The sequence below is a fragment of the Chionomys nivalis genome, chromosome 4 (assembly GCF_950005125.1).
Source record: "Chionomys nivalis chromosome 4, mChiNiv1.1, whole genome shotgun sequence".
Lineage (NCBI taxonomy): Eukaryota > Metazoa > Chordata > Mammalia > Rodentia > Cricetidae > Chionomys > Chionomys nivalis.
The window spans coordinates 107,435,153-107,560,072 of NC_080089.1; the positions used below are offsets into that span (position 1 = coordinate 107,435,153).

Below are 124,920 nucleotides of genomic sequence, written 5' to 3' on the forward strand. Positions count from 1 at the left end.
GCAAGGTCTATGTCAGGTCACAGGTAGTGACAAAAGGGTGGGACTCAGATTCACAGAAATACCTTTCCACCCAGGCCTTCTCCAGACTGGAAGCAAAGGAGGCTTCCCCAGAGTAGCCTGGTCCTCCCGACTCATGCTATCAACCAGGAGTCCGATGGCTATCTCCACCACCTTGCTCCTTTTCCAACCACCAGCCTCAGCTCGTGGGCCTCTTTCTCTACCTGGTGGCTTCAGCTCAGCTAACTCTGACTGCAACAGCCTCTGGAACTGCCTCTCTCTCAATTACCTTCCGTGTCTACCACCAACTTCCTGGGCTCTTTATTCTAATGCCCATTTCAGATCCCCGAGAGGTGGTTTGGTTCATCAAATCACTAGAATCTGCTGGGACAGCTTTCAGCTTAGTGCGACTTGGGGGAGGGAGCTGGCTAGTCTGTATGTTGGCTGCCCTCAGGTAAGTGTCCACCCATCCTCGCATATGTCATTGTGTCCAGGCTTGGCTTTTCACAACACAGATCAAGCCTAGTTATCTTGGAAGACACACCTTTGTGCAGTTTATTGGCAGGTAGCTAATGGAAGGATAATCTACTGTTTCTTCTAAGACAAGCTTTCCTAACCTTGGCACCACAGACACTTCAAGCTGGGTAATTGCTGCCTGTGGAAGACTGACCTGAGTCAGGTAAGATGTTTAACAGCAACACCAGCCTCTACTAAAGCAGGTACCAGTAGCAACCATCCACTCCCCTGCAAAACCAAGACAACAAATGGTGTTTCCAGACTTTGTCAAATGCCCACTGTTGTAAGGATATGGGAGGCCTGGACTTTATCCCATGCTAGTGGAATAAGTGGTGGAGAGGGAGGATGATGGGTACTGATAACTCTCTGTCAGGGATGGCTCGAAGGCTTGTTATGCTTTGGACATGGTGTAGAGTCTATCACTGAGAGACGGTAGATTCTGTCATTGAGAGATGTTTGGGTCGGAAGGCATGTGACCTCATCAGTAAGTGAATCTATTGATGGGTACATTATTTGGTGGTATCACTGGGAAGTGGGGCTGGTGAATCAAGTAGACCCCTGGAGCATGCTCTAGGATGATGTACGCTGTTGCTGGAGCCTTCTGGGCTAACTTTCTGCTTCCTGGCTTCTGGGAGGGGAACGACTTGCTCTCCATGCCCTTCGGTTCTGATGTTTTGTTTCTCAGAAACAGAGGGGGCAGCTAAATGCAGACCGAGACATCCGCAGCTGGGAGAGTGAGAATTAATCTCTGCCTCTAAGTTATTCCTTTCAGGAGACAAAAAAATCAGAATAAAACAGAAAGAGAGGGGAAGCTTCTGCTATGGGCAGTGGGGTGGATAAAAGTATTCATGGGTTTGGTGCAGGAAACTGTAATTGCTTAGAATGAGAAACATTTCTCTCTGTGTCTCACGAGTGGATGGATATTTCCTGCAATCATTGATTCATTGGTTTATCCTGTGCATACATGTTTGAGACTATGGAATTCTCTGTGTGGTTATAGACGCATTTCTAAAATGCCAGTCCCAGTACATTGAGAAACAGCTGCCAAAGGAGAATGGCAAGGAGACTGATGGCCGGAGCAGATGGGGGCTTTAGTGAGAGCGGGGGAGCAAGACAGGAGGCAGGGCTAGCTTAGGCAGCAGTAGCCTGTGGCCAACAAGAATGTACTTGGCCCTCTCAAAAACTGTTGACATGGGACCAGAGAGATGGCTCTGTGGTTTCAAGACAAAAACAAGGTTTCTCTGTAGCTTTGGAGACTGTCTTGGAACTAGCTCTTGTAGACCTGGCTGATCTCAAACTCACAGAGATCTGCCTGCCTCTGCTTTCCAAGTGCTGGGATTAAAGGCGTGCACCAGCACTGCTCAGCCCAGTGACCTGTCTATCTCTGCTTCCTTAGCACTGGGATTTACAAGTGTACCTGGCCACGCTCAGCTGAGGATTCGAACTCAGGTCATCACGCTTGCATGGCAAGTATCTTACCAACTGAGCTATCCCCAAAGACTCCAATACATGATCTTTCAACCTGTTAAGTCTGTCTGTGATGGGCAGCAAGAGCAATGCGTGAGCAGTCGGAGAGCAAGAGGGCTGGGATAGCAACAGCTCTTCTGTGGTCTAAAGAATGTCCCTGAGACATAAGTCACATGCTCTGGCCGGCCTCTGCTCACTGTGAGCAGAGCCCTTTATCTGTTGGGGCCCTCTCTTGTGGACAACTGTCTGTTGTTAGGCACCCTGTCCTTCAAGGTTCTGTCCCTGCCTCCCACTCAAATACTTTCTCTGGTCCTCGATAAAACTCTTGCAGTTTGATTTGTACGGCTATCAAACTGTCAGCTTTCCAATAATGTTCCAGGCCCCTCGGCAGTGTGAGTAATGGACAGCTGCCCCGATGAGTCAACCCTTGTTTTTTGCTCTGCAATCTAAGGCCGAAAGAGAGATGTTTGATGTCAGAGTACAGATGCTTAGCCGCGCTCAGGCGTAGGTGTTTGTGGTGGGCTGGAGTGACATGATGATACCATGGAGCCATTTCAGCAAAGGCAGATAGTTCAACCACTGACAGAGATGGGAACGCCACAGCGGAATGAGCAGATATCTGCACTTTTCCCTCTTCCTGTGCACCCCCACCACAGAACCAGATAAAGGCTGTGTGTGTGTTTGCACTTCATGTGGATGTGTGTGCTCATAGGGTGGAGACCAGAGGTCAACCTTGGGTATGGCCTCTTCAGGAGTCTCTCATCTTGCTTTTTGAGTCACAGAATCCTCCTAGGACCTGGGGTTCATGATGAGGCCAGGTGGGATGACCAGTGAGCCTCGGGAATCCAGCTGTTTGGATTATAAATGAGTGCCACCGTGCTGGGTTTTTATGTAGGTGCTGGGGGTTGGACGCAGGTCCTCATGTGTGTGCAGCAAGGGCTGTATCAACTGAGGTATCTCCCCAGCTCCCTTCTTCTTCTTCTTCTTCTTCTTCTTCTTCTTCTTCTTCTTCTTCTTCTTCTTCTTCTTCTTCTTCTTCTTCTTCTTCTTCTTCTTCTTCTTCTTCTTCTTCTTCTTCTTCTTTTTTTTTTGAGACAGGGTCTCAGCGAGCCAGGTTGATCTCAAACTCCTTTAAATCCCTTATCTTCCTGCCTCTGTCTCTGAAGTGCTGCAATTAAAGGTGTACACCACCACTCGTGGATAGAACTTTTTCCATGTGCGTGGGGTATGCATGTGTTTGTGTGCATGTGCATGAGTGTGTACATGTTTATGTCTGGTGTCTCCTCAGTTGCTCTGCACCTTGTGTATTGAAGCAGTCTCTCACTGGATCTGGAATCATTGGTCAAGCTAGTCTAGAAAGCAGGCCTGCTCTAAGGATGCTGTCTGCGCTGGAACTGGGATTACAGCCAGGCCAGCACATCCGCTCAGCATTTACATGGGCACTGGGGACCTGCGCTCCAGTCCTCACTCTTGCACAGCGAGTGCTCCCCCACCCTCGCAACTCATTTTCAGCCCCATGTAAAGAATTCCTAAAGGATATCCAGAGAGGGAGCCTAGCAAAGATGGTTATAGCAACAAAGTCTTGGGGGTCAGGATGCTGTTACAGGAATGGAAAAGACACCTGGTAAGTAGCAGTGGGGAGGCTTGAGGGTTAGGGCTAGCTCATTTTACACAGTGGATTCAGGCGAAAGAATCACTGGCACCAGATATTTCTGATTGACAGTTACCTTTAAATCCATTATTCAAAAAACAAAACAAAACAAGTGTATCTCTTCTTTTGTGTGCACACACGTGTGTGGGGAGTTAAGCATGTGGAGGGCAGAGGTCAGTCTTGGGTGTTGGGCTGTTCTTCAGGTGGCACCCACTTTTTTTTTAATGTCAGGGTTTTTCACTGGTCTGGAACTCACAGAGTAGGCTAGGTTGGCAGGTTAGCGAGCTCGGGTCTCCATCCGCCTCTCTCCTCGGCACTGGGATTCTAATGTACACATCCAGAGTGGGCCTTTTAACCTGGGTTCTGGGAACTGGATCCAGACCTCATGCTTATACAGCAAGCCCTCAATAGACAGAATGTTCTCCCCAGGCAGAAAATATTTTCATTATGGAAAAATGAACAGAAGTATCAAGAAATGATAGCGATGTTTCACGACCCTCTGCAGATGTCTGAAGTCACAGGTGTTCCTGAAACACACACATGCACAGATTTAGTGTGTTTTCCATCGTAACTCCTGCACTTGTTTGTCATACACGGTGGGAGGCTGTAACGCTGGTGGCTTGAGATGTGACTATAACAATGACAAATTCTCTTTTCCTTCTTCACAGCTGCAACCACAGAAATCATACTGTCAGTCTCAACAACAACATTTCTTTCTCTCTCGTCTCAGGTGAAGAATTTATATACCTTTTCACTGAAAGGGAGCATTTTATGGCTTTGCTTTGACATATCGCAATCACCGTCACCCTTTCCCTTGTGCTTTGGGGCTATGATTAAGGGTAATAAGGGCCACTTGAGTACAAGCACGAGGGCCTCGAAAGTCCGTCTGATAATCAGGAAGGATCCTAAGTGCCCGAATGAGTACAGTGTGGACAAAGAGATGATTCATGCCCCAGGCTGGATGGAACAGGATGGTCCAAGATTTCATCATGCTGAACGGTGCCCAGTTTAAAACTCACGAAGTTAATCTCTGGAATTTTCCATTTACCATTTTTGTGGTTGGCTGTGGGTGACTGGAACGTCAGAAAGCTAGAGTGACTAAGAAGAAGGATGTCTGCTAGATTATGAGCACCCACAGCCCTACTAGGCTTCGGCACTCACCTATGCTAGGCTGATCTGGTCTCATTCATTCTGATTCAGTGTTTTAATTTTAAACATTTACTCACGGGGGAGTGGAGCATATGTGGAGATCAGAGGACTTTCTGAGATGGCGCTCTCACCCTACCGTGCGGGATGGGGACAGCACTCATGTCATCTGGCTTGTCAGCAGGGGCCGTCAGTTGCTGAACTGTTTCAAAGGCTCACCTAAGTATTTCAGATCAAATACAGTATAATTACCATTTGATTGCTTTTCAAAAAAAGGCACATTCCTGGCCGAAAACTTGTTTAAAATAACACCACAGAGGCAGGAGAGGTGGTTCAGTGGTTATGGGCACACACACGACAGGAGGCTCAAAACCACCCGTAACTCACAATTAAAAATAAATTTTAAGATCTTAATTAAAAAATCACCACAATACTATTATCATATATAACCCAACTAACAATAATTCCTTAATATGTAGAAAGAAACTCACCCTGTGTTCAGTGTCCTTGACTACCTTAAAATGCATTTTTACAAGTTGTTTGTGAGAGTCAAGACTCAAGGTTGAGGCATTTTGTCATTTAACACTCTCTCTCTCCCTCCCTCCCTCCCTCCCTCCCTCCCTCCCTCCCTCCCTCTCTCCCTTCCTCCCTTCCCTCCCCCCCCCCCTCCCTTTTTTGGTTTTTCGAGACACGGTTTCTCTGTGGCTTTGGAGCCTGTCCTGGAACTAGCTCTTGCAGACCAGGCTAGCTTCGAACTCACAGAGATCCGCCTGTCTTTGCCTCCCGAGTGCTGGGATTAAAGGTGTGCGCCCCCACGGCCCGGCTCATTTAACTCTCTTATATTCTATGAGAGTTACCCTTTCATCTCTCCCTCCTTGTAGGAATCAGTTCTCTCCTTTACCAGGGACTGAACTCAGGTCATTTGGCTTGGCTGCAAGCACCTTTACCCATTGAGCCATTCTCACTGGCCTCTTGGTTATTTTTTTAATATGAGAGATATAAAAATCATGGATCCTTATCCTTTTATGTTTCAGGTACTCTATTAGCAATCTGATAAACCCTTGCTGAGGATGATATTGTTCATCATATAAAGTAAAATATTGGGGTACAGAGGATATTAAGGAGTTATAGTCCCCAAAGCATTAAAAACTGTAATGTATAAGTTGCCTTCTTTTAAATTTTATTTCATTAAAAAAAAAGATTTATTTATTTATTATGTATACAGTGTTCTGTCTGCATGTACGCCTGCAGGCCAGAAGAGGGCACCAGATCCCATTACAGATGGTTGTGAGCCACCATGTGGTTGTTGGGAATTGAACTCAGAACCTTTGGAAGAGCAGGCAGTTCTCTCCATCTCTCCAACCCTCATTTTCGTTTTGAAATGAGGTCTATTTGACCAGGCTGGTCCTAAACTCGTCAGCTCATGTGATCCTCGTGCTTCAGCCTCTTAGGAGCTTGTGTTTGTCAGTACTTTAAGGAATAGGCAATTGTCAAGCTATTTGACAAACAGTTAAGTTTATTTATCACTGTTGGTTTTCAATGTTTAGAGACACTTTTAGAAACTCAAACATAATTTTCAGTTATGTTAAAGATTTGCATGCTTCCAAAGTTAAGATTCTATTAAATAAGGTGTTTATAAGGAAGCCTCGCTTGCCTCTGTTCTGGCTGTTCCACTGCTCTTTGAAAGTAGCCATGTGTCACAGCCTTTGGTTTTCTTGTCCTTCTTTCAAAAGTAGTATGCTGAGGCCGCTGAGGTGGCTTAGTGGTTAGGGGTGTGCACTGCTCGCACAGAGGGTCAGTTTGGCTCCAAGCACCCATGGTGGTCAGCTTACAACCCATCAATCTGCCTGTCACTCTAGCTCCAGAGACTGATGCTCTCTTCTGGCTTCTGTGAGCACTTGCACCCACCCACCCCCAGTACACATGATTAAAAGTACATTAACAACCGTTCCCGTCAAACAAAGCATGCTTTATACAGTTCCACCTAGATTTTTGCCACTTAATGTTTCCTGACTGCCAACCTGTAGGGCTGCATGGAGATGCCCTTCACTCCAGTATAGCTTCGCAGTTCCCCAGGCTACAAACTCTTTTGTTGATGGACATCATGCTCTCTGATCATCTTCATCATAGGCAACAGACACGGTTCAGAGGCCACAGGAAACATTACAAAACAAAGCATGCCAATATAAAGGCGCTGTGAGGAACAGAGTCTGCAGGAGAGGGAAGAATGGCTATTAGTCTGTGAAGCCAGGCAAGGAAACTATACAACCATACAAATAAAGCGGCAAGCCAACAAAGCAACGCTCCAGGATAAACAGTTCTTGAAAAAGTAGAAGTTTGATATAAAAGTAGTCATTAAGATGAAGTGGAAAATAAAGTTGAGGTCACTGTTTATATGCTAGAGTATTACCAGCCTTTGGGGAGACAGAGACAGGCAGATCTCTATGAGTTCAAGGCCAGCCTGGTCTACACAGTGAATTCTAGGCTAGCCAAGCCTATAGAGTGAGACCCTGTCTGGAATAAAACAAGCCAACAATGACACTAGAGAAGAAAAACAACAAAAAATGTCAACCAGGACAATGGTGATTTGATAGCTAAGGTATAGAACCACAGGGGTAATCCCGGAAGTCAATATCTGAATGATAGAGTAATCCAAGAAGAGAAAATACTGAAAATGGAGAAGAAATAGTCAAGAAATTAATTTGGGAGCTTGAATGATAAAAGTGAAATAATACACCAGCAGCTGGTGGAGGAGACCAATGGGCCCACGTCTCTGCGAAGCATCCAGTAACTTCAAAGCATTGGCGAGGAAAAGAAACAATAAAACAGGTCAGTAATAGAATGTTTTTAGCATTTTCAATAATTCTGGAACCTTAGAAGTCCCTGGAATAAAATGATTTATGATTCAGAATTTTATACCCAGACAAACTAGAATGCCAAGGGTAAAAGTTTTTCAATAAGCACTCTCAAAATATTTTCCAGATAGGGACAGCATATAAAACCGGGGAGAAAATCCCAACAATAGCAATCAAACACGTGTACAGACAAGAGCACAGCAGTTAAAAAAACATCAACTAAAAGTCTTCATGGTAGGTGACTGCCCCAGTACCAATATCTCACTTTGATAACAATTGAAAAAAATAATTTTAAAAAACAAGATCTGCTTATGTGACGATTTTGAAGAGTATAACAAAAGATATTGGAGGGGAAAGTGTGACAAGGGTCAGAGAAACTCTGGAAATGGATGGAGAGGTAGAGGGGCACATTTTAGCCTCTGCCTCTGCAATCTCTGACTCTGAAGTAGGAAACCCACTAGGCCTTTTGAAAATGGAGATTATGAGGTTGAATAAAACGTGTGTGTTAGAGCTACTTAGAGCTTGGGAGGATATATAAAGTCTCTTTAAAATGAAAGGACCAGTAATCTCTGGAAACAGCAAGTTTCTCAAAAACTTACTTCATGGTATAATGACCTGGAGGGCTTTAAAAATTGGACTCTCGAGACATACCCCACAACAATTAAATTAGAGTAAAAGGCAGGCCCCAGTATTTTAAAACATACCACCGAATTTGGGAAAAGGGAGCACAGTGTCAGTGCCAGGGATGTGCCCAGGACCGAAGGCTAACCCTGTGGAGTCTAACGGCCCGGCTATCGGCAACGGGGTGCCACCCAAGGAGTTTAAGGGGGGAAGGAAAGATGCCACAGTTAGGGGGGGCTGAAATGAGCGAAGACCAGAAGAAGGCGGCCTGCCGCGTGCTGGGGAGGACCGAGGCGTTCCGGTGTCCCTCCGCCCCTCGACGCGCTCAGGCCCGGGAGGCCCATGAGCCACCAGGAGGCGGCGTGCCAGGGCCTCGCCCTCTGATTGGGTCGGGGGCCCCGGAGGGTGGGAACGTGACTCGGATCCGCTCAGTCTCCGGGACCACCCGGCGGGGTAGAGCGCACATCCCGGTTCCCGAGCGCTCGCTTCGGAGCGACCTTGCGGTCCTTCTCCCAGGCGCCTGGACGGCGCCCGCCCCGCCTGACGGGGAATTCGACATGAGCGAGGCGACGGGCGTCGCGCAGCTCGGGGCTCTGCTGCCCGGTCCGCTCCCGACCTCCGGGGACGGCGCGGGCGCGTCGGGCGCGCGGTGAGTGCGACGTCGGCGTCTGAGGGGACGACGCGGGAGGCCCGAGGGACGCGCGCCGCTGTGGTGTGCGTGCGGAGCCATGGCTTCCATGACCGCGGGCCGCCGCTGGCCTCCGAGGAGACGCAGCTCGCGACGGGGCCCCACGCCGCGGGCCCGTACTTCTGGCTCGAAGCTCACGACCCCGGAGACCGGGCCTCCACGCCGCGGGCCTCTCCCGCGCCCTGGCGCCGGACGGGACACGCTCCTCGGAGCAAAGGCAACACCTTCGCCTCCCGCCGCGAGGCGACCTGTGATGGCTCTCGGGCCCCCGCAGCCGCGAGGGAACGCGGACTCGGCCTGCGCGGCTCTCCCCCTGCCCGTCCCGCACGAACCGCGGGAAGCAGCCCCCCGCCTCGCCCCGGTCCCGGAACGCGAGGCCTCCGTGTCACCTGCGCGCTTGTCGAGGAGGCGCCGGAGACCCCCGGCCATGTGGGACCCGCGTGCGGCCAGGTGCGTAGCTGCTGGCGTGGAGGGCGCCTGGGGCTTAGCGGGGCCCGCGAGTCCCCGCGGGGTCGTCCACCCCCCGAGACCGCGGCCTGGCGCGGGAAGGGCGCGCGCGGCGACCCGGCCGAGGCCGGTGCGGCCCAGCGGAGCTTTCCCTGCGGGGACGCCCCCCGTGGGCCTCGGTGCCACCCTGCGGGCGGACGCGCCTCGCGCTCTAGCCGGGCTCGAGGTGCGCGGAGCCGCGCGGGAATGGCAGCCCGGGATCGGCGGGGAGCGCGGGGCGCGGAGCTGTGTCCTGGGAGTGGGGAGGCCTCTGTCCTCCATCCCTGCGGCCTCCCTCCGCGGCCCACCTTCCGCGGCCGGCCCACCCGAGTCGCGGGGCGCTTTGCGCAGAAACGCGGGCTCAGCCTGCTGCTCGGCCGGGTTCGGCCTGGCTCAGCCTCCCCGGCCTCAGCCCGCACTCTTGCCCTCGGGGGCTCTGCGCACTCGTTACCCACCCGCAGCGCCCGCAGCGGGGACTCGCTGGCCCCCTGCCTCTGCTCCCAGCGGGGGGCGTTTCTCTGTTCTGCTGCTTATGGACAGTTCGTAGGGAGATGTGCCACTTGAAAAACAGTAAAATAGAAAAATATAAGGAGAAGGAAGAGAGGGCTGTGAGATCTGCAGGCTGGGGACCTCCATTATCAATGTTCCAATCTCTGCTTCTTTAGCTGGAGAGGGTGACCTAAAGAGCCCCGAAGCCTTACACCAGTATTTACCTTCAGCTGCCTAGTGTTGAGCTTTTCCCGTGCCAGGCATCGTTTGGTTTTGAGGAAAGGCTATCACCCTTTTGGCATGGTCTTTTGTTGAACAGCCTGTTTGGTGCTTTCTAGAAAGGACCTTCTTCTAGAGGGATGAGAAATTTTTTCTTTTTTTCCTATCAGGTTTGTTTTGTAGGATTACAGGATGAGTTCCTTTTTGTATGTGTTTTTTTTTAAATTGTTTAAAAAAACCTGTACAAGATAATGAGTTTCATGATGACATGAATACTACTGTACTTGGCTCCCCCGTGATTGTCTCTGCTCCCCTCAAATCGTCCCCCTAGTTTCACATCATTCATTCATATATATGTATATATATATATTCCACATATGAGAAAACATACAGTGTTCGTCTTTTTTACATTTAACAGAATCTATTATTATTTCAGTATTTCAAGAAATTTTTGGTGCACACAGGGGGTTTAGGAGTTTTTCATACATATATGTCATTGTGTTTTGCTCAAATTCACTCCCCATCAGTCACCTTCCATTTACTCAAATAGTCCCTTTCTGCCTTCACGCTGTGTGTGTGTGTGTGTGTGTGTGTGTGTGTTAAATCTAGATTGTACATGTGAGAGAAAACAGCATTTGCCTTTCTGAGTCTGGCTAATTTGTTTTACTTGATGATCCAAGTTCCATTCATTTTCATGCAGATGATGTCGTTTGATTCTTTCTGGATGAGTAAAACTCATTTGTATGTATGTACCACTGATCCACCTCTCCTGGTGAGTGTCTCGGCTGATTCTGCTTGGCCATAGTGAATACTGCGGTAGGACATGAATGTGCAAGTGTCTCTGGTTTGCTGTCTTCTGCCTGATACCGCTGAGTGTCCAGGCCATATGCAAGTTCTCTTTTTAGTCTTTTGAGAACCTTCCACACTAGTTTCTGCAGTGGCTGCCCCACCGCTTTACTCCGACACCACCAGTGTAGTAAGGTTCCGCTAACCCCACCCATCTCCTTATCAGATTTTGTTGACAAGAATTTTCCTGATGATACCCATTCCGACCAGAATGAAATGGAATATCAGTGTAGCTTTGATTTGCATTTTCCTGATGGATAAGAATGTTGAATGCATTCACCATATTTATTGGTCACTTGGCAGTTCTTCTGTAACTCCAGTTTCATGGCTTTTGACGCCCTCTTCTGGCCTCCTTAGGCACTGATCATGCATGCTGTGCACATTCGTATGTATGTATGTATGTATGTATGTATGTATGTATGTATGTATGTGTATATATGCAGACAAAACACAAACACAAACAATGAAAACTTTTTTTTAATTTTGGAGTTCTTTACTGATTTCTAGAGATACTAATTCCTTATCAGATTTGTATGGTTCGTGAGGATTTTCTCCCATTTCACTCTGCTGATTGTTTTCCTTTGTTGGGCAGATGCATTATAATGGTATGCAATCCTGTTTGTCATTTAATGCAATTATTTCCTCAGATATTGACTCTCTTCTCAAAGTCTTGCCTTTCAGAGTGTCAAGGCTCATATTAACCTGTTAGTGATCTAGTTTCATGTATCTACATGCGAATATACAGTTTTCCCAGCACCTTTGGGAAACCTTTGTTTCCAGTGCACATTTTGACGTGTTTGTCAAAAGTTAGGTGGCTGTAACTGTCTATGTTGATTTATGAGGTCCCCCTATCCTAATAAGTTGGTCTGTGTGTCCGTTTTGGGCCAGTATATTGTTTTTGTTACATTGGCTGTGTAATGTTTGAACTCAGGTATTGTGATAACACTTACGTCATTGTTCATTCTAATGATTGCTCTAGCTCTCCAGGGTCTTTTGTGCTTCCATAGAAACCTTTGAAGTTTTTTTTTTTTTTTTTTAATTTCTGTGAAGTATGATGGAACTTTGATGGGAACTGCCTTGAATCTGTGGACTGTTTTCAGTAATACAGCAACATTCTCTTCTCTTCTGTGAACATGGGAGAGCTTCTCATTATCTAGTATTTTCTTCAGGGTTTCAAAGTTTTCGTTATAAAGGTGTTTTACCTCCTTGCTTAGGTTTGTTCTTAGGTATTTAATTTTCTAGTTTTGAAGCTTTGTGAATGGATCCCCCCTTCCTGGTATCTTTCTTTGCATGTTCACTATTGTTATGTAGAAAAGCTACTGGTTTTGTGTGTTTATTTTGTGTTCTACTTTGCTGAGGGTATTTGTCAGGTATCAGAGTATAAGATGATGCTGTTTGCAAATAGGAATAAGCTGGTTCGTCCTTCCCACTTGTGGCTTTTTCTCTTTCTTTTTTTCATACCTCTCAAGTTAAGACTTTGAGCACTATGTTGAATGACAGCAGAAAGAACGGGCATCCCTTTCTCATTCCAGATTTTAGAGAAACTGTTCAACCTCCCCTCACTTAGTATAGTGTTATAACAGCTTCTATTATATGCTCTGCTTGTTCTTATTTCTTTGAGTCTTTTATCGTAAATGGATGCTGAGCTTTATCTGAAGTGTTTTCTGCATTGGTTGAGGCAATCGTATGATTTCTGGTTTTAGGTTTATTATATGCTGTATTATGTTTACTGGTTTGTGTATGTTGAACCATCCTTGCATTTCTGGTATGAAACCAACACGGGACATTTTCTTGAAGTATTGATTCAGTTTGCAAACATTTTATTGAGAAAGTATGCATCTATGTTTTTCAGGGAAATTGGCCCATAGTTTTCTTTTTATCTTTATCTAGTTTTTGTAATTCAGGTAATTCTAGCTTCATAGAATGAGTGTGGGAATGTTTCTTCCCTTTCCATTTTATGGAGCAGTTTGAGGAGAACTGGCGTATTAGCCTTTTAAAGGTTGGGGAAACTTCAGTAGTAAATATATTCAATCTTGGTTTTTCCTTTGCTGGGGGGTCTTTATTATTGCTTGAATCTCATGATTACTATAGATATTCCACAGATGCTTATATTCTCTTAATTTCTTTATTTTGCTAAATCATCTGTCTGTCCCTAAGAATTTATCCATTTTGTATAGACTTTCAGTCTTTTGGAGTTGAACACTTTAAAGTCTCTCCTGTTGACCCTTTGAATTTCATTGGTTTGTGCTATAATGTGTTCCTCTTTAACTCTAATTTTATTAATTTGAGTTCTTATCTCTTTTAAGTCTGTTGAAGGCGCAAGTCATAAACAATCCCACACCAGTTTGGAATTGTGATTAATAGGGTGGTATTTATTTAAAGGGGAATAAACTTACAGATCACTGTCCCAGACAACAGCCCTCTGCGCACGCAATTAGGAAGAAGTCTAGTCGCCGGAACCGGAGCAGGAAGTAAAGAGAGAGAGGAGGGAAGTGGCCGCTTTTTTTTAAAGGGAAAGATACCACACCCCAATGGGCTGGTATCTTGGCGGTTATTGGCTGGAGGAGCGGAAGGACCTCCCGCAACAGTCTGTTAGTATTTGTCTTATGAAATTGGAAGCCCAGTGTTTGGGGCTCACTATATTTAAGGTTATTCTGTTATCTTGATGGATTATCTCCTCCTTATGCTATGGCATTTATCGCTCAGACTAATTATGTCTTGTAGTTTACTTTATTTGGTGTCAGAATATTGACACTAGCTTGTTTATGGCTTCTATTTACATGGTATATTGAATGTGCTGTGTGTTCTTGGGCATTGTGGTCATGCTTGTGTGCTTTTTCTTCTCCTTCTGTCTGAATACTGCATAACCCAGACCCGGTCTTCCATCCCTGATATTCTTCTCTTTGTCTCTTTTAGTCTATTGGCGACTATTTCTACTTAATACAAAATTGAGTGAAATTTAATTTCTAACATTTACTTTTTTAAGATTTAGTTTTATTTATTTTAATTTTATGTGTATGATTTTTTTCTGCATGTATATATTATGTGTGTGCCTGGTGCCAACAAAGGTCAGAAGAGGGCATCAGATCTCCGTGAATGGGAGTTATTGATGGTTATGAATCACTACGTAGGTGCTGGGAATAGAGGTGCTCCGGCCCTCTGCAAGAACAGCCAGTGCTTCTAACACCTGAGCCATATCCAGCCTCACATTTTTACCATTTTTATTTTTTCTCAAAATGTCAATTTCATCGCTAGGTTTGCCATGCTTGATTGATGCTTTCTCTCCCATGGTACTGACTTTCTCATGTATGAACTGGGCCTGTCCTGTAGGTAGAACTGTCGTCAGTCTTGTGGCATCCGTGTTGCCTAGCTCACTTTCCAGATAAACCCTTTGCTGCCTGTCTTCTGTAGGACACCATGAAGCTGGAGCCCTGTGAGGCTTGTCCCTTCCTGCTGTGCTGCCCCTCCACTAATCCACACTTCTCAGTTGTCTTTTCTCTACCTCTGTGATCTCTGATGCCTTTCTACCATCTTTGGAGTATGATGCATTCTTTGTTACCCAAATTCTTCTGTACCATGTCATGTAAGTCAGTTTCTCAGCTCCCATCTTACCCTCAGGTTTCCAGGTTGGGTTCTTGAGTCCAATTGTCCTTTGTGGGTGTTTAAATCCTTTAGAAGAGATAGTGATGGGAGTGAGTTTATGTGGCATGTCCACTCAGAACTGGATCTCACTACCACAGGCCTGTGGGTTTCTAAGTCTATTTAAAAAAAAAACCAAAAAACAAAAAACAGGGCCTACTTCAGAGCCGTTTCCATCAGCCTACATGCTTAGATGAGCCTAAGATAGAGCCAAGAGTTTCAGTATAGTAATTTTTTTTTTTTTTTGGTTTTTCGAGACAGGGTTTCTCTGTAGCTTTGGTGCCCGTCCTGGAACTAGCTCTTGTAGACCAGGCTGGCCTCGAACTCACAGAGATCCACCTGCCTCTGCCTCCCGAGTGCTGGGATTAAAGGCGTGCGCCACCACCGCCCGGCATAGTAATTTTTTTTAACAATGATACTTATATTTAGACTTTTTTAATTTTTTAAGCATATGTGACCTTTTAAAAAGCTGGTCATGATTCATTAACAGAATCATAGTCATTTTATAATGAAGGCGTTGATAACTAGTTATGGGTGCATCTATATTAAACACCTGTTCTCTTAACTTCCCAACCACGACAAACAGACCTTGTTCCCGTGGAATTCTTAAAACTTCATTTTGCTGGTTGGTTCTTGTTTTCTGAGGTTGCTACCAGAGACCAATTTCTATGGTCTGTGCTGTCTTGTTATTTTATCATTGCTCCTTGGGATGAAATTCCTCCTAGCTGTGAAGATCCAGCCTGCGGGTGTTCTGATGGAGGGCAGCAGAGAGATTCTGAGGACACTCGAGAACTGAAGTGGAGCTTGAAGGCTGACTTCTGGCCCTGCTTAGTGTTTTCCTCTTTTCCCAATATTTACTTGATAATTCTGAAACGTGCATATGACCATAACTTTCCTATATTTTGGTTGTGAGCCTAGCCTTTTACAGCTGGGCCATCTTTCCAGCCCGACCATAACTTTCTAATACAGTGCTCTACTATGTGTAATGAGTTATAGCATACATAAAACTTATTTTATAGGTTATGTGTGTGAATGCACTTTTATACTACATATATTTAAATTAATTTTCTTTCACTGGCCATTTTTTTTTTTTTAAATAACAACGAGGAACAAGATCCCTGTGGAGAAGTGGAGATGAAAGTCAGTGCTCTAGCTTCAGAGAGACCACTTTCCCGCAGGTTTCCCTAAGAGTGCAGGACGTTATAAGAAATGTTTACATGCAAGATTGGTAGACACACACACACATACACACACACACACTTAGCAAAGATAATGCTTTTAAGTTATAACCAGAGATCAACAGTGGAGGCAGAGCTGGGAAAAGTGTTAAAAAAAAAAGAGAGAGACTTGTACTAGATAAACAGGTACTTCTGTAATTGAGAAATGATGTCACTGTGTAGAAACCAAGAATTGTGTTCTTTTGATAGCTATGGCACTTGACCATTTTTCTTGACTGGATATTTTTCTTGTTCTCATAGTGTATGAAATGAATATGACCTTATTTCCTTCTTTTGTTAAAAATCTGGAAAAATAACCTTTACCTATTGCCCTGGGCTCAGTTTGCTTGAATTAGCTCCATCCTTTGCCTAGATGTGGCCTACTCTGCACTCACCATAGCCTGCTTAACTAAACTCCATGAACCTGGTAAGCTAGTGGGACTGTGTGTCTTGTACTCAAGGCAAATCTGAGTTTATCAGTATCAGCATTTGAAGGTCAAGTACCATTTATGTAGACTCTTGATTTGCTCAGCACTGGGTCTTCCTGTTCTTGAGGGCAGCACTGACAGTGGATAGGATTTCTAGGCTGAGAAACAAGGAAAGTCGGGAGGAAACAAGACTAAGGATGCACAATACAGCAAACACAGAGAATTACCTGGCCATCTTGATTCGTTGATAAGAATGTTCAACAACTTGAATATAACTGGGGTGAGCAAGGGTGGGTTTCTCCTTCATGGTCCAGCATCTTTCCAGGGCCCTCTCCTTTGCAAATGTCCATGCCACTTATCACACACACACACACACACGTGCCATAACATGTGAAGGTCAGATGATAACTCGCTGAAGTTGGTTTTCTGTCTCCACTATTTGGGTGGGTCCAAGGGATCAAATTCAGGTGTCAGGCTTGGTGGCAAGTGTCTACCCACTGAGCCATTTCACTGACCACAGGAACTGATCTTCACACTGCACTTTGTTCAGAAAGCTGCAGTCTGCAAAGATTTGTCTTCAACCTCATCTTTAGCCTGCAGATTATTGTGAGAAGGGAAACGAAGGCTTCCAATCATGCCAAAGTTTAGTCTTACTCCTCTGATCAGGTCTTTGGCTATGTTTCTGTGGTTCTGTGTTCCCTCATTATTCTCTCTGTATATTAGGGGAGGATTTTCATGATTGACATCTAGATTGAAAGTTAATTCAAAACAAACTATTAGCAGTGTGTATGCGTGTGTGTGTGTGTGTGTGTGTGTGTGTGTGTGTGCTGGACTACTTGTAGTTTCTTGCCCACAGAATGTGCAGACGTGATATTATAATTCACTGTGAAGTGAACTTGTAACTTTGGTCAACCCTGAACCAGCTCCTTCTCTGACCCTCAGGGCCCACCCTGCCTCGGGGGCACACACATTGCTAGTAGCCAGAGCCCATGTAAGCCTTAGCACACTGACCAGTACTAAGTGTGTCCTCGGGACTTTCTCTCTGACATATTTCTTTTTACTTGTTCTAAACTTATGTTTGATTATTTTTATTTGAGTTAGTTCTGATCCTCAGAGATACTTGATGGCTCTGGTTTGAGTAAATAAGGGTATAAATTGATAAGCTTTGCTAATAGTGATAGAACATACGTCCTGCTGGGCAGACCTGTTAGAATAGATGGTGGAGATGTGAGCAAGCTCTCAGATTGTAGCTCTCAGCCCTCCCGAGAAGAAACACTGGAAGTCAGTTTTCAGCTGTGTCTAGATGGAAAAGAGGAGTTCAGGCAGGCAGGATGAGAGGCGTCCGGAGGGAGAGAGGAAGATTCGAGGATATAGCGCCAGATGTTTGTTAGGAGTCGTCGTCCAGACATTGATAGTTTATACTATCCAGCCTGTGTGTAAACTATAAGGGCTCTGGGAATAAGCATTGTGTGTCTGTGGGAGTGTGGATGAACATACTGTGTAACCTGGCCCATGCCTGACTTCCTGTTTGTCTTGAAACAGGTATGGATGTGCATTTTCTCTGTTTGTTTGGGTTGGTTTTTTGAGGATTTGCATTTAACATTGAAATTCATTGTTTGTTTTTCTTGTCTCTGTCGCTCTTTGTATTTCTTGTCTTGCCGGGAGATCCTGAGCACAGATTTTGGTTTCATACTTGAGCTTGTGCCCTTCAAGGAGGCTTCCTTCTTGTGTAAGCCTGTTTTCTTGATCTGTCAAATTGGAATAACTGTATGTCTCCTATATTGACTTTCTTCAGTCATGTTTCCTGGAAAATGGCTGAGAACGCTTTAGCACGGGGCTGTCAGGTAGGAAGTAGGCAGCACATTTTCCTGTTGTCCTGTAGCTGCCTTGGGTTACTCTCATAAAAATAGTGACCAGAAAAGAGTGGCAGTCTGGGGAACATTCAGAGGCTTTGTGGGCTGTAGCAGTTGGAGTCTAACCATCATTTATTAAGCCTTTTCTGTGATTTATTTAGCAAGATGTCAATTCACTTCCTAAAGCAGCAAGAACAAGGGTCTTAATAGAAGTTTGATTTCTCACAGTCCAGGAACACCCGCCGCATTGCTAGATCTTCTTCATGAAGACCACTACTTTGATTAGTTTATTTAATTTTTAACTATGCATGCATATGTGTGTGTGTGAATGTGTAAATATGTGCATGTTAGTGCAGTGCCTGTGGGAAATCAGAAGAGTGTGTCAGATTTCCTGGAGTTGAACTTGAAGGTGGCTGAGAACGTCCAAATGTGGGTGATGGGAAATGGGCTCAGGTCTTCTGGAAGAGCAGTGTGAACTCTTAACAGTGGATCAGCCTCTCCAGCCCCATTGTATTATTTCTTAAATGTCCTTGTACACACACACATACACACACACCCTCGCCCTTACGTTCTCTCACTTCTTATATAAGTTACTGTACAAATTGCCCTTCAATTTGCTTTATTCAACTTTAATGGCATATTTTGACAGTTTTTACACTTCATATAGATGTACCTCTTATTTTTAAATATCTTATTATCATTCTACTTTAAGATCTACCACACTTTACATAAATTTATCTGTTGAACTTTGCATTTGAATGGTTTTGCTTTTACAGGGAATCATACAGTGAATAGAACATATTTGAAGAACAAATTCCCAGCAGCTGAAAGCTCTGCTCCCTGTGTGAACCCTGAATGTTTCTGTGGACTGATGCTTTATCTGGTCACCAGTGTAGGTGAGAGTGACCACCACACCCCTGCTGACCTCAGTGCCCTCAGCTACTTTATGGCCCCTTGATGAACAGGAGCTGTGGTTTTTGTGGACTTATGTCTGTCACTTTCTTTAGGGTTTTGGCTTTTAGTGTGATTAGAGTCCCCTTCTCAAATGTGAGGGAAGACTACCTATTTTTTTTTCTGTACTAAAACTGTTGTAAATTCTGGTAATTCAGGAAACTGTAAAAACATAAAAAGGTTTTGAAGATGAATCTCCTTCCTCTACTTTTCCCCTGTCTCCAGTAAGGTTAAGTAATTTTACTTCTGAGTTAGTTAATTTTGTGTTATGTGTATGTGTGAGCACATGTATGTGTGTGCACATGTGCACATGTTTTGGAGGCTGCAGTTGACATTGTGTGTCTTCCTTGATCACTGTCTCCTTGAACGCTGCTCACTATTCAGCTGGACTTTCTAACCAGTGAGCTCTCGAGATCTACCTGTCTCCAGCTCCCCAGTGCTAGGGTTACGGACACTGTGGTGCTGTGTCCAGCTCTTTTATGGAAATGTCGGGAGTCTGAACTTAGTTTGTCATGCTTGTGTTGCATGCATTCTACTGACTGAGCCAGAATTTATGTTTATATAAACAAATGCGTATTTTATATTCTTATCCAATAGTTGTCTACTTATCATTTATGTATTGCTTATTTTATCAGAAAAGGGAGCATAATACACACAGTATTCTGTATCTGCTTTCTTCAAATTTATTTTGAAAATGATTCCATATCAGCACATACATATCTAAAATATTTTTTGTAAAGCATATTGTATAGTATGTTGTTGGGAGGCTAATGTTAATTGTCAACTGGACAGAATCTGGGAGATGGGAGATGAGCTTTTGGGCATGCCTGTGGGGATTATCTTGTTACTTTAGTTGAGGGTGCAGATCTGTCCACTGTGGGCGGCACCATGTCCACAGGTGGGATCCTGGACTGTGTTAAGGAGAAAGGGAACTGAGCAGCAGCACGCATTCATCACTGTCTGTTTCCTTATTGTGGTGGGTGCCAAGTGAGCAGTGTGGCCAGCTGCTCTGAGTTCCTGGGCCCTGAGTTTCCTGCCATGTTGTACTATATGGTGTGAGCTGTGAGCTAAAAGAAACCTGTTCTCCTCTAAGTGACTTTTGTCAGGGACTATTCTTTAGTTTGTTAAACAAACGCTCCTTATTGGGCATTGAGGTAGGTCCCAGATTGAAGCTGTATGTATGCATCACCTTGATATCAACAGATGTCTCCTAGAGCACTGAAGACAATCTAAAAAGATGGGACAACTGATGCAGTCACGGATACTGACTGAAGGAACTTTAGCAAATTTGTACACCTGGGTAGCCAGCCATCCTACTTCTAGAAAGCTTACTCAGCTTTTTCTGAACCCATCACTTTGTTGGCAGCATCTATTTCTTCCTTGTGGCCATAGACCTAAGCTTCCATGTTCTTTTTATCATCTGGGTGGCTATTTCATTACTCTATTAAAAAATTCTGGGTATGAGTATTGGTCTGTGCCGTGGTTAGTGCCATGGAGTCCAGAACAGGTCACCAGGTTTTCCTGGAATCCAGAGTTACAGACGGTTATGAGATACTATGTTGGCTCTGGGAACTGAATCTGCAAGAGCAGACAGTGCCCTTAACCACTGAACCATCTCTTCCTGTGATCCTTGACCTTCGAGGCCTGCCGTAGTGGGGCCCTTTCAGGCTTCAAGCTGTGCTCTCTACTACTGCAGCTACAGGGTTCTCTGCTTTTGCAGATCTTCTGACTAGATAGGGCTCATCCACATGTGCAGGTAATAGTCCTGTCTTAAGTACACAAAAATAGATCTATAAAGTTTCTTCGGCTGTGTGGTGTAGTCACAGGTGCTGGTCTGGTGACAAGGGGGTGGACATTTTTGGAGCATCCATTATTTGGCCTACCACAGAGTGTGAAGGGGAAATTTCTTTTTCAGGCTCTACCAAGTCATGATTCACTCCTTCTCAGTTTATTTAAAAGCTACCTTTACCCACAGAGAATTATGTCATGTCACATATTTATTGCTGGATATTATGTGCTGTTCCATTCACATGCTTCTTCTTTTACATGTTAGCACCACTTCAAAAGATGTAGGTAAGTTTCTGCAAATACATTTAAAAATGCTGAAGAATATTTTTCACTTAGCATTTCTTCTATTAAGAGTACCTTAGCTACTCTGACTTATTTAACCTCTTAGATGGACTTGAGATATATTTCACTAATTTTTTTATACATCTTTGTAAAAGTTAAAAAATCAGTTGGGGTTTGGGAGATGACTCAGCAGGTAAGGCCACTGTCAAGCTTGATGAGTTTGTCCCTGGAAGCACATGGTAAAAGAAGAAAACCAACTCTTGCAAGTTGTCCTATGTCCTCCATGCATGTGCCAAAGCATAGCCCACCATAGATAAATAAACGTAATTAAATTTTAAATCAAATTTTGTTGAATTATAATCATTAATAAAATTATCTGACAATTTATAATCACAAATTTTCACAGACAGAAATGCAGGGTATTTGTAAAAGTCTAGACTGTAATAGGTGAGTAAAATTTATTTTACTTTTCCTATAAATCAGTCTTGTAAACTTAAGGGTGTTCATAGATATTTAATAAAGATTCTCTTTAAAAGTTCCTATAAGAATTACATGCATATGTTTACTAAATTTAGTATATTGTTATTCTAGTTTTTCTTTCAAAATCTCTTTCCCCAGGCTGACAGATACAAGTTATTTTAGTTCTCTGTTAATTTCAGCTTGTAAACACCAAGTCATACAGCAGTGTCAAGTTGATTAACCTCCCTAGGAGTCCTGCTTTTGCTTTTCTCACAGGGTGAGCTGTTCCATTTGTAATCTGAAATTTAATGAAAACCATATTTTGAAGTACTGCTTAGCCAAGGGACAAGAGTGAGTCAGTCTGAGGTGAGTCAAGTCCTGGTCTGAGTGTCAGGGACATTTATGATCTAAAAATCGACTGTATTGAAAATTCTGCACAGCAACAAGCCAAGTCCGGAACAAACCAGTAAAATGTTAGGCCTTTTCCCATTCTACTCACAAACAAACAAACAAACAAACAAACATTTCATGAAATCATGTCAGAACATTTTCTTCATGTTTGCTTTGCAGTGTCAACAGTGGTTTTATTGAGGTGCAGTTTGGTTTGCCAGTCATTGCTCATCTTTTAAAGGGTGTTAGGTAGAACAGAAATTTAGTAGTTTGGAGAAGCTGTGGAGTAGAAAATGACTTCTAGCTGTCATGCTCTGGGTACAGAGAGGGCATCTAGGAGCTGTGGGCTAAGTGTGCTCAGCACAACCTAGGACCCCACATTTATTCCAGCTCTGGTTCTAGTTGTTCCAAGAGAACTTAGCCCATAATCACAGGTATTACTTGTTGTACAGTAAGGGGATGGTCAGAATGGAAAGAAGCATGATGCTCAAGATGGCAACAGGAAGGTCAGAGACCACAGAGATATCCAGCCCTGGATGTTCATACATTGGTCATACAGGGAGTAGAGACTAAATTTTTCACTGAGTAAAGCAATATTTTGATGTTTCTTCTGCAGTTTTGCCTAGAACTGCATTCCCCAGCAGAACTTTTTGCTATGATGGAAACAGTTTAGAACCACTCTTTTAAAAAAAAAAAAAAGCTGTAGCCACTAACTTTGTAGCCATGGAACATTTGAGATGTGGTTAGGGTAATTGGAGAATGGGAACTTTATGCTGGAGAGATGGCCCAGACATTAAGAGTGCTTGTTGCTCTAGCAGAGGACCTGGGTTGGATTCCTAGCATCCACATGACAGCTCATATCCACCTTTAATTCCAGTTCCAGGGAATCCAACACTTTTTTTTTTCTGATCTTGGGCTCCAGGTTCATATGAACATGCAGTCAAACACTCATCACATAGAAAAATACATATTAAAAATAACGGGTGCTTTGATTGTATTTTATTCAACTTGAAGTGTCAGTATCTATATTTGACTAGTGGTGCCATGTTGGACAAGCTGTTCTTAGAACAGCATGGAAGCTAGATAGAATGGCAGTAGTCAGAGCAAAGCCACTGTGCTGTTAACTATAAGAAAGAGCTAGGCAGTAAGGACATTGGCTTATTTGGAGACACTTTGCTGTTGGAAACCCTACAGCTCCTGACAAGCTTCTATTTGAATAGCTGTCATTAGAGAGCCAGATACTGACCTCCTCCCTACCTCTGCTCCCATTTCCACCAGTGGGACTCAGGTCTACCTCTGGGACTCTGGGAAAGTTCTACTCATTTACAAGCGTTGAATGGTGACAGAGCCAGGTAGCTCTTCTTGTCTCCCTCTTCCTGCCTTTAGGATAATGCCTAGAGTTTCAGTGATCTTCTTCATCCTCGAGAAGACAAGTGTGATGGCATACACAAAGACAGATGCTGTCACAGAAGGATGAGGAGTTGTGCTCTTCCTGTCTAACTTCTGGTTATATGAGAAAATTACCCTTCTTGGTTCAAACACTGTCATATGTTCTGGGCATGCATCCTAACTGGTGCACACCCTTAAATATGTGTCCAGAACCCCTCCATTCCTCAGATCAGTGTCTCCCACCAACTGTCCTGTGGTTCTCTGGGCTCTGTCCTCTTCTTTTGAGGTTTGACTTTCTGCGTAGTGCAGAAGGACATGGGACCACACATCTACACATCTCAGTACTTAGGCTCATAGTCTTACTTTCTCATTGCTCAAAGGAGCAGACAGCTCCTCTTTGGAAACTTTGAAGTGTTTTTTAAAAAGATCCTGCTGCAGGACTGGGGAGATGGCTCAGTGCAGTAGTTCTCAACCTGTGGGTTGTGACCTCTGGGCCAAAGCACCATTTTACAGGAGTCACATATCAGATATCCTGCATGTCAGATATTTATATTGTGGTACTTAACAGTGCCAAAATTACAGTTACGAAGTAGCAAAAATTTTATGGTTGGCATCATTACAACTTGAGAAATTGTATTAAAGGGTCACAGCATTAGGAAGGTTGAGAACTATTGCCTTAGGAGGAGCAATGCTTGAGGTGCAGGCATTAGATATGGGACCCATCCCCAAAACCTATGTAAAAAGTCCAGACCTAGTGCTGCATGCTTGTAACCCCAGCCATAAGGAGGCAGAGATGGATGGATCCATGTAGCTTGCTGGCCAGCTAGTCCAACTAAATTCGTAAGACTCAGGCCAATAAGAGGTCATGTCCTAAAAAAATAAAATAAAATAAACAAGGTAGACAGTATCTAAGGAACAACACCCAAGATTTTCCTCTGACACATACTTGCATGTATACCCACTCCTGTGCACATGAACATGCAAACATTACCCTCCTCCTGCAAGAAAGAATCCCCCTATTGTCTCAGAGTCCTTCTAAAAACATTTCTTTAGTCCTTCAAAAAAAATTTACACTCAGCACTGAACCATTCTCTGGCAGGGAAATACAATTTGTTCATCAAACCCTTGGCAAGTAGAGTGGAGCCAGCTTCTCTTAATGCCAAGGGACTTGGCAGTGGAAGTAGATAATAGAAGCAAAATTGGGTTTAGTTAAGCAAGAGAAGCTAATTTAAAGAGCACAAGAATGGCTCATTTCAGCCAAATGGAGAGGTCAGCTTCCTAAGTTCCAAACACCATTGTTATTAAGCTTCAGCCATCACATTTCTGCTATAAAAGTTTGATCTACTTTTAGTTTTTAATTACAAAACCATTCCGACACCATTCTTTCTAACAAAATAGAATCTAATGAGATCCCCTAAACCACTTACTAGTAATAGGTGTCTTTAGAAAATTTATTCCCCGAGCTGCTTAGTGCTTGTATGAATGACAGGTGTCAAGTTCCTGTCCAGGCCCCACTCTGCTCACAGCTGTCAGCAGTGATACTATTTGCTAACAAAATTAACACAGGTCTGATATACTGTTATCTAGTAATTATTTATTGAAAACAACACAACCAAAGAGGTGTTCCTATTCAAAACTCTTAACAACAACAACAATAAAAAAACAAGAACCCATCTTGGCCCGATGATTGGGTCAGTTAGGAACTTCAAAAGGTGAGACCCATATAATCAGTAACTCAGGAAGAGACTCACAGGATTAGTCACCAGAGAAAGGCTGTTTAAAACCACATGATACCACCTGGGTTAAATTAAAAAGACCGATAATACCTAGCATCAAAAAGGTATTGGTGATTTATGTTTCTAATGTTCTATTGAGAGCCTAGATTGAGCCAATTTGGAAAACAGGCAGTATTTACTGACACTAACAGTGCATTCTTCCCCACGGCCCAGTGATTCTATTTTCTAGAATGTGGACTTCTCTATTGAAAGACATGTACAAAGTATTTATAAAAACTTCATAATTATCTCATAATTGTTGATATGTATTATCTGATGATAATATACACTTATTAATGTGCTCATTTTCATGATCACAGGAGGTAAATGTTGGGTACTGTAAGCTGTAACATGTAATGCCTGCCCCAGGATAGGTTTTAGCTGCTGTCTTGTCAGTCGGGAAGGACCCCAGCACAACTCCAAAACAATTAGTGTTTTCCTGCCCTTTCTTTCCTGGGGTGCATGCCATTCAGCACTATCAGAGCTGGGGGAGGCTTGGTGAGTCCTATCAGCTTCTGGGTATCTTGGCATAGCATAGTGTACATGAGGAAATAAATACTTTTAAAGTAGAAATACAAGTCAAGAAAATATTCTTTTACACCATACTTGTATTTGAAGCACAATTAATAAAAACTCAGAGAGAGAAATTGGGGTTCAACCTGAAGATCCGAAAAGTAAAGCAGCCAGCCACTGGCTCTTACCTCTGTCTCAGTCCAAAATGGCGATCCTGCTTCTAGGAATCTCAGAATGAGACTGTGTCTGAGATCCTCCCGTTTTATAATCCTCTCTAGGTATGGGATTAAAGGCATGTACCACCTGATTTCTATGGCAACTAGTATGGCTACTGGGATTAAAGGTGTGTGTCACCATTGCCTGGTCTGTAAGGCTGACCAGTGGGGCTGTTTTACTTTCTGATCTTCAGGCAAGCTTTGTTTATCAAAATACAAATGAAATGCCATTACCTGTATTTTCTCTGAACCTCAGTTTTATTATTATTATTATTATTTATTAAAAAAAGAAACAAAAACTAAATGCAAAGCAGAATGGCAGCACATTCTATAATCCCAGAATTCAGAAGATGGAGTTTAGGGGGATCCACAGCTGAAGGATCTAAGTTACAAAGTAAGACTTTGTCCCAGAATACAAAGGGCTGGAGCTGCAAGCTCAGTGGTAGAATGCTTAACCTGTTCAGTGCCTGGGTTTGATCACTAGCACTGACATACACACACACAAACACACACACGTGCACACATGCACTGCAAGTTTATCATCTTACCTTTCAATTTTGAGACAGGATCTCAATCATATTCATCTTGTTCAGCTGATCTAGAATGTTTCTACTTGCAAAACTGAACCTCCACGTCCCTAACAACTCTCCCTTTCTCCTTTCCCCCACTCCAAGCAACTTCATTTTGCTTTCTGTGTCTAAGAATTTGACTACAGTGGTACCCAAGAGAAGTGAAATCATGAATTGTATGTCTCTTTGTCTCTGGTTTATTTTATCAACATATTGTCTTCAAGCTTCATCTGTGGTGTAGACTATGTTATAATTTCTTCTTTTTTAAAGGCTAGCATTACATTGTACATATCTCACACAGTTGTTGATTTGTTTATCAGTAGATAAAATTTGTTTACTTTAAAATAGATTTTTATTTTATATGTATGGATGTTTTGTCTGCATGTGTTTATACTATGTGTGTTTAAACCCAAGTTGTCTGGAAGAGTAACTGGTACTCTTAACCACTGAGACATTGCTGTAACCTCTGTAGCACATTTTCTTTATCCATTCGTCTATCGATTGCCACTTCGGCAGATTCTATAATGTGGCTATTGTGAACAGTTATGGTAAACACAAGTATGCAGGTTTCCCTATGGTAAGATGACCTTACTGAGTGTCAACTTTCAGTTAAATTGAATTGACCATAGAGATTTTTAAAAAACAAAAACTTAAAAAAATCTCATTATCAGGAAGTGGAGAGATGGCTCAGTGGTTAAGAACACTGGCTGCTCTACCAGAGAACCTGAGTTCAATTCCCAGTGCCCACATGACAGCTCACAACTGTCTGTAACTCCAGTCTCAAGGAATCTGATGCCTTCTTCTGGCGTCTGTGGGCCCTGTGTACACACAGTGCATGGACATACACAAAGGCAAAACACTCATCCACATAAAAATGAAGTTGAAAAACAAAACCCAACAAATAAACAACCCTGTCAGGTTTCATATGAGGTGGACCAAAAATATTTTTAGCCCTGTTTCTCTCCTGAGAATCATCAAGGTTTTCTTTTTTTTTTTTTTTTTTTTTTTTTTTTTTTTTTTTTTTTGGTTTTTCGAGACAGGGTTTCTCTGTGGTTTTGGAGCCTGTCCTGGAACTAGCTCTTGTAGACCAGGCTGGTCTCGAACTCACAGAGATCCGCCTGCCTCTGCCTCCCAAGTGCTGGGATTAAAGGCGTGCGCCACCACCGCCCGGCCTCATCAAGGTTTTCATTTCGAAAGTTTCTTAGGTGGGACTGGACATTTTATATCTTACGATCAGAGAGCAAAAGTATGCTTTTACCAAGAAGGTTTTGGAAATATTCATATAGATTAAATATCCAGGAAAAACACTAGTTAAATGATCTGCTTTTTTTCTTTTAGGGCAGACAGTGTCATTTTTAATATCCTTTATATATTAATCTATTTCTATTTTTTATTTTTAAAGTTTCCACAGGCATTCTTGCCTCTGCCTGTGTTGGGGTCCTGACTTGCTGGTGGTTTATGTAGAGAACTAAGATATGCTTAGCTCTGCAGTTATAGCCAAGGTATCAGCAGACCCTTCATTGATCATTGTTTTGGCTCTGGTCTCTTTCTGTCAGGAGGTGTGATATTGTCAGAAGTGTGTGTAATTTTTTTCGTAGAGAGAAAAGTTCTCTCTCTGGCTAGCACCAGATGTCAGCCTTCTCCTCCCAGGGAGAGACTCTTGGGGAAATTCTAATTTCTTGGTGACCATTGTTTCAGTAGTCTTACAACCAAAGGAAGGAACTTGTGCAACTGTAGAATATCATCATTCCTTCTAGGCCTCTTCTTGTCTGAGATCAAGAGACAGACTTCATGGAGTTTTTAGAGGTCTATTCAGGACAGATTGTGAGACAAATTCAGCTACTTTTAATTCTCTTTACATCTCGTGTTACAGCATGAGTGACAGTGAGGTTTGAGTTTCCAGTCAGTTGTATTGGATTTTTCATCGTGTGGAATGACTTATAGATAAGATGAAAATTAAAATGTTTTTCTCTTTGCTAGATTTGGATTTCAGTGGCTTGTCTTTGAAATGTGTTAAATAATTTGTTTTCTTCTTTTTTGGATATTTAAGTTCCATTTCAGCTCTGGAGAAAAAGGTGAACAAAAGTTAATGTAGTGCTGTAAATATTAACCAAAGGCATAACCAAGCAGATGACTCAAACTCCAAGCCACACTTAAAGCCAAAACAAACAGGAAGCTGGATTTCTACACCTGGAGCAAGTGCATCCTCTGCTAGCGAAAACGTGCTTATAACTCAGATTTTAATTCACCCATATTCTGGGGGCTCTAGCCCTTCAATTGGCCTGTATGCAAAGGCTAGGTAACCCATGTTTCTCTTTAGAGATAACAAGTCAGAAAGAGCTGCGAACAGCAAGTCAGCCGGGCAGTGGTGGTGCACACCTTTAATTCCAGCACTCTTGAGGCAGAGGCAGGCAGATTTCTGTGAGTTCAAGGCCAGCCTGGTCTACAGAGTTAGTTCCAGAACAACCAGGGCTACACAGAAGAACCATTTCTTGGAAAAACCAAACCAAACCACAACCAAAAATAAAACAAAACAATAGAAGAGCAAATCAGAAGCTGTCAGCAGGAGAGGAAAGTGTTACAAGGGTGTCTGAACTGAGGGGTCCTGTGAACAGTTCAGAACAATTTCAGTCTTTTTTCTTCTGGACTAAGAAGAACTGACTAAGAAAGGAATGTAGGATGGGTTTTAAAAGTACAGCTGAAAGATGTAAGATTTGACTGAGAATAGCTGGAAGGCTTTCCTCTCTTTCACCACCTCTACTTCCCCCTTTATCCTTAAGTTCATATGGCAGTGGACAGTAGGGCTTAGAACATTTGGCCATGTTGGCCACAGTCCACTGAGAACTTTTCATTAGCATGTAACATTTTTGCATTGGAACAGACATAATTAAATGCAAAGAGAATTGTAAGTCAGAATATTTGGGACTTGAAACCAAAGTTAAACAGGTTGTTATAAACAGGCTGCCAGCAGGAGTTGAAGTTAGTGTGGTAGCTGGATCAGAGAAGCCAGAGGTGTTCTTGAAGCTGTAGAAGCTGTGTCAACTGCCATCCAAAATTTACTCTCAGACACAGACTAGGACAGTAAGTGGTTAAAGGTTATGTGCAAATGTCTCTGACCACACGTGACATGTGACAAGTGATTCTGGTGATTCTGATCTGAGACTTTCCCAGCACTAACAAGGCTAACGGAAGTCAGGGCAATAGACATGCGTACTGCAATGGAATCTCTTAGTTAAGACAAGCTCCTCTGAGAGCAGAATTCTAACACCTCTGACTCTTGTATGGCAGAGAGAGAGAGAGAGACAGACAGACAGACAGACAGACAGACAGACAGACAGAGACTGACTATGTAGTTTTTGGTAAGTTTTAAAGTCAAATTTGTATCGCATAAATGAAGGTGAGACGGTGACCTCATCAAGTTTCAGTTGTTGTTGTTTCAGGGATCCACAATAAAGTTTTTTCTAAATAGACACTGGCATGATGGGAACCAAAGAATACCGAGTCTGCATGGTAGCTGCACAGGCTAGTCTAGCCCTACTCCTGTGTTCTTCCCTATGGACTGGACTCATTCTGCGACAAATGACACACAAAGATAATGGAATTCAAAGACTGTCTCACAGAGGAGGAAGATCAAATCAGATTCAGAGTACTCATACCCAAAATATTTCTTTTGTCCAAAAAAGTAGTTGATAAAATGTTTAAAAATTGTTTTAAAAAGATTTATTTATTTTTATGTATATGGGTGTTTTGCTTTTATGTCTGTCTGCACATACTATGTCTGCCGTGCCAGAGGAGGCCAGAAGAAGGTGTGAGATCACTCAAGACTGGAATTATAGACAGTCATGAGCTGCCATGTTGGTGCTGACTCTCCAGCCCCACAAAATATTTGTATTATCTATCAATTTATTATTATTGTTTTTTTTAATAAAGAGCCAAAGAGTCCTCTCATCCTGGCCTTGGAAGTCGCCTACTCACCTTGGGAGAGACTTCTGTCCGAGGCTGCTGTTTCTACTGCGGCCACCCCTTTCCTTTTGACCTGGTGCATAGAGGCAGCGCAGAGTGTGGGGCGGACTGCCTCCAGCATTTGCCCATGCAGCGTCTACCTAGTGCTCTCTGTAGGTTTCTGTGAAAACATCCCAAAGCTACAAGTGTCATTGTACATGTGACTATCAGAGAAACATTTGCAGTGGCATTCAACTAAACTCTTACACTCTTGTTTTGATAGTATTTGTGAGTATCAAAACAAGAGTGTAAGACTTTAGTTAATGCCACTGATTATCAAGGTCATATATTGTAAAGTGCTGAAAATTCAAGAAAAAATATGACGAAAATCCTAACCCTACTTAGTCTCAGTGGTATGGCTGATGCCATTTTGTCATATTTTCAATGTATTATCTACTGAAAATTTAATTTTGGATATATGACTTTGTGTAGCTCATATTTTTCTTTTACTAACTCTGTCATTAAATGTCTGTTACATGATTTTTAAAATAGCCGATGTATGGCATTCTAGTGCATGGGTAAACTATAATTGCCTTAGATCTGTTAGGAGCGATGAAACACTTAGGGTTATTTCCAGTTTTCACTGTGGTAGACATCCATAAGGCTATTTCCCTGTAAACAGTTCCCCCAAATTTGAAATCACTTCTGTCTCATATGTATAATAACGAGTGACCTAAAACTCACTCTCCTGCTTTAGCGTCGGAAGGCTGGCATTAAAACAAACCAGCACAGCTGCTTGCTGGACTTTTCTAGCAATAGAAAGGTATTTTTAAAGGACAGGTATTGACCCTTTGTCAGTGGTGGGGATTTTCATGTTCTAGCTCTCTGTTAATGGCCAGTTTGATAAATATTTGTTTGGCAAATGGCTGACAGTATTCGGTAGAGAAACATAGCGCTTTGTTCCCTTGTAAGTCAGTCCTTGACATTTTCTCCTGTCCTCCTTAGTCAGACCTGAATAAATGCAAGTCACAGAATGAGAAGTGTGGGTGGAGTGTTGTGTTCTGACTGGTATAGGAATCATGGGCCTCATTTTCATAAAGTTCTACCTAAGGAATGCAATGGGGTTAAGACATCTCCTTCCCAGCCAGCTCATGTGTGTCTAAACTAATTACCATCATGCTTGTTTAGTTCAGTTCCTTCCTCTAACTCCTTGACAACAAGATTTGAAATGACAAAAGTAATGAGAATTATTACATACCCAAGAATTGACTTACTTGATCAGCAAGACGCTCAACAAACTTTAGGACCTCATAGGTACGTGGCATACATGGATGCCTGAATTGTCATTATTTAATACTCTCCCCACCACTTTGCCTTCAATGCTGCCACACTGGAAGGGGTATCTCTTTTGAAATGCACTTTTCTCTGCATATTCTTGGTAGTTGCTTATTAAGGCTTTCTCAGGCCTCTCCGCTCCTGCCTTTGCTCAACAATTTTAGGGTCCCCAAGGTGGTCATTGTACCCTTTTCATGTCTGCCTTTAAAATGTTTCTACCACAGCTAAAACAAGTGGCCTTGTATGCTAGGTCACTGAACTGTAACAGTGAGCAGAAGAGTCTATGACTGAAAAGAAGGACTCTTTTGGAGGATGTAAATACTTCTGGGTCAAATGTTCCAAGGCTCGCTTTGTAGCGTTTTAAGAAGGAAACCGGGGCCGGTTTCCTAACCACTTTCACATGAGGTCTTTGGAAGGGCAGTGCATGTCTGTGTTGGTTTGTAATTATATAAGGTTATAAGGGAAAGAGGGACTATCAGCTGAATTGTACTTGTCCTACCTCATGGGATCTAGGTCAGAAACTTGGAATTGATCAGATCTGGGGTAAAAAAATCTCTAGGTAAGTGACTTGAATCTCCTTGTGCCTGTTTTCACATGTAAACAGTGGGTACAGTACCTCCTCCTGGGCTGTAGTGACAAGTGAATGTGACTGTCTTAGTGCTTGACACCTGCTGGGTATATACTGTCGTGCGCTTGGGAGCAACTCCTAGCAGGCCACTGAGCACGTGGAAAGTTCTTACTACAAGGAAGCTGAGAAAGGAAAGGTCTTCTCAGGGTGTGCTCTCTCAAGGTGGGTGGGCCTAGAATGACCTGCTTCCACGGACTCCATAAAACAGACTTGAAAGTGACTGTACCCTACATGGGTCTGGTAGCAAGCAGGGCAGCCAGCTTCCCACTTTCTACAGGGTGAACCTATTTGCTTGTGTTCATCTGTTGAAAGAATCTGGCATCCAGGTTCTTAAGAGTGTGAACTTCTCTTTGGCTATCCAAAAGTGTGCTGGGTGGGGGAGGGGGCAGAGGCAAGCTCTGAGGGGAAGCACTGTGCCCCTCCTACAGGTAGTTACTTGTGTAGTGGGGTTCTCCCTCATCCAGAGCCTTTTCTGTTTTGTGAGAGATGTCCTATGTTTGCCCTTTATTCCCTTCCCTCTTTGCTTAGTATCCGCTGCTGACCCCACTGCTGTGTGCCTCAGGGCTTACATCCCTCCACTTGGAAGGATAGTTGGGAAGTTAATGAAGGCAGATACAGAAGGTTGAGAATGGGGATAGTAACAGATAACTTTTACAGTTTTTGTTTTTTTATCCACAGTACGTAGATAATTCTTTGCATAGTGACTTGGGCTTCCTTTTCATTTTACATGTGTGAAAATAGCAAGTCTTGTGTTCTCTCCCTGTGTGCCTAATACAGTGCCTAGCCCAGTGACACTTGGGTTCCCCTGGCACTGTGGTGCATTTGGAACCTTCTTTCTTCTTCCATCCTGCTTCCAGCATTACTCTTGCTGCCCTGTATGCTCTGGGTGCAGACATGATGGCACTTGTCCTGCCATGCTTCAGAGGCCACCTCTTTGGCTGTCTTCCAACTATGTCCCTCCTTACAAACAGTAGTTAGGAGCTAGTACCTCATTCACCTAGAACCCTTGTCTTCCCTTTGATCCACAATGGGTGCAAGTACCCTGGAATCCCCTGCCTTTACAGCCTTGTGTTCTGAGAGGTTCTTCCTATGATATGGTGTGCATGTGGAATGGGTCATGCCTCATCTGCACTCTTTAAGGTCTTGGTAGGAATGTCTTCCCATCCCCATCTGTTTGGCATCGTCATTTATACATTTTCACCAATGTTCTCTACAAATAAAGACATTTGTAGTGATCAGTGTGGTTGATGGGGTTAAGATTTTGAAAACATTTATCATTAAAAGTATGAGCAGAGATTTGGGAGCAGGGAAACAGGTTTCTACATTGTAAATGTGCCAGTCTTTTTAGGGGGCTACAAAAGACAGATCTCATATGCCTAACGGGTATTTCCAACTAAACTCTGCCTGCTGGCAGCAGCCAGCTTCAGAGTGGTGGTCTTTGAGGACTATGCCCTGAATTTGCAGAATGATGGCTTTGCTGATTTCTGGTTTGTTCTTTCTCACAGGACTCCCTCTCGGGAATTGGCTGTGCTGTTGTGCAATAAATCCAATGCATTTTACAGCCTTGGGAAATGGAACGAGGCTTTTCTTGCTGCCAAGGAGTGTCTCCAATGGGACCCAACCTATGTGAAGGTATGGTAGCCGTGGCCGCTTCCCTCCTCTTACGTTGCTTGTTTTTCTTCCTTCTTGTCAAAGTGGATGTTCTAGGAATGCATCTCTTTGAATGCACTTGTTCTTCAGACAGAGGTCCATGGGCTGGGAGAGCCTTACTCCAGAGGAGTATGTACAGGGATGGTGGGTGTTGAGACTCTGCCTGGGACAGTGGAATCTGACTCCCTGGTAGATGGTGTTCAGTGAGAGGCTGGAGGAGCTCCTTAGACCTGATGTAGCTGGACAAAGATGCTTGTGCTTCATTTTAATAAACTCCACTTCTCAGTAAATCGTGGTGGTGGTGTATGTGTACATTTCCTTTTTTTAGACAGGGTCTCACTATGCAGCTCTGGCTGGCCTGGAACTTACTATATAGACCAGATTAGCCTTGATTTCAAACAGATTTCCTGCCTATACCTCTTGGTGCTAGAATTAAAGACATATAATACTATGCCCAGTCTGGTAAGCATTAATCTGATTTTTTTTTTCAGTTGAAATGGTCCAAGTGTTGACAACCTCATCCTTGATGTTTCAAGACACACAAAATGAGTGTTAGACCCTGAGTAATTCGTACTAAATTTAAGAGAACTATAGCCAGGAAGTAAAATATGAGGCTTTAAGTTAAACAGTAGTCTGTAGCTATGTGACTATGAAGTGTGTGTTAAATGAGTGGTCTGAGTAGTTGAGAAAAGCTCCTCCATGAACTGGGAAAAACACCAGACGTTAGCCTTTCTGTTATATGCTCTGGTGTGCATGAAAGAGTCCTGCTACAACTCAGGTTCCTTAACTGTAAAATGAGATGATGCCTAGGGCTGCAAGAATTAAGGGAATACTGTAGATGGAGGCAGCTTGTTCGTTTCTCAGCCGCCCGCACCCAAAATACTCACACAGAAACTATATTAATTGCAACACTGTTTGGCCAATGACTCTAGTGTATTCCTAGCTAGCTCTTACATCTTGAATTAACCCATTTCTATTAATCTATGTATCACTACGAGGCTCATGGTTTACCAATAAGGTTCCGGGGCATCTGTCTCTTTCAGTAGCTACATGGCATTTCTTTGACTCTGCCTACTCTCTCTATATATCTTTTAGTCTGGCTTTATTCTGCCCTGCTATAGGCCAATGCAGCTTTATTCATTAACCAATAAAAGCAACGCATATACAGAAGGACCTCCCACATCAGGATACTAAACAAAATAGTTGGCAGCAGAACACAATAGGAAAAGGTGGGGAAGTTAGAGCCACAAATGACTCAAATATTCAGAGGGAGACTTGAAAATTTGCATTATAAGTAGGCATTTACCTTTGGTACACGCTAGGAAAGCACTCCTCTACTGAGCTCCATTCCCGGGGTGGAGGATAGACACTTTAGACGTTACTGAACTTGAAAATGGAAGCACATTTCTGAGACGTCTTCTCAGGTGTATGCTAGGGTGGGGAGTAGTTGGGCCTGGCATACATTCCTACAGTTCTGGCTGTGCCCTGAGGAAGTTTTGAATGATATTCCCAGTTTCTAACAGCATAGAAACCACAGCCGCTCCTCCATTCTTACTCAGTGCTCCTAAGTGTCTTTTCTTCCCTGTCTCACTGTTCTCTGTAGTAGAGGAAAATGCTAACTTCTTTTAGTTCAGTGGCTGGAGCCCCAGTGAATTAAGCTGAGAAAAAGCATAAGTTTGATTTGTTGCTATTTTTACGGCGATTTCCTAGAAGATTATAATGAAGGAGACAAGTCTGAAAGTTTATGCTATTTTTTTTTTTTTTAAAACAAGAATGAAAAGACAAGGGAAAGGGGCTTAGGGGTAGGAGCTGTAACCTGTGGGGGAAACACATGCAAAGCAAGGGCTGTTTTAGGGAGCAGGTTTGTGTGCAGCCACTTCAGTGCTGATGGCTGCTCTTCTCTGTGACCCAAAGCTTCCTCAGTTGGGTTTATGGTAATTGTCCCCCCAGGAGATTCTGTGTGCAGGGAGAGGGAGGCTACAGCTCTAGGAAGGCTTTACTCTGCCTCTTTGAATCACAAATGCCTTCATCTTAAATTAATCTTCATGCCAAACCAACATGTGTAGGGTTAGAATATTCCCATTCTCTTCATCCCCACAGAATAAAAGATGACATTTTAGATCTGAGGAAACAAATAAATGGGAAATTCTGTGCTAGCTCATATGGTTGGGAAGACCCCAAAGCCCAACAAACCCAGCACAGTACAGATATAGTTTTCTCCTTTCCTCAAGTTGCTACCTGAGCTCCTTAGACATTCTAAGAAAGGTTAATTCAGATAAATAAATACTGAGAGGTTCAAGATTAAGTGGAATTTCTAAGTGCTTGCTTTTGCATCAACCCAGGTTGTGATCCCTTCTGTTAATTCTGACAGTAGTCTTAGTGGGTCCCTGCCACTGCAGTTGACAGAACTGGGGAGGCAGTGTGCTTTTATTCTTATGTGGAATCCTACACTTGGGTATTTGTAAAACCAGACCATTCTTCCTCTTAAATATTACTTATTTTATACTAATTAACTAATTTGTGTGTGGGGGCATAATTGTGCCCTAATATGTGTGGAGTCAGAGGAAAACTTGTGGAGTTGGTCTTGCCTGTGCATGTGAGTCTTGGTCTTGAATTCAGGTCATCAGGCCTGTCAGTAAGTGCCTTTACTCACTGAGCCATCTTGTTGGCCTCATCTCCCTTTTAGTTATAATTTTCTTCTTTTCACAGAAAAAATAATGTTTTTTGCTTTTTGTTTCTATTGCTTATAATACAGAGCTGCGTAGCTCTCAGTGCTTGTCATTACAGTTTTTTCTTATATACCAGTGGAAATTGTGTTTACTTTGAGTAAAGGGAACAAGGAACAACTTCTGCATTTACACAGAAGTCTCACTTTTTCTGAACACCAGCCATAGGACACTTGATTCTCCTGCTCAGACTGTGATACGCAGTGTGAACAATAAGCTGTACTCATGCTTTCCCTCTCTGTCATGTGAGATGTTTCAGAGGCTATAGAGATGGACATGGTTACATATTTTCCTAACAGGTAAGAGGGATCAGAAAGATACAGCACAGAGTATAATGTGGAAAGCCATCTTAGAAGCTCTTCTTGGGACTGGGGACATGACTCAGGGACCTCAGTCTGGACCCCCAATACTCCCATGCTTGTAACTCCATCACTAGTTGGAGAGGGAGATAGGTGGATCCTGGGGACTGGTTGGTCATCTGCTCAGTGTTGTTGGAATAGTTTAGTGAGAGATCTTGTTAAAAAATAGTAAGGTGGAGAGCAATAGGGGAAGATACCTGAATTCGACCTCTGCTTTCCACACAAGCCTCCCCCGTCTCATACACACACACACACACACACACACACACACACACACACACACACACACACACACATACACACACAAAGATATAGAGGGGGGTGGGAGAGAGAGGGAGAGGAGCAGAGACAGAGAGAGTGAGTGTGAGAGAAGAGGGGAGAGCTTCTTTGAACACAATGAAGGCTTCTGGAGTAGGATCCTTACGTTGCAGTCTTGCTTTTCTTTCCTGTCGTGGCTGCAGGTCAGAGGCAACGGAACATCAGCTTTACTTTGTTCTTTTCCAGGGTTACTACAGGGCTGGTTACTCCTTGTTGCACTTGCTCCAGCCTTATGAAGCTGCTCGCATGTTTTTTGAGGGCCTGCGACTTTTGCAGAGAACCTCAGACCAAGTGCAGGTTCCTGATTTCCTTGTTGGAATCTTCACAACTTTGAGCAGTAAGTCACACTGGGAAAAAGTATTTTAAATCTGTCACTTACTTCAAATGCCTCATGGGAAAATGACTTCAGGCTGTTCTTTTGGGACTAGAACATTCAGTTGGAATGAAATTGGTCCTACCAGAAAGCATTTTGGAAACTTCAGTGGCTTGTACCTTTGTAAAAACAGGAAAGTCTGATTACTTTAATGACTTAAAGCTTTTGGAGTCTTATTTTATAGCCTGTAAGTTTCCTTTGTTGGTGGGTAGAGATTTCCTACTTACTAAACTTGTGTTAGATGATTTTGTTCTTTTCTGTGACTTTCAAGTATTTTTCTCTAACCTGCTAAAATTATTTTTTAAATAATGCTATGCATCTCAGTGTGTATCTTCTTTCTTAAGTTTTCAGACTGTGTAGCAAGCATTCATATGCTGTACCATTTCATTGACACCTTGTTTATTATGAAATTAACCTAGAGGGATGATGGAAGGTCCTGTGACACCTCACATGTGTGTTTGGCATCATAGCTGTGACACTCTTTGCCCAGGGATCAGAGACCTTATTGCTCATTCCAAAAGGGCTCAGAGGGAACTTGTGTTTTACATCCCTTGCCAGAGATGCTGCAGTCTGCTGCCCTGACAGTATCCAGCCCTGGCCAAACTTAAAATGATTGTTACCCATTCAGTCAGAATGAACTTTATACTTTGAAGTGAGTATTCCTCCTGAGGTCTTTAACTTACCTTTTGACTTTATGTGGTCTTCATTGGGGAACATTTCCTCAAGACTCTAGACTTCGCTCACTTGAAAGTTTCTAAACTATGGAATTCTTTTTCAGGTGACTCCATTGTTTTGCAGAGTTTCTTGCCCTGCTTTGATCATATTTTCACTGCTGGATTTTCAACAGAAGTGTGGCAATCTGTAATAGAGAAGTTGGCAAAGAAAGGATTATGGCATGTGAGTACAGGAGGTGGCTCTCACACTAGAAAAACACACTCTTTTAAAATCATTTCTTCTCATGATACCAAAGGAATTAATGTATTATTTCCTTATCTTGATACTAGCATAGCTTCTAAAAACATATATTTTTATTTATGCTCTGTGTGGATGGCCTCTGGTATGTATGGTGTATATGATGTGTACTTCTTTGTGTGTGCATATGTGCATGCAGATACATGGGCGTGTGTTTGTGTATGTGTGGTGCTTGCGGAGGAGCTGAGGTTGATGTGGAGTGCCTTACTCAGTCACTCTCCACCTTATTTTGTTGAACAGGATCTGTCACTGTAGTAGTGGGAGCCGTGGGGCTGCTTCCCGCCACCCAGCTAGCTTTACCTAAAATAATTACACGGAAACTGTATTCTTTTAAACACTGCCTGGCCCATTAGTTCCAGCCTCTTATTGGCTAGCTCTTTCATATTGATCTAATAATCTGTGTAACACCACAAGGTGGCTTACCAGGAAAGATCTTAACCTGCGTCTGTCTGGAGTGGGAGAATCATGGCAACTCACTGACTCGGCTTCTTTCTCCCAGCATTCTGTTCTGTCTACTCTGCCTATCTAAGCTGCCATCCTATCAAAAGGGCCAAGGCAGTTTCTTTATTAACCAATGACCTTCCTCTATCATGTCACTGAACCTGGAGCTCATCATTAGGCTAGAGATTGACCTGTCTTCTCTTGTCCCGCTGTTTCTGGCTGTTTCTGTGTCTGGCTTTTTAAGTGGATGCTTAGGACCTGAACTTAGATCCCTTTACTTACATGACATGCACTTTACCAAGGGAGCCATCTTCACAACTCAAGGTTTCTGTTTAGTTTTAAGAAATTGCTAATTGGGCCGGGCGGTGGTGGTGTACGCCTTTAATCCCAGCATTTGGGAGGCAGAGGCAGGAGGATCTCTGTGAGTTCGAAGCCAGCCTGGTCTACAAGAGCTAGTTCCAGGACAGGCTCTAGAAACTACGGGGAAACCCTGTCTCGAAAAACCAAAAAAACAAATTGCTAATTGGTGAATAACAGCTAAAAGAGGCTGGTGGTGTCCTTGAGCCTTAATCATCTAATTACTACTTAGATCTCAGATTTACTCCTTTGAATCTCAGATTTTCATTTGTAAGTTGCAGCATACAAAGTTACTTTACTTTTTTTCCTCAGGGTTTTGCTGAAAATTTAAAAAGAATGGTTAAGCAGGTGTTAATCTGCTAGTGTGTGTTGAAGTCATACAATATGCTAAGCACTGAGATAACAAGTTTTTTCTTTCTAAATGCATATGATTTTTTTTTTTTGCCTGCATGTATGTCTGTGTACTACATGTTTGCCTGGTGTTCAAGGGGTGCAGAAGAAGACATCGGGTCCTCTGGAACTGGAGTTATAAGTGGTTGTGAGCTGTCATATGGGTGCTGGGAAATGAACTCTGATCATCAGGAAGAGCAGCCAGTATTCTTAACCACTGAGCAATCTCTAACTGCTGAGCTAAGGATCTTTATAATAATCTGACATGTTCATCCTACACAATCAAGGGAAGGTTCAAGAATCCAGCCCAAGGGGGCAGGCCCAACATCCTAGCTGTGTGACGTCTAGGTCGTTTTCAAGTACTGGAGATTGAGGCATCTTAAAAGCCAGGCCAGCGGTCTTGACTGTCAGAGTCCTCAGTTAATTACCAAGGGCTGGACATGGACAGTGGGCCTGTGGAAGGCGAGCATTAACTGTACACCAAACTGAAAGGATCTAGAAGCAAAATATGGGTTAGTCTCAGTTTCTACACGCCTAGTCCAATGGCAAGGATGTGTATGGGAGAGGTGTCTCTAGGCATGGTTATACAGAGCCTGGAATTTTAGGTTTGTGACACCAGGCTGCCCTCATCTCCTGCTAAGATGCTTGATATTAGAGAATCTTGTCTTTAGCAGGTTAGGGGAATGTGGAAAGAGCTTTGCTTACAGTCAGCCAGGCAGGTGGCTAGACAGAGAGACTGGTTATCATGGCTTAGTCTGACAAACTTTGTAGGTAGCTTAAAAAGTAGATGAAGCTTGTTTTTGTTTGTTGTTGTTGGGTCATACAATAACCTTTCTGTTCTAATAAGTCATGGAGAAGATTATTATGCCAACCTTTTCTTGTTCTTCCTTGCAAGCAGTCATTTCTACTGTTGTCAGCAAAGAAAGACCGGATACCAAGCAATATCCATGTCTCTGAGCTGTCACTGAAAAGCCTCTTTGAGGTAAGGGGGACGGTTCTAGAAATGTGCCTTTATAGGAGACCGTGTCAGTTGTGTAGGACTTCCCCAGTAGCTGCTTCATTGTAGATGTGTTATTTATGGTGCTCTTGGGCTAAGAATAGTTAACTCATGTTTTACCGATTCAAAACTGCAAGGTTGAAGGAACTTAAGTTTTGTATTGATGTAGTAACTTTCATGACTCTGTTTGTGTGTCTTGCTTTTTTTCAAGAAGTATGTCTTCATCGGGCTTTATGAGAAAATGGAACAAGTGCCCAAGCTGGTTCAGTGGCTTATCTCCATTGGTGCAAATGTTGAAACCATAGGACCCAACCCTCTCCATGCCCTCATGCGGCTCTGCATCCAAGCAAGTGAGTGTTCTCCTGTTTGCATACCTACCTAGCTTCTTGACAGCTCAGAGGCACAGGGCTCTGCCCAGAGTTGAGCTACTTGAAGGCAGTTTATCCAAGCCATTCTGGTTTTTGGTGAGGACAAAGCATATTTATTTCTCCCGGTACTGAGTAGTTGCCAGAGATTCAGCTTGCAAAGATCTTGTGTTTTTAAAGTCTAGACAGAAGAGTAGAGCTCCAGATATGGATTGGAAGAGAGAACTGTTATGAAAGAGGTAGCTTGTCTGGTTCTGACCCTCAGCATGTTTTTCTGTGTAGCCCAGAGGGCCTGCAACTGTGTTTTGGGACTGTGACTGGGGGATCCTTGAAAGGACCATGAACTGATACTTTAACAGTTGGTTGTATTGCCAAGGACTGCACACACACTCTCTTTCCCATTCTTTTCTTCCCCTCTCTCCCCCCCTCTCTCTTAGTAAAGAAAGAAGGGCCTTTATACATGCTGTGCAAGCTGTCTGCCTCTCAGCTACTCTCATCTCGCACCCATTTAATTTTGAGGCTGTGTTTTGTTAGTTTCTCTCTCTGGCTTTTAAATAACTCTTGGATTTGTCTTCCTCTTGCCTTGGCTTCCACAGTAGCTGGGACTATAGGCAGGTTCCACTAGACCTAATAGAACTTCGATTTTCATAAAATAGACTCCTTTAAGCTTATCATTTGCTTTACAAAATTAAATATTTGAGTCTGTCATTAACACACAAACACTCATACCAACACTTAAGATAGAAACTTGTGTTTTTTGGGAGGTGTAAGTTTGATCTTCCTGGACCAGAAGGAGCCAAGAGAGCTCTGTTTAGCTTTTCTAGGCTGTGTCATCTTCCTGGAGGGGATTGGGGATGGCAGTGCTTGGGACTTTTTCTTTCGTCTTTTATTACCCACTTGATATACTTGGGATTTTGTACACACAGGGATTTGTAGACAAATATGTAACGGCAAAGCCTGACTAAAAGCAGTCTAATCCTGGACTCAACTTTTAAATGAGGAGACATGTGAAGATTAGAAATTTGCCTATGTCCTGAAGGTCAAGATTCCGTCCTGTCTCCTATGTACAATAGCTGGAACCAGATGTAGCTTAGGCCATGCCCTTACTTAGCTCCTTCCCCTGCCCTGCTTGCCTTGTTCACCCCTTTACTCCCAAGTTTCTCCCCTCAGTAAGCTACATGGGTAAGATTCCTGTTAGCCTTCTAGGGTACCTAACCTGAGATTATAATGAAACACCTGCTTCCCTTTATATCTTCTTCTGGAGAATAGAAATGTGTGCTATAGTCTCCATTTTGATCCCTTAGGGGGAGCATACAGTTGATTTGCTTTCTTAATTTTATGTAGAAATAATATTTGCAACTTATTTCTGTCCAGGAGAAAATCAGCTTTTCAGGTGGATAATGGAGCACAAGCCTGAGTGGAAAGGCCACATCAACCACAGAGACGAAGCTGGCTGCACTGTCCTGCATGTTGCTGCTACTCACTTCCCAGGCTACTCCATCAAGCGTGAGTAGAGCTATTATGCTGGAAAACGTGTTGTGGGTCCAGTGCTTGCAGACATTAGAAAACCCACACATGGCAGACTCAGAAGACCAGACTTTGCCTTGAATTGATTATGACTGGGAAAACAGGCGTAAGCAGGAAGGAGGTAGGTGAGAAGAGAATCACTGGGCTCTTTCAAGCGGCTTCTGTGGGGTTAAATGACTCAAGAACTTAGACTTCTGGCTACACTCCACATACTCCCTTACTGTGTGCTACAAAGTACCTTTATTCTATGCCAGACCTGTGAACCAGGCAACCACCATGGTCTTCATGGCCCTTAGAACCTAACGTGGGAATTACATCCTATTATACACACAGTGCTATACAGGCCACATGTAAGAGAGAGAGATTGGCATAGCTGAAGAGAAGTTGGTTATTGTGACATGAAAAGCCTTGTTAGACTTTGAAGGAGGAAAGCTGCTCACTCCCATTGAGCTCTTTGATGACACTCTCTTCCCCCAAACTCTCAGACCCATCATTTTGTACTTTCTCTTGGTTATGTAAGAAAACTTTTTTTTCATCATGTGTGGTGGCACATACATTTAATCCTAGCATTGAGGAGACAGAGACAGGTGAATCTTTTTAGTTTGAGGCCAGTCTGCTCTACATAGTGAGATCCTGTTTCAAACAAATACAGAACATTTTTGTTTTCTACAATGGTAGTGAATTCTCAGTGTCAGTGGAATGGAGGTGGCAGGAATGGTGGCAGGAATGGTGGTGTAGTCGTATCAAAGAGTACCACAATAGCCCGGAATGGAGTATAGCAAAGGTTTATTTGGGGATTAAACTCACAGTAAGGGTAGCGATCGCAGTCCTTTGTGTACACTGAGAACTGGAAGTGAATCCAGCAGAAAAGAAGGGCTGCACCTACTTTTCATCTGCACTTGTAGTGCATGACCACGTCCTAAGTGGGCTGGTATCTTCAAGGCTATTGGCTTAAGGAGTTCCCACAACATGGTGGTATTATCATCTGGAGCAGATTTGGTGAGTGAGACTGAGCTGTGATCTTTTGATGGCAAGCAACATTGGAAATAGAGATTTCTTTCTCTCTCTCTCTCTCTCTCTCTCTCTCTCTCTCTCTCTCTCTCTCTCTCTCTCCTCTCTCTCCCTCTGTCTATCCCTTTCTGTCTCCCTCTCTGTCTCCCTCTCTCTCTCCTTCTTCTTCTGCTTCTTCTCCTTCTTTTTAAATCAACACCATGTGTGTGTGATGTGTGTAAGTAGAAGACAACTTTTGGGAATTGATGCTCTTTCTTCCATCATATGGGTTCCAGAGTTGAACTAAGGTTGTTAGTCTTAGTGGCAAGTGCCTTTACCTGCTGAGTCATCTTGCCAGCTTATGTAAAGCCTTTGAAACAAGCCCCAGTTAGTTTTCGTTGACCATCTGATACCCTGCAGGTAGGAAGTTTTTAACCTCCTTTGTTTATAATTGCTTTAGTTCCCTGTGCTGGGTAAACAAAGTACTGACAGTGTGGTGACTTGTAGTGACACACCCTTCCTTTGTTTGACGCCCATTTTTTACTCACAGACTGTTGTGGGTCAGTAGTCTGGCCTGGTGAGACTGGGTCTTCTGGTGGTTTTCCAGAAAGGCCGGATTCAACATGTTGGCTTTGGCTATGTCTCATCTGGAATTCCAGGTCTGGTTTCAGGCATATTTGGTGGAGCAGAATCTAAGATGCTGGGTTAAGGTCTCAATTTTCTTTTTTGAATGTCTTCCAGAAGTTGCTCTGAGTTTCCATAGGGCCACACACAGTCACTCTGTGGCATCCTCTACCTTCAAAACCAGAAGGAGAGAACTGGTGCATTAAGTCCCTCTCATCTTTGAATCTTCGATGATTGGTTTTCCTGTATGATCTTCAGAACTTTGGCATCTGACTCTCATAACTAGGTCATGCCTAACTGGATAGTCTGTCTTAATCTCATTACCGAAGTACCTAAATTAGTAAATACATGATTGGGTATACATACACCATGAATCAGGACTCTTAGGGCTTAGTATTGTGCCAACCACACTAAGATCTTGATGGATAGGAAGTATAAGTTTTTAATTTTTGCATGGTGAGAGAAGCAGCTGTGAGTACAGAGATGGGAGAAGACAGCACCGTGTGCAACCTGACAGACACTGGCTTAGAGATCCCTGTCAGACAGCAAGCTTTAGTGAATATTACTCAGAGGAGTTGAAGGTTAACACTGATTTAATTCTCTGTACCTGCCTAATTCCTGTGCTCCCCAGGTACATACCTGTTTGAATCCGAAACGTGTCAAATCTGTGATCACTGAGACACCTTGATGCTTGTCAGATAGGTATATCAGAGCTCAAATGGAGCTGATAGCCAGAAGGTTAGAGAGTGGTAACAATGACAACAATAGAAAACCCTGATGCCAAAGCAGTTGCTACTTTTTTCTTATATCACCAGACAGGCTCGTGTGTGTGTGTGTGTGTGTGTAGTGTGTAGTGTAATATATATGTATATTTTATATATAAATAATTTAATTTTTTCTGGAGCAATATTCTCTTTCCTCCCCAGGGAATAAAGAAATCTGAAGTCACAGCTTGCTCTTATCCTTACAGCTGTAACTGTTGCCTAGTAACCAGATTTCCCCTCTCTTTGCTTGTTGCCAAGGAGAGGGGAGAAAGGTAGAGAGGAGCACACTTCTGAACCTCTTAAAAGCTATTGTCCTTCCCACTCCACACCAGGACTCCTTGCTTTGAGGGGGGCAGTTGGGTGGACTGCCTAAGGCTGTCAGTTTAGGTTCCTAAATAAGAGGAACCCCAGTCCCTGAGCATTCATGGGGACATCTCCTTATAGAAGGAACCATGAGCATCCCCCCTTTTCGTTTTGGCCTGCCCTAGGACAAACAGAAGATGTGCAGATGCTACTGAGCTTTGGAGCAGATCCTACTCTGCTAGATCTACACTCTCGGTCTGCTGTGGATGTTCTGAAGAGGAACAAGAACTTCCGAGCTATTGAGAAAATTAACAGTCATCTGGAAAAGCTGGCTTCGAGTTCTAAGGGCCTATCAGGTACAGCACAGTGAATTTATTTTTGTGGGGAGGTGTTAGGGAACTGGTTCTGGATATTAGATGCAAATTAATTTATCTTTTCTTTGTACGTGTAGATGTAATTGAGATCTTTCCCCTCCACTGTTCAGAAAATGTGTTTGTAATGACAGAATGAGATAACTCTTATAGAGCATCTCTAGTGTTCTTGGAACATTTCTAGGTCTGCATTTCAACAGTATGTATGCACATGGAAAAAGGGAAAAACATGTAGAATAGAAGACAACCAAAATTAAGTCTACTGCTCAGAAATGATCACTGCTGACAATTCAAAATAAACTTACACCTCTATTTCTTGACTATTGATTTGTAGAGACTGCAGTGTAAGACAGAGTGGAGGGTTGTTCCAGTTCTACTGCTGGGCTTGTGTGGTGATGTTGTTTGTATCATTTATCTTCTATCCTTAACTCTTTAAGTTTTCCCTGCTTCATCTATGGGTTGATTCTAAAATTGGAAACCAGTGGGTGGCATTTTCAGGGTAGTGTGATTGTATAAAATTTTATTCTTCCTACCATAAGTGGAATGGCTGGGCCCACAGAAGTGAATCATCAACTGTTTTGAAACCATTGCTTTTCCAATGTGATCCTCTTTAGGCAGTGCTCTCTGATAGCTCCTGTACTCATGTATGACTTTTATACTTCTACTGATTTATTTCTCGATTTGTAAGACTGCCTACTCAAGAGAAGTTTTTCATGGAGGAGGCATGGGTGATAAAAATAAGGAGTTTATGAAAATGTCTTTATCTTCATATTGATTGGTAATTTGGATATAGTTATTCTATTTTATTGATAGCAATTTGCTATCCTCTCTTGTTACCCTTTGTAGTTAGGCTGTGTTTCCCCATCAGTAACCTGCCACCATTTAGTGGCAGCCTTTTCTGGTATTAGTAAATATATCATCTCTTTAGTTTTAGAATATTCTATAAAATTGTGTGACAACTTTGAAAAAAATATTTAATTTCCTTTTAACTCCTATTTCCACTGTTCAGAAGTCTGATGTTAGTCATTTCTTTTTCTAGAACATTATCTAGCCTCGAGTTCTCAAATTTCCTTGGGACATACCAGGGTAGAGGTCTTATTCTTTTGTAGCACTAGCTGGTTCCTTTTAATCTGTCTTTCTTAGCTCAGGGAAAATATGTCCTATCATTTTATTCTCTTGCAGCTTTTTTCTACTCCTATTAAGTCATTGGATAAGTTTCTTGAGTTTGTGTGTGTGTGTGTGTGTGTGTGTGTATGTAACATGAGGGGGCCTGCTTGTTGGGGTTTCTGCCCTGTCTAGTTCCCCACAGCTGGCAAGCCCCAAAGAAAATCACACAGAGTCTACATTAGGTTATAAACTGATTGGCCCATTAGCTCAGTCTTCTTATTAGCTCTCGTGGCTTATATTAACCCATTATTCTTATCTATGTTAGCCACGTGACTGGGTACCTTTCTCAGCAGGGCAGCTCACATGTTGTTTCTTTGGTAGTCTGGGCTGGACTGGGAAGAATGGGCTTCCTCCTTCCCAGAATTCTCCTGTTCTCCTCGCCCCACCTCTACTTCCTGTCTGGTTGACCCACCTATACTTCCTGCCTGGCCAATCAGCGTTTATTCAAAATATGATTGACAGAATACAGACAATTCTTCTGCAATATATATATATATATATATATATATATATATATATATATATTGTGTGTGTATATATATACACACACACACACACACACACATACATACATACATACACATACTTAATTTGGTCTTCATCTTTTCCTTATGTATTTCCCATTGTGCACTGTTACATTTTAAAACTTGAAAAACATGATTTTAATTTCTAAAAACTCTTTCTTGTTTTATTTTTTTCCCTCAAGAAATTTTATTTTATGTGTATGAGTTTTGCAGGCATGGGTGTCATTACACCACCGTGTGCCTGCCGTTCTCACAGGCCAGAAGAGTGTTAGAGCTCCTGAAACTGAATTACAGATGGTTGTGAGAGGCCACGTGGTGCTGGGGATTGAAGTGGTTCTCTGGCAGAACAGCCAGTGCTTTCAACCACCACACCATCTCTCCAGCCTGTTTCTTACTGCAGTGGCTTGGCTTATTGTTTTCATTTGCTTCATCTTGGATTGCATTTAATAATGTTACCATATCTACGTACATTTAAAGAATGTCCCCCCCCCACCAAATTATTTATGTTACTGTTGAGGTTTTGCTGATCCCCTTTCCTGCTTCTCTTTGGCACTTTTGCTTTCCTTTAACTATCTCCTGATTTTCCCATCATTTATAGTAAATGAAAGACTAGATTAATAATGCATATGAAATGGTCAGTGTCTGTATCCTGCAGATATTTAAGTTCCTCAGAAAGATTCACTCCCTTCAGTGGCTAAATGAAATCAGCTATGGGGAGTGAGTTATTGGGGGTGGGAGATAGTCTGATGTCATCTCAGGATTGTTGGAATTGTCAGAGTTTGGTGAGATTTTTGTTCTTGTTGTTTTGTTTTTAGAGACAGGGTTTCTTTGTGTAGCCCTGGCTGTCCTGGAACTGGCTGACCATGCTGGCTTTGAACTCACAGAGATCCACCTGCTAGTGCCTCCTAAGTGCTGGGATTAAACGTGTGCGCAGTCACCACACAGCAAGAGTTTTTTAAAAAGATTTATTATTTTTGTTTTATGGATATGAGTGTTTTGCCTATGTATGTAAGTGCACCATATCGCCAGAGTCTAGAAAAGGGTGTCAGATCCCATTGTTACAGGTGGCTGTGAGCCAACCTATCGGTGCTGGGAATCAAACCTGGGCCCTCCTGAAGAACAATAAGTATTCTTAATCCCTGAGCAAGCTCTTCAGTACCCATAAGACAAACCTCTTATGCCAGGAAGATTGAAGCTAATTTTCATGAACACCTCCCCCACACCGTAGCGTTTCCCCACTGTCTTAACTTTTACTTATTAATTTAAAATCTCTTCTGTTGTTTCCATGAGGCCATGGTAATGAGAAGAGTGAACCATATTTGTGGAGTCTCAACTCTCCCCATCCCATGGGCGTTCAAACTTCAGACTGATATACCAGGCTTTGTTTTTAAATGTATGCATGTTCTAAGAAATTAAAATTTCCCTTTTGTAGGATAGTTTAATTCACCAACCATTGTGATGTGCTTTTTGATAACGTGTTTATATAATCTCGATTTCAGAATGACCTTCATACAATTTTAGAAATCTAAAGTTTTGTCTATGAATTTGGAAGTTGTAAGATAACAAAATTAATCCTAGTACTTGGGAGGCAGAGGTGAGTCCGAGCCCAGCCTGGTCTACAGAGTTAGTTCCAGAACAGGCTCCAAAGCTACACAAAGAAACCCTGTCTCAAAAACAAACAAACAAACAAACAAAAAAGTGATAATAAAAAAGGACCATTAGTTAATAGGAAGTGGTTGGTGTGTTTGCATAATTATTAATTCTTATCATCTTAGAATGGCTTGAATTACTTTTTTAATGGAACCTTTTAATATCATCTAACCCTAAAGACATGTCATCTGAGACAGGCTTTAATTTATTGTGATGATGGGGTTGGAACCCAGGGACTTGTCCTTGCTAAGCAAGTGCTCTCTCTACCTCTGAGTCGCTCCCTAACCTTGAGACAGTCTTCCTCCTTCTCCTTGACATTAATTAAGCAGCCTGGTTTTGGAACCAGGAGAAGCTCAGTGAACTCTATGCTGGTTTCCATTGTGCTCATGAGAGCTAAGTTGTGCTTGCTAGCAGAGAAGCAGGTACAAGAGGAATGAATGTGCAGTATTCCAGGATTGCTAGTTGGCTTCCCAGGTAGTCTAGTTGACAGTGGTTGTTCCAGTTTAAAGCCCCAGTTCTCCCTGGCCCCAGCTCTCATTGGCCCCAGTTCTCCCTGGCTCCAGCTCTCATTGGCTCCAGCTCTCATTGGCTCCAGTTCTCATTGACTCCAGCTCTCATTGGCCCCAGCTCTCCCTGGCTCCAGCTCTCACTGGCTCCAGCTCTCATCGGCTCTAGCTCTCATGAACCCAGTTCTCGTTGACTCCAGCTCTCATTGGACCCAGTTCTCATTGGCTCCAACTCTCATTGAACCAAATTCTCGTTGACAGATATAGATCATGCAGAGATGTTTCAAAACATTGATCATGAAGATATTTCTTGCTATGCTGAAGGAATAGTGAAAGACAGGTGAGAAATATAAAATTAAAAGTGAAAAAAAAAAACCCAGCAAGATACAATCAAGCAAGAAAAGGAATTCAGTGTCAGGAAGGGATTGTTGAGTTCTCTGTTTACCAGAGTGTTCCTAGATAGAGCCCTTATAGAAGTCTGTCCATGAATGTAACTCTGCGCAGGAACATTTACCACACTGCTCCTTTGAACGTATATAGCTGCATGGAGTTGTATACATGTATTTTGTTTTTAAGATTTTTTTCCTGTAGTATGATTTTAAAAACTAAGGAGACGGTTGGATAATTTTCTAGATCAGCTCTATGTAATGTAACATCTGAGGAGATGGAAGTGTTCTACATTCCTTTAGTCTGATGTGATATCTACTAGTCACATATGGCTATTGATGTATATGACTTATGGGTTTGGAGAACTTAAAATTTACTTTTGTTTATTTAGACTTTATGTAAATAAGTTACTGGTCACTATATCTGGCTGCTTTTAGATTTAAGCCCTTCAAGAGGCCTTTCTGTTGAAGTAGAAGTGGAGAAGATGGAAGAACCAGAGGAAAAGATTGTTGGGGCACAGCCATGAAGATGAATCTAAACTTTAGTTGTGTGTGCCCTACCTCCTCATTCTCATCATTTGCGAGTCCAAATAAAGGTTCTAGTTTGTGGTGGCTCCTCCTGTAGGCTGCTTGATTTTCGTCTTCATCAGTCTGATCTGATACGTGCTGGCGTTTGCACAGGTGGTCCTGAGTGCAGCCCTGTTAGAACAAGTATTTGTTTTCTACCTGGGGGAATGAACAAGCTACAGAATAGGATCAAAGGGACTTTCTCCATTTACTCTTTCCAAAGTCGTGTACCCTGTTTACTGGTAGTGGTACTGAGCTCTTTGGATAGAGCAGCCTTTGGTGTCACGTGGGAAACAAATGATTTTGCTAAACATTTCTACTGTTCTCAAGACCAGAGGTTTCTCATTGTGTGCATGCAGATTGGGATTTGGGAGGTTCAGAGGGGACTCTAGATTTGGCATCTCTCACCAGTCACAGAGGAATTCTATTTTGAACAATAAAGCTTTAATCTTGGTCAGTCAAGATTATAAAATTGTCTTTGACAGCTCTTGGTGACCACCACTAGGTGGCACCATGTCCACTTGCTTTGTTTGTTGTTGCTAGGCCTTTTCTTAGGACCAGGAGGACTAAGATGGAGTCTTTGTCCCTGGCTGCCTATTTTCCTCCCTGCCTCCTGAGGCTTTGCCTTGTGAGTTTGAATCCAGGCTCTGAAAGAGCTGGGTGCTCTTCTGCTATGCTCTCTCAATACTGGGAAGGGGTTGCCTCTTTTCACTTAGTGCAGACTGGGGCATTGACCTAGGATCAGTTATATTTTCCTCCTTTATGTGAGCCAGTTTAAAAAAAAAAATGCATGAAATGTAGGAAAGAAAATGTTAACTTTCTACAAATTCACCTACCAGGAAAGTATCTATGAAGTGACCATTTAGTCTTGTATTCTAAGCAGTTATTTTATATTTTATATTTCTTTTATAAAATGGGATTGATATGTTAGCTTGATGATTGAATTGTGTGTAATAAAACGTACTAGTTTTGTCTTTTATACCTTGAGTAATAAAATTGGGGTAAAGCCAAAGTCTCTTTTGGAGGTGATTTATTTCTGCTTTTTGATGACTTCTGAATTCTTTTACAACTTTAGAAACTCCCTTTAATTTTGACTTCAAATATTTTATAAAATTGGAGTTTTGTGTAACAATAACAATCTATTGTTAACTACACCTCGGTGTATTTTTAGTCTGTCTTTCTTACTATATTTCAGTTAATAGCCATATTTTAAAAAAAATCTGTGGGCATAAGCAACTTTGTTTTCTGATGTTTCTTTTGTCTTTTACTAAACTGTGAACATTTTGAAAACAGGAAGAGAAAATTTAGCTAATCAAAGGGCACCTGCAGCCTTAATCCAGGAACACCACTTGCCACATTTATGAAGCCCTAAGTATTTGTGTTGTTTGTAACATTGTATGCCTCCCTGAAGTCTGCACTGCCTCCTTCACTTGTCTTTGTCATGCAATCATGGGTTTCCTATACAGCCTTGTCTCTTTGAGCCTGTTCATTTTCATCTGCCTTTTGTGCTGATTTTCTTGGGGGAGGAATGATCTTTTGGAAAGACTTTTAAAGGTGTGGTGTAGAGAGACAAGTAGCAAACTCCATCAGCCTGGTGGGAAAGGAAGTACTCTTCAAAGGGTCCTGTTCTTTCCTTTTGTACTGTGGCTCTCAGTGTGCCCATAGGCACTTTAGGAAGCAAGGAAGAGGCAGTCAGTCTCTGTGACACCATGCATATTTTCTGTCTCAGCATGGGCCTCCAGGCAGGGGATGTGGGGTCTTGGACAAGTGGTTGCCATGTCCTTCCTGTAGTATGTGATGTGGTGGCTCCTCCTGCTGCTTTACAGCTGAGGCTCTTTGACTATAAGTCCGAGGGTATTTACCACAGACATTCGTGTGTGTGTGTGTGTGTGTGTGTGTGTGTGTATTTCTGGTGTTTGACTTTATTGGTTAAAATGGGATCCAGGTGTATAGAGAAGGCATATCAGATAATGTTGTAACTCTTCATGGACCCCTATGCCTCTGACGTTAGAGTGCCTTCACTTTGACTTTGGGTTTATGGAGGCTCTTTTGCTAATGTTCTTCAAGTGTTTTGCAGTGCTGGCAGTAAAAGCTTGTGCTGTAAGAAGTTTTTATATGCCTGTCTTAGAGTTTCTATTGCTGTAAAGAGACACCATGACCATAGCAACTCTTATAAAGGAAAAACATTTGATTAGGGTGGCTTATGTTTTCAGAGGTTTAGCCCTTTATCATAATGGTGTGACATGGTGGCAGGCAGAAATGGTGAAGTAGCTGACTGTTCTATGTCTTTGATTTGCAGGTAACAGGAAGCAGTCTGAGACAGTGGGCGTGGCTTAAGCATATATGAGCCCTCAAAGCTCCAGAGTGATGCACTTCCTCCAACAAAGCCACACCTCCTAATAGTGCCATTCACCATGAGCTTGTGGGGGCCAATTACATAGTAAACAGTCCACCATCCTTCACTTAAAATGCTCATGCCCAATAGCTGTTAGGGTGAGGGTAGGTAAACTGGAGTATATATAAGGTCAGCCTAGTTTTGTATATTAATGGGCCAAGGATTAATGACACCACAGACTCTAGGATGGGACCCTCTCCTTTGAGATCTTTTAGATGCAGACATTTTGGGCAAATTGCGTTTAGAAAGCCTTTGGGCTTGGAACTTCATGGCACCTGAACTATCTTCATGTAAACTCACTCAAGTGAAGTTTGTGAAAGTAAAACTCAAATTGAAGTTTGTGAAAGTAAAACTTCAATTACTGAAGTCTGGCAAAAATCTTCCCAAAGGCTCTGTGTTCTATGGTTTGTGGCCCCAGGCCTCTTGGCTTCTCTGAGGATTGTGTGTGCTGCTGCCGTGCTCCCTTTGACTCATCTGTCTCCCCTAACATTGACTTCAATGGTTTGTAAAAATATTTTTTGACTTACATGCTAGAAATGCCACAATTGCTTCATTGTCACCTGAACCCATTGTCTTTTCTCTTCAACCCATCCTGTTCCCAGGCCTGCTTTCAGTGGAATTAAGTCCTGTCTCTACCCTTTGACTGGTCCAGCATGCTTGGATTTGTGGACCCATGTCTTTCTTACAACACTTGAATACTCCCGCCCCTGCTTCCCTTTTGGTCATAGCAGCTGAACCAATAGCTGTGTTCAGAGGGACAGTCTTGGCTAACTCAGGCCTGACTCCTTCTCTCTGGCAGGGAGTGTGCTGCTACAGGAAGACGGGAGCAGCTTCTGAAGGGCAGAGCTGCAAAGATCTGTCTGAAAAGTTTGCCTTTATACTCTTTTTCTGATCCTTGTTAAAGTAAGATGATAGACTAGCCTATATTTCATTTCTCTGGCATTAAAATGAATATTCATTTCAAAGATTTAGAAAAAGATGGGAAGCAAATCCAGCAAAAGGAAATCAAGTTTCTTTTATTTGGGTAATTTTTCATTTCTCCCATCTGCTCTAGTTGGAGGAAGAGAAATCATAGGAACCTTTTTTGGATGGTTTATTCTTATTTTGCATTTTCAGTGATAGGATCGTCAGACCAAGTACAGAAAGCCCAGTAAATTTGAATTTCAGATAAACAATTTTTCTGTGTAAATATATCCACAGTATTATATAAATTTTACTAAAAATTGTTTGTTCATTTGAAATTCAAATTTAGCCAAGATCAGTGGCTCATACCTGTAACCAGTACCAGCTGCTTAGGAGTCTGAGGCAGGATGATTTTGAGTTCAAGGACTGTCTTGGCTACATAGTACATTCGAAGTCAGCCTGTGTAACTCAATGTGAAACCCCTCCCCCTTTCTCTGTCTTGCTCTATTTTATGTATGTATGTGTGTAATTTTACACGCCAGTCTCAGTTTCCCTTCCCTCCTCTCCTCAATTTTTCGAAAATAAAATGGGTCATGAATATAGCTCAGTGGTAGTGCATACCTGTATGTACAATGCTCAGGGTTCCATCCGTAGAACCACAAAAGAAGGGGGACTGAGGGAGAAAGGGAAAAAAGGAAAAGAAGGAATGAATTAAAATTAACTGGCCTTCCTTATTTTTTTGTAATTTTAAAATTATATTTCTTTATTGGTTGGGGCACAGTTTGCGTATAGAGGTCAGAGGAAAACTTATGGGAGCCATTCCTTCTATCATGTGGGTCTTGGAGATCAAATTCAAATCATAAGGTTTGGTGGCAGATGCCTTTCCCTATTGAGCTAACTTTCCAGGTTCACCTATACAATAAATTTATATAGTATGTTTGGCAGTCTCCTTACTGAAGGATCTATTTACATTTTTTCCTAATCTTAAGACTCACCAAGATCATGAAAGGGGATCTTCCCAGTTTATCTCTAGACATCAGCAGTCAGATTGAAATCCTGTGTCCCATGACCCAGTTAGGAACTGAAGACTAATGCAGCTCTGACACCTTTTGGATTTCAGCTCTTCTTTCAGATCTCCTTGTAATTCAGTGTTTCCAAGCAGAGTATCCTCTCAATGTTATGAAAAATTGAAGACAGATCTTTCCTATCTCAAGTATTTGCTCTGAACCAAACATTTTGTCTTCAAACACATCTTAATTCTGGACGGTGGGCTAGGCTCTGTCTTTCCTACTGGACATTTTTAATCTTGGTCCTGAAGCCTGAGTCAGTACCTGTTTTGATGTTTGTTAGTGGTTAATGACTTGTCCAAAGTATTACATTTATTTCTTCATAAAGCTTTCACAATGCTTAAAAGTTTTGGTTTATAAACCATTTTAATTATGTTGGATTTTAGTTGGGTGAGGAAGAGAAATCGTATGAACAATTTTGGAGTATAGTTTATTCTTATTTTTGAAAGAAATTCCTGCTGGCCTGGTTTGTGACGTTAACCGAGATTGTGCCAACACCTTCATCAAATTCTTACTGGAGAGACAAAAGTGGTCTGAAGTCCTTCTGTTGCTCACCCGCAAAGTCAGCGGGCAGCCGCATCTCAGAAACTGCCTCATCAAAGACTGTGACCTTTCAGACCTGGACATCTGTACTGTCATTCCCCATCTCAGCTCCTGGGACCAGAGGAAGACCCAGCTTCTGAGCCGCCTGATTGACAGTGGAGGTGAGTGTGCCTGAGGGCCCTTGAGGTGTCTGCATAGAGGCTCAGCTACAGCCTAGCTGTCCCTTCCTGTAGAGAAACCAACACATTGTCATCCTTTTCTCCCAGTACCTCCTTGTTTGGAAACAGTGAGGGGTTAAAGAATGTTTGACCGCTAAGTGAACTGCCTTGAGGAATGCTGCATTCTTGTGAACCCCAGTTAGTCCTTTCCTAGTTTTCTCTTATGTGGGAAGCACTATGTATGTGGAGGATCCTTGACTCTGGCTTAGTCACACTGGTCAATTCCACCTGGCTTTTGTCTAAACCTTTTCTGCCCTGGATATTTTATGCAACCCTTTGTCCACTCTTGTGGCATTCTTTTCCGATCATGGACTGGGACTTTATGGTACTTGTTTATAGAGAAACAGCCAAGTAGTTCATGGGTGAAAACATTGGATGCTCCAGTAAGAGCACTGGTGGCTGTGTGTCTAGAATGTGCAGTACATTATGCTAGATTGGATTTAATTTAAAAAATTAATTGACCCAAATTCCCTACATCACTATTCTTGCCCTACTAGGTGTGTGGTCTTGAGTGAGGCTGTCATGCCCTTACCTGTTTATATAACAGGAATAACAGCAATCTGTATTTCTTAGAGTTGCTTTGCATATTAAATGAGCTCGTGTGTGCAGGCTTTTGGAAGAGTTCCTTGGCTCTGTGGTTTTCTCTTTGTGTTGTAGCCCTTTATAAAGTGTAGTAACACATTGATCCTCGTCTTTGACAGTGCTGCATGCAGCACAGAGCCTTCAGGTATTGGCTTCACTCACAGGGAGCTGAAGTACCTTTTACAGGTTATTTCTTCAAGCCTTTTCCTTATGTGTGCTATCTCAGAGATTACTGCTGTGATGGAATTTTTTATTCTTTTTATTTTATTTTATTCTTTGATCCAGCCAACACTCACAAAGCATCTCCAGCATCAGGTGCTAGTACAGTTGGGCTGCAGATTTACAGGGATGGGCTGCTTCAGGGAAGGGGTTTTAGAGGCTGCAGTGCAAAGGGAGTGTGGACTGAAGTGGTAAGTGGAGTGGAGGTGTGTCAGGGAGGGGAGAAGTGAAGAGTTAGGAAGTGTACTCAGGTCCTGACTCCTGACTGTGTCAGGCAGGTGGTGTTAGAAAGCATTAAGGTTTCCATTGTTCTTGTGCCCTGTCCTCACTCTGTGGTAGGAACTGTGCTAAGACTAGAGAAGGGACAGGACAGATGGGAGGGGCATGACCAGAGAAGGAGCAGGGTTTTCCCTAAGGGCCCAGGAAATCTTACTGCTCAGAAAGGGTGTATGTGGTGGGGGAACATCTTGGAAGTCAGATCAGCAACTTTCCTCTCATTGAGCCAGACTCCACCTCCTTCCAGGGTCATGATGATCTTTTTTCTGCCTCTTTCCCCCATTCTACTCCCATCCTAGCACTGCCTGAGGGTCTTCAGGAGAGCCAGGACAGGCCACTTCTCATGTGCCTGAGACACGAGGACTTCGACTTGGCTTTTCTTCTCTTGACCAAGGGTGCAGACCCGCGTAGTGTTTCTCTCATGGAAGGTGACACTCCTTTGCACGCAGCACTCCACATCTTTCTGGACATCAATGGTGAGCAGTCCGTTTCTGGAGAAGGAAGCTGGATATTATAAATGATGCTTTGCTCTCTTATCTGGGAAAACGCCATTTGAAAAGGGCCTGTTTCCTTACCAGGTCTAAAAAAATCACCAATGTATGTCACAGTGAATGATCTGATTATAGTGGGAGTGGGGTTTAAATTCTCAAGTTGGTTGTATGTAGCTTACAAATACTTTCCATGTATTTTTATCATTTTTCAAGAATCCTGACTTACAGGATGTTGCTGTAATATCATCAAGTTATTTTAGGAGGTACCACTGATAGCCGGGATGGCGGTTATTGTTGACAGGGGCTATCTTGCACATGGCCTCTGCTTATTGGTTGCCAGTATACCTTCCTGATTGTGACAACCAAACTGCAGCTACATTGCCAGATTCCTCATGGGGCAAGTTACCTTGGTTAAGAACATTGCATCATTTAACGAGTATCACTTCTTTGGAGAGGGTCAGTATTGTATGGTGCCTCAAACTGGCACTGCTTTCATGCCCACGGCCTGCTGTTTTCCTGAGAAGAATGGCTTTGCACTCACAGGATTCTGTTTGTCTCTTTCAGCTGACATTGGCTTTAACTTCCTCAGCCACCTGTTGGACTTATTCTTGTCCAACCCTACCAAATTTTATTACCTTAATCCTAATGTTCAAGATAGCGATGGGAACACGCTGATGCACCTCCTTTTCCAGAAGGGTATGTTGAAGCGCACGAAGAAGCTGATAGATTTGCTGGTGAAGTTTGACATCAACTTCAACCTGAAGAACAAAGCAGGCAAAGGCATACGGCACCGTATTAAGAAAAACGATGCTCTGCTTTTGGCCTGGAACAAAGCTGTGACAGAGAATAGGCGGAAGAACCGCCAAGACCCTGCTGCCCACCTGGGGAGGCTCTCCAGATCTTCTGCCCCTGGCCAGATGTCTCAGCTCAAGTCCCAAACTCCCTTCAAGTCTCTGCCATGTGGTGCCACTGGCAAAACCCTTTCCTCTGGAGTCACAGAGATTCTTCCTGATGTTCAGGTAACCAGGCATGAGCCTGAAGCCATCAGGACACGTTCCCTGAGAGACCGCCTTGTACAGGACATCACAGTTCTGATCCAGAAGGTTGAGTTGGATATGTCTCTACCAGAGGACTATCCCCAGCGAGGCTCTTTCAAGGTAGCAGCTGGTACAGAAGGGAAGAAAGACAAACTCCAGGGAACTCTGAGTATAGGAAGCTCTGACTATAGTAGAAACAACCCTATTGCCTCTGAGGCTGGGGATGGGCATGCTCAGGTAGACCCAGGGGCCTCCCAGCTTGTTCCTGTAGGTAACAGATTGGGAGTAGCCAGTGATAATCAGGACAACTGGACTATGCAGGAGATTGAGGCCTGTCTGCAGGACTTTGATAACATGACCTGGGAGATTGAGTGCACTTCAGAAATGCTGAAGAAGCTGTCCAGTAAGGTTATGACCAAAGTTATAAAGAAGAAAATCATCCTCGCCATCCAGCAGTTGGGGAATGGTGAATGGACCCAGGGCCTGCAGAAGAGGCTGAAGCACTCAAAAGGAAACATACAACTCTTTGAAGCAAAGCTGGACAAGGGTGCCAGGATGCTATGGGAGCTTGCCATTGATTTCTCTGCTCGGTGCAGTGAGAACTCTGAGAAAATTATGGGTGCGGAACGGAGCACCTGCTCCCTGGAAAAATCAGGGCGGGTCTATACGGAGATCATCCGCATCTGGGACATTGTCTTAGATCACTGTAAGCTCTCAGATTCTATCATGGCCATCTGCAGTGCCTATACCCGCGGCTTGTCCTGTGTCCTCCGGAAGAAGCTGAAGGGTATCAACAAAGGGCAAGTATCAGCTAACATGAAAATCCAAAAGCGAATACCCCGATGCTATGTGGAAGACACAGAGGCTGAGAAGAGTGTAGAACAGGTAGATCCTGAGTACTTTCCCCCAGCCAGTGCTGTGGAGACAGAGTACAACATCATGAAGTTCCACAGCTTCAGCACCAACATGGCCTTAAATATCCTCAGTGACATGACAGCAACGGTAGAGTATCCATTCCGAGTGGGTGAGCTTGAGTACGCTGTGATTGACCTCAACCCTAGGCCTCTGGAGCCCATCATCCTTATTGGGCGGAGTGGCACTGGGAAAACAACCTGTTGCTTGTACAGGCTTTGGAAGAAATTCCAAATTTATTGGGAGAAAGCTGAGCAGGCAGGAAGCCCATTGCTATCGAAACAGATCTTGCCAAAGAAAAGGTTGGAAGTAGAGCCCGGAAAAGAAGGTCCAGGTAGGGAGGAAGAAGAAGATGAGGAAGAGGAGAGTTCCATTAAAGTGGAAACAATGGATAATATAGATGAGGAGCAAGAGAATGAAGCTTGTGCTGGAGGAGCCACAGTGGAGCCAGCAGGGGACAGCCAAGTAGCAGAAGGATGTGCGCCAGAGCACCCACAGCAGCTGGAACATCTGCACCAGATCTTTGTGACCAAGAACCACGTCCTGTGCCAGGAGGTGCAGAGGAATTTTATTGAGCTCACCAAGTCTACCAAGGCCACCAGTCACTACAAACCACTGGATCCCAGTGTCCACAAACTCCAGGACCTGAGGGACGAGAACTTCCCTCTGTTTGTGACTTCCAAGCAGCTGCTCCTCCTGCTTGACGCTTCTCTGCCAAAACCATTTTTTCTGAGAAATGAAGATGGAAGCTTAAAAAGAAGCATTGTAGGATGGTCCACACAGGAAGAGTTTAGCATCCCCAGCTGGGAAGAGGATGATGAAGAGGTTGAGGCTGATGGGAACTATAGTGAGGAGGACAAAGCTACAGAAACACATGCAGGTGATAGTGATCCTCGGGTGTATGTGACATTTGAGGTGTTCACCAATGAGATATGGCCCAAAATGATCAAAGGGAGAAGTTCCTACAACCCAGCACTGATTTGGAAAGAAATAAAATCATTCCTGAAAGGTTCTTTTGAGGCTCTTAGTTGTCCTCATGGGAGACTGACTGAGGAAGCCTATAAGAAGTTAGGGAGGAAACGATCCCCCAATTTCAAAGAAGACCGGAGTGAGATATACAGCCTTTTCTGCATGTATCAGCAGATCAGGTCCCAGAAAGGGTACTTTGATGAAGAAGATGTCCTGTACAACCTGTCCTGGAGACTGTCAAAGCTCAGGGTACTCCCCTGGTCTATCCATGAGCTCTATGGTGATGAGATTCAGGATTTCACCCAAGCAGAGCTGGCACTGCTGATGAAATGCATCAATGACCCCAATGCCATGTTCCTCACCGGAGACACTGCCCAAAGCATCATGAAGGGTGTGGCCTTCCGCTTCAGCGATCTGCTCTCTCTGTTCCACTACGCCAGCAGAAACACAGTAGATAAGCAGTGTGCTGTTCGAAAGCCCAAGAGGATTCACCAGCTGTACCAGAATTACAGATCTCACTCAGGTACCTCAAGCCTCAGGCTCATCTGCTGGGGAGGGGCTGGAGCATTGGCCTTGGGCTGTGTCTGTATCAGAAGTGAGTCGGTGACTCAAGGTTTGCTAGTAAATATGTTCATAAATAAGAGAACTTAGATTTTTTTGCCTCCACTCATCTGTAAATAGATCACTGAAAATGTGGTTTGATAGAAATGAATCTTTTTTTTTAAAGAATTTATTATGTATACAATGTTCTGCCTGCAGGCCAGAAGAGGGCGCCAGATCTCATTACAGATGGTTGTGAGCCACCATGTGGGTTCTGGGAATTGAACTCAGGACGTCTATAAGAGTAATCAGTGCTCCTAACCATTAAGTCATCTGTCCAGCCCTAGAAATGAATCTTTAGTGACCATGTGTCCCAGGGAGTTTCTGTGATACAGACATTTCAGGGCAACATTGAAAGTGCTCTGGACACCTTTGCTAACTAACTCCCCTTTGTGGTGACACCAGTTGTCTGGCCAGGGCACATTGCTCCAGCCTGCAGAGATTGTTGATGACAAGGAACAGTTCTTCATATGCTGGTCTTTTGTATCTCTCAGAATTTTACAGAAGTAGGAAGTGACAGCAGGCAGGCAGGAGCAGCAGCAGGTGGCATTGTTGACTGGCACGTAAGTTCTGCAGGCACCAGGGAGTAGAACCTTTAGCTCTACAAATGCTACAGCTCGTGTGTAGGGGAATTAGAGTTTCTTTTCTTTTTTTAATTTGAAATTTTAAAAATCAAAATACAAATACATCACTTTACCTACCTTATTTACTTCCCCCAAATTCTCCCACCTGTCCCCTCCCTCTCGAATTCATGGCCTCTGTTTCTTTTTTTTTCTTTTTTCTTTTTGGTTTTTCAAGACAGAGTTTCTCTGTAGCTTTGGAGCCTGTCCTGGAACTAGCTCTTGTAGATTGGCCTCAAACTCATAGAGATCCAAGCCGAGTGCTAGGATTAAAGGCGTGTGCCACCACTGCTCTGTTGGCCTTGGCTTCTTTAATTATTATTTTTTACACGCACATATACGCACGCACGCAAGCACACACACAACCTACTCAGTCTGTTCAATGTTGTTTGTATGGATATGTTTTCAGGACTGACCTCTTGGAGTTGGATAACTAAGTAGGGGTTTACTTCTGAGGAAGACTAATATCTCTCTCTCCAGCAATGGTGGTAGGCCTGCTTTCCCCCTTCCATATCAGCGTGTCTGTTGGTGTTAGCATTGCTCAGGGAACAAGGCTGAAAGTCAGGATTTCTTCACCCTTGGCAACATATTGTGATGCACTTTCCAGGTGGGCTTAGGCACCAGGACTCTTCAGCTCTTGACAGTGGCCAGTGTTATAACTTCCAGGGTTGGAATCTCGGAAACCATTGACTCTTTGAAGCCTTGACAGCTCTTTGGAAGCCTTCCAGCCACCTGGGCCTGCAGTGTGTCTTTTTTTAATGGACTTTCTCCTTCTGCAGCCTCAGTTCCCTTTTTTCTGCTCATTCTATCCCACTTGTCCCTGTCCTGGTTGCTATGCAGAACTCAGTACTTCTTCTTCGTTGGCCAGCTACATGCAACTGCTCAGCTGCTGCCACCTCTACCATCATGGCCTCTCTCCTGTCACTGTCTTCATGACACTCTACTGCTCAACTGACTGACTACTTTCTTCATGTGACCAGTCCAGTCTGACCCAAAGTAGAGGAGAAAAGATCATTCACTTCTAGAAGCTTTTTATTGTGTCTAATATTGTGCACCAAGGGAGGGAGGCAGCTTAGGAGGATGCCTCTCAGCGTCTTGAGCCAAACAGCCTGCTTATAAAGCCAGAGAAGGGGTACTTGTACCAATCACAGCACACCTGGAATGCAAACGAAGGCTGTCTCTTTAGTGCCATTTCCAGCAGCCCTTTTGCTAAGTCATGAGGGGAATTACTGTTCCTCTGTAGGTGGAAATTGTTGCAGGGCTATCTAGATTTTGTTGAACCCCTAGAAACCGAAAGAGTCCGGACCGAGGCTGTGCTTTCAGGAACTGGAGCAGTCAGCTGCCACCGTTGTATAGTTTCTCAAGGCATTCGTAGGATTCCAGATGGGCTGGCACCGGCACAAGGGTAATTTCTCAGGCTGTTGGACGGACATTCCTTTTGCTCAAGATGGCCAAGACAACAAAGGATAATCCAACAGCTGTTACTTAGGGGATCAAAGTGCCCTACCTCCCATCTTCCTTACTTAGTTATAAGACATTAAAAAATTTATTAATGCTGGGTATGGTGGTGCACACTTTTAATCCCAGGATTCTGTAGCCAGTGGCAGGCAGATCTCTGAGTTCAAGGCCAGCCTGTTTTACATAGTGAGTTCCAGGATTGCCAGAGCTACATAGTGAGTGATATTCTATCTCAACAACAAAAACAAAAAGAGGACTCATTATTAACTCTAATAATGAATTTTGTGTTTTAACTATGCTTAACATTTGCCTAGTGCCATCAGGAAAAGGCAGGTCTGCTTTATCTGTTTCAGAAATACTCGCTTAAAGTAATATCCAGTTAATAATTCATCAGTCCTTAAACAGCTTTTCTCTCAAACTAGCCAATTGGGAAATAATATACACATAAACACTTTTTCCTTTTGCATTTTTCATGTGTCTGTGTGTTGTGTATGTGTGTGCATGTGTCCATAAGTTTGTTGGTACACATGTGTGGGTGTGCAGATAGGTGTACATGCATGTGTGTGTAGAGGTCCAAGGCTGAAGTTTCTCTAACTTATTCATTGAGGCAGACACCCCTTATTGTTGTCTTCTTTCCACTCCCTGGCAACAACTCATCTCTCTGTTTCTATGGAGTTCCCTGTTATAGATGTCTCAAGTGAGTAGAAAGATACAATATGTGGCCTTTTGTCTGGTTTGTGTTAATTAATATTCCAAGGTTTACCAAAGTTACATCCAAGCATAGCGTGTGTGTGTGTGTGTGTGTGTGTTTCTTTTTTTATGGTTGGCCTGTATTTCTTGTATATGGTGATAGCAAAAAATTACTTTCCTAGTTTCCTGGATGGTATTCCAGTTGTTCAGCACAGTACTTTTGTACCCTCTTTGGGCTCCACTGTTAGTGTAAATCTTTGGCCCTTGCTAGCTCTTAACGAATAGGGAACCACAGTGGCAACAGATTTTTTTAGGAACAGCAGTTGCTAATTACGTTCATGATTGCTCTGTATTGGAAACTTGTAATAATTAAAGAATCAGATAAAACGTTTTCTCCTTACTATTTGATAAAAGTAAGTTGTGATAACACATGGAATTTCGTGGTATTCTGCCTTGATCATTATAATCTTTCTGGTACTAGGCAAGTACCAGATGGTATCTAAGGGACCTAGAGAGACCCAGAAAGGTAGGTATTCAGTCTAACTTAAAATCCCATCACTTAGATGAGTCCAGTTATTTCTTAGCTGGTAGAGTCCATTAGTAGCAACACCATTGTTTCATCTGTCGCATTGGGTTCCTGTAAGGGTTCCCTGGAGGGATTTTTATGAGGGTGACTATTCTATCTCAGGCTTTAGTCAGTATTGCTTCAGAGCATAGGTAAGAAACGAGACTGGCTGGAGAAAAGCTTTTTGCAAAGTCTGTTCTCTGGCTCTGACACTTTTCCTTTGTATGGTACTGTTTCAGCTGGGTAAACTTGGAAGAACAGGGTGATAGAGGCTGTGGTTGTCTCCAGGTAGCAATTACTGATGCTGTTACCGTGGTAATGTTGCTTTCAGTGCTGTGGGGACCAATGAGAGGAGACAGTGATTCTTGATCTTACTATACCCTTACCATATTTATATGGACAGTCCAGTACCTCTAGTTGTGGAGACATACCTACCTTGAGTTTCTTAGGCAGTGATCTTTCCATTGTCATCGGAAGTTGTGGTTGAGGCCTCATAAATCTGCTCAGTACAGCAACACATTACTGCCTTCACCTGCTATACCTAGAGTGATCTGGGTTAGGACCACATTGTTAACAAGTGGGAACGGGATATAAACTTGAAATGAAGTATTATGCCTGAGTCAGTAATATATACTGCCTCCTCTGTGAAAAAGAAAACCAAACAAATAACCATAAACCTCAGCCTTGCTGTGTGGTATTTGACAGATACTTTCTGTTTCATCCTAGGAATCCTCAATCTTGCATCTGGAGTGGTGGACTTACTTCAGTTCTACTTCCCAGAATCCTTTGATCGCCTTCCAAGAGATTCTGGACTTTTTGATGGTCCCAAGCCAACTCTCTTGGACTCTTGTAGTGTAAGCGACTTGGCAATTTTGCTGCGAGGGAACAAAAGAAAAACCCAGCCCATTGAATTTGGTGCCCACCAGGTAAGCTTATTGGGATTATATGTTCTGAAATAAGTCAGTTTGAAGTTGCAGCCATGAAGCAGCAGCAGCAGCTGAATTACTGTATAAGAATCCAGTAGCTCTTGATTTAGGATGGGTGTGTGCTTAGGAGAGGCCATTGACTGGGACTATCTTCCCAGTCTTGACTGACTATGTCCACCCTGGCCATTTCTCTTTAAAGTCATTACTCATTTCCTAGGGAAACAGATGAGACTTTCCTTTATTTGACTTTGTAGAATCTGATATTGTTTGGGTTTATTTTACTTTAGGTGATTCTCGTTGCCAATGAAATGGCAAAAGAGAAAATTCCAGAAGAGCTGGGGTTAGCACTTGTGCTAACTGTTTATGAGGCAAAAGGATTGGAATTCGATGATGTCCTCCTTTACAACTTTTTTACTGACTCTGAGGTATGTCCCACTGAGTTCTTCTCACACAGTTCAGGTCTGTGCCTGAGTGGAACTTGTGCTCTGCAGAAGACAGTCTGGAGATAAGGCTAAGAGTTTGTCACAGGTGCCTGTGTGTGTTGTAGAGCATCTTGTATTTAGTGTGGGGTTTGTGAGTTAATGGAGGGGTTGAAAGTAGTTGTGGGTTGTTCCACAGTATCTCATGAGCTGCTTTTCCCTCTACACATCCCTGGCTCTCTTGTGTTCATGTCTTCTGAATGGTTAGCACTCGAGGGCCAGTTTTCATTAGCTGCTCTTGTCATTGGCTCCCAGGGATGCCTAAGTTGGCGCAGGTTCTAAGGAGAGCCATACATGAAGGCAAGGCTAGCAGTGTTCACTCTGTGAGTTCAGAGCTGGGCAAAGCCAGTTGATAAAAAGACAATTCCACGAAGACAGTGAAATTTGGTTCCAGTCTCCTGGATCAGGTAATGTGGGTGACAGGAGCAGCCACCTTTTCTCCAGCCTCCTTTGACATGCTTCACTGTCACAGCTTCACACCGCAGCCACGGTAGCCAGAGTCCATGGATTGACCCCAGTGACGTCTCTGCCAGCCACTGCCTTAATGTGGTTCCTGGGTCCTTGTCATGTGTTTTTCTTTTTAAGTTTCCAGATTACTGTTAGGGGAATCACTAAGTCAAGACCATTGCCCTCAGGCTGGCTGCTATGGGTCTTCTTAGTGCTACAGTGGTTGTGTTCTGGTCCCTGTTGCAGAGTTTTTGTACATGTTTAGAAAGGCTGTTTTTTTTTTTTTAAAAACTTAACTCTGAGCACCTTTTAGCTTTGATACCTTAAAATCTATCCCTGATCTGACCCTTGAAATAGAATCCTTCTTTACATTTGTCTGATCATTCTTAAATGTCATGTTTGATTTAGCAATATTTATATATGGTACTGCAACAGATACCTCACAGTTCATAAATAACCTTTTGAATGCAGTGTCTCATCCCACCAATGCTCGAGGTCCTGAGTATTTTTATTACCTTCATTCTTTAGGTAAAGCCAAAGGTTATTGGATTGAGTAAGTTGCCCATAGTTATGATATTCACAGCAGAGTCCGAAGAAAACCCAAGTTTTTTGAGCTCCAAATACTTTCCTTTGTCCTCCTTCCTTGTCACACGTGACTTGGCTTCTAGAAACTTCCACAATGAATAAATATATAGTGCCACTTCTTATGTGCAACCCCTTCCTGGTAGATTTGTTAAGAAAAGCAGATGCATGCTCATTAACCCTGCTACCATTTTTCATCTCTGAGGTCTAACTTTTTTTTCCTAATAACACATCCACTGGTCATGGTTGGACTGAGGCTCTCCTGAAAGAGAAAGGGGTAAGAATTTGTTGTTCCTGTCCTTTATTAAGTGCCATTTGTATGCACATGCCAGTGATAAAGTCAGAGGTCAAAGATTTAAGGATCCATGTGGGGGAACTTTGCTTTCAAAAGAAAAATCAGTTATTCTTTACCTGTTCCCGGGAATGGCACAGGAGTCTCTCTGTCCTTCCACTGAATTCGGTGAAATTCAGAAACACGAAAACAACAAACACCTAAACAAATGGTAACATTTGTTTTATTCTGTGTACATAATGAGACATATAGTAAAGATTTTGATATGGTGCTTCCTGGTGTAATGCAATTGTGCATTCCCTGGTGCAAAGTATGCCCCCAATTTATCCTTTACAATCTCCAGACCAGAAGAATGCAACTGGGAGAGGAAATGCATATAATAAAAAGGAGAGGGAAGGCAGGCAGATCAAATCTCCTCACCCTCCATGGTCTGCAATTCAGATTTCTTTCAGGTAGCTGGATGAAGGTTGCTGAACAGTAATCAATATTTGACATGGAACAGTGGAGATCGTCTGTCTTTGTCCCTCTTAGTGTCCCAGGCAGGCATTGCTTTGGAACATCTGGCATTTGGGCCTGGGTGGGGGTTTGGGCCTGGATGTGCATGGACATGGGTGGGTACTGTCTGTAGTTCTTCTGTCTAGATTTATTTTGCCTGTTCAACCACAATCTCAAGTTATCTTCTGAGTGGGGAGGCAGCCAAGAGGTGGTCAAGCCAGACCCTGGCAGGATGTTTCCTCACCTCAGGGGAGAAGTTGCTCTCTCAGAAAGCTGCAGACTACCGTCCTTGGGAATTGAGAAGGGTGAATGCTATTTATGCTACTTTTGAGGGCATTCTTTCTTTCACATTAATATGTGAGAGGGATGGGGGGAACTTGAAAACCACAAATTTTGTGGGAGACTTGCTAGTGGAATCCAGGCCTTTTCCTTGCAAGAAGCAGCTCTTTTCATTGCCCCAAGTGCTGCAGGCCTGTTATCTTGGCGATTAACACATATTCCCCTTCCTGTGTCCATCTTGAAAACACGAAAATATTTGCTTCCTGGAAATATGTAGCCACAAACCATCTGAGCAAGTTTGCTTCTCTCCCAGAAGTTTAAAAATATGTGACGCTTCCTCCCCGGCCCCTCTGGCAGTCTTTTTGCCCCTGTGCCTGCCAGGCGGGTCCTCCTCTCGAATGTCCGCATCTTACCTGCTTTCCTTGATTCTGCTTGCTAAGTAGCTTTACAAAGAGGATGTCATGAGTATGTCCTAAAGAGTTTTTCTAAACCTTTCACCTGTTCAAATGACTTCACTTATGGTTGACATCACTTTTCAGAGTATGGTACTGAACCCCATAATTGATTTTTATAACAAAAACAGCTAGCCCTGTTTAGTAGATCATGTTTTATGCATGTAACTTAGTTTAATCATGTAGTTAAGCAGAACAACTTAAAACAAGCATCTATCAGCTCTGTCCACTTTATGGTTTGGGCATCCTTGAACATTACAATGGTGTCAAGTTGGCACGCTTTATAAAAATGAAAGGCTGGGAGAATAAAGTGGCTACGTTTAGAAGACGTGGTGAATTGTGATATTCAAGACTCCTAGGGATTTTTCATTTTAAGTACCACATATAACCTAAACAGTTCAGCCTTGCAGGGGTCAGAAACCAATTCTGAAGCTTGCTGACCAGTTTCAGCCCACTGGCTCTTTCTCACATCCTGGAACTAAAAATGGATTTTACATTTTTGAATGGTTAGAAAAAACTCAAAGAATAATATCTCATGGCACATGGAAATTATACGAAACTCAGTTTAGCACTGACCAATATCTTTATTGAAATATAGCATGTCCATTCATTCACATGTTGTCTGTGGTTACTTTAGCACTGTGGCAGGTTGACCAATGAAAGACCATGTAACATGCAGATATGACCCCTTGCAGTGGTTCTCAACATTCCTAGTGCTATGACCCTTTAATACACTTTCTCATGTTGTGGTGACCCCATCATCATTTTTATATTGCTATTTCATAACTGTAATTTTGCTACTGTTATGAATCTTAATGTAAATATCTGTGTTTTCAGATGGTCTTAGGCAACTCTTGTGAAAGGGGTCATGACCCACAGATTGATAACCACTGCTTTAGCCTTGCTATCCCCTAGTCATACAATCACATTAGCTTTGGGGGTTTGGGTAAAAGAAAGAATACATTAAAGCAAGTACTATACCCTCAATGTTATCTCCTTTTCCTGACCAACAAAGTGAAGTTGTTTTGTTATCCACTATAAAAACATCGTGTCCAAGGTCAGATAATAAGTGGAAAATTAGTTATTAATATGCCTTATATCATTCTCCATTCATTGGTTGATTAATTTAGATAATTCTGCCACCTGTGCCTAAAAGTTGTCCCTATGTGGTATTTCTTAACCACATTGTGAGAAGGAGTAAGGTTCCCTCTGTCCTTACTGCTTGTTGACATTCTTTGAATTACTGTAACACCTTGGGCCTTTAGCATTCTTGCCCATAGAGGGCACCTATGCCTGGATTCTCAGTCATCTTACCCAAGTGTTGGTGTATTTTCATGGTAGCTTCTTTGACTTCTGCCTGTGCAACCTTAGCTCTTCCCATCTATTCTGAGGCCATGAGATATATCCCTCTATACAACTTGTGTTGAAGGCTCCACACCTGTGCTTGGGGCTCAGTTTTCTGTGGAGCTTGGGAGGTATTTCAAAAGCAAATTCTGTTGTTCTTCAACTTGTTGTTGTTGTTGTTGTTTAGGCTTACAAGGAATGGAAGATCATTTCCTCGTTCATACCGTCATCTGACTCCAGAGAGGAAAACTGGCCATTGGTTGAAGTTCCTCTGGAGAAATCAAACTCCTCTCAGGCTCGGCCCCTTATGGTGAACCCAGAAATGTACAAGGTGAATATCTGCAATTTGTTCACACAGAGATTTAATATGGAACCAGCAAATAAGGCTTGGAAAGAAAATGAGAAGAAAAATGGAGCCTTGCTCCTGGCTGGTCTTCCATTACATTGACAGTGGGAATGGGGAAAGAAAGGCAGTGTTGTCTGTCTCCTCCCTCTCTGCAGAGCACTGGATTGATGGAGGTGGAAGGGCCTTCCATTCACCTGGAACCCAACTTTATTCACAAAAGTTGGTGAAATCACAGAATGTGTCTGAACTGGTTTAGTAGTAATGATAGTTGCTGTACAAGGCATGACTGTCTTAATTTTAAAAAGCAAGCAACACACATACAAAAAAAAAAAACAACTTAAAGGAAAAGTAAGTCACAACAATTGTGAGGTCCTGGTATCCTTCTCAAAAGTTAGCAGTAATTTTTTAAAACTTAATTTTAAATAATGTTTATTTTAATGCTTATTTATGTGTGTTTGGGTTCCTGTGGCAGGTGGAAGAGGATGTTGGATCTGCTGGAGATAGAATTACATTTATTTATGAGTTACTTGTTGGGTACTTACATGACTGGGAATAGAATTCAGTCATCTACAAGAGCAGCTAGTGCTCTTGACTACAGAACAGAACAAACTCTCTAAAACTTTTTTTTGTGTGTGTGTGTGGGTCAATGAGATGGCTCAGTGGGCAAAATGCTTGTAAGGCAAACCTAACTACCTGAGTTCAATTCCTAGAACCTATATAGAAGGAGAAGGAGAGAACTAACTCCACAAAGTTGTTCTGTGACTTGTACACATGTGTCCTCATGTGCACATATTCTACCCATACAAATAATAAGTAAAATTAAATTAAAAATTAGCTTAGTTTTTATACTTTTCTCAGATCAGAGTAAACCCTTAAATCATGTTCACACTGTCACTTGGACACAAGGCTCATCATCTTTGTCTTCAATCTTATTGTTAGCTCCTCAATGGAGAGCTGAAGCAGCTGTATACTGCCATCACACGGGCTCGGGTCAACCTCTGGATCTTTGATGAAAACCTAGAGAAGCGGGCTCCTGCTTTCAAATATTTCATTAGGAGAGATTTTGTCCAAGTTGTAAAGACAGATGAAAATAAAGGTAAGATCTCATTAAACTATTGTTGCTGTTGGAGATGTGTCTCTTCTGTTCTGATGGTCACGTAGAAAGGGCAGTTTTGTTGTTTTGTGTTTTATAGTGCTGAAGATTGAACCTAGGCCCTTATGCATGGGAGGCCAAGTGCTCTACCACTGCTCTGTGCTTCCAGTCATGGGGTGTAGAGTTTTGTTTTACTTGATAGCACCCTCTCCATGCTTTTCTCAGAAAAAGCACTTTAGCTTTTTTATGTTAAAGTGTCTGGGAAAGAGTGTTTGTTGTGCATTTGGGGTGAGTTTGCTACTTTAGGGAAATCTGTTATTTGTCCTTTAAAAGCGAGTGATTTGGGTATGGGCTGCAGGAACTAGGTCACAGTGTTATAATACAAGTTACTAAAAACTTTTGGATAGCCTGATTGAGATTGCCTATCAAAGTGAAAACCACATAGCCCTAGTTGTAATAACAAGAAAATGAAAGTAGTCCAAGCATCCAGTATGGAAAAGGCTAAAATGCCATACAATTATTAAAAAGACTAAAATGGATTTCTACTTATTGGTATGGAAAGTTTTTAAGATATGATATATAAAAACAAGAAAAATACAAACAGTATACAGTATAGAATGATCCAATTTTTTTTTTTTTTTTTTGGCATTAGGTTCTTTAATTGCTCTGGGAAGGAGTTTCCTCAATGATGGCAGGAAGTTATTGAACTGGATTTAGCATGGGGCCTGAGAGCAGTCACTCAAGGAGTTTTGTAAAGGCAAAGATGGTCTTGAATGTCTCTTGTTGATCTACATTCACTAGCCCAATGTTTGCCTTTGCCACATCTTCTGCATAATCAAGAAGTGACAGGCATTCTGCTTAGAATATGTTCAGAAAAAAAAAACATTATTTCTAGGATCACCCTGTTTACAATCCCATTTAAGGTGACCATGTTTGCCAACACTATAATAGTTAACATTTTAATTTTTCCTCAAAACTCTGGAAATCAACTCTCCTATCCATGTATCATCATGATAATGAGATTTAATATAAGATGTAGCTCATATCCAGAATGATCCAATTTTAAAGAACCTTATATTAACACAAATACAAAACTATGTACATCAGCATATAGCAGAATAGAAAATTTACATGTACACATATGTTATGTGTATGTACATATGAAATCTGTTTGAGTGCCTATGACTGTCAAACCAAACTCATTTTGTACACTGGTACATTAAGAATTAGGTTAGTGAGTTTCTTAGTTACTGTTCTGTTGATTTGAAGAAATGCTATGACCAAGGGAACTCTTACAGAAGAAAGCATTGAAATGGGAGCTTGCTTGCAGTTTTAGAGAGTTAGTGATCATTATGGTAGTAAGATGGCAGGCATGGTGTGGGGGAGTAGCTGAGAACTTTACATTCTGATCCAAAGTAGCAGGCATCAGGCAGAGAGAGACACCTGGTCGGCATGGGCTTTTGAAAACCTTAAAGCCCATCCCCACACCTCTTCCAACAAGGCCCCACTTCCTAATCATTCCTAAACAGTTCCACTAACTGGGGATCAAGCATTCAAATGCATGTGCCGATATGGGCCATTCTCATTCAGACCACCACAGTGAGATTAGTTGGACTGTCTGACTGTCTGTCTTTTAAACGTCACAGCACAGAGACCAAGAATTCAGATAGCAAGAGAGTCATCATTTGTATCGATTTAACTCCTGGTTATTCAGGGCCCCATGGTGAGCAGGTCAGGATAAAGAAATGCATAAACATACACTTGCACAGATGCTACTTCTGAAGTAGACTTTACAGTGCTCACCTTTGTATAGGGCTTGTTGAGTAGATGTAGACATCATTTTCTTCTTTAGACTCTATAGTATTAGAAGGGTTTAAAAATTATATATTATCATTGTCATAATTTTCAAAGACTAGCTAATTAAAAAATAAAGTCCTTTGAGTAAGATAGCCATGAAGAAAAACAATCTTCCCTCTATGGCGAAGAAAACCTAATTTTTTTCTTGAGGATTAGTTAATGAGTTGGCTCCTCTAGACTGTAGTTAATTTCTCTAAGGGTTGTGAACTTCTCAGGAAGAAGCAGTGCTTATCTACTGTAGAGAGGTTTGCTGGTTGCCTGACTATTTCTGGTTATTGCTCATAGCTCAGTTGGGGACCAGGATCCAATCTTCTTTTCCTAGGGCTCAACTGTTGGGCTGTGGTGAGAAGGGTTGAAGGCTTAAAATTAAAATCTCATCTTCTCAGTGACCTTGCCATCTGAGTAGTTACATGACCTTGTTCAGGCCCAATTTTCTTATCATGGGCCCTTTTCCCTTCCCATTAAAAGGAAAGGAGTCGGTTGGCCTAGTATATAATTTTCAATTTATCCTGTAACTTTTTTTTCTAAGACAGGGTTTCTCAGTGTTCTAGGATAGCCTGAAACTCACTCTGTAGACAAGGTTAACCTTGAACTTAGAGATCTATGTGCCTCTGCCTCCTAAGTGCTGGGATTAAAGGTGGGCACCACCACCTCCTGACTCACTCGTATTCCTTTTAATTACTCAATATGCTCTAGTACCCACTGGAGGGGTGATTAAGATAAGTAGTTTTACTTACAAAGTTAAAATGTTCAAGAACGACAGTTTCTTTTGTATCATGGTAGCAGTATGAGCACAAGAGCAAGGGCAGTCTTAACCATAAGCTGTGGTTGGACACATAGACTCTTCCAGTGCATCTGTCTCTCCAGTACAGGGGAATATGAGGTGAGTATGGCACTGATACATTTTGGAATTTTTTAGCATGGTCACCTTGTCCTCTTCAGGTGTAGGATGGGGTTTGCTATGGGACTATACTCCCACCTGGTGCATAGAGGCCTCACTCAGGGCTGCGGTCATTGTTGCATTGTGCTTCAGAAGACTATTGGAAGGAAAGCAGGGAGGGAGCAGGCTGTGAAGTCTGCTTGGTCTCTGATCCTTGTGGTTGAGACCCATTGCTTCTTTGGTTGCAACCCATTAGTCTAGGCATCTCTGGTCCCTTTAGCTTTGATCTGGCTTCCTGACATTGTTGTGGCATTCACTGTATCTCTGGTACTTAATGAACTGTGCATTGCTGTTCATTGCTGGTGACATTCTGAGGGCCATGGGTGGGGAGGGCTGGTATGGAACAGAAAGGACAGACTGTAAGTGGTTATAGTAGTGTTTTCCCGCCCACAGCAAGGTGTTAGGCTGTCTACTGTGGTGAGGACAACATATGCACTTGGATGCACAAAAATGGATTTTGTTCAGCTTGGAATTTTCAGCTTTGCAATGGTATAGAATTGATACACCAGTAAAAACCATATTTTGAATTTTCATCTTTTCCTCAGCTAGTAATAAGTGGATACAATTAGCAACCGCAGTGTCCTGGGTTGCTAAGACATGGTATCTTGTAAATTAGTTATATTTAAAGCCATTTTGAATTATGATATTTCCAGTTTACTGTGGGGTTTGTTGAGATGTAGCTCCATCAGAAGCTGAGTAGCATGTATTGTAAATGCCTGTCCTCTTGTGCCATGCTGAATTCTGAGAGTTTACTAAGAACTAACTGGCTTTTTATTTTCAAGGAATTAATAATTGCTGTGTGTCTTCTTGTTTATAGCTATAGTCAAGAAAAGTAGACCAAAATTTAAAAAGCAAATTAGGTCTGTTTCTCACTTCCACCTCCTCCTTCTGAAACATACACCAACGTGTTTTGGTGCTAAAATACTTCTTGATGAAGTCTAGAAGGTCAACACAGCGCATTGCCTGCAGTACAGCAACAAATGTGATTTCTCCCATTTCTACTAGCTAGAAGGCCAATATCCAGGAGTAGGTGGGGTTAGTTTTTTTTCTGAGGCCTCTCTTGGGCTTCCAGATAAAGAACACCTTCTTACCGTGTCCTCACATGGTCTTTCCTTTGTGTGGTGCAACTGAAGTGTATGTGCGTGCGTGCGTGTGTGTGTGTGTGTGTGTGTTGTATATATCCTGATCTTTTACTGTGAGACTGGTTTAAGGCCTATCCCAAAGACTTCATTGTATAGCTCTGGTCTCCAAAGAAAGCCATATTTTTGAAGTAGTAGAGATTAAGAATTCAGCAAATGAATTTTGGGAGATATAGTTTAGGCCAAACAGATGTAAGTCGAGGGTTACTGCCTAGAGAAACAAGCTCACTTTTCACTTTCATTTTAGACTTTGACGATAGCATGTTTGTTAAGACCTCAACTCCTGGTGAGTGGATCACACAAGGAGACTATTATGCCAAGCATCAGTGCTGGAAGGTAAGGAGCTGGGGCCAGAAGCCAGGGTGAGGAATGACTGTGACTGCTGGCCTTGGCAGACCTCATGGGAAAGTTTCCCACTATCACATTGGTGACTAGGACACAGTGATGGTGGCAGTGATTGTGCCATTTCTGAGTTTATCCTGACAGGAGGAGAGCCCCCTGCCCTGTTCTTTCCCAGTCAGTGCAGGCATGGTAGTCCTTCATTTCAGCAAAGTGCTGGCAGATAGATAGATAGATAGATAGATAGATAGATAGATAGATAGATAGATAGATAGATAGATAGTCAGTCAGTCAGTCAGTCAGTCAGTCAGTCAGTCAGTCATGGTCTGTCCCCTGCCAAGGGGCCTTCCTATTTATTTCCATGATTGATTTTTGCAGCTCAGCTAAACCATCACAGTCCCAATCTTACTTTATTTCTTCCCTTTGTCAGCTGCAGCTTGCTAGAGATGTTCCCCTCTGTAGCTGCACAGTGTCTGCTTCAGTAGCCCCGGACACCCCACTATCAGCGGCATCCCACACAGGAATGAGGGCAGGCACTAGCTTCTTTAGGATCTCTTTTTAGATCCAAAGTTCCCAGTGGACTTCCTCATGCTTCTCCTTGTCAGTACTAGGTCACACGCTCTTCACTGCTGCAAAGTCATCTGGGAGGGTAGTCCTCCTGACAGTTTAAGCCTTGTATGTAGAGTAGATTTTTTGATCTGGCAAGAAAGGAAGGAGAATGCTGTGGGTAGCAACGACATCTACCGCCACCGACTGAGCTCAGGAAACTTACAGCTCTCGGAGCTGACTGCTGGGCACCTGGATGACTGGGTCACCATGACTACAGCTGAAAGCAGCTGCGCTGGTTTTGGCAGATGGCTTTCTTTCCTTCTCTGCAAATGGATGGGGTCCAGCTTCTCAAGTGTCCCAGAAAGATGTCTGCTGCTTCCCTTCCATGTCTGAACAGATGCTGTGTGGCTCATTCTGTTGCTCTAGCAACTCTTATTGTTGGAGCCTGTAAGCTAGGTCTGAGTGAAGGCACTGGACAGTCATGAAGACCCTGGGACTGTAGGACAGAACTGATAAAGACAGGCCTGTGGTATAGACGAGACAGAGCACCTCACGTTTCTTCAGCCTCAGTTCCTAGAAAAGTTTGGTTTGCTGTGATGGGAAATAGTTTACATGTACAGAAAAGGGATCATATCTGGGTTTCTCATAACAAGTACCCCCATCCAAACTTAGCGGCTTATCACAAGTCGTCTGCGCAGGTCTCTGGGCTAGCAGTTTGAACCAGCTAAATAGCTGCTGGACCCACCTAGGGGAATTCGTGTGTCTACCCTTGGCCGCCATTCAGTTGTATTCTGTTTCTGGTGATTGACCGGTTCCTGGCTCTGGTAATGGGGGGATGGGTGTGGGGTCACTAGGGTTCTTGAAAAACTTCAGCAGATCTTGTCCCTTCAGCAGATAAATTTGGGCTAGTTCATATTATGCCAGCGTTCAAAGAAATACGTCAGTCCTGAAGGCCTGTTCTTAGAATTAACCCTGTGGCACTTCGTATGAATTCTCTTGGCTAGATAAGTCAGAGCCCACATTAAAGGACAAGGAGACAGACAGACTCACTAATGCTGGGGTAGAAGCAGCAAAAGTATATTCAAAGGAATGTGGCAGAGGTCAGAGGTGTGAGGGGCTCTGGCCACCCTTTTGATTTCTAACAATGAGGTGAAGAGAAAAACCATGCTATTATAGAGGTATATATGAAAGGTTATTTTCAAAATATGCAATATTTAGCTGTAGAAATTGATAGAGCCTCAAAATTATTCATTATTGATCCTTGTTATAATTGGAAAGAAGCACTGAACATTTGGCTATTGTTGTAAAACCAAAATATTTTTTGGCAGGGTGGAGGGAGGCAGCAGGGAGGGAATGGCAAGGCAGGCTGGGCAGCAGCAGGTGTGGGCACCAGACTGGAGTGTTATAATATAAAGTCTTAACTCTTCATTCCTTTCAGAACATCATTGATGTTGCCCATATGTGTTGTCCATGGGTTTCCAATTATTTATCCCTTTAAAAATACCTTTTGAATGTTTGAATCTAAAATTTTTTTAGGGGAGCCGGCACAGATGAGAATGTTATAAAAAGCCTTCTCCTCGCCCGACTTTATTTTGACCCCCGCTAAAGGACTTCAGGACTCAGGTGGCTTATTGAGTTTTTGGCTGCATGTCAATGAATGTGTCAGAACCACCATGCAAGATCATTCATCCAGCAAATAATTGTTGAGCTATGGGCCAGACATTATATTTAGATCCTAAAAATATGATGGTGAACAACAGTGATACACAGACAAGTGCACAGTTCAGCAGTTCCAGGTGTCACAGATGAGAACCAGCTGTCCCCAGAGCCACCTGTCCTGGACACAGGAGGTCAGGGAAGCCTTCTTTGAGAAAGGGTCTTGAGCTGAGATTGTAGAATAAGTGAAGTGAACTAGGCAGAGAAAGGAAGGGGAGCATTCCAGCTAGAACAGTGCATGCAGAGGGCCAGCTGGAAATGTGGGTGGACAGGAGCAAAGAGCATGAATGGGAGAGGTCGTTCTGTCTGATCTACCACAAAGCACCACTCACTGTCTCCCGTACCAACATTGAGACCTAATGCCAGTGCAGTGTGAGCCTACTGCTTCTGTAGCTCGTGCTTTGAGACAGTGCAGGACCTCCTGTTTCAGAGAGCAGCTTTTCTGCTGGCCAGGATTTGGGTTGTGCTTGGAGACCTTTGACATTCCTTTGCACACCTCATAGTCAGAGGTTTGTTGACACAGGTTTGCATGCTTCAAGGATCTTAGGTGCTCTGATGCCATCTCTACTACATTTTTACGCCACCACGTCTACACTGCTGTCCACCAGCACACAGGCTGCCACTATAGCTAGCAACCATGTCAAAGCCCAGAAAAGCTGCTGGGTAATTTTGGGCCCTTTGCTCCATGGCTCTGACTAAGGTTGCTACTACATACAGTGAGGAGGGGTATGTCTTCTGCACGTGGCCATTAGAAGATTATACAGAGTTGGTGTTGTGGTGGCCTATAGATCTATATGTTGTATTCACTTTCTTCATGGCTACTGACTATTTCCTAATGAAACCTTTGGATTGTATTAGCTGGTCCCACAGCTGGACTCTGTCTTTGGAGACTCCTCTCTTTAAATCACTTGTACTTTCCTGCTCTTCCCTGTCAGATTGGGCTGGGCCAGACACAGGACTCTGTCCATAGCAACATAATGCATGCATTAATTCTTGTTCTGTTACCTCCATTACCTTGCTGGGAATCAAACCTTTGGCCTATTCCAGGTTGCAGCTAAGTGTTACCAGAAAGGAGATGCAGTTGAGAAGGAGAAGTTGGCCCTGGCCCACTACACTGCTCTGAATATGAAGTCAAAGAAAGTCAGCCCCAAGTAAGTGTCTTAGGATTGGTTCTCATACTCTCTGATGAGAGTGTCAGGTTGGATATACTGGCCACATTTCATGACAATGCTGATTCTTTCCCTTTTCCCCAGGGAGAAGGAGTTGCAGTATTTGGAACTGGCTAAGACTTACTTGGAGTGCAATGAGCCAAAGCTGTCTCTTAAATGTTTGAGCTATGCCAAGGAGTTCCAGCTCTCTGCCCAGCTGTGTGAGAGGCTGGGAAAGGTATGGCCCCAACCCGAAGATGCTCCTTGAATAATGGGGCTTCATCTGAGTAAATGGAGGGGTGGGCCATCAGCTCTGCCTGTGGCAGGAAGAGACTCCAATCCTTAAAGGAAGGAGAGGCTGGCCCTGTCATCTGTGATCCTTCTTTCTTCACTTGCTCAAGAGTGTGTTGTATGTGTTTGTGTGTCTCTGTGTGTATATGTGTTTATCCACATCTGTGTTACTATTCAAGTCCTGAAGTCAGCCATAGGAAGGCCAAGTCACAGACCCAAACCAGATGGATGTTAAAATATTATTGCTTTCTCTTTGCCTAGGTTCACTTGAGTAAGTAGCTTGGTGTATGTATACGTGGAGGGTTTTCTGTGTTTCCAGTAATTACCTAGATAGATCATCATGGTCTGATCCTGTAATCATGTGCAGCTACTTGATAGAAAGTTAATTAAAAGAAAGTAAAGTTAAAAGCTTGACCCTCAGTGTCACTAGTCATATTGTGAATGCTCATCATTCCAGAATGGAATCATCACTCAAAGCTCTGTTGAGCAGAACTTCGAGTGTGGAACACAGCTTCTTAGTGGTTAGTAAGCTGACAGTGGGACACAAATGGCTGCTTGTCTGTGGCAAGATTAAAACAGGAGAAGAAAGTAAGCAGTTAGAAATTGTTCGTAGCTACATTGCATTGCTGTAACATCCAAGTTGTCATTTTCTCAGCGGTTCCTTTGTTTTGCTTTTTTCCATTTGTGTGTGTGTGTGTGTGCGCGCGCGCGCGCACGTGCGTGTGCCCAAAAGTGATGTCAGGAATCATCTTCCATCTCTCCTTCACCTTACTCACTGAGGCAGGGTCAGTGAATCAAACCCCGAACTCACTGATATGGCCATTTTGCTTGCTAGCTTGTTCTGGGGATTCCATCTTTCCTTTCCAAAGCCACTCCCTCACTGGGCATTTTAGTGGATTCTGGTGATCAGAACTCTGGCCCTCAGGCTTGTGTAGCACACACTTTAACTACCGAGCTATCTCCCTAGCCCTGTAGTTCCTTGTGAGGGAATCAGATGTGGTGCGGTAAGAATTTAAAAGTCTGGCAGTTGCAAAAAGTGTGCTAGAAAGCATGGGGCTGTGAGCTGTTGTATGTTCTACCCAGGTTTCCTACTCTCTATTTGGAACATGGGTTTCTGTGTATCAGTGTAACAGTTTCTAGGATCCCTCGCACACCCTGGATATTGAAGTCAGAGTGGGGAATGGGGAATGAGACCTATTGAGAAGCTGGAGTTGTGGGCCCCATGTCAGTGTCTAAGAAGATCAGTCCCTCCCAATGCTGCAGCCCTGGCTCCATGTTTGTTATGGGGTGTGGCTTATCTGGGAGATGGAGTAGAACAGGGAATAGATGTTCTACATTCTAGGAGTTAAGATAGTTTCTATACTTTCCAGTTTATTTAGTCTCTGCCCTCCAATCTTTGGTGTTACCATCTAGAACCCTAATGGGAGGCTACAAGATACAGGCCTTGCCTGTCACTTTCCCCTTTGCCTCCCAGTACTGTCCATGGGAAAGGAGCTTGTCTCTTTAACCTCACCTCAGCCTCACATGCTTGCATTGCTGAAGACTAGATCGTGGCATTTTCTATACACATGGGATTTAAACTTGTCTAAACTTGTCTTGTTCTATGCTTTGGCTTTTCCTTGCCTCTTATGTTGAGCTCTGGCTGTGTCTCTGACCATGGTAACATTGCAGAGTGAGTGTTCTCTATATCACTACCCCCTTTCTCCAGTGATGAAAGTTCAGGTGTGGTGTGGCATGACTCAGTACTACTGTACCCATTTGTGATGTGTTGCTAGAAGTGGCCTGCAGCCCTGGGTCCTTAGACACTGCTATCTCATTTTACTAGGTATGACTACTTTGCTATCCAGAATGGCAATGCCATGTTGTATGTAAAGATACTGTGTTCCCTATGTCCTTGACCATGTTTAGCAGATTCTTATTTTTGCAAGCCTCTAGATGTTTTTCACTGTGGATTAAATTTCCACTCCTCTAATTGTTACTGCAGCTGTTCACATTTCTCTATTGCAAATGGCGGTTTATAGCCTTCCAGTGTCTTTAAAATTCTCTTTTCAAAAGTCTTTGTAGCTACAGGATTTTTTTTTTAATGTTCTAGAACTGCTAGTTCTTATATGGTAGCTTCTAGTCAGATATGGCTACTTAAGATTAATTAAAATTAAATAAAATTTAAATTTCAGGTTTTAGGTTACAGTACCCCCATATATCAAGGTCTCTATTGAGAGTTAGTTAGAGACCAGCAGATTGGATCACACAGTAATGAGAAACATCTGTTCTCATAGAGAGCTGTTGGACAGTACTGATTTCAGTGCTTAAACTGGTTTTCTTTCTTGCCTCTTCTCCCTCTTCCTTCTTTTCTTCTACTTCCAGTGTCGGGAATTGAACCTGGGGCTTCATACACATCTTAAGCAAGTGCTCCATCACCAAACTGTATTCTAGCCCTGAAAATTGTTTTTCTTAGCTTTATTTCATGAGACTTTGTGGAGCAGTTTCAAGTAATAAAATTCATTAACGTTTCTCCTAAGATTTGAATTGTTAGGTTTTGTTGGGAACATTTTACTTGCAGGTCACAGATATTCCCATACATTTTTCTCAATAATTTTTGTATCTAAACCTTTGAACTTTTATTTTTTATGTATATGGGTGTTTTGCCTGCATGTTTGTATATTTACTGCATGTGTGCAGTATGGGAGGAGGCTAGCAGAGGCCATTGAATCCCCTGGGACTGGAGGTACAGATGGTTGTGACCTACTGTGGAGGTGCTGGGAATTGAACCTGGGTCCTTCTGCAAGACAAGCAAGTGTTGTTAACTGCTGAGCCATCTCTTTAGCCCCTGTATTTAAATCTATAATCCACCAAGACTCCATCTTTGTATACGATGTGACCTGGAATTTAACTTTCCCCTTTATTTTAAAAGGAATTAGTTTTTATTTTATCTATACTAAGAAATAGATACATAATCACTTTTACTATTCATGTGTTAGTTTTTTTAAGATTAAGAAAGCCTAGAATACTTTAAATAAAAACAAAACTTTACTGTTGTAGATAAGAGATGCTGCCTATTTCTATAAGCGAAGCCAGTGCTTCAAAGATGCCTTCCGATGCTTCGAGCAGATCCATGAATTTGACCTTGCACTTAGGATGTACTGCCAAGAGGAGCTCTTCGAGGAAGCTGCTGTTGCAGTGGAAAAGTAGGTGGTTTTATTCTTTCGCATCTTTCTGCCTTCTCCCTTCTCTCGGGATGGCCTGCTGTGGTCGGTACTCTGATGCTTCTGAAGTGACTGACCTGTCAATCTCCCTCACATGAGAGCTGCTTCAGTGCAGTCTCAGAGCTCCTTGAGAGTGGATTCTGCCTCTCAACCTCGTTCTTTGCTCTGACCCATCATCATAGGAGAGGACTGAAGATGAAGGATGTGTCCTGGCGTGTTTATAATAGGATACACTGACTGTAGTCAGTGGAGTGCAAGTGCTCCTGAGAGCGATATCAGTATAGCATGATTCCAGTCATGCACACCGAACAAAAGAGAAGAATTGCAAGCTAGGTAAACACAGACTGGTGCAGCCACCGTTATGTCCTTTTCAGTGTCACAGTCGTGTTTGTCAAAGCTGAAACCCAAAATGGTTATTATGTTTTGGTTTTCAGGATGCATAAATTTTTCCTGGACAATGAAACATTTCTAGAAATGTTGTGCCAGACAGCTTTAGGTCTTTTCTCTAATATCTGCTCATGGGAGCTTTATTTAAGTTGCTTTGTACTGCATTTTGGAGAGACTTCTCTTTTTGCTGATAACAAATTGACATGTGTACTTTTTTGTCAGGCCCGCCAACTGCAAATACTGACATGGAGACTTACTATTAATTATATAAGTTCAGCCTTAGCTTAGGCTTGTTCCTAACTAGTTCTTATAACTTAAATTAACTTATGTTTTTTTAAATCTCCATTCTTGTATGAAGCTTGTTACTTCATCTGTACTGCCCATCCTGCTTCCTTCACATCCGGCTGACGATTCTACCTTTCTTCTTCCCAGAGTTCTCTCTCTGCCTGGAGTACTGCTTGTATTCTCCTGCCTAGCTATTGACCATTCAGCTTTTTATTACACCAATCACAGCAACACATATTCACACAGTGTACAATTGTCCTACAACACTCTGTCTTTGCAGATATGAAGAAATGTTAAAGAACAAGACCTTTCCCATTCCCAAACTCTCCTATTCTGCCAGTCAGTTTTACTTGGAAGCTGCTGCAAAGTACCTGAGTGCAAATAAGAGCAAGGAGATGATGGCTGTCCTTTCCAAGCTTGACGTGGAAGATCAGCTGGTATTCCTGAAGTCTCGGAAACGCCTAGCAGAAGCAGCAGAATTGCTTAACAGGGAGGGTCGGAGAGAAGAGGCTGCCCTGTTGATGAAGCAACATGGTTGCTTCCTGGAGGCTGCCAGGCTCACTGCCGACAAGGACTTCCAGGCCTCCTGTCTCCTGGGGGTTGCCCGCCTCAATGTGGCCAGAGATTCTGACATAGAACATACAAAGGCTATTCTGAGAGAAGCACTTGATCTCTGCTATCAAACTAGCCAGCTGTCCGGCATTGCAGAGGCCCAGTTCCTGCAAGGGATTATCCTCAGGGACTTTCAGAAGCTTAAAGATGCCTTCATCAAGTTTGACATGCTCAACCACTCAGCAGGAGTGGTAGAAGCTCTCTATGAAGCAGCCAGCCAGTGCAAGTCTGAGCATCAGAAGGTTCTGGCCCTGGCCCCAGGGGGCTTGGAAGTCCTTCTCAACCTGGTCAGGGCCCTTAACAATGTGACAAACAATGCTGAGAGGGAAATGGTCAAATCTTGCTTTGAGTTCTTTGGAATTTCTCAAGTGGACGCCAAATATTGCCAGATAGCCCAGAATGACCCTGGGCCTATATTAAGAATAATTTTTGACCTGGATTTCACCTTGAGTGAGAAGAAAACAAAAGAACACTTCTTAATAGTGACTGATCAAGTGAAGTTAGCCCTGAACAAGCACCTCTTGAGCAGACTGTGTCAGATCACACAGATCCTGCTGGGGAAGACCTACCCAGGGGTCTGCACGAGATTTATTGTGGGTCTGAAATGTGAGGATGAGAAGTGTGAGGATTTCCACAGACCCCTCAGGCGCTGCGAGGCCAAGTGCATGGTTCAGTCAAAAATGCACCTGGTGGCAATTAACGGATTGCTTCTGGAAGCCAAGAAAGTATTCCCTGAGGTCTTAGCTGAAGAACTTGAAGAAATAGACTGTATTTTGTCTCTGGATACATATGGCCTTTGCAAATCCTTCCTAAACCTCCTCTTCCCTCGGCATTTCCATCAGAGAATGCTGTCTGAAAACCCTATGGCATGCAGAGAAATCCTAAAGCCAAATTACAAGTTCTTCTGCTCCTTCCGGTTTGCCTTGAAAGAGTATATCCAGGATCTTTTTCATAAAGAAAGTGCACACAGCCGCAGGGAGTCCACAGACCTGTGGCTGAGTGCCATGCAGGCTTTCCTGCTATCCTCCAGCTACCCTGAGGACTTTGAGAAGCTGCTTCACCAGGAGGAGGACAGTTACAATCGGGAGCTGAAAGCCCTCGAGTCTGACAGAGAGGACAGAAACAAGGTCAGGGGCTACAGAATGAAATGCGTTGAAGGGAAATTTGGCATGTTGGTGCCCAACAGGGAAGATGAGAGTGTGGAGAAGTCCTATCTGTGCTTCATCAGGCTACTGGAGAGTTCCATGGACCAGCTCTATGTGCATAGGAACCCTGAAGACTACAAGCGGCTCTTCTTCCGCTTCATGAACGTCCTCATTAGGAGATGCAAAACACCTCTGGTCCCCAGCATTACCAACACGGTGGTGCTGCTGGAGTTGCAATTCATTCACTGTGGCGTGGTGCTGGCCCGTCTCTGGAAGAATGTGGTCTTGTGCCTCCCCAAGAGCTACATTGCACTCTTGCACTTCTGGGAGTTCCTTTTCAGCAAGAAGGACAGGGAATCTGGGGACGTGTTCTCCATCATCCAAGAGTACAAGCCGAAGGATGTAGCCAGAGCCATCCGGGACTTCCGGTCCCACCTCTCCTACCTCGTCAAGGTGCTGTGTGGTTACGAGAGTATGAACTTCAATGTCTTGCTTGATGCCTTCAGTGAAATAGACTATGTGATCTCAGGGGAGGCGGAACGGGCACTGGTGTTGTGTTTGGTGATGCTGGTGAACGCGGAGGAAGTCCTGCAGCCCTTCTGCAAACCACTTCTATACCGCCGTTTCCGGGAGATCGAGACAAGGCTGCAGTTGATGAGCGCGAATTGGCCAGACCAGGTGCCCAAGAGGCTGCTGAAAGTGGTACAGCGGGTGCTGATGGCTGTCAGTGTGAAGTCTGTGGCTGAGGCGCTGCAGGACCTGCTCTTTGAGCGAGATGAAGAGTACCTGGTGGATTGTCACTGGCGGTGGGACAGTGTGCATACCAAAGGCACTGTGGTCCGTGGCCTCTGCCATGAAGAGGTCAGACTGAACCGCTTGCTCTGTATGGGCCCTGTGGACCAGTTTGCTGACCCAGAGTGGGATTTTGGTGAAGATGAGACACATGAATTAGAGGAGTTGGCCCTGGAAGATCGAGATCATTTTCTGGCTGCCATTCTTTTCCAGAAGCAGCGAAAGGCCTTGATCCAGCGCAAGCTGCGCAGAGCCTGCCTGGTGGTGTCACTGTGCATCAGCTGGAGAAGATGGATTCAGACAGAGCACAGCAGGGAGGAGGCTAGGGAGCTCAGGGCTGGGAATTTCAAAAGGGCTGACATAGACAGGACCCAGTGTGACCTGTGTGGCGTGAAGTTCATCCGCAGCCCCGAAAGTTACTTCAGTCCTGGCAAAGCATTTGAGGGAGCATCGGAGGCTGTAATCATTTCCAGGACTGAGCTGGAAGGGAGAGAGGGTCGAGAGAGAATCAGTGAGTCATATGAGCAGCATATTCACTTGGAAGGCCACCGGAGGCAGCAAGCAGCCTACCAGAAATATCTGGAATTTTTCCATGAAAAGGTGGACCCGGCCATCGAAGAAGGCAAAGTAGTGGTGCAGGACATTGAGCAGAGCATCTGGATCCGTGGTCACCTGGGCTCCAAGGAGCAGAGCCACATGCTGCAGAGGAAGGTGCAAGAGCACATCAGAAGGGTTTCGGATCTGGTAGAAGAGCTCTACAGGCGGAAGGCCTGGGTTGAAGGTGAGAGCCCGCGGGGATTGGTCCAGGGACTGGTACTTAGGGTGTAGAGGTGGGATGTTAGTATTAGCAGAAAGACAAGAAAAGGCTCTTCTTAGATACCAGCAAAATCTCACTGTTGAGGCCATCCTCAGTTAAATATGTGTGATTAGTGTAAGCTGAGATGGTTTCTCTGGGTACTTCAGATGAGAAAGTGGCTTGCTGTCTAATGCTATGGAGCAGATACAGAGAGGATGTTTAAAGTCGTGAGAAAACTCCTTGAGGTGCCTTTGCATTACTCACTCAGTGATATTTCCTGAGCATCAGCAAGATGCTGAACCCTAGGGTAGGAACTGAGGACACAATCTCTACTTGGGGTAGCCTTGAGTCACACTCAGTGTGAGCCTGTCATAGTAAATGCTCTCATCTGCTCTGCAGTCAGGTTTGCCCTTTGATGGTCAGGTTTGTCTTTAATGGTAGTTTCTTAGCAGCACTGGAAATTAGCATAAAATGAACAAAGTTACATTGAAGAAGTTCTGTATTCAGTCACTTTCCCCACGTTAGGGCTTAATGACCTTTTGAATACAAGTTTCCCAGAAAGCTTTGCTTTTGGCAGTCTGCAGGTGCACAACTGGCTCTGGGCTAGCATTTAAGGCAGCCTGTGCTTGTGCTGGCAGAGGCAGCTTTGGGATGTGGGGGAGTTGACATAGTGCTTAATGCTCTAATACCTGAAGTCATCTCTTTACTCAGAGCCTCTGTTCTTTGGTTTCTGTAGCCGAGGAGGTGATGACTCAGCAGGTCAAAATTCTGGCTTTGTCCGTCAAGAACGCACAGGAGTGGCTAAAGAAGACAGAGCTCCGCTTAAAAGACGAAGGTAAGGCCTGTTCTCCTAGAACAGGTGATACTTTGGATCTTGTGGGTTCTGGTACTGCTGGCTTCCAGTTGAGTGTCAGGTGGGTTTGTCAGTGATGTCAGGAGTATCTGCCAAATCATTAGTGATAGAATTTCTCCATCTGATGAAGGGCATTATTCTGGACTTGTACTTGCTTATGAGTTATTATAGATGTTCAGTCATCGTTCAAACTCAGCACAATAACTCCCAAGGATAGGTAGTTCTGTAAAGCCATCCCTTGATAGGAGTGTTTGCCTATGCGAGTCTATCATGTTAGCCAGTGGGGCTCTAAAGTGTCCAGTAGAGGCCAGCATGGACAAATGACTAGGAGGGCTGCAGAGGGCTCCACCTTGTGGAAAGCTGATCAGGCTTCCTAGCAGGAGTCACACTTTTCTGTGATACAAGATTTCTTCCCTCTTGCCCTTCCCAACTGCCGCACCACATTTCTTCTTCCTCCGAGTGTTTTGTCCGCTTGGAGACCCTTCCAGATGCTACTGGAAAACCCTGACCTTAAAGCTGAGGAAAGCTTGGAGAAACTTGGTACAAATGTCTTTGCTATGCTGTAGTCCCTTCTGGGTACCAGGACTTGGTGATTATTTCAAAAGAGATAATTGTCATATCAGCTCAAGGAGCCAAACTATGAAGCTTTAACATTGGAGAAGAGTGCTTGCTTGGGTTCTGCTAGGGAAGCAACACCAGTGCACAGTGGAAAGTTCTCTTCTCTGCCACCCTGGCAGAGAGCTTCATTTCTTTACCCTAAAACAATGATTTCAGAAACATCAGGTTTTACCTGGATTTTAAACTCTGTTCTGTGGTAGAAGAGGAAGTTGCCATTTTCATGTGGGTTTTGCTTTTTTGCTTCCTAACTAGGTATTGTTCAGGAAGAGGAATATGAAAACGAAGTTGAAGACTTTGGTGAACTCCGCCCTAGAAGGCGTTCCCGGAAATGTGGAAAGCAGAGAAAATACTAACATTTTCATACAGCTATTGCCTCTTAAACCTTCAGAACATTCCATCCTGTTTTAGAATTCTAAATGCTGGGGCAAAAGAGAAACAGAACATGAATTAGTATTTAAAAAGGTCACCTTTGCTCTTCACTGTTATTGCCCATTTAGTGATAGCATAGGGCCAGATTGCTCCCTCAAGTGCAGGGACCTCCAGTTTTTCAAGTTCAGGTCTAACAGTAGCCCTGCTCCCCCAGACACCACACATGTCCAGTTATGGGGGGAAGTAGTTGAAAAGAGTGCTGGAACTTCTCTGCCCAAAGCTCAGACTCCCTGGCTCATCACCACTGTGTGATGAGTTGGCAGCAGAGGACTAGGCATTTAAGATTGGCACATCTCATCTTGGAGTGCCCCTGCTCCAGGTCAGAAAATCCCTCTGCGGATCCCTTATCTCCTGCCACACTGCTATAAATCAGCAAGTAGAACCAAGACTTTTTGTGCCCAGAGTTCATTTGGGCCTTGCCATCAGCCACCCTGAGCCTAGACTACCTTCTGGTTGTCTCAGTGGCATCTGTGGTGTATTTTCCTTTTCTCTAGCGACTTTTCTGCCACCCCCTTTGTGATCATTCTCAGCTACTTGTGCAAGTCATGGTTAGACTACCTCAGAATGTAGTCAAGCATCCGCCCAGCAGCCTTTGGACGTCCTTTTCATTCAAGGAACATTTGAGGGTGTTTCCAGCCTGCTCCAAGGTGGTCTTGCTTTTGCCTTGTGTAGATGATATGAGAAGCGCCTTGCGTATACTTTGTATGTCTATATTTTTTGGTTCTTCCCGCTATATTTGATACCCATGCTCAGGTTGACAGTTCAAGTTTCTGCCTACTGGGCTCTTCAGGTGGGGAACACGGACAGAGGAGGAACCAGTCTTCTGATGATAGTCTTTGGGATTTGGCTGTGGATCACTGCCATGTGGCCTGTAGGCCCTGCCAGAGGAGTTGCATGAGGCTCCACCCACTGCCAGCGCTCTCAGCCTGGGCTCATTTGGGAAGGCTTCCTTCCTCTGGTGGTCACTGCCTGCCCTCTTGCCACTCAGCCCAGGCTCCTATGGTCCCTGGAGGCTTCGTCTCACCACAAAACCAGCTTTTCTTCCACGTTGCTGCTGCTATCACTGCTCACTGTTGCCCTCCATCATCTTTCTAAAGATGTATTTCATCAAAATGTTTGGTAATTTTATTAAGTTATGTTTCTCATTTTCCAGATTTTTTTTATAAACTTGCCAGAAAAAAAATATCTAATCAAATATTGCTGTCCTATCACAGTTTTATAAAGTTACAGCGTCTCTCTTACCTGCTGCTGTCTTTTGTTTATTTACAATTCCCTTTGAGAACAAATGTGTGACTGTTGGTGCTGATGCCCAGGCCGCCGGTTGTTGCTGACTTCCTGTGCCTGCTGAGATGGAGAAATTCAAGGTCAGAGCATAGCTGAGTACAGGCTCTTATGTGTTGCTGAGGACCAGTCTTGTACAAATTCCTTTCAGTCTGGGTGTTTCTGTACAGTAGGGTTTGGAGTGCATGGACTTTGTCAATGCTGTGTACCAAGGACCATGACCCTAGAAGGTGGGAGACCTGGAACCAGATTCCTTTCCTGCCCATAGTGAGCTGAATAACCTGAGATGATCCGTTGAGCGCAGTGTTCAGGTGCCCACCTTCCGCAGGGCCTCATGACAGAGATCTGGTGCAGAGAGGAAACAGTGATGACAGTTCATGAGCTGGGCCTCAAGTTTCTCTTTAAGAAATTGGCCTAAGTCCCTTCCTGCCTGACAGAGGAGGCCTGTAAGTTGTAGAATTTGAATACCTTCCGGCCTTGGTGCTGTGATGTCCATGTTCACTTACATGAGGTGGCAGGACCTGATCATCTGAGCTGGAGCACGCCAAGTGTTCCATCCTGGGATTTAGATTAAGGGTCTCAACTTTCCTGGGCCACTGCCATCACTGCTGCTGTGTGAGCACCTGGGCTAGGGCCTGTGTAAAGGGTGAGATTGTGGGTAGATGGGACTTACACTCCTCCATCACAGGAAGGACCTGCAAGCCAAACAGTGGGGTTATTCCTACGGCCTAGGAAAATGACCCGAGTTTCAGACTCTTAAATCTTAACAAAGCAACTTGTGCATCTTATGCAGTCTTTATATGAAGCATTTTATTTGTATTTTTAAATGTTATTGGCCCAGAACATGGGAGTCACAGACAGGAGAATGGCCACAAGTTCAAGGCCAGCCTGATCTGTATAGTAAGTTTCAGCTCAGCCAGGATTACATAGATCATGTCCCCAAAACTTGAAAAAAAAAAAAAAAGAAGAATATGGATAAAAGCTTCCTACACCTACCGCTCTTTCCCCATTCTACTTCATACTATATTATGAAAGATCTCCCGTGTGTGTGTGTGTGTGTGTGTGTGTGTTGCAGTCATGCATCCAAACCCATTCCAAACAGCCAGACTTGCTGCTTCCTGTCCCCAACCCAGGACATGAGCGAGAAAGAGACTCAAAGCTCTGCAGGCAGGGGCACCTGGAAACTAGAATGGACCTGGTGTCTTAGTGTTTTTATTGCTGGGATAAGTGCCAGGACCAAAAGCAACTTGGAGGGGGAAAATATTTCATCTTAGAACTCTCAGGTCACACTCCATCCCTGAGAGAAATAAAGGCAGGAGCCTGGAGGCAGGAACTGAAGCAGAAGCCAATGGTGGAGTGCTGCTTACTGGCCCGCTCTTAGGGCTTTTCCGTGAGTGGAGCCCACCAACATCAATCATTAATCAAGAAAATGTACTACAGACTTGCCTATCGTTTATTCTTACAGAGACATTTTTCTTTTGAGAGTCCCTCTTCCCACATGACTAGCTGTGTCAGATAGACTAGCCAGCACAATGCAAGTATGGATCCATTTTGCAGATTTGGGGCACAATGCTGCACTAGCAGTATGGTAGTGTCCCCTCTTCTGGGTCATTTCTCCCTAGGTATAGCTTCCTTAGGGTCTGTGTGGTTCAGGAGTCAGAATTCATAGGTTCTTGAGCCCGTGGAAATCATAACTTTCTCAGTCCCCTCCTCCCTAACCTCTCAAAATGAAGGTGCTCTTCCCAGCACCTTATCTGGGCCTAGTCTGCCTTAAAAGTGTGCCAGGGTCCGTATCTATAACTGTCACTGTCTGTGTCCCCCAGAGTCACCCTCCAGTTTAGAATTTGGAGGGTGGAGAAGTTAACGCATTAATAGATACCTATTTCTGATGCAGATGTTTTTTTCCTAGGTGATTGAAACTGGTTTTTAGCCTGATCTTGTCACTATAAATCTGCCTCAGAGAGTCTGCCTCTGGAACAAAATGTCAGTGGGGTGGTGAGGTGGCATCTTCCCACTCAGCAACCCCTGTTCCCACCAGCACAGAGTTTAAGAGTTCATCAATAACTTTCACTCCACTCTTCAGGGAGAAGCCAAGTCTTTGACAGTGAGACAGTGGAGCCTCCATCCTGACACCCACTCACTCACCCTCCCTCCCTGGGAAAATGCTCTTCCTCAGGTGGAGGGAGAAGTCATTGATCAGCAAGGTACCTAGGACGTGTGTGTGCATGCGTGCATGTGTGCATGTTAGTGTGCACCTTTGTGCCAGCAGGTGTGTGGAGGACAATAATAGGTACCTATACTCACCATCCACCTTGTTTGAGATAGGGTCGCTCCTGTCTGCTGCATACTGCAGGCTAGCTGGCCCTCAACTTCCCAGGGATTCTCCTTTGCTTCCCAAGTTCTCAGAGGAGCCCTAAGATTATGGACATATGTGCTACTGCACCCACTTTTTCTGTGGGTTCTGGAGATCAGAGCTTAGGTCATCATGTAGTGTTTTGCCAGCTGAGCCATCTCCCCAGCACTGCTGGGCGTTCTTTAGGTGAGCTGTTTAGAAGCGCGTCTCCAGGTCCTGCAGGACTCCAGCGCTGTTTAGGATTCTGCTCTCTGCTTAGGAGATGCACAGTCACTACCTGATTATTTGCTGGGACTTTGGCTACCACAGAGGAGCAAGTTGCAGCCACAACAGTATCTGGAGTGACGCCTATGATGAAAATGTGACGTCCTATACTGACTATATGAATCCATACAGCGTATTTTAGCTCTCGGAGTCCAGATGGGCATTTGTAAAATGGAAGTAGCGACCTAGCTTCTGGTCTGACTGTAAATGCCTTTTCCTCCCTGCCTACCTTCTACAGATGAACCAAGAGTCTGAAATGATTTCAAGTAGGGATTTGTGTCCTGAGCAGGGAGGGTGGTCACAAACAAGGAAGAACTCAAAGGACAAAGTTGGGCCAGCTTTTGTGTACCCTTTGTCGAGAGGGGATCATTTGTAAGATGGCTTTGTTACCAAGGCCTGTATCCTCCTTTAGAGCTGGAGCCTGTTTTTAACTGAAGTTTTAATGGTTCTACAGGCCAGCTGTTTCAAGAAAATATGTAGGTCAGTCTGTGATTTTGGGGAGTCATCATTTTTAAGGTTAAGGAGTGAGATGGGGGAAGAGAACACAAATAATTCTGGAGTTTCTGGAGGCGTCCACGGAGATCTCCACCCACCCTGCGGAAAGCCGCCACCCAGATGCACCGTCTGGAGGAGCTGCATGCGGCCTGGAGGAGGAATATTCTTTTGTTACACTTCAAATGAAGCGTGCCGATTCCTATTCTCTCTCCCCTTCACTTGCCATCACCAAGCCATGGTTGGGAGAAGACTGAGCAGACCCATGTTGGGAGGCTGTGGAGAAGGGCCCCTTGCCCACTTCACAGGGTGAAGACCCTGACAGTATCTACTAAAATGAACATGGACTTGCTTGCAGATCCAGCACTCTTTTTATTCTTTGCAAGAAATTTAATTTGTGTGTGTGTGTGTGTGTGGTTTTACCTGCACATATGTACAAGTGTTTGTATATGTGTGTGTGCACACGTACATAAATGGAAACCTCAGTTATCTCTCAGGAGCGACCCATCTTCTGTTTTTGAGATTAGGTCTCTCAATTTTGCCTGAAGCTCACTGATTCCCCCCATTTAGCTAGGCTGGCTAGCCATTGAGCCCCAGGAATTTACCTGTCTCTGCCTCCCCAATGCTGAGATTAGAGATGAGTACCATGCCCAGCTTTAATTTCATATGAATTATAGAGATCAAACTCAGGTCTTCATGAGACAAACATTTACTGAGTCATCTCTCCAGCTCAAAATAAAGTTTTGATTGTGGCAAAATTTATATAACCATAAGATTTACCATTTTGTTTTAAGCGTGCAGTTTGGTAGTGTTGGATATATTCATATTGCCATATAACCCACCTCCAAAACTTCTACAGACCTATAACATGAGTCACCCATTGACACCAGCTCCAGTTCTCCGGTCTCCGAAGGCCCCAGAAGCCCACTCTAGATGCTTTATACTAGTGTTTGTCTATTTGTGTCTGATTTCTTTCACTTGGTGTAACATCTTCATGGTTTATGCACATTGTAACATGTGCCAGAATGTTCTCTTTTTTTTCAGGTTATATTTCTGTTATGTGTTAAGTAATTACTAGCTTCATTTTCAGGGATTCATATTAAAGAACATTTCTACAACTGACAAGTAGATGCTTATTTCAGGGTAGTCTTGGAGAATGCAACACTTGAGTCACTGTTTATTGTTGGGGGCTGCAGACCACCAGACCCTGAATTTCTTATAAACAACCTGTTTTTGTCTGCTCTGAGCAGCCTGCAGCTGCTCTGAGCACAAGACCCTGATGACAGGGGAGTGGGTTCTGATGAGTCTGCAGCTGAAAGATCCTAAGAGCTGGGGTGTGGACAGAGCCCTATATAAGCTGCCCCTGAGTACAATAAAGTGGACATTCTTGGCATTCTTGTCTCAAGGAAGTCCCTGTGGCCCCATAGGTATGTCTGTCTCTGTCTGTGTGTGTATGTTTTGAATTTCAGCCTAGTTCCCATAGCAAGTAGAGCGCGGAATGGAACCGGCGTAGTTTTACAAGTGGAGGCCCTCAGTGAGATCGCCCTCAGGAATAGTGAGGGTGGATTAAAGATGGCGGCTATGTGTATTATGTGTGTTTGAGTAAGCATTTAAAGAGACAGAGTATAGACAGTTTATAAGTCATGAAAGGATGGAATGTGCACAGAGAATTTGGATTATGTATATTATTGTGTTGCCTTTTGGTTGGTTGACTGGAGAAAGACATTTGATTCTGGGAGCTGCTAAAAAAGTTATCTTGACTTTAAAATATGGGTCTAAGGATATGTTGCTTTGGAAAAGAGGCTCTGCTTTTGTTTCCATAGAAGATGAGGATCTGTGGATTTCTTCTAGACTGGTGTGGTTTGATGGACCAAGAACCCTGAAATGCCACTGTGAATATCTCCAAAGATACAACGCCCCCAAACAGCAGGAAGTATTCTGGAGAGAGAGCTGCACCCAAATTCCCTAAATGGTTATTTAACTGGGGCTCGGGAGTCTGTCGGCCATTGCGTGCCTGACTAGTGGTTTGCAGGAGTGCAGGCTGCCAGCTCAGGTCCCTTCTGTGATTCCTGAGTGTGGGGCCCGCTTCCTAGAGTCCCCATGAGTGGAGAGGCAGCAGCTGGAGCAGAGCTTTGCGAGGGAGGCAGCCAATTGCTGTGAGTGCATGGGGAGAGGCCCAGAGGCACTGTGGTTCCTGGCTCTGCGGTTCCTGGTTCTGTGCACCCATGGTGCGAGTGGAGGGCTTTGGAAGGCACTTTGTCCTGGCCCAGTCAGTGCCCAGCCTGGTGGAGCTGTCCAGGCTGAGACTTCAGGATCGCTGAAGGTGGCAGCTATTGTCACCACTGCTGCCTCCTTCGTGGCAGCTGGAATTGCCATCAACCAGTTGGCTGCTGTACCGGTACCAGCATTGAATACATAGCATGAGCATGTTGGCAAGGGTATTTTTCAGCCTTATTGCCATCATATTTGTGCCATGCCCATGCCAGTCCAAAACCTTTGTCTAATTATAGAGAAAAGGGGGTTTTGTTGGGGACTGCAGACCACCAGATCCTGTATTTCTTGTAAACAATTTGTTTTCCTCTACTCCGAGCAGCCTGCAGCTGCTCTGCACACGAGACCCTGATGGCAGAGGAGTGGATTCTGATGAGTCTGCAGCTGAAAGATCCTGAAAGCTGGGGCGTGGCCAGAGCTCTGTATAAGCTGCCCCTGAGCACAATAAAGTGGGCATTCTTGGCATTCTTGTATCAAGGATGACCTATGACCCTGTGTCTCTGTCTATCTGTGTGCGTGTGTTTTTAAGTCTCCAGCTTAGTTGCCGACTTGTGTACCTTCCTGTAGTGCAAGCGCTACATTTTATAAGGCTACAGGTGCATAAGAGACTTGGTAGTTCAACACACTTTTGTCAAAAAATAAGTAAAAGCGCAGTCCAGAATTGTAGATGGTGTTGACCTTGAGAAATCTTTAAGAGGCAGATTTCATAAAATAGTTTGTTTTGTATTTGTTAACCCAAAGCAATGGAAATGTTTCTGGAAGTCAAACTGGAGAGAGAGCCAAGAAGGTAAATGTTTGTTGTTCAAAGAGATGGTCAGAAGAGAATTCGTTCTAATGCTTATGAAGAGGCACCTGGGTGTCAGCAAAGCCCTGGAAGAGGTGCTGCCATGTGTTCCATGGTGTTGAGACGCTAATAGGAAAAGCCACTCTTTGGGACACCCTTGGAGAACTGGCCTCCCACTCATCTGTAGCCTCTTGCATAAGAAGGAGCCTCACCCCTAAGGTTGTTTGTACAATCCTTCATCCCAGGTCCACCTTACGTCCTGTTCTGGGTAATCTTGACTCTCCTTTCTACCTTCCTGCCTGAGAGCATCCTTGCCCTCGAGTCTCAGGACTGGCCCTTCCTTCTCCTCCCTCCCTTGGGTTTCCTTCAGTAATAACTGCCCTTTAAGGACTGAGTTCTTCATACCGGCTCACACAGTCTCTTCTCAGTGAATACTGCGACAAATCCAAGAGGAATGCCACCGCTGCTGAATCTACTGTGCAGGTGAGATGGGGGCTTAGAGAACTCTATGGAGCCCTGATATCTGGCATTCCCTCCCTAGCCACACTCCATGTAACTTCAGGTGGTGTGGAAGCACGGTGGACTTGTTCTTGAAGTTAAGATACCTTTCTTCCCTCTTCCACTCCACCAGCTCTCTCTCTCTCTCTCTCTCTCTCTCTCTCTCTCTCTCTCTCTCTGTGTGTGTGTGTGTGTGTGTGTTAGTATGCACACTGCATACAGGTGCTTGATGAGGCCAGGAAATGGCATAGGATCCCTGGGAGCTTGAGTTACAGGTGATTGTGAGCCACCTGCCATGGAAACTGGGAACCAAGCGTGAATGTTCTGGAAGTACATACTCTTAACCACTGAAGCATTTCTCAAGCTCTTCCTTTGGCTTTTTTCATGCTGTCCTTGCTGGTACCATGGGAGTGGGAGTACATGTTTTCTCATGGTCACTGCCCAGGTGTAGGCTGAGCCCTTTACAGAATCTGTTTTCCTGTAGAGCTGCGAGGACTTCTGTCATCTGATAGTCTTGTTGGCCCTGAAGAGAGACCCCAGGATAGCAGCATTGGCCTCCTCCAAGAATGGAGAGCTTCTCACAGGACATGCTCCTGTGGACATAGGACTATACACAAGTATAGGTGCTGGCTTTTTCATTTTAGTCATCGCTGGGCAAAAAGACTTCCTGGGGCTACATGATGTTGGAAGGTGACTGTATAGAAGGCAGGACACAGTCTGTCATTGTGAGACTTTGTGGTCTTGATGACAAATATCAGAGTCCTCCTTGTCAGCCCAAAGCAATGCCCTTGATCTGTTGTGTTGACTCACCAGCACTCTGCTCTCAAGAACCCAGGCTAGATAGTGCTCTCAGGGAGGCCTAGGCTCTGACAGTTCACTTTCCCAGAATTCAGTATTTCTTCTATTAAGAGCTTTCTAATGGGTTGAGAACGTAGCTCAATTGACAGAGCACCAGATTAGCTTTCCTGAAGCTCTAGGTTTGCTCTCCTGTATATACTTGTAACCCCAGCTCTTGGGAGGTAGAAGCAGGAGGATAAATTTAAGGCTATCCTCAGTTATATAGTGAACTGATTAGAGGCTGCCTTGGGCTATCTGAGATCCAAGGTGACCTCTAATTGATTAGATTTATTAATAGAGATTATAGAGATTTCTGGTTCACATTTTAAAAGCAGTTTATTTTTATTTTATGTACATGTATGTTTTGTTGCATGTATGTTCATGAACCATATGTGCAACTAGTGCCCACCGAGACCAGAAGAAGGTGTCATATTCCTTGGTACCGGAGTTACAGATGGTTGTAAGCCACCACGTGTCTACTGGGAAGTCAGCCCAGGTCCTCTAGAAGAGCATGTTCTTAAACCACTGAGCCATTTCCCCAGCCATCCCAAACCAACATGTAAACATTTTAAAGCAAAATTCTTTTAGAATGAAAATATATTCCAAAGATGCTAAAGCTGATAGGACACATGCACTAAAGGAGTTGGGACATGGCTGGGCAAAGCTGTGAAGAAGGTACCCTCCCTTCTCCCTCCCCCCTCTGTATATGTACACACACATGTACGTGTGCATGTATGTGAGGAAGCTGGGGCATGCAGGAGGGGTGCGTATAAGTGAATTTATTGCCTATTCTATTCCTTTATGTTATTTTCAAAAGTTCAAAAAATGCACAGACTTCTTGAGGGTGTCCAGATGGAATTAAATCCACTGTAGATTAAATGAACTGAATCTGGGAATGTTCTTGAGAAGCAGTCTTGGCCAAGGAACGAACTCTGTTTCGTCTACCCTCGCTACTGGAGATATTTTAAAAAGCGTAGTGGGAGCATGCAATATGAAAAGATCTAAAAATCCTTTTGTCATCTTTGTGCTGACGAGAGTAGGTGTATGTGGGAGGGTCTTGCAGGGAGAGGGACATTCTGCTCAGTGTTGGGTGGGCTGCCTGTCCTTGGCCTCAAGGGGAAGAATAGTGGCCTTACTGTTCCAACAGTTACCCTATCATCAATATCCAGGGCCCCTTTAAGCATGGGTTAGGATAAAACAATTCTCCCATGTTGTCACCTGGCTATGAACTGCTCTAAGTTGCTCCATATTGTATAAAACTTGGCTTTAAGGCTGTGCTTTGCCCCCAGATACTATCTTACAAACAGCATTTGGCTCCATCTTTGAATATAAATACTAAGATGACTGCACCTTGATGACCATGTAAACAACACTGTCTGGCACCATCCACAAGGCACAGACAGATTAAATACCCGTTCTGAAAGGAAAAAGGTGCTACCCTATACATTTGTCAAAGTAAATTGACTGTATACATACGGATATATTAAAACCATGCCAGAAAAGTCAGGTCTAAGAAGTTATGAGACACATCAGACTGAGGAACATGCTCACTTGGACACATAAAGAAGAGGACACAATGCATGACCATGAATTTATGAGAATGTAATTTGTTGCAGCAGTAGAAAATACAGATTAACATTCTTCCAGCTTCAGAAAAAATATAAAATGAATACTTCTGAGAGAAAAAAAGTATTATCAAGAATAGTCACAGGCTGTTTAGGTTGTACGTAAGCAGGGCACAACAGTTGATAATATTTCAAAGGTACCAACAGCCCTACCTTTAAAATGGTTAACTGACAAAACTTTGACATCAGAAAAATTACAGGCACTGGAACAGCTGGTACAGTAGTAGCTAAATTCTCAACATATTGAAGAATCGACTAGTCCTTGGAATTCCCCTGTATTTGTTATTAAAAAGGAATCTGGACAATGGCAACATATCTGAGAGCTATTAATAAGGTGATCCAACCAGTGGGCTCTTTACAGCCTGGGATCCCTTGCCTTCTTTATTACCAAAGGGATGGTCTATTACAGTGATTGTTTTAAAAGACTGCATTTTTACTATATCTTTACAAGAACAGGATAAAGAAAAATTTGCATTCATAGTGCCCACTTACAATAATATCAACCTGTTAGAGGTGCCAGTGGAGGGTCCTGCCACAAGGAATGTTAAACTGCTCCATGCTGGATGGCAAATGTTGTTTTTTCTGTCTGCTTAATGGTCACACCTGAAGCTACTGATATGTTAACTAACATCTGTGCCTCCTGGCCTGCAGTCAGCCCTTAGCTTTACAAATTGCAGCCTGGTGGGATTTCTGTCCTGCCAGCATCAGCTTGGCCTCGGCTATTGCCAATTTTTTTTTTTTTAAATCTAAATTGTTCTATTTACCAGTAAAGACTCTGGGAGTCAGATGTTGGGGTGAAAACCTGCTAGATCAGAGAAGCTGGGAAGCAACCAGATGATCTTTCTTTTTGGCTGGAGATCCTGCAAAGAGAGCCTCTCGACACCATCCCAAGCCAAAAAGACCCAGAATCTCAAAGTCCCTCCCTACTCCTTCCTGTGTCTATCTGTATTGCTCGGTCCTCTGCGGTTTCTATGGTTAATTCTTGTAAACTAGTCACTGGTTTTGCCCCTGATCCAAGGCTAGTTCTATTAACACAGTCTCAGAGTTTCACAGTGTGAGATGTAACTTCAAAATCACCAGGATGGCACAGATGGCCAATGTTAAGACGCTCAAGTGCGACTCTTCTGGAAAAGTCCACACACACACACACACACACACACACACTTTGGTGTGCATTATTCTTCCCCTAAGTGTTGTCGTACTTCTAGTAAAGTCTAACTGTTTTATATTAGTTTGTCCTGAAATACTTTTCCATGCTATGACCAAGGATCCAGTTCTCCCCAAGTTGGGGTTCCTAAAATACTATGGGGACTCCAAAGCCTGCTGTGGCTACAGATCACTGTCCCTCCACCCTGCCCCTGCAAACATTTCCACTCAGCTGCAGCATTATATCCCTCCTTGAATGTCTCTCTCCTAGGCATCCAACTCCAAGAGAAATTTCCAAGTCCTTGCGTGCAAATTTACCTCTTTCTGTCCTGGGAATCATGCTCTGCGACCTCAACCTCAGAGCCCCCAGGCTTCTTTCTGTTGTAGGACTTTGGAGCAGAAGGTAGAATAGGGTTCTGGAGTATGACTTGCCTCTTCCCGCCCTGAGCTATCTAATGAAGCAGCAGTACTGAGCATGTGCAGCAACATAAACGGAAATGAAATCAAATGGACATCTCAGTTTCCCCATTGCATTAACCACGTTTAAGTGCTCTGAAGACACATGACTGCTGGTCACATGTCAGACAATGCAGGTAGAAAATAGAGAACACTCCGCTTACCACTAGAGTTCTGACGGCCAGCTCCTGACTGCCTGACCCCATGTTAAACATGCAGCTGGCACACAAATTGGTGCCCAATGAATATTTGTTGAACTAAAGTTTCAGAAGGAGAAAGAGATTCAAAGGCCAATGGTAAAATAAGTCTCAGGGTTGTTGGGCCTGCTTTGAAGACGTCCAAAGTGAAGTTACAGCTGGCCCTAAGGTACAGAGGCAGGGGTGGATGGGGGAAGGGCCGGGAGGGGAGCATCTGATGCTCATTATGTGCACAAGTTTTATGGAGGGCTGGGGGTGAGCAGTTGCTAGTTGAGACACATTTTCTTGTCTAGATGAAACACGTTTTCATTCACAGCTTCACACGGGATCAGGGCCAAGAGTGTGCACTTGAGTGAGTACATGGGAGACTGTCATAATGTCTGAGGAAGGCTGTCTCATTTGCTCCTCATTCCTCTCTGTTCCTCTGCCCTGCCCATCCAGGTGGCTGGATTCCTGGGGGACCAGGGCACCCTGGGCTGAGCTGAGAGGGACGCATACGGGTATTCTATTGAGATAATGAGATGTGGTCAATGGGGGAAAGAGCTGGGCTCCAGGTTTTTCCATGCAAGTCTGGGAAACCTTCAGCTATGTGTCAACCTAAGCTTCAAACAGACATCAAGAGCAAACTGGTTTCCTGGGAAATCCTGGCTGTGGCTCCTCGGCCGTGCATGGGAGGCTCTAAGCTATGTCAGGCTCAAATCAAGAAGCATATCCCTCCCCTTCTGAACTCTGCTGTCGTTTCTATAGATGCTTCTGGAATTAATATCAGAAGATGATTTTTTAGGACAGCATGATATACCATTATGTACGTTACACACCCATTTTCCTTATATATTTATCAGCAGGTGGGCATGAGTTGTTTCCATTTTGTGTGCGTATTATCATTGCTAGTGCTGCAGTGAACATGAGTGCACTGATATCTGTGACATACTGGTGACATTTCCAGTATCTCTCCAGAAGGAAGGTTGCTAGCTCATACAGCATTTAATTGTCAGTTCTTTGAGGAACCTCATTATTGTTGATCACAACACTATCAAAGACTAGATTTTTCTGGACCAACCAGATGACTTCTTTGCAAGAAATGTTTTACTCCTGATTTTTCTTCAACCATAGGATATAAAAGTTATGAGACTTGATGACTTCTGGACTCTATGTTTTAGACCCATGTCTTAATTCGGATTTTTATTGCTGTGAAGAGACACCATGACCATGGTGTGAGAGAACGTGGACACAGAGATACACAGTGGTTTTAGCGTTCATGAGGTGGAAGCTTACAGTTCAGAAGTTCATGGCCATCCTCGGCTACATTGTGAGGTCAAGGCAAGCCTTGAAAAAAAAATAGATGTCTTATTTTTATCTTCCTCCGTGTTCTGGTATGAGGGCTATTGATGTTGCCTCTTCCCATCCCATGTGCTTGTCTTTTCTCTCCTTTATGATCCTAAAACTTAGCTGCATGATTAATTCCAGCATTTGGGAAGCAGAGACAAGCAGATTTTTATGTTCGAGGCCAGCCTGGTCTACATAGTGATTTCCAGGACACCCAGGGTTACATAGAGAAACTCTGTCTCAAACAAACAAACAAATGAAAAAACCAAAACCAAAGCAAAAACCTACAACCAATTAACCAACCAACTAAACAAACAAAAACCCCCACCAAACAAACAAAAAACCACACACACACACACGCACGCACGCACGCACGCATGCACGCACGCACACACACAAAACCCAAAAACCATGGGACCCTGGGAGAGAGCTCTTCTACTTGGTAAAAATGAGCTTTGCCCACTGGGTTGGAGGCTGTCTGTCAGGTTTGCCTGTGACATGGCTCTGTTGCCTAGCAGCCTGTTTCAGAAGGTGATAACAGTCTGCTGATGAGATATAAGACTCCTCCTCTGCCTGCCTCTCCGCGTGTTCTCTCCTGCACCTGGAGAGATTATTGTAGGACCAGCCAGGGGAGAACCTTCCTGGCCCCGCCCCTCTGGCATGCTTCCAGCTCCACGTCTTTTGTTTATTATTTATTTAGTGTGTGTATGTGTGCATGGGTGTGGGGGCCAAAAGTTGCCCCCAGTTGTCTTCCTCACGTTTTTTTGTGACAGGGTCTCTACTGCACCTGGAGCTCACTGGAGCTAGCTGGTCTGGATAGCCAGTGAGTTATAAGGACCTGATTCCAGTGCCCAGGACTGGGGTTACAAATGCACACTGCTGCCCTGGTTTCGTTTGTTTGTTTTTTGTTTTTTTGTTTTTTTTGTTTTTTGTTTTTTTTAATGTGGGCACTCGGGATCTGAACTCAGGCCCTCATGCTTGTATGGCTAAGTCATCTCTCTCTCCAGCCCCTTCTTGGTTAGTTGTTGGAGACAGGTCTCCATATGCAGCTCCGGAGGGTCTCACTGTGGAGTCTGGGATGGCCTCCGTCAGCAGTTCTCTTGCTTTGGGCCTCTGTAGCCCTGGGATACCTCGTTTTCTTCCTCATTGTCTGCCCCCCTTCCACTGGGATGCTGTTTCCCAGAGAGTCAGGCATTTGTCTTCATCTTCCTCTCAGCTCAGATGGTTTCTCTCCTTTATCAAACATTGGGGGGTGGGACAGTAGAAATGTTAAACCTTGGAAGGGCAGCACCAAGCCTAGAATTTATGCTGGCTTAGGTGCAGTATTTCCCAGACACATTAAGATTTACTGTTTTTAGTTAGAAAAAAAAAGAAAGAAAATGTGTGTGTATGTGTGTGTGTGTGTATGTATGTGTGTGTGTTGTGTGCATGCACACACTCACATGTGCAGGTGCCCGTGAAGGTCAGAAGAGGACAAAAGATTCCCTGGAGCTGGAGTTACAAGCTGCTGTGAGCTGTCTGGCTTGGGTAATGGGACCTGAACTCACACCCTTTGCAGGAGCATTTTCTTAACTGCTGAGCCGTCTCTCCAGCCCTTTAACTTGTTATTCTCAAATGAAAGCCCATCTTTTCTCCTTGTTTCTTACTCAGAAATCCCTAGCTCTCTTTCTCCTTCTTCCACTCCCACACACCAAGTCCCTGGAGCGTTTTTGGGAGCATGTGCGGAGCAAATGGGTCTGGAAAAGCCTGCCGAGATGTGCACATTTGGTAACGGCTGTGTTTGGTTGTTGCCATAGCAACTGTTTATGAGACAGCACAGATAAATCCCTGGGGTGTTGCTTTGTCATGCTGGAAGATGGATTTTTAGCCTAACACCTATATGGCTTCCATGGACAAGGGAAGGAAAATTGAATTTGCTTTATTGGGAGTTGAACAATGCCTAGAGGTTCTATATGAAAAATGACAGAGACCAAGTGGCTTATAGCAAACAAAATTATTCTAATATACAAATATTGAGGGAACATATTCAGTCCATAGCCCCTGGAGAGAGATCTCTAAAGGAAGCATTGTTGCAGAGGCCAAAAAGAGTGATATTCTATTTGGTATTAGACTTTATTTAGCCCTAGGTCAGATAACACGTAGAACACATTTGCAACTGGTTATGAATATTTCATGTCATGTCCTTTCTGGCTCTTTGATTCTATTTGTGTCTTGCCTCTTTCAGGAAGATCACCCCTTTTACTCAATTGAACACTAGCTCCGAGCATTTGTTTGTACCCAGAAAATAGGCTGTGCTTTTCACTGCCCTATCCTGGAGATGAAAGGGTTTGGGATGGTTTGGGAATCAAGGGGGAAATTGAGGTGGATTGTTCTTTTGGGTAAAATATTTCTCAGAAGAGTTACTGACACCATGCACATATAGATAACAGCCCTGGGGGAGGTTCTCGGAGAGTTGGGGCCCACTAAGCAGAGTGGTGGGGGTGCAAGGGGTGTCTTTTCTTGTAGGTCTCAGAGGAAAAGGGATGTTTCATGAAGTCAAGGTGTCTTGATTCCCCTGAAGATAGCAAGGGAAAGGGAGGGTGGCCTAGAATGTGTTCCTCTGAGGATGTGGGGTTACTGAGGAGGAGGGTAGACCCATCATACAGATGGATGAGGGAATGTGTCACTATCAGTAACCCTCCCTCTGAAGTCCTGGAATCTGGTCTAAAAGCTTCATATGGGAAGTAAGGATGACATTTGCCTATTCCTGGTCTGGGCACTGGGTAGTCTGTTAGGAGGTTGGAGATCCTCGGACAGGTTCTCCAGGAAGGTGGCGATGAGAAGTCTGGTTTGCACTCTAACCCTGACTATACCTATCTGGTTCACTTGTGTAGCCTCTGCACACAGCCGCACAGCACTGGTGTAGCATGTACTTGGATAGCTGTGTATGAGGACATGTCTTCGTAAACTCAGTAGGAGGGTCAGGAGCTTAAGGCCAGCTTTAGCTACACAGCACCTTTAAGGAATTTGGTATGATCCACAGTGAGATTGGCCCTCCTACATCAACCAGCAACAAAAACAGGCATGCACTCAGAATGATCTTCCGGAAGCAATTCCTCAGTTGGGATGAACTCTTTTCAGGTATGTTTAGGTTTGTGTCACGACGACATGGACACTAGGGTAGCTCGCGGAGGCCAGAGGCAAGGCTGAACTCCGTGAGATGCACAGGTCAGCTGTACCACAGGGATTGTGGGAAGGGAGGTGGTGGAGTGGGTGTACAGATCCGCTTCCTTAGTAGGAATTAGCTGAGGGGCCAGCAAGACGGCTGAGCATTAAGGAAAGGTGCTTGCCTCTAAGGGAATGAGAAGAAGATACCCAACTTCCATAAGTTGTCCTCTGATCTTCATGTACATGACTGCGCCTATATACATGCACACACACAGACACACAGACACACACACGGTAAATAAATGTAAAATAATTCAGCTCCAAATGCCAGTAGTCTTAATGTTGATACACCTTGTTCTAGATGTGAAAACAACATATTTTGGGTTCATTTTGGATGGTAGAAGGAGGTCAAATAAAGAATTACTAATTGCTTGTGTATTAATTGCCTGGGAACATACCAGTATTTTTTGCTGTTACTGTCTGTTGAAGGTTGGGTTCCATGGGAAATTCACATTGAGAGGGAGCTTAGTTGGCAGTATGTTTATTAAATAGAACCCTTGGGATCAGTACTGATGGAAGGGAGAGGAAAGAAGCAGAAGTGGGCCAAGGAAGAAAACTTGAGCTGCAAAGCAGAATGACCTGCTGGGGAGCTCAAGAGTCCCAAAGAGGCCTAATGGGGCTGGATGAGAATGGCCAGGCTTGCTCAGTAAGTGGGCCAGTAAAGCGTAGGCGATGCCCCCAGGGCTAATAGCTCAGGACTGTCCCCTGCTGGGTCCAGGGCCAGTGCCTCCTTCTGCAGCCTGACACAGTGAACATCTCATTTGGAACTTGGCAGCATGAGGCAGTAGCTGGAAATGTCAGAAGTAGAGACTTCTGGAACAAAATATGGAGGAATGAAGAAACAGGACAAATGGCTGAGGTAGGGAAGCATATGGATGAACATTCCCAGGGCCAGGCCAGATGCCTGCCAGATGAAGCACGGTTAATAAAAGCTCAGGGTCAGAAGTTGGGGTTCAACCTGAAGATCTGAAAAGCCAAACAGCCAGCCACTGGCTCTTACCTTGACCTCAGTCTGAAATGGCGATCCTGCCTCCAGGAATCTCAGAATGAGACTGTGACTGAGAGATGTCTTCCCCCTCCCTCGTTTTATACTCCTCTCTAGGGGTGGGATTAAGGGCATGCACCACTGGGATTAAAGGCATGTACTTCCCAGTTTCTATAGCAACTAGTGTGGCTTCTAGTATTAAAGATGTGTGTCATTGTGGTTCCTGGGATTAAATGTATGTGTTACTATAACCTGATCCATAAGGCTGACCAGTGGGACTGTTTTCCTCTCAGATCTTCAGGCAGTCTTTATCTATTAAAATTCAATTGAAATGCCACTACAGCCAGATACAGCCCCTCCTGTGCGACTCCATCAAGCTCCTATTGGTCTGTGTTTATACACAGTGCGCGTTTGCAACAGAAGCCGATCTCTTCACCCCCTTATGTGTGTGTGTGTATGTTCATGCGTGTGTGATGTGTGATGATGCAGGTCTGCTCTGAGTGGGGCTGGAAATGCAGGGTGGCTCAAGGCGAGATGACCATCCAATGTGGTCTCACTACAGGGTTCTAGAAGCGCTCAGCTTAGAGGAAGAGGGCCTCTCTGCCTCTGGTCCCACATGCAGACTCACAACCGGGAGGTTGTCAGGATGAGTGATCAGTAATTATTAGGACAAGGGACGGAGAAGAACTAGCTTGCAGAACAGACAGCCATACGCAGGAGACAGTGATCTTGCACTTTCTTCTTGTTCTTTAGGTGAGCAGAGCTATTTTCTTTAACATAACTTTTTTTAATTGATTCTTTGGGAATTTCACATTATATACCCTAGTTCCATTTTTTCCCCTATCCTTCCATGTCTGCCCTCTGCCCTTGTAGCTTCCCCCACAAAAAGAAAAGAAAAAAATGAAAGAAAAGTAATAATGATTAAAAAAACAAACTTCACTTCACCCCTCCATCTTGCCCGTCTTTCCATCACGTTGGTTCGTTCGTCACAATGGCATTGGGAACCGCCGTGTGTCGTGCACTAGACCCTTTTGCTAAACAGCTTGCAAATGTTCATCGCAGTGAGTTGTTGATCTGGCTCAAGACCCCTGACTTCTGCTACACCATCAATACTGGACCCTCACCAAAGCTACTCTCAGACATCCCGTGCCTTGGATCATGGAGGTCCTATGCAGGACCAGTCCCTTCATGCTCTCCAGCAGGTCATAGATGGGATAGATGTGGACCAGCTCAAAAGCCTAGATACAGGTCTGGGTATTAGCTGATTTGGTTGGCCCAGGCCACCACTGGTGCTCCCCCCTGCCTACTTCAGGTGAGGAGCAGAGCCAGCTGTCCTGAGCCCACACCACTAGATGACTCTCCTGTGCCACCCAATGCTCAGCACCACCTTCAGACATCAACATGGCTTTAGGTGGCAGTCTGGACTAGGGGCATTCTCATGACCTTTGGTGGTAACCCAGACCCTGACTGCAGTAGTGCCACGGACCCAGACATGGCCCTCTGGAGCAGCATGGGCTCAGACAACGTATGGCCTGAGGTGGCTGTGCAGGCCTCTCACATCAGGCTGTTTCTCACTGCTGTCTTGTCTCCAGTTCCACCTTTCTCTATAGCACATGAACAGTTTCCGTTCTCTTTCTCGCCCATTTCTCTACACATATTTGTTCATTGTAGTGGCACCTGGTGATCCTTGTGGCGCCGCAGCAGGTGGGCCTCGAGCAGGGCTACCTTTGACCAGGGCATCAGTGAGAACTTGTCTGTGTCCGTTCACATATATAACCAAGACCCTGTCTGCGTAAAACTGGGAGCGTTGTATACAGAAGTGGCTAGTCTTAGATCCAGGGGGAAAGTATGAATATTGTTAATTTATATTCACTATCCAATTTAGGATGCCAAAAGAGACTGAAATCCACGATGCTACAAGAACCCAGAAGACAGATAAAATGGAATCCAAGCATTGGTACAGGACTGTAAAAATAGATAAACTGGAAAAACTTTAGCTATTTATCCCTCTCACCTTTACTTCCTCCTCTCACTGTGAAACACACATACACACACACACACACACACACACGGAGGGAGGGAGAGGGGGAGGGAAAGAGAGAGAGAGAAGGAGAGAGAGAGAGAGAGAGAGAGAGAGAGAGAGAGAGAGAGAGAGAGAGAAAACCAAGAAGAAAGTGCTGAGTCAGAACTTGACTCCATCTTAGCAAATGGAGTGAGCAGTTAGTGGATTGAGTTTCCACCACTGAAATTAGACTTTGAGATGTTTTGACTTCCTTTGGTCGGTGTACTGTGTTGTTTACTACATGGAAACGTGAGCTTTAAGTACACTGAAAATGCTGGAAGTTTCCATCATTGCTTTCTTTCTTCCACGTATATAGTGTGTCACAGAGAGTGGACCACACTGTTAGCCTAGATCACAGAGTTCAGAAGACTCTACTGATGATGTAGTTAAAGAAGAAATTGATTTGGTAAAGCCTAGTATGGCTGTCATTTGTAATGTCTTTCAATTTCTAGTCTTCCTCTTGACAGGAGGTGTGGGTGGTATAGAGGCAGTGAGAAAGGGGTCCCCTGTTTAGGGGTGTTCATCATAGTCAAGGAAAACCAATATGGTCAGAATTGATAAGTAAAATTAAATGAAGTGAAGTAAAATCATGAAACAATACGGGGAAGAGGCCTTAAGGTAAATCACTGCTGCTTTCTCAGTCTCGGTATCGTCCTATCTTCCCAAACTTACGTTTCCTGTCCAGGATAATAATTCACTGATGAATACGAGAGCTACATCCCTGTTATCCACACTTGTGGGTGTCTATGCCGTGTCTGCGGCTCTTGGTTAACCTCTTGTTTTCTCGGGTTGGATGCCTGAGCCCTGTTCTATCTCTCTGCTTCTCAAGGTCTGAGTCTCACCTTGCTGTTCGGGAACTCACAAAAAGCATCCACAACACACAGAGAGCTGGCTTTTGGCACGGTCTGAGGTTTCCCCGGGAGAGTCCGAGCTCCATGACGACTCTTCCACCAGGTTTTAATTTGGAAACTGTTGTGGGATTCCACTCAGGAGCCATCTCCTCCCCTCTGCTGTCCCCTGGGGTCACTTCCACACACCCCATTTATCTTCCCCTTCCTGTGACTGTGCTCTAGAAAAGGGTTAGGACTCTCCCTGGTGAGGTAAAAACATTAAATAAGTGTTTATTGAACCAGTATTCCGTGGCAAACTAAGCCCTGGGAAGGGAGTTGCTGTTGATTTGAAGAGCACAGAAGCATAGATTTCCATCTATTTGGTTCACCGTTGACTCCAGAGGGCCTAGATCCATGCGGGAAGTATTCTAAAGAAAGATCTTATGCTGTTATGTATCTATCTATCTAGATATGTATATATTTACATACATGTGCATACATATATTTACATATATACATATGCACACATACACATGTATATATATTTTTTCTTTCAGAATATGGGGAAACTGAGGCAGCAGGTATGGATCTAAGTGCCCAGTAAAATATGAGGCCCATTGATGGTAATGATTCCCACTGGACACAACACTTCAGCAGAACTGACAGCCGAGGAGCAGGGCTGTAAGCCCGTGGGTTGAGGAGGGGAAAGGTGGGTTGAGGGGCTGATCCCAGACCAAGGAGACAAGTTATCTCCAAGGGCATATGGAAGCAGTTGGTAATTTTCATGTACCTGGGTAAACTAGATTTTGATAAGATCAAACCCTCCTCCACCTTAAGTCCTTGGGATGCGGATCTTACATGGACATTAAGGCCCATGAGGTGGGCTTCTGTAGAGCAGGGAAGAGTTCAGCATCCACATCACCTGTGGCTTGTTAGGGCGGCGAAGATCAGACTCACTCTGACCCCTCAGTCAGAGGGCAGCGAGCCTTCTCCATCTGCTCCCTCTTCTCCAGCTGCTCCCTCTTCTCCAACTGCTCCCTCTTCTCCACGAGAGGCCTGAATCAACAGTTCCAAAGTCTGTGGGCGACGATTCCCCACCAGCGGCTGACATGAACCCTTGCTCCCTTGGTCACAGCAACAAAGAAATCACAAATACGGTGGGTTGTCGGCTTCCAGAAGCCAATCTTTCTCATCTTGAAGCCAACGGAAAAGAGTGAGGCAGCTCTGCCTCTGGAAGTGAGGTCAAAATCTCAGGGTCGCTCACCTCTGAGACACTGACTTCAACAATGCTCTCTGTAAATGAACTTGAACAAGGAGTCAAGGTCATGTGGTTCACATGTATAAGTCAGTGTATATAGTACAGACATAAGTACTATATACTTATATTTAACCTCACTTAAACATCCTGCCATAGGTTGGCCTTTAGTGAACCCTAAAATCAGCCATGTAGTGAGGACCTTCCCTTTCCATATGATAAGGAGGAGACAAAACCTGGGTCGTTAGCAAATACCTTCAAGGCCTCTGGTCAGCCAATGCTTGTGAGAAACCCTCGCCCAGGTCTAAATGGAAACTCTGTTCATCTCTTCTGAACCTATAAGCAAATGCCTGAGGCTGGCTTCTTTGGAAGCAGATGCTGGGGCAGAAAGTGAGGAACAGACAAGCTGTTCACTAGGAATCAAAAGCCACTAAAGGGGAAGGAGGTGCAGAGGCTGGGAAGCATCCTGTGGGCCAGGGTGTGTGTTCCGGAGTGGCCTCACCAGGAGTTGGCCTGAGGCTCACTGAATGCCAGGCCTCCACGCCCCCTTTCCACGTAAGCAGTCTTAGCTAGGGCCTGGCCTCCCTGAGACAGCACTCTGCAGCGGATGTTGCCTCTGAAGGGAGTGAAGGTGGAGTTCTCTTGGCACGGCTCTCAGTGGCTGATCTCCCTGCTGGAAGCAGCAAGACTTGCACTATCCCCTTGATATAAGTCCACCCCATCTATAATGAAGGGGGGCACTAAGCTCCAAGCCTGGAGAAGAGGGGAGGCTGGGTGTGGGCAGTTCTTTGTCTCTGGGAGAGCCTTCTGCTGGGAGAAGATCATGAGTGAGCAGACTCCGCGTGGAGCCTGGGGAGGGAAGAGCCTCTGGGAAGGGAAGGTGTGTGGAGCCTAAAGGGCAGACTTGGGCTGGGTTAAGTAAAGGCCCAGTCGAAAGGTGTGGGTCCTCTAGATCCTGAGCTGGGGGAGGAGCCTCCAGGGATGTGGCTGTGTAGAAGCCACTCCCAGGATGGCTTCTTCTGGGTTTAACTTGACTCATGGAGGACAGCACACGGTGGAGGAAAGAATAAGTGAATAAGTGGGGAAGAGCTTCCAGGCGGAGAGTAGAGGTTGCACGGGGGTGGGGGGGGTGGGGGGGTGGGGGAGGTGGTGAGATGCAGAGCAATGGGGCTAAGCCACGGAATGAGGCCAGAGGGATCCAAATCCAGTGAACAAGGACAGAGGAGAAGGCTGGAGAGATACATGGTAGACCAAGTTGTGTAGGCACTGGGGGCCATGAGGAAGCTCACAGGCAGTCCTAGGCGCAAGGGCAGGAGGCAGAGGACAGAGCTGGAGGGAGGTTTAGAAGTACTGATAAAGGCTTTCTTTCTTTCTTTCTTTCTTTCTTTCTTTCTTTCTTTCTTTCTTTCTTTCTTCCTCTTTTTTCTTTTTTTTCTATTTATTTTTTTAAAAAACCTATCTTTTCTCATTTTATATGCCAAATCCAGTTCCCACTTCTCCCCTCCTCCCGCTTTCTCCATCTCCCCCACCCACACACATCCCATTCCCCATCCCACCCCCCATCCACTGCTCAGAGAGGGTCAGGTTTCCCATGGGGAGTCAACAAAGTCTAGCACATTGCTTTGAAGAAGGTCCAAGGGCCTCCCCACTCTATCTAGGCTGAGCAAGGTATCCCTCCAGGGAGAATGGGTTCCAAAAAGCCAGAACAAGCAGCAGGGATAAATCCTGGTCTCACTGCCAGTGGCCCCACAGTCTGTCCCTGCCATCCAACTGTCACCCACATTTAGAGAGCCTAGTTTGGTCCTGTGCTGGTTCTCTCGCTGTCAGACCAGAGTTGGAAGGCTTCCATTAGCTCAGGCAAGCTGTTTCAGCGGGTGTTCCCAACACGGTCTTGACTTTTTTGCTCATATCCTCCCTCCTCCCACTCTTGGACTGGACTTTGGGAGCTCAGTCCAGTGCTCTGCTGCAAGTCTCTGCCTCTGCTTCTATCAGTGGCTGGGTGTAGGTTCTGTGATGACAATTAAGGTAGTTTTCAATCTGGCTACAGAGCAAGGCCAGTTCAGACACCCTCTCCTCTATTGCTTAGGGTCTTAGCTGGGATCATCCTTGTGGATTCCTGGAAATTTTTCTAGTGCCAGGTTTCTGAGCAAGCCTTTCTTAAACAAAGCGTACAAACAAAGGTTTTGTTGTTTGTGTGTCTCTGAATTCTGAAAAGTGAGTAGGAGTTAGACAGATGGGGTAGATGAACTAGGCATCTGATAGTGTTCTAGGCCAGGGCTTGGCAGCGTTTCCCCACGAAGGGCCATAGTAAACATGTTCAGATCTGTGGGCTGCGTGCTGTCTGCTGCTGTTAGGGCACAAGAGCAGCCACAGACAGTTTTTCAATGAATGGGCATAGTCTGAATACCAATAAAACTTTATTTACCAAACAAGTGACAAACAAGTGGTCTGTGGGTTATAGCTTGGCAGCTGCTGAGTTTTGTAGGCTGAGAGAACATTGGGCATAAGGGCACCAAGGGAAGACACAATAAGGGCTTGACAAGGAGCTGATTCTAGGCCACTGTAGCTCTTGAGAAGGATGAAGAGGTGGGCAGGTGCTGGGTAATTTGATTTCAATACTTAGTAAAACTTAATTATAAAAATCGAGAAAAGGGTCCCTAAAATAACCCACAGATTGCTGAGTTTTCCTAAACCAGCTGTCTGTAACAACCAGCAGCTTCACACGCAGCTGGATCATAGGCAGAAGGAGGACTTCCCTGCACTCTTGCTCTGAGAATAAGCACTATTTTGGTTTCTAGAACCAGCATGTACGCATGCTTGGCTGCTCTGTGTAGTTTCTCAGTGTGCACTTGGATACCTGACTCCTTTCACACTGGTGTTGGTGAGAGTCTCCAGAATGGTGGTGATTGTAGGTTGTACAGTCTCACTGGGTAAGTAGGTCATTGTTTCGGCCATCCTAATATGGGAATGTGCACCTAGGTGACCTTTGACCTCCTTCACCAGAATGACATGGCATACATCAGTTGTCCCTTGAGTCTAGGCTGGATTGGAGACTGAAGCACAGTAGCCTGATCTTGAGTCTTTTCCCTGGAGGGAGTCCCTTGCTGCGCTGCTCTGGTTACCCAGAGCTCCTAATCCATGGGGAGCTTCCTCGGGCTCAGGGGGACTGAGCAGGAAGCGGCATCCTTGGGAGTCTTACTAGCTGTTCTTCAGAATGTCTCTGGGTCATGAAGTCCCATGACTTAGGTCCCACAGGAATCATTGGGGGTCTGTTAGCATCAGCTTTATGTCTCTGAGACACATTTTTTTTTCCTGCTGAGCTTATTTCTCGTGACCAATTCCCTTGATGTTCTCACATCTGTCTCTAATGCTCTTGACAGAGGACAAGTTCTCTGGGAACCGGGAAGTGTGTCATGAGCTCTCGCCATCTCACGCTGAGGTTTTGTCTCAGAATTTTCTATCTGGTCTCAGAATTTTATCTGATGACATTAAATTACCCATCTCTTCATCCTCCTCAAGAGCTACAGTGGCCTGGAACAAGATTCTTGTCAAGCCCTTATGGCGTCTTCCCTTGGTGTCCTTATGCCCAATGTTCCCTCAGCCTACAAAACTCTGTGACTGCCAAACTGTAACCCACAGACCAATACTGTCGAGCCCATATCCTCCTGCATCCTTCAGCAGAGGGCTGAAGATACATCTCTTGGGGCCCCAAGTACCCCTCCACAGAGCCATTGTATTAATTACTTTGTTGACTGCTGTGGCCAAATACCTGAAAGAAGTTACTTAAGCCAAGCAAGGTTTATTTTTGCTTCCAGTTTGAGGGGATATCGTCTGTTGCCTCAGGGGTGACATAGCAACATGAGGGGAGGCATCTGGCCACATCTCATCTGCAGCCAGCAAGCAGAGAGATGAAGGTGGGTTCTCAGCTAGCCTTTCTCTTTTCATGAAGTTTGGAGTTCAGCCCTTGAAACAGTACTACTCACATTTAGGTTGAATCTTTCCACAAGAAAATCCTTAACAGACACCCTGGAGGTGTGTTTCCATGGTGATTCTAGTCAAGCTGACAGTGAGGATTAGCCATCACGGCCATGGTGACTTGTGTTTGAACAAGAAACGTTCCCCACTGGCGCATGCATTGGAAAACCTGGTCCTCAGCTGATGGTTTTGGAAAGTTATTGAATCTTTAGGAGGGGGAATCTTGATGGAAGAAGTACATCACTGAAGGACAGGCTTTGAGGTTTTGTGGTCTGCTTCCACTTCCTGCTCTCTCTCTCTTCTCTCTCTCTCTCTCTCTCTCTCTCTCTCTCTCTCTCTCTCTCTCTCTCTCCTTCCTGTGTGCGGATAACGTGCAATCACTCATGCTCCCATGACTGTGACTTCCCTCCCACGATGGACTGTATCACTCCGGAACTGTAAGCCCAAGAAAGCCCTTTCTTGCTAAGCTTGGTTTCTTACAGAGTGGTCTATCATAGCAAAAGAAAAGTAGCTAACACATGACTTTAGGCAAGAGGAAGACAAGGTGAGGAGCCATAAGACGGAGAACATGGTCTTCATTATTACATAAAGCGGAGTAGCTACACGATGCTGGCTGAATTACTTAGACAAGGTGTCTAATGTACAAATGGGATAAGTTATACCTATCTCTCATTTCCACAGCTTCCCAAGGTCAGAGTTTCAACCTAAAGATGAGCAGCAGGAATCCAGTAAACATCTCCCCCAACATCTTTTTGCATCCAAGAGTGTTTTCCTAAGAAAAAATCCCTTAGAAGGCAATTTTTGAGAAAGAAGATGTAAATAGCTTTACAGACTCTTAAAGCCAACCACTCCTCAAACACTGTGACCCCGTGAAGCTCTCCATAAGTGTCCTCATCACGTGCCATTCCTGAAACACCGTGACCCTGTGAAGCTCTCACACGTCCTCATCACGTGCTCACCGGAGCTGAGCACTGAGTATCTAAGCCAGAGGCCCTCATCGCTCTCCCGTCTTCTTCTCCCCCATCTTATCACTCTGAGAGTGACTGCAGCTCACTGTTTTCCCATTTGCCATCTATATTAGTCACTTTTTTTTTAAAATTTTTTATGGTTTATTTAGCTTTATTTTATGTGCATTGGTGTGAAGGTGTCAGATCCCCTGGAACTGAATTTTCAGACAGTTGTGAGCTGCCATGTGGGCGCTGGGATTTGAACCCGGGTCCTCAGGAAGAGCAGTCAGTGCTCTTAACCGCTGAGCCATCTCTCCAGCCCCATTAGTCACTTTTAAAATACTTTGTTTTCTTTTCTTTTCTAGACAGAGTCTCACTACATAGCCTTGGCTGGACCCGAACTCATAGAGATCTGCCTGTCTCCCAGGATTCAATGTGTGCTCTGCCACATCCAGCAATTGTTTTTTTAAGGTAAGTTTTCATGATTCTTGACAACTGTCTATACATACGCAATGAAATATACTCATGCCCACTCATTTTCCTCCTCTTCCCCCATACTGCAGTGTGCTGGCTTCTCCTCTCTTTAGGAGGTGAAGTCCCAGTCCTCCCCCTTGTAGCTGAGCTGGACTTGAGACTTGCTACGGATGACAGAGTGTGCTGGGGGAAAGGGTGTTATGTCACTTTAGAGTCTGCATGCTCCAAAGTGTGTGCACACTGCCAGCTGTTCTCTCAGGACAATGCCCAGTCACTCTGTGCCAATCTTGACCAACCTGCTGAGGGACCAGAGACAAGCCTTCCAGACAGAGCCCTCCTGGACCAGACAGTACTTACCAGTCACTCTATCAGAGCATGAGAGAGTTTATCTGAACCTCCATCATTAACCACATCACGAAGCAATGGGCTAAATATGGGGCTGTGATTTTACGACACTTGGAGTTAGTGTTTTGTTGGTGTTGTTTATGGTGTGTGTGCTGGTTATGTATATTCATATATATGTATGCACATGTGTGAGCATACGTGTGTATGCAAGTTTGCACACACACATACGAAGGCTAGAGGTTGGTATCTTGTATCTTCTTTCATCACTCTGTACCTGATTATTGGATCAGTGTATCTCACTTGTATTAGAACTCACCTATTCTGCTAATCTAGCTAGTCAGCTTGCTCTAGGGGTCCTCGGATTCTGCCCCTCTCCTACTGGAATCACTGGCGGGTTGCTGTGACTACGAGGCTTTCACATGGGTTCTGCACGTCCAAACCCTTGTCCATGCGTGTGCATTAAATACTTCACCCATTGAGAATCTCCCCAGCCCTTTATTCTGTTTTTAAAAAGATTAAATATTTTTTTGTGTGTGTATGAATGTTTTGCCTGCACCGAGTCCATGTACCACATGCTTGCAGTGCCTATGAAGGCCAGAAGGGGGTGTCAGATCTCCTGGAATCTGAGTTAGAGGTGATTGTGATCTGCTTTATAGGTATTGGGAACTGAACCTGAGTCCCCTGCAAGAGCAGTCAGTGCTCTTAACCACTGAGCCGTCTCTTTAGCCCCTTGATTTTATTTCTTGAGACAGAGTGTCCTGTAACTCAGGCCACCCTTGAATTCACTACACAGCTGAGGCCGTTCTAAATTTCTGATCCTCCGGCTTTAGCCTCCTAAAGCGCTGGGATTTGGAGAAGAGGCCATCACGCCTGGCAGGGGTAGTTTGTTACACAGAACAAGTTGGCTGTTACGCTCGCAGGCTGTGACAACAGGATACCGTAAAATCAACAGCTAGGTTCATTTCTTACCTCTGTTGTTTATTAGTTATACGATCTTCAGCCGGTTCATCCTTCAAGCGGGGACAGTTTCCACACATAGTTTTAGTACACAAGACAATTTGTGTACAGCCAGCAACACAGCCTAGCACATTACAGACGCTCAACAACTGAGTCTCAGAGCCGAGGCGACACCTTCTGAAAGTTCAAGGTGTAGGAGGCGCCATTATTCTGGGAAGCCAGGCTTTTGTCACTGATTGTGTGTCACACGTTCTTTGGTAAGGGAAAACACTCTTTTAACCATTATCTCGACTCTTCGTTACCCGCGGTTTCCACCTGCCCTCTTTAACTTATTTTTTTCCCCAAAGACTAAGCTAAATAGCGCCTGTCCCGCAGGACATGATGATACCCCGATTTTCGTTGACCATCTCTAGAGATCTGGAGCACAAGACACTGCAGATATAAAGGCGCAACATGAATCCCAACCCGTTTTTTAAAGCAAAAGTCAAGCTGCCAAAAGCTGAGGAATTATATAATTATCAGTTTTGCTTGCTAGATAATTGTACTTCTAAACGCTCGTCTCAAAATAGCTTTTCTCTCTCTCTTTCTTTCTTCTTTTCTTTTCAAATAAAAATCTACATTTGCTGCCTTCTCTGACATAGGGATAATTTGAATTTTCTTTCTTTTTGGTGTGATTTTTCTTGGTGCTAAAATGTTGTAAGAACTGGCATTACTATAAGTAAACAGAGCAAAGTTGGTGGGGGGGGGGTCTTTTAAAGAGAAGATCTGCACTGCGTTCTCTGGCACTGGGTCTGGCCTTCACCATCCACACTGAGTGTAAGTGGGATGCTCTCAGCACTCCCTGCATAGTTACGAAATTCTTAAAATTTCAAACCAGGAATTTCTATGCAGTGTGAAAGACAAAGACAAATAACTCATCAAACCACCAAACAAACACCTGACTGGCTGATTGGCCTGCTTCTTGTGCCCATCCCTGCTGACTGGCCTGCTCCCTGCTGACTGGCCTGCTTCCTTTGTAAATGGAGATGTGTTGTCATTTCTTTTTAAAACCCATTTTTTTTTTCAAAATTTTGTTCTTTAAAAAATTTAGATCCTGCATGGGAGTTTTGGACCATCAAATTTACCACCCTTTGCTTAAAAAAATAGTCAAAAAATTTAAATGTCATAATCTATGATGTTAAAGAAAAATCCAACGCTAATCACAACAGTAGCTTCGCATGTAGAGGGGGAGAGCTGGGTCCTGGTTTCTCCAGCTCTTGACTTGAACCATGGAGCAAGTTTACTGCTACTAAATCACAATTCTAGGTCCTCGGGATGCCAGAAGGTGTCAGCTATTTGGTTTGAATACGGGCACCACTTCATAGAACTTATGATGCAGCTTCTTTCTGAAGACCATACAAAATGGTCTCAGAGCCCAGATGGTGAGTGTTAGAGTTTATCAATAAATACTTGTTGATTGGAATCATGTCTTTTTATTATTTTTATTTTAGTTATTAAAGATGCACACATAAAACAACACCTGTGGCTGATTCAAGTCGCATGCAGACCCTGGAGGCATCTTCATCTCTATACTTAGACATGCGTACCTCTTACTGTAACTGTGTCTGACTGTGGGAAAAACGGAGTTATATTTATTGCCTGTTTCTCCTTGTAGCATGCTGAGAAAGGAGACATTAGCTGCTGCAATTTGATCGTCCTGATTTTCACGGGTCCCTCAGGTATGGTACAGTGGCCACAGGGCACACCGGTTCTAACTTCTGACTGTTCTCGGCCAACATGGTTCCTGCCATATAAATTAGCCTTTTAGGAGCAGGCCCTTAGCTGGGTGGGAATATTTTGCTTTGTTTTGGTGTGTGGCTGATAGTCTACTAGCGTTGTTTCCAGCATCTATTCTTCAGTTTATTCTACATGTTCTCCATGACATCTCTTTGTCAGGGACATGAGAGTCACTTACGCATGGCTTCTTCATTTAAATGCTACATGTGGTAAGAGCTGGGTCATACTTTACAAGGTTTTGTCCAAATATGAGTGCAAGTAATTTCAATTTTACACACACACACACACACACACTCAATGATGGACGCGAGGTACAGATCACTACTTGCTACAACACTATTGTGTTAATAGCAATAGAATCAAAAGGGCAGTTTTCAAAACCAAGAACCGATCTTGAGCTGTGCAGTGACGAAGACAGTAAAACCAATCTCAAGTCTTCATCATACACTGATAGATTCATGGCAAGATGTTGAGTGGCACAAGCTCCTGGCAGACTTTTGAAACTTAGTCTACACATCTAAAAACAAACACACTGCCTACGGTTGAACATCGTGGCTGAAAAACCACTAGATTGAAGCCTGAAAATGCTGAACTACTGCAATAATATATTGTATTCTACTAAATGACCAAGCTTATCCTCAAAGAGCAAAGAAGTCACAAAAAATGACTGCCAGTTCCACATCCCACAGTAAGGCATGGAGCGTGCAAAGCCAGACATTCATGTCTGCACACAGACAGAAGACATTTATATCTAATTTACCCCTACCTTTCAGATCCACTGACCTGCAAGCACTAGAAGTTGCCCAGCTCTCGAAACACAACCATCCACGATGCACTTGGCCTATGATAAACTCTTGGCGCTCGTCTCAATGTCAAAGGATAGCTAGGGAACCGCAGTGATGCGTGCTGCACTCAGATATAAAGAAAGAAGACAGCCTTTCCCGCCTGTAGTGTAGCCGAAAAGGCTTGCTGTGCTGGGTTTCGGATCTGCAAACTGCCTAGACCTTAAAGCCGAGCCTGACCTGCCGCTAGGCTTTTGTTGTTGTTGTTGTTGTTTGTTTATCCATTTGTTCTTTTTTTGAGACAATCTCATTACATAGTCCAGGCTATCCTCCATCTCTCTATCCTCCTGCCCCAGTCCCATCTATTCTGGGATTAAAGCAATAGGTTCTAAAGCGGATGTTATTCTCAAAATAAACTATTCTGCCCAATGTTTTAAAAAGTGGATGCTAACTCTGTAAACTTGATAAAGCCTCTAAATTTTCCAGTCGCAGCTCTGATTATTTAAGAGAAGATTTTTTTTCCTATATTTCTCCACTGAATCTCTACAGCTATGCTAAGTAAAGAAAATGGATTATAAACATTGGCAATTCAAATACTCTACATGTAAACTGTGAAGAAAATTAGATGTAGCAAATAGATCCCACTGTGCATAGGGGAAATGATGCCGGGATCTCTAAATGACTTCTCAATCACATAGTTTTGTTTTTGTTCTTGTCTTCTTTTTGATTTATTTGTTCTTTAAAGAAAATAGTAGATTCACGAGGGAAGGTATAAAATCTGGCACCCCCTAGATCAGCAGCATCAACTCAAAATACTGCTTTTGCCTCAAAGGGAATAGAAGATAATTTCTTCTGAGTCTGATATGAATGACCAGGACCTGGGAACACAGACTGAGCTTGCTCCTAAGTGACATGTGCCAACAGGAAGACAGTTGCATTATATTTTTACAGTTACAGAACAAAAGTCACAAACCAAGGCATTCCCAACATATTAGTAAGGACTAATGGGTGGTCACCCCAAAGCACAGGAGACTCCGCTGTAGGCTTCAGATGCCATCAATGATATTCTTAACTTTTGGGTTGGTGGAAGCTACCTACGTCTGCTCTGCCAATAGTTTTCCCTGATAACGAAAAGCAGACACATGGGTGGACAGTGGATGACTGTGAAGGGAAGAAGAGAACTCAGATAGTTTGGTTCTGCATCTGCAATATTCCAGAGGCCCACAACCATGAAGTTCTGGTCAATTGCTTGGGCTTCAATCCTCAGCATAGATGTGACTTTTTGCTGGGAACTTCGGCACACAATAGTCCTCTGAACCCGACTCTGTGTCTTGAAATCCTGGGGCCAAACGACAGGAAATTGCATATTCTTTTCATCATCTTAAACAGCTACAGAGCCCCAGGAATCGGGCCCAGAATAAACCACACATTTAAGTGTGAAGTTGGCAAATTTGTAATTAATGACTGGGGAAAAAATACCCAAAGCAGCAGGCACATTTCAGGAATGGTAACCTTTGCTTGAAACCAGGAAGGGAGTCAGGAAACAAAGCAGGTACATCAGCCACAGCAAGGTCGTGCCTGGAGAGAACACACAGAAGACTGCTAGCGAAAGTTCCTTCCCCGCGGCTATTATGGAAGTCACATAAACCTGGGGACTCTAAAGAAAAAAAAAAAACAATAAAAAAAACCCAATTTTTAGTGTAGTGTAGTGTGTGTGTGTGTGTGTGTGTGTGTGTGTGTAGGGGCGACTTTGCCAGACAGTGGAAATAAACTGATCTGTTTGAGGGCCTGGAGAGATGGGTCAGTGGATTAAATGTTTGCTGTACAAATATGAGGACAGAGTTTGAGTCTTCAGAACTGCTAGGCGTGGTGCTCTCACTGTAATCTGGGGGCTTGAGATGCAGAGACAGGAGATCTTTTGGCAAGCTGCCTAGCTAGACCAGCCAAATGAGACACGCATCTTTTAATCACTCTAAAGAAGAAGAAAAGAAGGATAAGGAAAAGGAAGAGGATGAGAAGAAAGAGAAAGAGGAGGAGGAGGAACAGGAGGAGGAGGAGGAGGAGGAGGAGGAAGAAGAAGATGAACAGACCCAGAAAAGGTGGTAACATTTTAGATATGCTCATTAATTCCCATTATACAGAGCTGACTTACCAACCAAGCGAGAAAAGAGATTATAGGCACTTGAATTCCTTGTTTTCTCTTAGGCAGCAGCTGACTTCTTTGTCTTTGAAGCTTCTCAGTGGAGTGGACCGTGGTCTGTTTTGATGAATCTTCAAACCAGAGAGACAACCGTGCTGACTTCAGGATAGGTCAGAACCAATGGCTGACTTGATTACCACTGGTGCGCTGAAGGGGAGAGATGCAGAGACGCCTAGGATCTGACTGGGAACACCTATATAGTAAGTGGGTTAGAAGGGACAGCAGAGAACTTGGTGACAGGATTGGACTGTTATTAGTTCAGTGTCTGTGAGTCCCTATGAGCTTGCATGGGACTGACCTAGGCACTTTGCATACATGTTACAGTTGTGTAGCTTGGTCCTCTTATGGGATCCTAACAGTGGGAACAAGGGCTATCTCTGACTCTTTTACTAGCTTTAGGGACCCTACTTTTCATACTGGGTTGCCTTGCCCAACCTTAATACTTGGAGGCTGGGTGAGGTGCTTAGTCTTACTGAGATTTGATATGCCATGTTTATTGATACTCACTGGAGACCTGCTCTTTCGTGGATGGTAACAGATGAAGAGGCAGTTGGGGGTGGGTGGGAGAGGGGAATGGGGAGAGGGATTGGGAGGGGAGGATGATGGGGGAGGCTGTGACCAGGATCTAAAGCGAATAGATGAATAGAAAAGGAAAAACTATATTAATCTGATGAGCAGACTGTGGCCTGCACTCTGCAGGCTCATTAGACTAGCGAGCTCGACCATGAAGAGTCTCTTTTTTTCCCTTTTCTGAAGCTTCCGCCTGGAGCTCCCCTAACCCCCGTGTGATTCTGGGAACAAATAGGGCGGATTCTCTCAGAGGTTCCATGATCTCCATCAAAATCTCTCTTCCAAGCCACCCTTAAACCCACAGTGGCATCGCAGTCAGGGCAGCCTCCTGGAGACATTTCCGGGTCCTTCCTCAACAAAGCCTACGGGTACCCTGGATCTGTTTATTAATTTTCTCCCCTTATATAACTTCCTCTCAGGTCTTAAAGTGCCCTGCACACTTCAGTATGATGGCCACTCCTTTATTCCTGTCTTCTTCCCACTGGTCTGTGGAAGTTTCGGACAGAGAGGGACCCCTCTATTCCAAAGGAGGTGAGCCAGAGTCTGGCTGGTTAGACTAGATCAACCGGGGTGAGTGTATTCTTCCCCTGGAGGAGGTGGATCCTGAAACAGGGCAATAGTGAGCGGCGTTTCAGAGTAAGGCTGTAGAGTTCTGCTCTGCTGCTTTTGAAGGAAATGGAGATTTTTTTTAACTTTCTTTTTTTCATTTGTTTGTTGTGTGTGGTGTGTATGTGTGTTGGCATGTGTGTGTGTGTGTGCGTATGTGTGTGTGTTGGCATATGTGTGTGTATATGTGTGGGATTCAAATACATGTAGATGCCCAATGTTGTTTTGGAAATCATTCTTGTTCATATTATTCATTGGGGCAAAGTGGCTTGAACCCAGAACTTAGCTCAACAGTATGGCTGGTCTTGTTATCGAGCTTCCTCTGAGGACTCTCCCCCCATCTCTGCCTCTGAAGATGAAAGAACAGGTGAGCTGCTGTACTAGCCTGGCACTTATGTAGGTTCCAGAGATCCCTACTCTGGTGCTCAGCCTCTGTGGGAAGCGTTCTAGCCATGATTTGTCTCTCCATCCCTTAGGGATTTCCCTAGACAACCTCAGAATGCCTCTGACTCTTCCATTCAATTTGAGCTCCGTGAGTGAATATTGCTCACTTATGACCAAAGTAGTGCCTTGGTCGGGCTCCATGGCTACTGTTCCACTCCCTTGAGCTATGCCAAACAATTTCTAGTTCAGTAGCTCACTGTGAGCGTGGCGTTCCTTCGCAGACCTTTATTTGCACTGAAATGACTGCCTATGTCTGTACTCAGTGTTACTGTTCCTTATTAAAGGATGAACACAAATGCCAGTTTTCAGGTAATAAGACTGTAGTGACTCAAATATACAAGGGTGTCCTCTCTCTTTAAAGGGAAATTTAAAGATGACATAACTTCATGATATCACAAGGAACCCAGGCCTCTGTTTTATTGCTCTGTAATTTTTTGGGCTTGTCTTAAAACTTTAAGGCTACCATATAATCCAAGAAGGCTGCTGGACCTCCAGCCTTTGCCAGTCATCAAACAAGGTAGCTTTTGCTGAAATAACCTTGAGGGACAAAGTAGCTCAGAACTTAGTTGTTTGTAACTATGGGCATTTATTTATCCTGGTCTACACTTCCTGGTCTACAGTCCTATGTGGTGGCCCTATCAGGTCAAATGTTAGCTGCCAGCTGATACTGAGGTCTGAGTCATGTTTCTGTATATTTGCCTTGGGCAGTAGCTGCTCAACAAGTGGCAGGAGCAGATCCTAGGGAGTTAATTCAGGAGGGTTATCCAGTAGAATCCCATTGGCCATGTAAGTAAGATGGCCACAATTAAAGGCAAGATGCAGAGAAATGCTATAATTTAAAGGGTTAATGGTGTGATTTGGATCTGGGATTTCCCTCAAAAGTCTAGGAGTTGAAGGCTTGTTCACTAGTCTGTGGTGCTATTAGGGGATGGTGGACCACGTGGGTGTGGCACTTAGTAGGAAGTTAAGTCGTGGGCATCACACCCTTGAAGGGATACCAGGGCCCCATACCGTCTTATCTTTGCTTCCTGGCAATCATGATATAAATAGGTCCCCTTGTGTTCTTGTCATGGCATACTGTGCCACTACCAGGGCCACAGCAAGCATGAACTGAAACCTCTGAGACTGTGAGACACACCTAATATTTCCTCCATTCAAAGTGGCTAACTCAGGGAGCTAGAAAAATGGCTTAGTGGTTACGAGTGCTTACTTCTCTTATAGAGGACTTGAATTGCATTCCCAACAGCACATGCCTTGGCTCACAAACGCTGGGGATCAGACGAGCCTCTGCTGAACTCTGTGGGCACCACCTACACGTATGTATACACACCCACCGACACTCTAGACCCACACTCTAGGACACGTCATCTAAAATCATAAACAAGATCTTTAAATTTGGTTATTAGTTAGCTTGGCTGTTTCGTCACAGTAACAGGAGACTGTCCTAACAGGTGGATTCTTTAATTCTGTTAGAAGATGGAGCAAGAATCGGCCCTAAATTCTAACCTACTATAGACATCATTGAGGCATGCTGGGATGAGGCAGGAGGTTGGAAGGGGCAATGGAACATATCTATTAGCCTTAGAATCATTTTAAGAGTCACACACAAAGCTTCCCAGTTATGTTTCACTGGCCAAAAACTTCTCTCCCGGCTATTTTGGTCACTGGGACAACTGGGAAATACTTTATTGCGGATTGCAGTGTATTCAGCTACTAATTGGGGTTCTGTTGACAGGTCAGAAAGGGGGAAAGTGGGCTGGACAGCAGTTCAACAGTTTCCTGCCCAAGGTGTGTGATCGCTGCGCTTCTCTGTGGTGTGTTGTCTTGAGCTGGAGCTTCGTCCCTGCTGCTGGGTGGATTCACCAAAGCCAAAGCCACGTGTAAATGATTATCCACCCTACCATCAGCTGTTGCT

General features: G+C 44.0%; 1 protein-coding gene across 5 annotated transcripts; it reads left to right on the forward strand.

Annotated features, from left to right (window-relative positions):
• Positions 1-8,705: 8,705 nt before the first annotated feature.
• On the forward strand, positions 8,706-89,301 carry Trank1 (tetratricopeptide repeat and ankyrin repeat containing 1). 5 transcript variants are annotated; one of them, XM_057767729.1, is made up of 23 exons: positions 8,706-9,391; positions 33,860-33,986; positions 37,594-37,744; positions 38,559-38,677; positions 40,836-40,922; positions 41,149-41,287; positions 42,677-42,808; positions 45,696-45,866; positions 55,496-55,750; positions 57,184-57,360; positions 57,940-60,816; positions 64,953-65,152; positions 65,440-65,577; positions 66,917-66,937; positions 69,710-69,853; positions 70,808-70,964; positions 75,145-75,233; positions 78,549-78,652; positions 78,755-78,887; positions 81,980-82,125; positions 83,096-86,145; positions 86,897-86,995; positions 87,884-89,301. In XM_057767729.1, the coding sequence occupies exons 1-23, from the start codon at positions 8,982-8,984 to the stop codon at positions 87,982-87,984; spliced, it is 9,027 nt and encodes a 3,008-aa protein (XP_057623712.1). In that variant the 5' UTR covers positions 8,706-8,981; the 3' UTR covers positions 87,985-89,301. The 5 variants fall into 5 exon arrangements, with proteins under 5 accessions (XP_057623712.1, XP_057623713.1, XP_057623714.1 ...); XM_057767730.1 differs by having other exon boundaries at positions 40,839-40,922; XM_057767731.1 differs by having other exon boundaries at positions 40,839-40,922; positions 41,152-41,287.
• The last annotated feature ends 35,619 nt before the right edge of the window (positions 89,302-124,920 follow it).

Excerpts from the sequence above, each read along its gene's own strand:
- Trank1 (XM_057767729.1), top strand. The coding sequence starts at position 8,982 with ATGGCTTCCATGACCGCGGGCCGCCGCTGGCCTCCGAGGAGACGCAGC. Across the intron at positions 42,809-45,695 it reads CCCAGGCTACTCCATCAAGC|GACAAACAGAAGATGTGCAG; the intron begins GTGAGTAGAGCT and ends GGCCTGCCCTAG. Across the intron at positions 86,996-87,883 it reads GCTCCGCTTAAAAGACGAAG|GTATTGTTCAGGAAGAGGAA; the intron begins GTAAGGCCTGTT and ends CTTCCTAACTAG.